Genomic DNA, 144179 nt, shown 5'->3' with positions numbered 1-144179 from the left:
TTGTCAAGCTGGGAAGATCCCATCTCCGCGACAGTGTCATGGTCTTACCTCTCTCCTGTCTCCTTCGTTTGACATGTGCTGGCGGCCATCTTGGTTTCTAGGTCTCTTGTAGCCTCCCACCCTGCGGCTCCTCCTTCCCACTGGGAGGAGCTGGATGCCTGGCTCACATATATAGGAGGTCTGTGACTTCAGTTCCTTGCTTGGTCCTCCTGTGTGCACATGCTTCTAAGACTGCTGCTGCTTCTGATCCTGGCTTCGTCTGACTTCCCTGCTGGTTCCTGATCCTGGCTTCGTCTGACTTCCCTGCTGGTTCCTGATCCTGGCTTCGTCTGACTTCCCTGCTGGTTCCTGATCCTGGCTTCGTCTGACTACCCTTCTGGTTCCTGACCTCTGGTTTCACCATCCGTTGGACTTTTGCTTTACAGCTTGATTTTCAATAAAGCCTTCTTATTTTCACTTATCTCTTGTTGTACGTCTGGTTCATGGTTCCGTAACATTAGGACCAAGCCATGAATTTTGACGGTACAGAGCCATCCTCGCTACCCACGCTGGTTGCCAGACTTGATCAGCTGGAGTCCCTGTTGGGTCAGTTCGCCGTGGCGTTGCAAACCCTGCTTGAACGCACGGCTCATGTCGCTCCCGTTGCCGATGGGTCGGTTGTCGCTCCTGGGCCCGCTCCTACTGCCGCTCCGGTTGTTGCGCCAGAGTCTACCCCGACACCTGATGTTGCGCCTGCGGTGTTTCGGGGTATGTCCGGTTCTGCCCCCCTTCCACAACGATTTGGGGGAGAGCCAACTCAGTGCCGAGGTTTCCTTAACCAAGTGGGCATTTATTTCGAGTTGCTGCCACATGCCTTTCCCACTGAGAGATCAAAGGTGGGCTTCTTGATCTCGCTGCTCTCGGACAAGGCCTTGGCCTGGGCCAGCCCTTTATGGGAGAACAACAATCCGGTGGTTGCCGAGTTTTCCGGTTTTGTTGCTTCTCTTCGGAAGGTATTCGATGTGCCGGCTCGCGCCGCCTCTGCTGCGAAGCTCCTTATGTCCGTCAGACAGGGTTCACGATCCGTAGCCGAATACGCCATTGAGTTTCGTACCCTGGCAGCAGAGGTAGGTTGGAATAATGAGGCTCTGGTCGCTGCTTTCTCTCATGGTCTCTCGGATGCCTTGAAGGATGAGGTTGCAGCTAAGGACCTACCAGTGGAGCTCGAGGCTCTTATTTCTTTCCTGATTTTGATTGACACCAGACTCAGGGAGAGACCTTCCTTTAAGGAGCGCCTGCGGAGGCCTCCTAACAGTTTGGCGCCTACTTTTGCTGTCCCACCCGTGCCTCCCTCTCCTCCCACGCCTCCTGGTGTTGACTTGTCTGGGGGTGAACCCATGCAGCTGGGGTTTGCTCGCCTGTCCGAGGGGGAGAGGGTACTCCGGAGACGCGAGGGCCGATGCATGTACTGTGGTCTCGGTGGGCATTTTCGGTTGGCATGTCCGAACCGTCCGGGAAACGCTCGCACCTGAGATCCTGTCGGGGGCAGATCTTGGGTGGAGTCTCCTCGTCCCCGGTTTCCCGTGTTGATAAACCACTGATCACTGTTGTCCTCTCCTGGGTCGGGGGCTCGGTGACGACCCAGGCGTTGGTGGACTCTGGTGCTGGTGGTTTTTTCATTGATAGTGAGTTCGCTGCCGCCAATTCCATTCCTCTACAGGCTCGAGGTTCCCCGCTGGCTCTAGAGGCGATAGACGGCAGACCCCTCCAGCCGTCACACGTTACTCATGAGACCCTTCCAGTGGGGATAGCCATTGGTGTCGCTCACAGAGAGTCGGTCTGCTTCCAAGTTATTTCGTCTCCACACTACTCGGTGGTCTTGGGGTACCCCTGGCTCCAGAAGCATAATCCGACTTTCGACTGGAGATCGGCCGAGATCCTCTCATGGTCACCACAGTGTGGGGCTAAGTGCATCCATGGGCCTGTCAAGTTGCTGTGTACTTCCTCGGACTCTCTGTTGCCTCCTGAATACGAGGAGTACCGGGATGTATTCGATAAGGTACGCGCAGTTGCCCTACCTCCGCACCGTCCCTATGATTGTGCCATAGAGTTACAACCTGGTGCCGTTCCTCCTCGCGGCAGGGTCTATCCACTGTTGGTTGCGGAGAATGAGGCCATGGAGGAGTACGTGATGGAGGCGCTGTCCCGTGGTCACATTCGCAAATCCTCGTCCCCGGCAGGGGCTGGATTTTTCTTTGTGAAAAAGAAGGGCGGTGAGTTGAGGCCTTGCATCGATTACAGGGGTCTCAATCGCATCACGATCAAGAACGCTTACCCGATACCCTTGATTTCTGAGCTGTTCGATCGCCTGAAAGGGGCCACGGTCTTTACCAAACTCGACCTGAGGGCGGCATATAACCTGGTAAGGATCAAGGCGGGCGATGAGTGGAAGACCGCGTTTAACACCAGGACCGGTCATTATGAATCCTTGGTTATGCCCTTTGGGTTGTGCAATGCGCCCGCAGTCTTTCAGGAATTCATCAACGATGTTTTCCGTGACCTGTTGCAGCAGTGTGTGGTGGTCTATTTGGATGACATCTTGGTATATTCTGAATCCATGGAGGCCCACATTCTGGATGTCAAACGAGTGTTGCAACGGTTACGAGAGAACAAGCTGTTCGGTAAGCTTGAGAAATGCGAATTTCACCGATCCCAGGTAACCTTCCTAGGTTACATCATTTCTGCTGAGGGGTTCTCCATGGATCCTGAGAAGGTCTCGGCTGTCTTACAGTGGGCCCAGCCCAGTGGTCTTCGTTCCCTGCAGCGCTTTTTGGGCTTCGCCAATTATTATCGGAAGTTCATCAGGGACTTCTCCATGCTGGCCAAGCCTCTCACGGATCTGACCAGGAAGGGCAGTAATTCCCAGGTCTGGCCGCTCGAGGCCATCCGGGCTTTTGAGGCCCTAAAATCCGCCTTTGTGTCAGCTCCGATTCTGTCTCATCCCAACCCTGGGTTGCCCTTTGTCCTCGAGGTGGACGCGTCCGAGACGGGAGTAGGCGCCCTTCTGTCTCAGCGTAGGACACCAGAGGGTCCGCTGCTTCCTTGTGGGTTTTACTCCCGGAAACTGTCACCCGCGGAGTGCAACTATCAGATTGGTGACAGGGAGTTATTGGCCATAGTGCAGGCTCTCAAAGAGTGGAGGCACTTGCTCGAGGGCTCGGTGGTTCCGGTTCTCATCCTGACGGACCACAAGAATCTGACCTACCTTTCTGAGGCCAAGAGATTGACACCACGTCAGGCCAGATGGGCTCTGTTCTTGTCACGTTTTAATTACGTGGTCTCCTACCTACCTGGTTCCAAGAACATCAGGGCGGATGCCTTATCACGGCAGTACTCCGAGCTGTCCAGGGAGGAATCTATACCGACTTCGGTCATACCTCCGAATCAGATCCTGGCCGCCATTCGCACCAGCCTGACCTCTCCCCTTGGTGAGCAGATTTTGGCGGCTCAGTCTGGTGCTCCCTCTGGGACACCCAACGGCAGATGTTTTGTGCCTGAGGAGTTGCGCACTCGGTTGTTGCGAACCTACCATAACTCCAAGACCGCGGGGCATCCTGGTAAGAATCAGCTGTCCTGGGCTGTTTCATGTCTGTTCTGGTGGCCTTCCCTACGTTCCGACATCGCCGCATATGTAGCGGCATGCTCCGTTTGTGCCCAAAGTAAGTCCCCTCGGCACCTTCCGTTGGGCCTGCTGCAACCCATAGCCACCGGGGAGCGCCCATGGTCACACCTGGGGATGGATTTCATTGTGGACCTCCCTGCATCCCGAGGCCATACGGTCATTCTCATGATTGTGGATCGGTTTTCCAAAATGTGCCACTGTGTTCCTCTCAAGAAGTTACCCTCTGCACAAGAGTTGGCCACGATTTTTGCCCGGGAGGTCTTCCGGTTGCACGGTTTGCCCAAGGAGATAGTGTCGGATCGGGGGAGTCAGTTTGTGTCCAGGTTCTGGCGCGCCTTTTGCTCCCAGTTGGGGATTCATCTCTCCTTCTCCTCGGCCTACCACCCTCAGTCCAATGGGGCCGCAGAACGATCCAATCAGGCCTTGGAGCAATTCCTTCGTTGCTATGTCTCCGATCACCAGGACAATTGGGTTGACCTCCTGCCTTGGGCTGAGTTTGCCAGGAACACGGCTGTGAACTCTTCCTCTGGGACGTCTCCCTTCATGGCCAATTATGGGTTCCAACCTGCCGTGTTACCGGAGGCATTCTCTCCCCAGGATATTCCGGCTGTGGAGGATCACCTTTCTGCTCTACGTGCTTCTTGGGTACAGATCCAGAGGTCCCTTGAGGTCTCTGCGCAGCGCCAGAAACTCCAGGCTGATCGCAGACGAGCGCCTGCTCCTTCCTACCAGGTCGGAGACCGTGTATGGTTGTCCACTCGCAACCTCAACCTTCGAGTGCCCACTCCCAAGCTGGCTCCTCGCTTTGTTGGTCCCTTCCGAGTGCTTCGCAGGGTAAACCCGGTAGCCTATGCCCTTGCGCTTCCTCCTGGCATGCGGATCTCCAACGTGTTTCATGTCTCCCTGTTGAAGCCACTGGTGTGCAATCGCTTCACTTCCTCGGTTCCTCGGCCTCGTCCGGTCCAAGTGGGCAATCACGAGGAGTATGAGGTGAGCAATATCCTGGACTCACGCCTGGTCCGCGGTCGGGTGCAGTTTTTGGTCCACTGGCGTGGTTATGGCCCTGAGGAGCGTTCCTGGGTCCCCTCCGCAGATGTCCATGCTCCTGCCTTGCTCCGAGCCTTCCACGCACGCTTCCCTCTGAAACCGTTTTTTGCACCGCGGAGGAGGGGCCCTTGAGGGGGAGGTACTGTCATGGTCTTACCTCTCTCCTGTCTCCTTCGTTTGACATGTGCTGGCGGCCATCTTGGTTTCTAGGTCTCTTGTAGCCTCCCACCCTGCGGCTCCTCCTTCCCACTGGGAGGAGCTGGATGCCTGGCTCACATATATAGGAGGTCTGTGACTTCAGTTCCTTGCTTGGTCCTCCTGTGTGCACATGCTTCTAAGACTGCTGCTGCTTCTGATCCTGGCTTCGTCTGACTTCCCTGCTGGTTCCTGATCCTGGCTTCGTCTGACTTCCCTGCTGGTTCCTGATCCTGGCTTCGTCTGACTTCCCTGCTGGTTCCTGATCCTGGCTTCGTCTGACTACCCTTCTGGTTCCTGACCTCTGGTTTCACCATCCGTTGGACTTTTGCTTTACAGCTTGATTTTCAATAAAGCCTTCTTATTTTCACTTATCTCTTGTTGTACGTCTGGTTCATGGTTCCGTAACAGACAGTCTGCAATTGATCAACGAACTGCAGCATGTGGATGGTGTAGAAAATCTACTCTTGGCCACTATTGACGTCAACTCACTTTATACCAGCATACGCCAGGAAGATGGCGTGGCTGGGGTAGAAAAAGCTCTACATCAGAACACAAGGCTAAAACAAGCACAGATCAACTTCATTGTAGAGGGCCTTAAGATGGCGATGGAGTGCAATTATTTTTGGTACCGGAAAAACTATTATGTTCAAACTAGGGGGGTAGCGATGGGGGCCCGATATGCCCCCAGCGTTGCCAACCTACTGATGGACAGTTGGGAGGAAGAATATGTATACAGTCAGAACATCCCACAGATCAAGCTGTATAGGCGATATATCGACGATCTTATCATCCTCTGGGATGGAACTATCGATACTTTCCAAGAATTCTTATTCAACCTGAATACCAACAGATATGGTCTCACTTTCACTGGGAAATGTAATGCAGAGTGTATAGACTACCTTGATTTACAGATCTACAAGGAGGGCCCGAAGCTACATACCAGAACTCACTTCAAATCCACGGATCGCAATGGATATATTCTATCAACCAGGTGCCATCACCCTAGATGGAAAGCTAACATACCAAAAGGGCAACTGATGCGACTCCGGAGGAATTGTAGCTCTATTACTGACTTCCAAGCCCAAGCTGATATAATTGTGGATCGGTTTAAAGAGAAGGGGTACAAGGAGGCACAGTTGATAAAACTAAAAGATGAAGTTCTGAACATAAATAGGTGCAACATGTTGTCCCTAAACAGGAAGAGTAAAAAGAATAAAACTGATGTAGCATTCATTACTGGCTTCAATTCCCAATATAAAGATTTTGAGCATATAGTTAAAAAATATTGGCCGATTCTACAGGAAGACCATGCCCTTACCAAAGTTTTGGGTAAAAAAACAAGTTTCATCTACAGACGAGCCCCCTCCCTCCGTCACCACCTTGTACACAATGTCATAGACCCACCCCAACCTGTCAGCATCTGTCCCGACCTCAAGGGATTCTTCAAATGCCAGAGGTGCCTAGCGTGTAGGGTCAGCAAAAAGCAACCGAGAAGGAAAATGAGTTTCAAATCGAGAAATGACTTTAAAGAGTACAAAATCAAGGAACTCATTACCTGCGACACTACGCAAGTGACCTATGTCATCGAGTGTCCGTGCCATTTGCAATATGTGGGTAGAACCACACGACCCTTGAAAATAAGAATCCTTGAGCACATCAACAGGATCAGAGCAGGTTTTCCCAAACACCATCTCTCACGACACTTTAAAGAATTTCATCAGCAAGACCCTACTGGCCTGATCTTCTATGGGATTGACACAATCAAGGACAACTGGAGGGGTGGTAATAAGACCACTGCTATATCCCAAAATGAGACCAGCTGGATATATCGTCTGGGGTCTCTGGTGCCCCACGGGTTGAACAAGGATATTGACCTAAACTGTTTCCTTGCCAATCCTTGATCTATTGACACTCCAGATATACATGCTGAATTTTTCCTTACTTAGGTGCTGCGTGACGGCATTACACACACACTGGGTCAGTTAGTACCCACATATGATAGGAATCATACTGCCCCATAGATAAGAATTACATCACGGGAACAACTTATACATTCCATGACCTACATCTGTCTATGTTAACATACAGTCCTTTGATTATTTCCATGAGCCTGTATATGCGTCACCACGCATCCCTCTCATTCTTTTTCTTTTTCTTTTTCTTCTTAACCCCACTAATAAGCCTCTGGATCTATCCTATGCTTTGTTGTGCCCTTCCTTATGTTTTCCTTTATATATTGAATCACTGACCTAGTTTCCCCTCGAAGCACCATATATATAGTGCCTATACCTCCCTGAATCTTAGCCCCATGGGTGTTTCTGTCCAATATATGATGGTATCCACTATTATATGTGTACTATGTACACCCAAGCTTTCTTAGCCACATCTTTATTAGAATGCTCCTACCTATTTTAGGGGTAAACCATGGGACTAGTCACCATTGCTCCCTCCCTGGCCTGGAGGTACGTGCACTATGCACATCTCATTATGGGCAGTGACACCTCTGGGGTATTATTTCATTCATTCCTGTCCACACCATTAGGGTAATCCTTGTTCCTGTACACCCATGCACACAGTTGCTTTTACCACTCAGTAGTACAACTGCCACAGTACCTCCTCACACTGCTTATCACGTTCAACTTACTGTATCAACTTTAGTCATGATTGCAGCGTCTGTAACCATCCGTTGCCCACGGGTTTTACAAGGAGATAAAGCTTATAGTATCACTTATCATCTAAGTAGTATGCTGCCACATTATAATCTACTGTATGAAATGTTTAACTTCGTTTGTTAGTAGGCGCTTACCATGGAAACTAGGGACGCCCTGGGTCACTCAACTAAAAGCACTTGATTGGATGGGGTCCCACCAGCATAATCCCTGATTGGCTTTCGCCGCAGAGTGGGAGGGACCTTTCCATGGTGACGCCTGCTATTTAAATCACTGGCAGCGGCATGCGTGTACCCGCTTCTGAAGACGTAACTGAAACGAAACGTACGTAGAGCGGACACACGCACGCCGGCACGCACTTCCGGGTTAACCAGCAGACCACAGCTCATCCCACGGTGGAACGCACGCCGTTTCCCAGGCTGGCGCTGACTTCTTCAACCGGTTACGAGTGCTGTGCTGGGAGGCTTGCTACTTTGTTAGCTGCCTATCTGCTCCTACTTTGTTTTTAAACCTTTTATTGGAATTTATTCCCAGTTTTCTTACTTTTTATCTTTGTAAAAACCTTTTGCATTTGTACATGCCAGCAACTGCGGCGGTACTATTAATAAAACCAACCACTGGTTTGAATATACTACCCTATGAGAAGTCCTTTTCTTTCCCCCGGAGGAACTCGGATATTCAAGAGGCCCGGTATCACTTGCACCAGAGAAACACACCTGGAAAATCCGGAAAGGCGGGGGATCAGGATACCATCATTTTATGCACTTTACCCCTGCAGGGGTGAGTGCCTCTGGTGAGTGGGGACCCAGGAGGGGGAGCACCGGAGCCACTGCGAGAAGTCACACAATTGTCGACTGTGAATATTCACTTTGATTGGATGCACTTGGTCACAAACTATTTTTTGTATTTATTTTTATATTTTATATATATATTTTTTGATGGACTATTAATGTTTTTTATATATATATAATCCTTTTATATATTTTTTCACACTGGACTGTTTTTTTTTTGGAATTTCTGTATTTATTTATCTATTTCCTGCCTCATTTTTGCACTACCGGCCCTGACCGTCAGCGGTGAGGCCGCTGTTTATTGCACAATATTGCTATATTTCTTTTTGTGTGTTTTACACCACTTATTGAATTAATGGATTCACAATTACAGTGCATCACCTGTGACTGCTAGTCACATTTATTATATACCATTTGTGGTACACATTATCGTTCTCTAGTCCTCTTATGAGCACTTTATTTAGGCACTTTTATTTATCTCACTACATACCTAGACCCATCAACTATTAGCTTTACTGGGTCTGATAAAAGTCACATATGTACTAATTTTCCGGTACTCTAGTAGAGACAGCGCCACCACCCCCACACTTCTTTTATTTATTTCTCTCTGTGTCCTCTAGGGGATTACATACCGGGGGGGCTGCAGTCTTATTATTAATACATTATCAATTTTCATTCTGATATATTTTATCCACCCTCTATAATGCTACATATCTCCACCTAGTGGCCTCCTAAGCGCGGTCCCTATCCTACCTTATTAATCGTTTTTAATGACCAATTTAAAAAATGGCATTTTTCTCATCATGAAAAATGGTCGTGTGTACGCGGCCTAAGGGTGAGAACTGAGCCATTCGAATGGCGCCACCCTTTGGGCTGATTATGCAAATTTCCCTTCTCATAACTTGCTTCTGAGCATGCACATTTTTTCCCCCGTCGTTAAAGCCTACACACGACCGTTTTTCACGACGAGAAAAAGGACGACGTGAAAAAAGAACGAGAAAAAATAGAGCAGGTTCTAAATTTTTAATGCCCATTTTTCTCTTTGAGAAAAATGCTCTGGAGCTCACACACGATCGTTTTTAATGACCAATTAAAAAAATGGCATTTTTCTCGTCATGAGAAACGGTCGTGTGTACGCGGCCTAAGGGTGAGAACTGAGCAATCAAACACCGCTGATTGCTCAGTTCTCCATACCGGTCTGAGAAGAGAGCTAGTGACTGTCGGTCACCGCTGTCTGCTCAGCCCCCGCCCCTCACTTTCACTGGAGCGATGGGCTGTGGAGGGGACAGGAGCTGCTGTCAAGTCAAGGCTCCTGGCTGGATCCTGACAATATGGTTGCAATCTTTCAGCTGTCGGCTGAAAATGGGTCACAGGAGTGCAGACCAAACTGCATTCCTATGATCCACAGGAGAATAACAGCCAAACAAAAAGGCTGTACTTCTCCTTTAATGCAACTTCCAATAATTTCACTGCAGGATGTACAGTAAGAGGCTGATTTACTAAGAGAGTTGATAATCTTCACTTGTTGCTTGAAGATTCGCTTCAAGTGTCCAATCATGTAAAATGCAAAATACAGTTTATTTGTTTCATCTGCACTTGATAGCGTGTTCAAAGTGAACACAGCTACAATTTAAGTGAATATTCTCATCTCCTTTAATAAATCATCCTTTATATATCTGTGTTGTAATCTTATATAAACATTTCAAGACAGCAACATATAATTAACCACTTGCCGACCAGCTCACGTACATTTACTGCAGCAGGTTGGCTCTCCTGCGCGGTCCATGCATGTAAGATTGCCCGCAGGTGTGGTGGACTTGATGGCCGCCCGCGATCATTATGCACAAAGGCAGAACAAGGATCTGCCTTTGTAAACAGGGTGATTCCCCATTCTGCCAGATGACATGATCGGGAATAGTGATCTCTGTCATGTCCTAGTAAGCCAATCCTCCCTACAGTTAGAACACACCCAGGGAACACAGTTACCCCCTTGATCACCCCCTAGTGTTAACCCCTTCCCTGTCAGTGTAATTTTTACATTGATCAGTGCATTTTTATTGCACTGATCAATGTAATAATGTCACTGGTCCCCAAAAAGTGCCATTGGGGGTCAGATTTGTCCGTCGCAATGTTGCAGTCCTAAATTGCTAAAAATTGCAGATCGCCGCCATTACCAGTAAAAAAAAAAGTCCATAAATCTATCCCGCAGTTTGTAAACGCGATAACTTTTGCGCAAACCAATCAATATATGCTTATTGGGATTTTTATCAAAAATATCAATACATATTGGCTTAAATTTATGAAGACATTTGTTTTTTTTTGGATATGTATAATAGCAAAAAGTAGAGAATAATGTTTTTTTTTTTCAAAATTGTTGCTCCTTTTTTGTTTATAGTGCAAAAAATAAAAACCACAGAGGTGATCAAGCACCACCAAAAGAAAGCTCTATTTGTAAGAAAATAAGCACATACATTTTGTGTGTGTACAATGTCGCACAACTGCACATTTGTCAGTTAAAGCAAAGCAGTTCCGTCTTGCAAAAAATGGCCTGGTCATTAGGAGGCAATGTGGTTAAATTTCATCTTAAACAATTAGTCCACTACTGATATTTTAACTGTAGGTATAAACCTTGTCTACACCAACAGTTAGAACTTCTTGCCATAACTTCTGATGCTTGTTCCTGTCCACCTGAGAGTTTTGGATGTTCCCACCAACCTGTCTGGTGTTCTAGTACCCCCTGCTGCATTCCCAATAACAAACCATAAAAAAAATCTAACTGGGAAATTGCCACTCTCCAATAATGGTCATATTTCTGTGCAAATCTAGAAAATATAAAAGTCTGTCTTCAGCAACTACCAAAACCTGAAATGTTAGTTTTGGATGGACTGCTCATTTAACATACAATTTCAGTTTGGACAATTACGCTAAAGAGGTGCCCCCTGGCAATAGCTGAAAATAAGAAAGCAGCTCTGGCTAGCGTACTCACCTAATCTCTGGAGATGTCCCCACACTAGCTCCTGGGTGCTGTTCCTTTTTCAATTTGAATGATGCCAAGCCTAATTGAACCATCTTCCTGTGAGCACTAGGCATTAAAGAGGAAGTAAACTCCTGTGCATAATTTGTATATATAGGTAAACTTATAATAAGGAGGTACCTATAGGTACCTCCGCAAACAGTATGTAATGCCGCGTACACACAACCGTTTTTCGGGTTGTAAAAAATGAAATTTTTAATGGTCTAGAAAAAACTATGTTTTTTTCAACCCGATCGTTAAAACGGCCTTGCCTACACACGATCGTGAAAAAAAATATGCTCTAGCAAAGCGCAGTGAAATACAACACATACGACAGCACTATAAAGGGGAAGTTCCATTCAGCTGGCGCCACCCTTGGGGCTGCTTTTGCTGATTTCGTGTTAGTAAAAGACGATTCGCACTTTCAGTCTGTTACAGCGTGATGAATGAGCTTACTCCATTACGAATCATAGTTTTACCAGAACGAGCGCTCCTGTCTCATAACTTGCTTCTGAGAATGCGCGTTTTTTTTACGTTGTTAACCTCTTGACCACTGGGCACTTAAACCCCCTTCCTAACCAGACCAATTTTCAGCTTTCCGTGCTCTCACAATTTGAATGACAATAACTCAGTCATACAACATTGTACCCGTCTGAAATTGTTGTCCTTTTTTTCACACAAATAGAGCTTTCTTTTGGTGGTATTTGATCACCTCTGCGGTTTTTATTTTTTGCACTATAAAAGAAAAAATACCGAAAATTCTGTAAAAATTGCAGAGTGTGGGGGGTATTGCAGAGTGTGGGGGGGTATTGCAGAGTGTGGGGGGGTATTGCAGTGTGTGGGGGGGTATCGCAGAGTGTGGGGGGTATCGCAGAGTGTAGGGGGGTATCGCAGAGTGTAGGGGGTATCGCAGAGTGTAGGGGGTATCGCAGAATGTAGGGGGGTATTGCAGAGTGTGGGGGGGTATTGCAGAGTGTGGGGGGGTATTGCAGAGTGTGGGGGGGTATTGCAGAGTATGGGGGGTATTGCACATAGTAGGGGTGATATTGCAGAGTATTGCGCAGGGAGGGATGGCTGGATCTGTGACTGCAATAGTCACAGATCCAGCCCACAGCAGCTGCTGCTGACACCCCGCGCTCCCCCCCCTCCTCTCACACTGTACCGATCGGTACAGAGAGGAGAGGGAGGAACCGGCGTCATTACATGACGCCGGTTTGTTTACAAGTGATCGCTCCGTCATTTGACGGCGATTTACCGCGATCTGTGAAGCGCCGGGTCTTCTAGACCCGGCGCTCACAGATGATTCCGGGAGCGCGCCCCAGGGGGCGCGCGAGTGAAGCATTCTGGGAGGACGTCCCAGGGACGTCGTCCCGAAATAACTCCACCGCGCTGTAGCAGTAAAATCGCTATGGCGCGGTGGGGAAAAGGTTAAAGCCCACACACGACCATTTTTTATGACGTTAAAAATAACGTTGTGAAAAATTAGAGCATGTTCTAAATCTTTAATGCCCATTTTTTACACAATCGTTTTTAATTACATAAAAAAAAAACGTCATTTTTTACAACCCGAAAAACGGTCATGTGTACGCGGCATTAGAGATAAAAAGAAAGACCCCTCATAGTGTATCTCTGTGTAATTCAATTTATCCCAAGTAAAAACATTGCACTCGCATCTCCAGATTAAAAGCGATTGTCACAATTCTGCAGATACATAAAAGATTGCTTCCGATATTAACCTGTAATATACATTTGTCGATCATGTCCCTCCTATTGATTGGTTTGCGCAAATGTTATAGCGTCTACAAAATAGGGGATAGTTTTATGACATTTTTATTAATAATTATTTTTTTTACTAGTAATGGCGGCAATCAGCGAAATTTATCATGACTGCGACATTATGGTGGACACATCGGACACTTTTGACGCTATTTTGGGACCATTCACATTCATACAGTGATCAGTTCTATAAAAATGCACTGCTTACTGTATAAATGTGACTGGCAGGGAAGGGGTTAACCACTAGTGGGCGAGGAAGGGGTTAAGTGTGTCCTAGGGAGTGATTCTGTGTGGGGGCAGGGCTTACTGTGACATGACACTGATCGCTGCTCCAGATTACAGGGATCAAATGATCAGGGTCCTGTCACTAGGCAGAACAGGGAAATGCCTTGTTTACACAGCTATCCCCCCCTTCTGCCTCTCTGTGACCCGATCGCGGGACACCGGTGGACATCGAGTCCGGGAGTCCCGCGGGCACGGTCACGTGGAGTGCGGCAGCTGCGCGTGGGTGCCTCCGGTGGGGCACGCGTGCCTGCTGCACGCATTCCTAAAGGGGTCGTACAGGTACGCCCATTTGCCTACTGCTGCCATTCTGCCGACGTATATCGGCATGCAGCGGTCGGCAAATGGTTAAGGTCCCAGCAGTACTGATTTACAACATTTTTAACAGAATGTTAAAAATCACCCTTTCCATTAATAAAACATTGTCTATGCATAGAGGTGACCTGTCTGTTTTCCATTTATAGAGCTTTTCATTCAACATTTTTTTTTTCCTAATACTGAAATGAACCAGATTGGGGCTTTATGCAAGTCAAGCTAATTTCAAAATAAAAAAAAAAATATTTCACAACTAAATATGCACTGCCAGAACTGTGTTGGAGAGACTGTCCATGAAATTTTTATTTTTGTATAACACCACATACCCCAAGCCTGTAATTTAAAGGGCTTGTGTTTTCCAAGTTAGCCACATGAAACAGACCCTGTCCCCCCCCATTCAGTATTATTTTTAATTGTCATTGTTACAGTATCTGTTACCCTTGGCAGTGCCCAGAATTTACCAAGAAGATTGTCCTCCACACCCAGACATCAAAAGGATTATCTGCTAAGTTCAAGACTATTGAACTTCAAAAAAGATTCTCTGAACCCTTAGCAAAGAGAACCTGGGCAGATTTGCTTATCTCTAGTGTGCATCACAGTGATGACTGCTACTTTTACAAGGTAATAACTGGATACTGCAAATGCATATGGTGCACACGCATCATGCATTTATATAATTTCTGTCTACTATATAATACAATATATTTAAATGAACATTTTGGGGTCACAGTTAATTTTTGACTCTATGATTTACCAAGACATCCAATCCCTTCTACATTGCTGAAATATACATTTTTATGTCTGTTGTTTTTAGTTGAATGACACTTATTTCATTCCGCAAGCTAGTTCAGTCTACTCTAAGTCTTTCTTCTTTCATCCTTTCATATTTCAACATCTCATTGACATTGACAGCCACATTAGTCCAGAGGGACATTCCATTAAAATGACAGAAATTAAAGCTTTGTCAATGAGCTACAAGTATCCTATGACATAAGACATCCGTTTTGTTTGAACTTTACGAACCTTAATCATGTCATTAAGTTTCGATCTTACAAGAAATCGCACCTAAGGAAATAATTCTAAACAGTAGTTTGGTTTACCTGATGTGTAATTATAGTGTAATTTAAAGTATATGTGAACCCACACATTGTAAAACAACCCATTCAGTTTAAAATAGAAAGGCAAAACGTTGTGTGTGTATATATATATATATATAGATATATATATATATATATATATATATATAGAGAGAGATATATATATATATATATCTCTATATATGTATCATATTGTAAAGCTGCATAAGGCTGGGGGAGGAGAAACAGCAGAACACTGTCCTCCCCAGTGAATGGCCCTGCAGGGGAGGGGGTTGTCAGCACAAGGCATGCAGCTTTAAGGCATCCCCAAGCATGTTATTTAAAGGATTTGTGTATTTTCAATGTTGTCATCAAAAAACACTCTCCCTGCTGTATGGTATATCAGGAAGATCAAGTACATGTCCATAGGTGAAAGGTAGGCCGTAGTTGTAAAATACAGCCTGTGGCTCAATACACAGGGTTTTGGCAATACTCACTCACGCATGTGCTCATGGTAATACACTTTATAATGAATAAGCATGGACATCTGACGATGGCTTTGGTCCCATTTACACCATTTAAAGCACAACACACTGAGAAGAGTCTGTCGTTAGTTTCTGTGACCCATAACATGAACTGCTTTCTGTTATATAGTTTGACCTAAATTGCCTTCTGAGTCTGCTACTGTATATCTTGATGTCCTGTTGCTGACCTGGGCTCACATCCTGTTTACTACTTCTGTCCTGTTTTGGTACCTCAGCTGGCTGCCAGTTGTCAACCCCGACCTCTACTTTGACTTTGCCCCTGCTTTTGTCTTGTTGGATGTTGCTGACTCAGCTCATACTGACTACAGTTCTTCTCTTTGCAACTGCAAGATCCAATGTCTACCCTGCAGTTCGGTCTCCTGAGTAAATGGACCAAACATCCCCGGCAGTGCAGCAGCTTCCAGATTGCATCTGCACCATTTTAGGCACCCATGCTACTTTTTCGTTCTGCTACATCCTGTCTCTGACTTCAGTGGGTACTGGGCAGGAGGCAGAAGAGAATCCCACTTGTCAACTCGGCCATGTACGTGACAATAGTTTGGCATTGGTACATGTCCGCCATGGCAGCACCCTGTTTCCCATGCTTTTTTTTGTTTAAGTAGTTTGCCTATTAGCCCTTACAATAGCCATAATTTAAAAACCAAGATTCACCTCTTATAGACTAATAAGATTTGCCTAAGTTCAGGTTTGCCGTACTGTGCTACAATACATGAAATTGGAATAAGTAACAAAACAGTGCAGTAATTGTATGACATCCAATACATGTATTAAAGTAATAAACATATTTAACCAGAACTGTGTTTTACAAAACAAGAACTTAATATCATAAGCAAGGGTAAAGAGAAATAATTTAAAGTTGATAATTATTCATCCAACTATTCTGTATAAAATGAAAGTGCTTAAGTTGCCCTCTAGAGTACTGTATACACATAACGTTGCTTACATATAAAAAAACAATTAAAATAAATAACAAACCTGTTATACTTACTTTTTGGGTCCCCCCGCTGGTGATCCTGGCTCTTCCCCCTGATGAGTGCCCCCAATAAGAAGCCTCTTGCAGTTGGGATACCCTGTGTCAGAATGTTTTTCACCTTAAAATGGAACTTACGCTTTAGGTGATGGTGACCCCATGACATGCCACATTTGGGGGGGATTCCCTCTTTTTAGAGGCATCCAGCTCCCACTTTCTCCCGGCCCTCTGTGGTGCCGGAAGGAAGTTTACCTCTCCCCCTCCCTCCCTGCAATCTTCTGGGACACGTCATAGGTCCCAGAAGATTGCAAAGCCATTCTCAGTGCGCAGCGTGCCTCGTGCATGCGCAGTGCGTGCCCAGCTGTGAAGCCACAGCCAGGTGCCCACAGTAAGAATACCGGTGCCATGGATAGGAGGTGAAGAGGAGCAGGGCTTCGTATGCCCACATCACTGGACCATGGGACAGGTGAGTATCTGATTATTAAAAGTCAGCAGCTACTCTAATGATTTTTTTTTTCGGCAGAACTTCGCTTTAATGCATTCTATGCATTATGGTAAAAAACCTTCTGGGTGCAGCTCCCCCTTATACTTACCTGAGCCCCATCTCGATTCAGTGAAATGCATGAGAGCAAGAGCTCTCCCGGTTCTCCCTCTCCTCATTAGCTTACACAGCAGCAGGAGCCAATAGGGAGCCAGTCAGCTAATGTGGAGGGGGTGGGTCCGAGGTAGAGGCTTGCAAGAGGCTTCCTATTGAGGGCACTCGGCAGGTTCCAGGGCACAGAGTAGCAATTCAGGGACTCACCAGACAACCGTGCCCTCCGCAGAGGAAGTCCAGGCAGAATGGCAGGGAAAAGGAGATTCAGAGGGCAAAAGTCCTTCACAAACCCATTACGAGACCTCGGAGAGCTGTGTGTCTTGGCCTCCACTTCAGGGTCAGACAGGCAGCAACTGAAAAAAGAGCGGAGGTTAGAGTGAAGTCCTAGGGCTAGATTCAGGTACGAGATACGACGGCGTATCTCCAGATACGCCGTCGTATCTCTGAGTTGCGGCGTTGTATCTATGCGACTGATTCATAGAATCAGTTACGCATAGATTTCCCTAAGATCCGACCGGCGTAAGTGTCTTACACCGGCGTATCTTAGGCTGCATATTTACGCTGGCCGCTAGGTGGCGCTTCCGTATATTTACGAGGGGAATATACAAATTAGGTAGTTACGCCGATTCAGAAACGTACGTCCGCCCGGCGCAATTTTTTACGTCGTTTACGTTAGACTTTTTCCCGCGTAAAGTTACCCCTGCTATATGAGGCGTATCCTATGTTAAGTATGGACGTCGTTCCCGTGTCGAATTTTGAAAATTTTACGTCGTTTGCGTAAGACGTTCGCAAATAGTGCTGGACGTAATTTACGTTCACGTCGAAAGCAATGACGATTTGCGGCGGAATTTCGAGCATGCGCGCTGGGATTCTTTTTACGTTCACTGGGAAAGACCCTGAAAGACAGGGCTTTCCCAGTGACGTACGAGGGTGCCTCAGAGGGGGGGGGGTCACGTGACGGGTGGCCGGCGCTTCAACTATATAAGTAATGTCACAGCTCCAGCACGTCATTCCGCTGGGCTGTGTCCAGCGGAGAGTGGAGCTCCCCTGCTGTGGTCTGGACGGATGGATCTTCTGCATCGCTGGACCGGACCGCTGATCATCCGTCGCTGGAGAGATCATCCATCGCTGGATAGTAGACAGTGGATTCACATCGCTGGATTTTTTTTTTTTTTATTAATAAAGGATTTTTTTCTACAGTGTCTGTGTGTTTTTTTTAACTATTTACACTTCCTTCGTGAAATGGTAGAGGTACAGTGTACCCCATTACCAATTCACATAGGGGGGGCAGGATCTGGGGGTCCCCTTTGTTAAAGTGGTCTTTCAGATTCTGATAAGCCCCCCGCCCACAGACCCCCACAACCACCGGGCAAGGGTTGTGGGGATGAGGCCCTTGTCCCCATCAACATGGGGACATCCTTGTGGCCTGGTGCGGTTCAGGAGAGGGGGGGCCGCACTCTGTCCCCCCCTCTTTTCTGCGGCCGGCCAGGTTAACGTGCTCGGATAAGGGTCTGGTGTGGATTTTTAGGGGGACTCCACGCCATTTTTTTTAATTTGGGGTGGAGTTCCCCTTAAAATCCACACCAGACCTGAAGGGCCTGGTATGGATATTTGCGGGGAACCCTACGTCATTTTTTTTTTTTACGGCGGGGTTCCCCTTAATATCCATTCCAGACCTGAAGTGCCTGGTAATTTAATTTGGGGGAACCCCCACACATTTTTTTTTTCTTTATGAATGAATCATCTCTGTAATTGAAAGAGCCGGCAATTCATTAGAGCCGCAAAGCCGGTTTTAAATGGCTTTTTTTCTTTCAGAAATGACACTTTGTGCAGGGACAGTTCTATGTACGGGAAACATGTGCTTTTTCACATGCTGACTTTACACCCCCCCCCCTAGATACGAAATTTAAAGTAATATTACACTTTTATTGTTTCACTTTTAGCATTATTAAATTCACTGCTCCTGAAAAAACGTCCGTTATAGTCCTCCTGGGCCCGCTGCATCACCTTTTGTAACATCAGGAAATTCTGTTGGATGAAAGTTATTCGCTCTTGGACGGCCGTAACAGGTGCTTCAGGAATGAAATCCGGTAGGAACGGAGGGTGAAAGCCGCAATTAGCCCAAAACGGTGTTTGATTCGTGGAAGCATGAACAGAGTTGTTGTATGCAAATTCTGCAGATGCCAATAGGGATCGCCAGTCATCCTGAGAAACTGAGCAAAAACAACGGAGGTACTGCTCCAGAGTTTGGTTAGTTCTTTCTGTTTGGCCGTTGCTCTGGGGGTGATAGGCCGAGGACAAACAGATCTTCACTTCCAGGGACTTACAGAGCTCCTTCCAAAATTTGGACGTGAATTGTGTACCCCTATCGGATACAATACTTTTGGGTACTCCATGAAGCTTGACGATCTCCCTAAAGAAGATTCTGGCTGTGTCAGAAGCTGAGGGCGTGCCAACCATGGGCAGGAAATGCGCCATTTTCGACAAACGGTCGACCACGACTAAGATCGTGGTGAACCCTTCAGAAGGCGGCAGGTCTACAATGAAGTCCATTGAGACCTCTGCCCAAGGGCGCTCCGGAATGGGCAGTGGTTTAAGTAGGCCCCAGGTCTTGGTGTTAGGTCCTTTGTTGCGTTGGCAACGGATACAGGAGGCCACGTAAGCTTTGAAGTCGCATCGCCACTTCGGCCACCAGAAGGACCGAGAGACTAGTTCAGAAGTCTTGCGTGCTCCAAAATGGCCTGCCATCTTGAGGTCATGGAAGGTACCCAGAAGCAGCTGCCTTACTTCCTTTGGCACAAAGATTTTATCTCGGGACCACCACAAATCTTTTCCAGAGACAAGATTTCCGGATCCGAACATTGGCGAGATGCCAATTTAAGAGAGTTGAGGAAATCTGACTGAGAAATTAATTTTTTTTGAGGGCTCAGGATGGTGCTGGGTTCAGATGTACTGGGAGTTTCCGGGAACATTCTTGAAAGAGCGTCGGCTTTACCGTTCTTTGAACCGGGTCTATAGGTAATATGGAAGTTAAAACATATGAAAAAGAGAGCCCAACGGGCCTGCCTGGGTCTAAGACGTTTAGCAGATCGTAAGTACTCTAAGTTCTTGTGGTCGGTAAAAATCATGATGGGGTGAATTGTCCCCTCCAGCAGGTACCTCCACTCCTCCAATGCGAATTTAATGGCAAGTAACTCCCTATCCCCGACATTGTAGTTCTTTTCAGGCGGAGTAAGTTTCCGGGAGGCATAGGCAACTGGATGCAAAAGAGATTTTGGCCCTTGTCTCTGGGACAGAACAGCGCCAGTAGCGGATTCTGAGGCGTCAACTTCCAGGATGAACGGGAGTGCTGGGTCTGGATGATGTAGAAAGGGTGCCGAGGAAAACACTGTTTTACATTCAAAGCGTTTTATTGAAAATAAATGTAGGCCGTTTACAATACAAAGCATGCGAACAAAAGCCTTTACATAGGTATACAACAGCGAATAAAGGTGAAAGTCATGCACGGACTCAGTCCGTGGGTAGGTTGGAGAGTATACAATGCAACTTCAAATATTAATACAAGTCAAGTATATGTAATTGAAAAAATAGATATAAGTTTATTATCAGGCATAAATATCTAATCTGTTGGCTATTGAGGAACATGAAGCAATCATTGAGAAGAGAAAGAAGTAGGAAGGAAGAACAGAGTGAGGTGAAGAAAGAGGGACAGCGACTGAGATCAACTTGTAAGGAAGGGTACCATATTCCAGCCGGGTGTGTGTGATCAATTACTGGGCGAGCATGGGGGTCTTATAGGACGTGAGCAGCTCAAACTCTTTAGAGTATTTAAATGAGAACCAGGGGGACCACAACTTGAGATATTGGTCCACGGCATCATTAGCCTGTGCCACTGTCTCCTCCATGTCACACATCTCCTCCACCTTAAGCAACCATGCCCTAATGGTGGGCACCGTCGTGGACTTCCAATATAACGGAATGAGGGATTTGGCTGAGGTTAGTAAATGTCTGGATGGAAAACACTGTTTTAAGCTTGGTGAAGGCCTCCTGAGCTTCCTGTGACCAATGAAAACGACTCCCTTGACGAGTAAGCCTGGTGATGGGGGAGACAATGGAGGAGAACCCAATGATGAACCTCCTATAGAAATTGGCGAAGCCCATAAAACGTTGGACCCCTTTTTTGTCTGTTGGAGCTGGCCATTCCTGAATTGCTTTGACCTTCTGAGGGTCCATGGCAACCCCATCAGTGGATATAATGAAGCCTAGGAATTGTACTGAGGTTTTCTCGAACTCACATTTTTCCGCTTTGAGGTATAACCTGTGTTTTCTGAGGATCATGAGGACTGTTTTAACATGGTTCCGTTGTAATTCTAGAGTAGCTGAGAAGATCAGAATGTCGTCTAAGTAAACAACAAGAAAGTCATCCAGATGCTGGCGAAAGATGTCGTTGACTAAGTGTTGAAATGTGGCGGGGGCGTTGCAGAGCCCAAAGGGCATGACTAAATATTCGAAATGTCCGAATCTAGATCTCAACGCTGTCTTCCACTCGTCCCCCGCCCTAATCCGGACAAGGTTGTAAGAACCCCGGAGGTCGAGCTTAGAAAAGATTCGAGCCGAGCGAAAGCGTTAAAACAACTCTGGGATGAGCGGTAGTGGATACCTGTTCTTAATAGTGACTTTATTTAGTTCCCTATAATCTATGCAGGGTCGGAGTGAGCCATCCTTCTTCTCGATGAAAAAGATTCCAGCCCCAGCGGGAGAGGAAGAGGGGCGTATAAATTTTTTCTTCAGATTTTCGTCGATATAGGCCTTGAGGGCCTTCAATTCAGTTTCCGAAAGAGGAAAAATGCGGCCGAAGGGGACCTCAGAGCACGGCAGAAGGTCAATGGGGCAGTCATATGGCCGATGCAGGGGTAAGCAGTCAGCCTGCTGTTTATCGAAAATATCTTTAAACCCCAGATAGGCAGGAGGGACGTGCTGAAGATTTTCCGGTGAGTTTACAATGGTGGGCAGGAGACAGGAGGAGGTAGAAGGCAGTGCTGGGAACAGTAAGAGGACGTGAAACTAATGTCTCTGGTGAGCCAGTTAACCTGCCTGGCGGTATTCCCGAGTCTGACTCGGGGTTAGATTTTCCTGCTGCGAGCGGTAACCCCGAGTCAGACTCGGGCTTGCCTCGCTAGATCCACAGGCATGGTTTACTTACCTTGTCCCTGGATCCAGCGATGCCACCGCGCTGTGTGAGCGAGCGGGACCTCGCTCGATTCACACAGTGCCTCCCTGTGACGCCGATCTCCGTTCCCTGCGACGTTACGACGCACGGGGACGGAGAACGGCGCCAAATTCAAAAAAGTAAACAAACACTTTACATACAGTATACTGTAATCTTATAGATTACAGTACTGTATGTAAAAAAAACACACACCCCCTTGTCCCTAGTGGTCTGTCCTGTGTCATGCATGTCATTTTATATAATAAAAACGTTTCTTTCTCCCTGCAAACTGTAGATTGTCCATAGCAACCAAAAGTGTCCCTTTATGTCAAAAATCAGCTAAAAAACAGCAATAATAAATTATAATCACTTGCAGAATTGTGCGATAGCGATTTGTGGGGAAATTCGTCATAAAAAAAAAAAAATAATGACAGCAACAATTCTGCAAATGAGCAAATTTCAGTGATTTTGATTTGATTACATTATTGAATAATTTTTATTATAATTATATTATTATTTGTTATAATTATTTATAATTATTTATTATATTATAATTTATAATTTTTTTTAAAAAAAATGTCATACCCGGGATGCCTATTAGAATCTTGTTTGGTCAGATTTAAGTGAGTTATTTCTAAAAATTACAGACCTACAATATAAAACGCCAAATTTCCTTGCAAATAATGGTACCGCTTTCAGCATGTTTTTTCTGAAAGAATCATACCGCCAGGGAGGTTAATACAAGGTTGGTGAACTTGTAACCACGGGAGACCCAAGATGATTGGGAACATGGGGGATGGAATGAGGTCCAGCCGAAGGTGCTCCTGATGTCCAAAGTCAGAGATGACATGAAGGGGAAGAGTCTCAACAGTGACCAGTCCAGAACGGGGAAGAGAGCCGTCGGCCAGATGAACTTGGAGGTGGAAGTCCTTGGTGCGGCAGGGAATGTGCAACTTCTGGGCCAGGGTAGAGTCCAAGAAGCAGCTGAATGCTCCAGAGTCAATGATTGCCGGTAGGCGGGTTGCCCCTTCCGGAAGCTGCAGAGAAAGGAAAAGCACAATATAAGTCTGTGGTAGATGCGAGACATGGTAATTGAGAGTTGGTGATGGTTTCAACTTACTGGGTCTCACCGGGCAGTTGCGCAAGAAGTGGCCATCCCCTCCGCAATAAGGCAAAGGTTCGCCTGGCGCCTTTGCAGTCTTTCCTCAGGAGTGAGGGGTGTTCGTACTAGGCCGAGTTGCATTGGCTCCGGATCAGGTAAGGAGGTGCAGGTACTGGAGGAAGTCGTGGCGGGGCCCAGCTAAGACGGGTGGCCTGGAACCGCTCAGAACGCCGCTCCTGCAGGCGTCGGTCCAACTGGGTGGCGGACTGGATCAAACCCTCCAGTGAAGCAGGGGTTTTGGACCGTGCCAGTTCATCTTTAAGGGCCTCGGAGAGGCCATGGCGGTACTGGTACTTTAAAGCCACCTCGTTCCAGCCGGTGTCGGCTGACCACTTCCTGAACTCAGCGGTGTAATCCTCCACAGGCCGTCTGCCCTGGTTCAGATTGTGGAGGGTGGTTTCTGCAGTGGCGGAGCGTAGAGGGTCATCATAAAGCTTGGCCATGTGAGTGAAGAAATCGTTAACGGTATCCAGAATGGGGCTTCTCTGCTCCATTAGACTATGGGCCCAGGCCTGAGGTTCATCTGAGAGAAGGGAGATGACAAACCCCACTTTCACCGCTTCCAAGCAAAAAGTCCTGGGTTGCAGGGCAAAATACAGGGTACAGGCGTTTTTGAAGGCTCGGTACTTCCTTCGGTCGCCTGAGAAACGTTCAGGTGTGGGTACTCGGGATTCCGGGGTGCGTGACCATCACTGCTGGGCCCGCAGAGGGCTGCGAAGCTGAATGCCCCGTGGATGGAGCTGCGGATGCAGTGGACGGTCCCGGTGGGATGGCTAGTTGCTGTAGGTGGCCATCCATCTGGAGATAACCCTCTTGAAGCTTCTGTACCGCCTCAGTTAAGGCAGAGACCTGCTGGCAGAGGGTCTCAAAAGGTGAGCGCGCCCTGTCGGCCTCAGACATCTGGCTGGTTTATACTATCCGGGATCGTACTTACCGAGGCCAAGATGCTGCGGACGGCTCACCTTTGCCAACCAGCGCTGACCTCCCTCTGGAGATGGGAACAGAGGGGGGAAAGCACCAGGAGGCACCGGTACCGAGAGAGGGTAACTGGGTTGCAGTCCAGGTAAGGATGAGCACCGGAAGTTACTGGTGTCACTTGATAAGCAGGTGAGGAATCTGGAAACACAGGATGCTCAGGCAGCAAGGGACCAGTCCAGGACAGGCCGAGAACAAGGCTGAAGCAACAAGCAAAGTCCAAGGTGCAAGCCGGGGTCAGGGATCGGAGAGAGCAGCAGAGTCCGAGGTTCAAGCCGGGGTCAGGGATCAGAGAGAGCAGCAAAGTCCAAGATTCAAGCCGAGGTCAAGGGTTAGAGAGGGCAGCAATCCGTAGTGAAGCAGAGGTCAGGTATCCAATCGGGGAGTCAGGCAATCCGGGTCAAAGGCAAGGTCAAGCAGAGGGAACACATACAGGAGCTGATGATAAACCAGCAACCTGTCATGTGTCAGAGGCAGGTTTAAATAGGGTGTTCAAGATTCTGATTGGTTCCGAGGGAGCCGCGTGCGTGTGCGCCCGTCCACGCACCCGTCACGCCACTGGGCCGCGCATGCGCGTGCTGACTAGATGTGCGCGATAGCACCGTTCTTCTGCGCATGTGCGCGGAACAGTGGGCGATAGAACTAGAGCCCTGACAGTGAGGGGATAAAGCGGCGATAGTAGCCCATGATCCTCAAAAATGCACGAACCTGTTTCTTGTTGGTGGGACGTGGCCAATCCTGAATAGCCTCAACTTTGTTTATTTGGGGCTTAAATAGACCTCTTCCAATGGTATACCCCAGATACTTCACCTCTTCTAGCCCAAGGGTACATTTTTTGGGATTGGCTGTAAACCCGGCATTCCAGATTGAATCCAACACAGCCTGAACTTTTGGCAAGTGTGATTCCCAATCCTCACTGTGGATGACAACGTCATCGAGGTATGCAGCAGCATAGGCTCGATGAGGCCGAAGGGTCTTATCCATGGTGCGTTGGAATGTGGCGGGAGCATTTTGTAACCCAAAAGGCATCCTCAGATATTGGAAAGATCCGTCTGGAGTTATAAATGCTGTTTTTTCCCCGGCCGACTCAGAGAGAGGAATTTGCCAATAACCCTTGGTCAGGTCTAACGTTGTCATGTACCGGGCAGTGCCTAGGCGATCAATCAGTTCATCTATGCGGGGCATGGGATAGGTGTCAAACTTAGTGATTTTATTCAGGCGGCAAAAGTCATTACAAAACCACCAACTTCCATCTGGTTTGGGCATTAATACAATAGGACTTGACCAATCACTATTTGACTCTTCTATCACCCCCAGCTCAAGCATTTGTTTTACTTCCTGTCAAATTACCTCTCGCCGGGCTTCTGGAATTCTATAAGGCTTCAACTTCACCTTTTCCCCTGGTGTGGTGATAATGTCATGTTCAACTCTGGAGACCCAACCTGGCAGGTCTGAAAACTTCTCCTTATTACGGAGCACAAGTGTTTCTGAGTCTTGGATAGAGTTTCCGCTATCCCAACTTCAGGGACAGCCAGGTTAAATGGAGCAGAAAATCGGGCGACCAATGACTCTCTATCCTTCCATGGTTTCAGCAAGTTCACGTGATAGAGCTGCTCAGGTTTTCATCTTCCCGGTTGGCTAATTTTATAATTCACCACTCCCATTTTTTCTAACACTTCATATGGACCCTGCCATTTGGCTAGGAATTTACTTTCGACCGTGGGGACCAACACCAACACCCTATCACCAGGTGCAAAGGAACGGACCTGGGCCCCACGATTGTAAATCCTTTGTTGAGCCAATTGGGCTTTGGCTAAATGTTCCTTCACAATCAGCATCACTTGGGCAATTCTGTCTTGCATTTGGGCCACATGTTCAATCACACTTCGATGAGGGGAACTCTCACTCTCCCATGTTTCCCTGGCAATGTCCAGTAGGCCCCGAGGGTGCCTCCCATACAGTGGCTCAAACGGAGAGAACCCTGTGGACGATTGGGGAACCTCTCTTATTGCAAACATCAGATAAGGGAGCAGATAATCCCAATTCTTTCCATCTTTATCCACCACCTTCCTCAACATTTGTTTTAAGGTTTTATTAAACCTTTCCACTAACCCGTCTGTCTGAGGGTGATATACTGATGTACGTAATTGGGTCACTTTCAGGAGTTTACAAAGTTCTTTGGTCACCCTAGACATAATCGGGATGCCCTGGTCAGTTAGGATTTCCTTAGGAAGACCCACACGGCTGAAAACCTTAAACAACTATTTTGGAATGGTTTTAGCAGAGGTGTTTCGGAGAGGAATCGCTTCTGGGTACTGGGTGGCATAGTCCATTATTACCAAGATGTGCTGGTGCCCTCTAGTGGACTTCAGTAAGGGGCCAACCAAGTTCATGGCAATCCTCTCAAAAGGGACCTCGATAATGGGCAGGGGTACCAACGGACTGCAGAAATGTGGCATGGGTGCAGTAATCTGACACACTGGACAGGAAGAGCAGTACAATTCCACTTCTTTAGTGATCCCAGGCCAATAAAACCTCTGGGTGATCCTCTCACAGGTTTTTTCCGCTCCCAAATGTCCCCCAAGAATGTGCCCACGGGCCAGTTCCAAAACCATCTTGCGGTACGTTTTAGGCACTACCAGTTGCTCAATGGTGTCCTCTATCCTCTGTGACACTCGATATAACAGGTCCCTTTCAATAATGAAGTAAGGGAGGGCAACCCTCTCGTCAGGGTTAACTAACTCCCCATCTATCTTTGCCCGCATTCTCCACCATGTGTAAGTGGTTTGCTTGGTAGCGGGGTGTGTGACCCCTTGGATGGGTTCACTACACACTGAATTTATACAGACAGGCAGTCGAAGACGGTTGAAAACAACGATTTTGGTTTATTCTTCCATCTTGCTGGAAACAAGTGCAAGCATCCAAACAGCATAAACAAAATCAAACATAAAATAAACCCTGGCCACTTGGGGCATCTATCTTCACCACACAGGAACCTATCTATGGAATCTGGCACATCCTAGTGCTGGGCAGACACTGCTGGTCATACAGCAACTGTAGGGGGGAGGGGACTCTCAAGGGGAGGAGACCGATGTGTGTTCCTCTGTACTGGGAACACACATTGGTCTCCTCACCGCTGACAGGAGGTGGATCTGTGTGTTTACACACACAGATCCACACTCCTGCCGTGATTACCGGCAATCGCGGGCACCCGGCGGCAATCACGCCCGCCGGCCACCCGCGCCGGGTCACGAGCGCTGCCGCGGGCGCGCGTGCGCCCTAGATTGCCGGGAACACAGGACGTCATATGACGTCCACCCAGATCAGCGAGGGGTTCCTGCCGCCGTTATTTCCCTATGGCGCGGTATGGAAGTGGTTAAATATATTTCATCATATTTTACTACAAAACACTCCTAAACTGCAATAATTGCAAGCATGCAGTCTATAAAATAAAATCTGCGTAGGTTACTTGAACAATTGTTAAAGCAAATGACTACTATGCACCAGGGATTTTCCAGAAAGGTTGATGTCTAGTACAGTAGGAAATACTGTTGCGGTAAAATAAAATATTAGTGTGCTTTTAATCAACAGTCTGCCGAAAACATTATTCCTGAGAAATAAATACCATATACCCACAAGAATCCAAAGATAACATCAGCACTGCAAATGCAAATTTCTACATATTTTGTATAGCAGTCCAATGAGATACTGGCCGTCTTTAACTTTTGAAATCTAATGAAAAGAAAGTACAGCTGTAAGGTTGATTTAAATGTTCTCTCTTTAGTGCATGTGTATATAGGTAAGTGAATAAAGTAAAGTTATTTTCACTTAAATAACCCAAAATATAATAACATTTGATATAGATTCAGTACAGTACAGTAAAGAGGTGAGGGAAAATATTCACCTGTGCTGTGTGTAAGAGTCGGTTCACACTAGGGCGACACGACTTCCAGCGCGACTCCGACACGACTTGAGCATGAACCACAGGGCGATCTGGGACGATTTACAACACGACTTGAAGTCGTCTCCAGGACAGGAGACTTTCCAGTGGCCAATCAAACAACAATCAGCTCTAGGGGAGGGAGGGGGAGGGAGAGGTTTGCCTGAGAAATGTATGTTATCTTCCTGGAAAGTCGCTTCAGTTAAGACAGTGATCAGACTTGGATCAGACTTGGAGGCGCCTTCCATTGAAATCAATGGGTACAAATCGCCTACAGGTCGGATTGAAGTAGTACAGGAACTTCTTTTGTAGTCGGAGTGACTTGAGTCGTGTGTATTAACACCGCTCCCATTCACTTGCATTGTTTTTCTCGACAGCGTGACTTGGGACGACTTAAGGCGACTTCAAGTCGGATCCCAAGTCGCCCCAGTGTGAACCGGCTCTAACAGTGTATGTGTAACAGTTGTCTGATCTGGATGAAAATAATTACTGTGCTTAATCCTAAACACAAAATAATGAAATAAGCTGCTACACAAGAATGTGACTAAAATTCAAAAGTAACTGGAAATAAAGGTGTGGCGCTAAATAAGAAAAAAATATAGTAAAATGTCTCTATATCACTAAGTGATGTATACCCAACAGGGTATAAAGTGAAAAAAATATTATTGTTAAAGTAATAAGTCCACAGACACAATACATGTGAAAATGTCCATCACAATGAAGTGAAGAGTAACAGTGAAGATAACGTATAGCCGTGTTGATCATCACATGGAAAATCCTATCAGGTAGGTATATTAAGACTAAATACGCTTAGCGGACTGGGGCAAGTAACGCGTTGGCCTGGTACACCACTCCCCTTATTGCTTTTATCTTTGAATTGTGATCACTTTTAATGTTTGTCGGTTTTTATTAATTAAAACCCACATTTTTGATCCGCACCATTGGAGCATCTTTTTTTTTTCCTTACATGTTCTGGTGGATTACATTTTTTTTTGAGCTTCTCCATTGTGCCTTCCACTCACCCCCAAGGGGTTCACCCATTGGAATCTGCCTAATACCATCTGAAAAACGCGTGGAACTATTGGAGTTTAGTCTCCTCTATACGTCCAGGATACCACCTATAGAGGGATTCTCAATCTTAGACTGCTGTGTCCATGGGTTATGTTCGTAGCTGATATTATCCAGATTCTTCAGACAAGCTGAGTCTACTTGTGGGATTATTCATGCTCGATTGATCCGTTGTCTTTGACAGTCAGATCCACAGGTTCCGGTTAGCGTATTTAGTCTTATCATACCTACCTGAAAGGAATTTTCATGTGATGATCTACACAGCTATACGGTATCTTCACCGTTACTCTTCACTTCATTGTGATGGATATTTTCACAGAATTTATGAGAATTAGAAAGCCCCCTTCAAAATTAGGGAGTCATCCAGATATCTGATGTGCATATAGATTCATGTTGTTCACAAAAAATAAACAAAATGTGTATAATAACACCCACACCATGACAAAGTCTTTTATTAAAAATATCCCTATCATGTAAATCTATAGTTACTCAGATCTTCCAGTAATGTAAATACCATTGTCAATTACTATGAAGGATACTCTTCCCACCCAATGACACAAACACGATGACTCGCATCCTATTACTCTGCTCCTGGTGGACTCTTGCCCTGAATGACAGCTACCAGCCAGTTGCGGAAAGTCAACAAGCCAGCCAGTGGTGCTAGCTAAGGTCATTGACCAAATATCGCCAGGACTATATTTTATCAATGATGTGGCATAGGATACCCACTAACTTGTTTACAATGTGAAACAAACCAGAAGGCTGGGATGTGATACATTTAGTGGCGATAGTAATGCTACCGCTAAATTAATCACCAGGGGTATGGGCAGGCAAACAGGCTGAAAACGGGTGTTTAGTTTGCCTGGTCGGCAGAACTCACTCAACTAGAGTTCGGGTCAAACTCTCAGCCAAACTTATAATCAACCCTAATCCAAAGTTAATTCCTAATCATGACTAGTGATGAGCCGTACTGCCCCGGGTTTGATTCAGCAAGGGTTTGGTGTGAATAAAGATGTTTGGATGCTGAATCTCCCAGTGACATCATTGATCATGGCCATATATGTTTAATGGCGTCATTGTGATTGAGGACTACCATTTATGTAAGTGAATGGGTCGAGTGACGTTAGTGGTTGCTAAGGACATGGCTGGCGCAGACAACCAACGCTTCCTTAATAACCATTGACAGCAATATGATGTCATGTTCTTCCAAGCAGAATGCCCCAAATCATTCAGATCAATGTCAGGATAGTGAAATTTCAGTCTAAACTCATGTTTGGGCCACAAACTCAGCCCATCTCTAATCTTGACTTTGAAATGATTTCCTAAGACAATTGAAAAAATATATAGTAGCAGTATAAATCAAATAGTAGCTCTTGTTAGAGGTTGACTGAATAATTCATTTGAGCTCAGCTTTTAACTGAAAAGCATGGGAATCAGGATTTTTTTTACAATCACCTAGATGGCTGCAGCTGTTCCCCGCCGCCTCTAAGATCAAGCCCGCAGAGAGCTAGTGACTGTCAGACACCGACTCGTTGGTTCTCTGCCCTTCCAGCACTCACTGGAATGCTGGGCTGTTGAGGGAGAAGGAGCAGCTGGCTCAGGCTCATTGAGAGGCTGAGCCAACTGCCGGTCAGATCTGGATCTTTTCAGAGCCTGGACCAGCCCTAGTAAATCAGCCGACAGTGGGCTATAGCCTGCTGTCAGCTAAAAATTGGCCACAGAAGTAGCTCCACTCCTGTGACCAACAGGAGAAGTACAGCCAAAAAAAGTTTGGCCATACTTTTCCTTTAATGATGTCATAAATCACTTGTTGATAACATGGCCCATTGTTGAACTCAACAAATAACTCTACTTGTCTGGCCATATGGCCCTATGGCCTATGTAGATATGTACCTTGGTTGGAAGTGTTCCAGGTATATGTGATTTGGTGCAAACCTAAGGTATAACTAGAACTGCATGGGCAAATTTGATCTTATGCTACTGAGATTTAATCACTTATCACCTCTTTTGCAAAACCTTGAAATCAATTAGTGTCAGTAAGTGGTTAAATCATCAGCAAGAGATTGAATCACTGGTGTAGATCATTCCTAAAATAAGCCCTATATGAATCTGTAATGGGTGGTAATCATTATTTTATTTATTTATCATATAAATATAGCACTGACATACTGCACATTCATCTTAGTGGTGACATTATGTACATTCACATAATGTATATAGTTGAAGATATATTCCAGTCATAACTAAAAGCCAAACCTTAAAGTGCATATATGGAGCCCATCCTGCCGGCTCAGTTTTTCAGCATTGCTATGGTGCACCAAGCCACCCTGGCTTTAGTGATCTGGGAATCACTGCTTGTAAAGTTTGAGAGGGGTTCCCTAGCTTACGCTATTTTTATTTATTTTTTTACAAAGAGAAATAAAGTATTCCAATAAACAGCTCACTAATATTTAACATACTTTAAGTGCATTTCTCCCTTCCTCTGTCAGGCTAGGTTCACACTACTTCAAATTTTATTGTGAATTTGAGCCATTGTGATTTCTCAAATTCGCAAGTCATTTAAATTACATAGTTTAACATTAGTGCCAACACATCAATGCGTTGCGAATATAAGCTGCGGGAAAAAAGGGTCCTGTGCAAGTTTGATCCGTGTGCGATGCGAATTCAGCTCTATAGACTTATCAGCTCTATAGCATTTATCTGAAATCGTGGCCACGAATCGCAGCTAAATCATGCCAAATTTGCGGCAAAAACGCACCTTTTTACAGCGATTTTGAATTTGCAGCAGTGTGAACCTAGCCTAAGATGGTGACTGATGGCCTAAATGTCAATGCAGGATTAGCAGAGAAACAGTTAAGTGCATTTACATTTTTTCAGACTAGTAAATTAGTAGTAAACTAGTAAAACAATTATGAAACAAAGAAGAACCACATTTTAGATTGTTTATAAATAATAAATCTATCTGACAGCAGCAGGTGCCATAAACATGTTTTCCAACTAAAATTGTAGTAGATTATCTACAAATATAATAGGGTCATGTTGTTGTCATTGTATAGTATCGACACATTTAAACTGACAAATGCTTAGGAGCAAATCCCATCAGCAGCAGCAAGAATCCGCCATGTGGACGATATATAATAATAAAAAAAATCTGTTCAAACTTAGATAACCATTACAATAAAGATTAAAGCTTGAACATGCTGGATTTCAACACTTCCACACATGGACTACAGTTAAAGATTTCTCGCAATGGGTTGTGTCTGTTCATAAATGGGTTCATCTAACGGACAGAGTCATTAAGCTAAGTCAGCCTAAACTGAAGAAAGTTTTTTATTTTAGATTTATAAAGAGACCAAGCTGAAATTATTTTCTTTAATTTCTTTTTGTATGTATAAGTGAGACACTTTTCATGCCAACCTATTGGTGGTTGTTTACTTTAAAACGTTTTCCATATGTGATTCTTCAAAGATTAGGTATTTCATCTCATTGCAATTCCCCACAAATAGTTCCAATATTTTGAATCTGTAGAAGCTGTCAACAATTCAAGCTATGAGAAGCCTTCCATTGTTTAGAATTTGGTCATTTTGTACCTTTCGTTCTTGATCTGAAACATATGACAACAATTGTGGCAATTATATTTTGGTAGATTTGAAATGCTTGGCATGTGTCAAGATAGCTCAATATACCATGTTACTTTAGAATGGGTCTAAATGATTACATATTGTGTATGCCTACTTTTCTTTTATCATAATTTTTCACTATCTGCATATACGTTTTAATAACTTGTGGCAGTTGTGTACTTATAGCTTGTTTTTGCAGTTAGCTATATTTACTTTGAGGAGAACAAGTCAGAAGGCATTAGAAAAATATATAACATACTTCAAGACTGACCACACAGCTTTCCAGATGGTTTGAGGTTTCTTTTTTTTTACTACATTTCTATTCTTGTATAATATAAAATTATAGCCTATTATTAAACCAACAAGAAAATGAAGTAACTTAAGTTCAGGAGGCCTTGAAAATCTGCCTATTATTGTTAAAGTTATTGTTTAATTTATGACAATGTGTAACTATACTCAAAACTGATATTTACCCATCACACTCTTACATGTCTGCATGCATGGCCCCCTCACCCACCATGAACATCCTAGAACAGAGAATAAGGCAGTAGGTGTGACACCACTCCCAAACTTTTGCTCACTCCATAATAGCCACAGAGCCACATGGCTGATAACATCAAGATGTCAGAATCATAGACACCAATGATTGTAAAACCTGAGAGATAAGAAGCCTATAACTGACTGTAAACTTTATAAAACCAGAGACCTTAGTTAAGGGCTGGGTTGCCTTCAACAGATATCTAATCTCTACATCCCATTATTTCTCTTTGTACCACAATCACTGGTACTGTGTTCCCTATTCACTTATCCTTAACCACTTGCCGATCAGCTCAGGCCGATATACGTTGGCAAAGTGGCACTTTCCCATGATTCGCCATACAGGTATCTCAGCCCCTTTAAGAGCCATAGCAGGCCTGTGCGCCTCCTGTGATCGTGAACACAAGAGCCAGAACTGGGATTTGTGTGTGCAAACACACAAATCCTCATTCTGACAGAGAAGTAGAGACAGCTCTGCTGTTTATAGTAATTACAAACAGCGATATGTCTCCTCCCCCAGTCATATTTGGTCAATGACTTCATTCAGGTTCCCCACCACTGTTGTTTACATTCCAGCAGAACCAGGGAACTGTCAGTAGTGAGGAGAGTCATGTAGGAGAGAATCGTTGTCCACAGGTCATCATATTTCTGTTGGAGGGTCAGCAGGAAGTTGTTCCTCGTGATTGAAAATGGATCCTCTGTGCTGCATCGTGTAATTAATGATGGATTTACAACTTGGGACTTTCGTGCTGGCCATGTAACCACCTTGCCACATGATGGCAAGGGGGGTGGACTTTAATGCCTACACACTGCACATACAGTATACATCCATGGAGGCTGAGGTTTCTTTGATGAGAAAGCATTAATTGCGCACTCTCTGCAGAGTGACTGAGTTCCATTCTGTAATCATGATTGGGAATCAACAGAACTCTTCACCATGTGACCACTGTCACAGTCAATCACATGATCAGTAAGTCCACAAGCTTGAGAAAGCCTGAGTCACCTTAGAGAATTCACTCACACATATTCCATCACACATACTCCCCTGGTTGACACCATCCTGCTGGCCTCCCTAATGGCTTTCAAAAATACAATGTGCCCTTTCAAACTTTCCTCGCATCCAGGTCCATTGACTCCCTTGAGGGGAAACCCTGACTTCCCCCCTGGAGAATCACACACATTCCTTAAACAAGAATGGCCCCACGAGGAAGTACTAGCATACCAATTTTTCCATAAAGGATGCATATGATCATACATAGATCTAGTTTCCGCGTCAAGTACCAATTCATTCCCCCTTTGGTCATACAGACAGTTGAAACACTTCCTTATATCACAAGACCCTTCCACTACATGAAACAGGCAATTCACACCATTCAAATCCCTGTGCTCACGCACCTCGCCACAAAGACATTTAATATCCTACATTTACACGCTACTCCAAGAAGATCCTCCCCCCAAAAGAAAGATGTCTCACGTATCTCCAGGGAAAGAGATCTCCAATTGACACTCACTGATGAAAACTGTGACGATATATATGAATACGCACATAAGGGCTCGCTGAACGTAGCAATTCAGGAAAATGGCTACAAAATCACAACTAAATGGTACAGAACGCCAGCTCGACTTCACAAATTCTCGCCTACAATCCCAAATATTTGCTGGAGATGCAAAAAAGCAAAAGGCTCCATGCTGCACATCTGGTGGGAGTGTACTCATCTCCAACCATTCTGGAGGGAAGTACACGCTCTAATAACACAGATCACCACATACACTCTGGACTATAACCCTGCACAATATCTCCTTCACTTCACAACTTTACCTAAGCAGGTCTGTCACAAATTGCTTGCTATGCACGTCAATGCTGCCAGACTCTGCATTCCTGTTCATTGGCGATCAACAGATATACCATCAATCAGGGAATGGCTGATCAGGATAAGATAGAGGAGATGGAGGAACTGATCCACACCTCCCAAGAACATATACAACAATTCACAAACATCTGGGCTTGCTGGACGCATTTCAAGACTACCGAAAGCTACTACTCCTATTTTCCTGTACTGGACATAAATACCCATACCAACTGACAGAAACCTCTGTTCCCTTCTCCTCAAATTGAAACACTGGATCGGAGAGCTGTCCCCATTCCCCCCCACCCCTTTTTTTCTTCCCCTCTACCATCTTGCCCCCTCCTTTGCTTTTCTTCCATTTTAGTCTCCTTTCCTCTTCATATCTTCACCCCCAAAAATTTGGCTTCCCACCACAACCAATTAGGAACTCTTTGGCAACATATGGGTGGAGATTAAGGACTATACCACTGCCATGATCAGACCTGGTAATATTGGTCTCAATGGCATTGCTACCGTTAATAAAGTTACCTGACTCAGAATAGACAATGTTACCTAAAGTTTTCATTATATTGATTGTTCATGCAATTAAGTTCTCTTTCAAGCTATAATGTTAAACAGTGTCCCACTGTTCTCTATGTCATGACTAGCTTACTAACAACCTCGGTCATTTATTATACAAAGATGTCATGGATTCAATTTCAACTGAAATGCTGACTGTACTGTAAAAATAACTTCTATATTCTCAATAAAATCTTTTGTGGAAAAAAAATAATAATATGGCCAAATTACTTCACTTCCTTTTCGTCCTCCAGATGGCTAGGACTGGAGATGATTACCCTCAGAATCTAGAGAAGTGAGGTTCAGGTAGGACTACCAGGCTTACAATAATTTCTCGATCTGTACATAAATAGCCAGGGCGTCCACGTAAACTTCTGGGTAAGCTTTTACTGAGCAGTGGGGAACATAAAATCACTGATATTTTCCTCCCATGGCTACCTTTCGTTCATTGTGTGTTGGTTACGCCTACTGATCTATCCTGTGACCCAGTAGGAAACTGTTTGGCTTTCCCTGATGGGACGCAAGTACCGGTATATAAAAGAGAGAAAAGTCTGCTTATTCAGAGTAGGGAGAATTCGAAATTCCTTTTAAAGTATGGCATGAATTTCCCAGACACATTTTACTAAAGCAGATTTCTACATGTTGCAAGCCAACACATCCACTGAGATTTGTCAAAGTCCATTTTTTGTAAAAACATCTGCTGTATGAAAGCATAATTGCATACAGTGCTAAGCTAAAGAAAAACATCATGTCTATTGTCTAATGCCTTCGAGCTTAACATGTAGAAATGTAATCAACTTTTGCTATGAACCCAATAATAACTTGCAGACTAAATATATAAAACAAAACAAGAACAATTTAAAGTTTTAAGGAAAAAAATAGTCATATTATCGACAAGATTGATAAGTTCATTCCTTTCACGTATATCAATTTAAGAAACAAGTATGAAATATTGGCTTGGTAACTGAAGATTTTTTACATCCAAAGGTTGTACTCTCAAGTCTTGTAGTATTAATTCATGTAGTGTATATTTGCATTGAAATCATTATGCTAAATAAATTGAGCATCATATCAATGTTGCCCAAGCAGGACAAAATAACAAGTTTATTTTATAGACTGGTTCTGCTGTAGCACATATCATTCCTTCTCTCAACCACTGCTCTATTTGGTCAACTTGATATATCTTGCTACCTATTACTACCAGGTATGGGGAAGCTGTTGAGGTACTTTATAATATGTTGCTGGTACCTGGTGAATAGCCAGACAGTCAGATCTATATAAGCTGCAACTGGAAACCTAACGTGAGCCGACACAGGGCTGTTATCTCTCATTCTCCATGACTGAGTAAATCAGTAGGGGACTGAATGGAAAGGGGTATGACATGGGAATAAAACATTGCAACTGAGCTAAATTCAGAAAGGCCACTTAAAGCTGAACTCTAGGCAGATATAAAAGACTAAGGGGCAGATCCACAAAGAAAGTACGCCGGTGTATCTACTGATACGCCGGCGTACTTTCAAATTTCGTCGAGTATGCAAATTAGCTATTTCCGATGATCCACGAACGTAAGGGTGGCCGTCGCAATCTTTTACGTCGTTTCCGTTTTTTTTTTTTCGGTGTATAGTTAAAGCTGCTATTTGGTGGCGTACGCAATGTTAAGTATGGCCGTCATTCCCGCGTCAAATTTGAATTTTTTTTTTTTGTTTGCGTAAGTCATCCGTGAATGGGGCTGGACGTAATTTACGTCCACGTCAAAACAATGACATCCTTGCGACGTCATTTAGCGCTATGCACGGCGGGAAATTTAGGGACGGCGCATGCGCAGTTCGTTCGGCGCGGAGACGCGATTCATTTAAATGAAACATGCCCCCTACTCGCCGATTTGAATTAGGCGCCGTTACGCCGCGAGAGATACACTACGCCGCCGTAACTTACGGAGCAAATTCTTTCTGGATTCAAAGCTTTCAAAAGTAAGTTACAGCGGCGTAGCGTATCTCACATACGCTGCGCCCATGCAATTGTATGTGAATCTGCCCCTAAAAGTATATCAGTGCTGTAATTATTAATACATAATTAAATGTATTCCTTAAATGAAAGCATAGTAAGTACCTGAATTTGGCCTAGTATCAGCTTCTTGCACTCCCAGTACAACAGGGCTGGAGTCTGAGAGGAAGAAGCAGCACAAGAAGCCAACCAGTTGATGTGCTGGCAGGAAGTATGGTGATAGGCAGAGAAAGTAATGTTGAACCAAAAATAAAAACAAACATTCATACATATAGGGCCTGATTCCCAAAAGAGATACGCAGACTTAACTGCTGTTCAGTCTGTGCCTAACTTTGGAAACGATTCTCAAAAGGCTTTTTCCAAAGTTAGGCAGAAAATCTGACATGTGTAAGACACTTACACGGTCAGATCTTAGGATGCAGTACCGCATCCGCCACTGGGGGCATTTCTCAGTGAAATGCAGCTTTGCGTATGCAAATGAGGACTTAAGCAGATTTTCAAAGCATTTCATCATTGTGATTTCTGCGTAAGTTCCAAATTTGCCTGCGCAAAACTAGGGCTGGTTTTACAATGTGGAAAGTTAGTCACACCTTGTAAAAGCCCATTCAAGCGACGGCATTTGGTATGCATTCCTGAGGGAGAACTCCACAGGAATTTTTAAATTCAAAACCGGCATGGGTTCCCCCCCAGGAGCATACCAGGCCCTTAGGTCTGGTATGGGTTGTAATGAGACCCCCCTACGCCGAAAAATCGACGTAGGGGGTCCCCCTACAATCCATACCAGACCCGTATCCAAAGCACGCTACCCGGCCGGTCAGGAAGGGAGTGGGGACGAGCGAGCGCCCCCCCTCCTGAGCCGTGCCAGGCCGCATGCCCTCAACATGGGGGGGTTGGGTGCTCTGGGGCAGGGGGGCGCACTGCGGGCCCCCCCACCCCAGAGCACCCTGTCCCCATGTTGATGAGGACAGGACCTCTTCCCGACAACCCTTGCCGTTGGTTGTCGGGGTCTGCGGGCGGGGGCTTATCGGAATCAAATAAGGGGGCCCCCAGATACCGGCCCCCCACCCTAAGTGAATGGATATGGGGTACATCGTACCCCTATCCATTCACCTGGAGGCAAAAAGTAAAAGTTAGTAAACACACAACACAAGGGTTTTTAAAATAATTTATTATTCTGCTATTTTTCGGCGTAGGGGGGTCTCCTTACAACCCATACCAGACCTAAGGGCCTGGTATGCTCCTGGGGGGGGAACCCATGCCGGTTTTTTCTTTGAAAATTGGCATGGAGTTCTCCCTCTCAGAAATGCATGCTGAGCGACGCTGTCATTTTTTTTTATAATTATTTGTTTTCCCGGCGCGTCTTTTTTTTTTCACCCGTCGCAACTTTAGTGTCCCGTCGAAATTCTCAAAGCCGCCCTGCGTTAATTACGTTCGCGCGCTGCACGTCGGGAAAATGACGTCACACGCATGCGCAGTACGGCCGGCGCGAGAGCGCGCCTCATTTAAATTTTAAACGCCCCCAGGAGAGGAGGACCGCCTTGCGACTGCGGCACTTAAGTTACACGGCCTGAAATTTCTAGGTAAGTGCTTTGAAGATTGGGCACTTAGGTAGAGATTTTAAGTCAGTGTAACTTAACTGCTGAAAGTTAAGTTACGCAGCTTTTTTGAGAATTTGGCCCATAATGTATAAGTAAATACACTAATACTGTATATGAATATATTAACACCATCAATTCTATCACTCATAAAAAGTTAATCCACGTGAATGATCCACTTAAATTATCCCAGTGACATCCACCACCTTGCCACACGTATCCTCTTACCAAATAGGGAGATTCCAAATTTTAGGTAGTCTAAAAGCGCCTTAGAATAAGTGGAGACTGCTGCAGCCAATGCATCCCTCAATTGGGGAACCACAGGACACACCAACAGGGGACTGGTTGGATCACCTAATTTGCTCCACAGATGGTAATCCAGCAAAGGAAACACATAACAGCCTCCCATAGTGTAAACCTGCTTGATGCATAAATAAAATAACTGTGTATCTACGCACAATCTCTCCACATTATCCAGCTTGTCAAATGGTATACAGCAACATTGGTTCTGGCTCCAGAGTGGGCAGTAATGTCTGCCCCGATATGTTTCCCTTGGACAGACATTTTCAAGAGGTCAGCTGACCCCTTGAAAACTGGATTTCTGAGCAGATACACAGTTATGTTATTTTGATTGTAAACTCTCACCTTGGAAAAACGTCCTATTCAGTTTAAAATAGAAATAAAAGGCAAAACATTTGTGTATAGATATAAACAAATTATAAATGCCCCTTTTCATCTTTTTGATCACATTACCTCTGTTCTGCATAAGAGCTGGGGGAGGAGAAACAGCAGCTCACTGATCTTCCCAGTGAATGGATGTGTAGGAGGGTATCAAGAGAAGACTGATCATTGGAGCAGAGCAGGCAGAGTTCCAAGCATAGCTAGAGAACTGACCACGGTGTGTTCTCCTGCTTAGTGTGGTGAGTTTTAATAGGAAAGCAGAGGGACTTTCAGGAACACCAGGGATTTCACACCAAGGAAGCAATACAAAGAGAACAGGATATGTTCTCATACAAGTACATGGTACAACAGGCACATATTAGGAATATGAAATGCTGGGGTAACATATTCTTTAATAAAGCAAGCGGTTTTACACTATGGGAGGCTATGGGAGGCTATGGGAGCTTAATGTGTGTCCTTAACATAACAGCCTCCCATCATCCAATGGGAGGGCTGTCTGTTTGGTAAGCACAATACTTTCTTAAGGGCATCGTTCCCCCTCATTGGTGCATTCTAAAATGGCAACATTCTCTGGTCTGTCTTGCTTCTCAAATCCACACATGCCTGGAATGTAAGACAGGTGGTTTGTAAGGGAAAGCTTGTAAGGGGAAAAAAATGCTGAAACCTCAGGAAGTGGTGAAGTTAATGAAACTAATTCAGATGAGATATTATACTTAGAGGAAGCAGTAGCAGTACTGGAGGAAGTCCAACATCAGAGACATATGGGAAGCAATATATCACTTGGCAGGTATAACATCAAGGAATAGACCAGGATTGGCAAAAGGCAGCCAATGAGGTGTCAAATCAAAAGGTTGATGCTGTGCCAAGGAACAGTCGGTGTCAGCAACAGGCAGTAGCAGGCAGGTGAAATATTACAGAACGGGCTGGGGAAAGTAATGGGCAGCCAAAGTCTTATGGTGAAGTCAGATACAGGCAGGAGACTTTCAATAGCAAGTCTAACGGCAGGCCAGGTAAGTAACAGATTACAGATCAAAGTAAGGCAACTGATATATTCAGGCAACAGAATGCCATTGAAGACCAGTCTGAAACAAGGGTATGCAATTTAGAATAAATGGATCCATGATATTAGGCTACATTGGCACTATACACTGGCAATTCTAGATGTGAATCTAGCTTTTAGAGCATAAAGAATGTTACATAACTCTGTAATATCCTGAAATGAGGGATAATCCTATTATTTTTGGGACATGTGATAGAATGAGACTCCTGAATATCTTCTTCTCAAAGAAAGCTTTACTGTGCTATATTCTACATCCAAAAAAACTGTCAGAATTAATTTCTTGAGCAGCCAGTAAATAGCAAAGAATTGATATGGAGATGACACTATGGGGTTGATTTATTAAAACAGTAAAACTGGGGAAATGCAAATCAGGTGCAGCTGTGCATGATAGCCAATCAGCTTCTAACATTCTAATGTTAGCTTGTTTAATTAAGCTTTGACAAAAAAAAAAAAAAACAGAAGCTGATTGGTTTCTACACAGAGCTGCACCAGATTTTTCACTCTCCAGTTGTAATAAATCAACCCCTAAGTGTCATTCTAGATGTATTACATGGAATATTCTAGATGCCCACATTTCTGCTTGAAGCGCAGTCTTTAAAACATTCACAGAAGTACACGCACAGACTATGGTAAGCGAGGTAAAATAGTACTGACCATGTTGCAGTGTTTCCCTTTTAAATAGCTGTATGTCGATTCCCTTTTAAGATGTAATAGCATCTTCAACTGAGCATGCCTAGAGCACACACAGCATTGGAAAATCTATACAGACAACCTGATGATGTAAAACGTACAGCATGCAGCTCTGTTTATCATGGGTAAGATTAGAACAAATATTTAGGGCAGCATCTTATTTACTACATGCTGTCAACATTTTGTCTGTCAAAGGAATATAAAACATTTCAATTTACTAATGAGGGGATTGAAAATGATTGTATATGGCCTTTGGAAACCCCTGCAAAAGGTATGCAGAATATCTCAGGGATGTAGATGACATTGAACTATTGGATGCTGAGCAGGAAAATGACGCAGTAAAATTAGAAATGCATCTTATTTAGCAAGTAGACTTCAAGGGAGCAATTAACATTTCATAGCAGATAGCAGACAAGTCTTCGTTGGTTACTCACAAACTCATTATTTCCTTATCATTTGTCATTGTTATACTGTAGTTGGAATATTCTTACCTCTACATTTAGCATTTTATTTTTACAGCTGTGCTTCATATGGTGTGTACTGTATATATGTATAAATATGTGTGTGTGTGAGTGTATATGTATGTGTGTACGTATATGTGTTCATATATATATATATATATATATATATATATATATATATATATATATATAGTATGTATATATATATATATATATATATATATATACAGTATATATATATATATATATATATATATATATATATATATATATATATATATATATATATATATATATATATATATATTACACATTACTGTGGAAACGTTTTGGGCAGGTGTGAAGAAATGCTGTAAAGTAAGAGTGCTTTCAAAAATATATTGTTTTTTTTAAGTGAGAGAGGAAGAAAAATTTAAATCAAATCAATATTTGGTGTGACTACCCTTTGGCTTCAAACCAGCATAAATTCTTACACTTGCACACTTCATACACTTGCACAAAGTCAGGGATTTTGTGGGATTAGAGTCAGGTGTATGATTAACCAATTATACCAATATACTAATTATACAAAGCAGGTGCTAATGATCATCAATTGCATATGTAGGTTAAAAACAGAAACAGGCTTAAAACTGAGTGAAGAACATCCAAAGGTGAGGTTGTGGAAGTTTCATGGCAGAGGTCATAAACCATGGCACGACTGAGCACAGCAACAAGACACAAGGTATTTATACTGCATAAGCAAGGTCTCTCCCAGGCAAAGGCACTGCACTTTCAAGATGTGCTGTTCAAGCTCCTTTGAATAAGCACAAAGAAATGGGCGATGTTGAGCACTGAAGACACAGTGGTTGGCGAAGGAAATTGAATGCAACAGATGAACGACACATCATGCTTCCCTTCAGCATCAGAAGATGTCCAGCAGTTTCATCAGCACAAAAGTGGAGGAAAACCAGTGGGACCCAAGCAGGGCCGGCCTTAGGTGTTCAGGCGCCCTGTGCGAGCTAATCCTGTGGCACCCCCCCAAATCTTCACCCCTCGTCCCCTGGTGACCTGAACATACAAAGGAACCCTGCATCTCTGGACCCCTTTACATTACACGGAACCCTGCATCTCTGGACCACTTTACATTACACGGCACCCTGCACCTCTGGGCCCCTTTACATTACACGTCACCCTGCATCTCTGGGCCCCTTTACATTACACAGCGCCCTGCGCCTCTGGGCCCCTTTACATTACACAGCACCCTGCGCCTCTGGACCCCTTTACATTACACAGCACCCTGCACCTCTGGACCCCCTGCATGTTACACAGACCCCCCTTCAGTGTATCCACCCGTTTAATGCAGACCCCCCCGTTCAGTGCAGACACCCTTCAGTGTAGCCCCCTCTTTAGAGTAGCCCCCTGTTCAGTATCGTCTCTCCCCGTTAGTGCAGCCCCCCTGGTTTAGTGGAGCCCCCACTTTTCAGTGGAGCCCCCTTCAGTGCAGCCCCCCCGTTCAGTGTAGCCCCCTCATTCAGTGTAGCCTCTCCGTTCAGTGCAGCCCCCCCTTCAGTACCTCAGATCAGCGCAGCGGCACATGCACAGCAGGTCCCCTTCCCCTATTTACACATAAACAGAGGAGGGGGAGGTGGCTTCACTCGGCTGTGCCCGTGTGACATCGCACAGACAGGCAGCCCGTGGCTATAAGAGGAGGGGATGGTAGGTGCAGCGGTGTCACCCTGCACCCCCCCGCACACCCCCTCCCCCTCACCACTGTAGCTAGCTCTCCCTGCCTGTGCCAGTGTGCCGCTGCCTAAACCCGCGGCGCTACCACCGCGGGTGTAATACAATCGCTGAGGGGGGGTGACATTGTGTGGTACCCGGGGGCGGCTCGCCCCCTCCTAGTACGCCTCTGGATGGCAGCACGGCGCCCCTGTCGCCCATGGCGCCCTGTGCGGCCGCACAGCTCGCACACCCCAAAAGCCGGCCCTGGACCCAAGTACACCCATCTACTGTCCAGTAAAGTCTGGCCAGAAGTGGTCTCCATGAAGAAATTTTGGCTAAAAGGCCATACCTCCAAAGTGAAAAAAAGGCTAAGTGACTCAACTGTGCACAAAAACATTGGAACTGCAGCAAAAAAATGCCAGCAGGTGCCGTGGACTGATGAGTAAAAATTTGAAATATTTGGCTGTAGCAAAAGGTAGTTTGTTTGAGAAGGGCTGGAGAGCAGTACAATATTGAGTCTCTGCAGTCAACAGTGAGGCATGCTGCAGGTTCTTTGCAAGTTTAGGGCTACATTTTTGCAAATGGAGTTGGAGATTAGGTCAGGATCAATGGTGTCCTCAATGCTGAGAAATACAGGCAGATATTTATCCATCATGCCATACCAACAGGGAGGCATGTTATTGGCCCCAAATGTATTCTGAATCAAGACAATGACACAAAAAGTACAGTCAATGTCATTTGGAGCTATCTCCATCATAAGGAAGAACAAGGAGTCATGAAAGTGATGGTTTGGCTCCACAGAGCCCTGATTTCAACATCATCGAGTCTGTCTTGAATTAAAGAGACAGAAGGATGTTAAGCAGCCTACATCCACAGAAGATCTGTGGTTAGTTCTCCAAGATGTTTGGAACAACCTAGCTGCTGCGATCCTTCAAAAACTGTGTGCAAGTGTACCTAGAAAAATGTATGCTGTTTTTAAGGAAAAAGGTGGTCACACCCTGATTTCATTTGAATTCCTCTTCTGTTCATTTACTTTCTGTTTTGTTAACTTATGAAAATAAACTATTAACACTTCTATCTCTGAAAGCATTTTTAACCACTTACGGACCGCCCACCGCAGGAATATGTTGCTACTTTGAAGAGGAATACCGTTGTTATGATAGCAGCTAGCTACCATAACCTCGGTACCCTCTTCAAGAGAAGGCGGTCTGCTTTCAGATAAAAGTGGTCTCTGTGGCATCCACAAGATCTCCACAAGATCACTTTTATCCGGTAAACTCTCCGGTGCCCTAAGCTGCTTATCGGAGCCAACGGCAGTGGCGGAGGCGATCCGGTCCTGTCTATGGGCTGACATGGAGACGAGTGAGGGGAAGATAGCCCTCACCCATCTTCATATCATTGCATCATTTTTTTTTTAAATGTCATACAATTTTTATTTATTTTTTATTGCATTTAAGTCTAAATATGAGATGTGAGGTCTTTTTGACCCCAGATCTCATATTTAAGAGGACCTGACATGCTTTTTTTTTATTACAAGGGATGTTTTTTTTAAGCGCCTCGTCCCGATGAGCTCGCTTGCAGAAGCAAATTCATACGTGAGCAGTGCCCGCATATGAAAATGGGGTTCAAACCACTCAGGTATTGCCGCAATCGTTAGAGTGAGAGCAATAATTCTAGCCATAGACCTCCTCTGTAACTCATAACATGCAACCTGTAGAATTTTTTAAATGTCGCCTATGGAGATTTTTATTGGTAAAGGTTTGTCGCCATTCCACGAGCAGGCGCAACTTTGAAGTGTGACATGTTGGGTATCAATTTACTCAGCATAACATTATTTTTCACAATATAAACAAATTGGGCTAACTTTACTGTTGTCTTATTTTTTAATTAAAAAAGTGATTTTTTTTGCCAAAAAAAGTGCCCTTGTAAGACTGCTGTGCAAATACGGTGTGACAAAAAGTACGACCGCCATTTTATTCTCTAGGGTGTTAGAAAGAAATATATAATATTTGAGGTTCCAAGTAATTTTCTAGCAAAAAAATAAATGTTTTTACCTTGTAAACACCAAATCTCAGAAAGAGGCTTGGTCCTTAAGTGGTTAATTTGCAGATTTTTTTCACTCCTGCCTTAAAACTTTTGCACAGTAGTGTGTGTGTATGCAAAAACTGTTTCTATTTTAGGTCTTATCCATTGATCATTGTAAAGACATTGACTAATTAAATACATAAACATGCCCCCCTCTTACGCCCGCAGCCTTCTGGGATACATCAAAGGTCCCAGAAAGCTCTGGGACCAATCAAATTGCACAGTGTGGCTCGCACATGTGCAGTGAGCAGCCAGTTGGGAAGCCGCAAACAGTCAGTTAGTATGCCAGTGCCAGGGACAGAAGCCTGGTGAAGAAACTGGCCACAAGAGGTCATTGCTAGATCCTGGGAAAGGTGAATGTCCTATTATTAAAAGTCAGCAGCTACAGTTTTTGTATCTGCTGATTTTTAATTTTTGAGAAGAAGTATGGCCAAAGCCTTTCTGGAGTGCACATATTTGTGCATTCCTGTGACCCTGATTCAGCTAAAGTCCACTGTCGGCTGACATCACAGAGACACTCCAGATGTTTCCCCGACAATCTTGTCAGAATCCACCCAGATGCATTACTGACAGCTAGCAGGCTCTCAGCGCACCGATTGGAGACGGAGCCAACTGCTCCCACCCTCTCCCCACGCCGGCACTCCAGTGAGCACTGGAGTGGCAGAGCAGAGAAATGCTAACTGACAGAGAACTAAGCGATCAGCAATCATGTAATCATTCAGTTCCCAGTCCTAGAGCCAGTGGGGGACAGCTGCAGCATCAGACCAATGCTGCAACCACATGCAGCCACATAAGTGAGTATTTAGGTCTATTTGGTTTACATCCAGCACGTCTCTTAACTTTGGATAGAATGACAAAGGGTAGAGCCTAAGTAAAGTTTTAAATTTCATCTGTTTTGCTGTTGGGAGATCCTCCATAAAAAAAAATTGTGCTGTCTGGCATTTATAACCTATACAGGAAGTGAGAGGGAAAAAATGTAAATATTAAAAACAGATTAAAGGTCTACTGCCCAGGATCCTATTCAAAATATTATTTTGTACCAAACAAAACCAGTGAGGCTATTTTTAATGTTGGTTGTGTGTGTTTTTTTTTTGTCAAATCGTATTAATAATGTGTAGAGCTCAATTCCAGCCAAAACGTATTTTTTTTTGGACAAAATGGATAGAACCCCTGTCAGGTATTTACCGTGGTCTCTGACCCCATTGGGGAAAATCACCATTGCTTCCTGTATCAACATTAGGAAATATGAACTTTTTCCAATGGGGGAACAAGTTGCAACAGATTTTTTATTCAAAATGGGGACTTTCTTTCCTGATGACCTCTACTCCCTTCATTTCATGTGAGGTGAACGTTTTTCTAAAGAGTTTCAGGACAAAAATAATAATTAGAAAAATATTTAGGGGCAGATCCACAGACATCTGCGCCGGGCGCAGCGTATCTAAGATATCTAAGGCCCCATACACACGATAGAATCCATCCGCTGAAAAATCCCAGCGAATGGGTTTCAGCGGATAGATCCTATGGTGTGTACAATCCAGCGGATCTGTTTCCGCGGATTTTTCTCCCATGCGATGGATTTCCAGCAGATAAATATTTGAAGACATGTCTTCAAATCTATCCGCTGGAATCCATCCCAACGGATTGATCCGCTGGTCTGTACAAACTCACCGGATCAATCCGTCCAAAGGGATCCCCCGCATGCGTCGTAATGATTCGACGCATGCGTGGAATTCCTTATATGACTGCGTCGCGCACGTCGCCGTGTCATCATCGCGGCGACGGCGCGACACGTCATCGCCAGAGGATTTTGGCGCGGATTTCGATTCGATGGTGAGTACACTCCATCGCATCAAAATCCGCGCAAATCCTCGAGAGGATTTATCCGTGGAAACGGTCCGCTGGACCGTATCAGCGGATAAATCCTCTCTTGTGTATGGGGCCTAAGATACGCTACGCCACCGTATCTATTTTTATCTTTTTTAAATTGAATCCACAACGAATCTGCGCCATAAGTTACAGCGGCGTAGTGTATCTCTCGTGGCGTAAGGGCGCGGAATTCAAATGGCTGTGATGGGGGTGTGTTTTATGTTAATACGTCGTGACCCGACGTAAACAACGTTTTTTTGGAACTGCGCATGCGCCGTCCCTGGGGTATCCCAGTGCGCATGCTCGAAAATAAACCGGAACCCGCCAATGCTTACAACGGTGACGTCATTCTATGCAAATTCCTATTCGTGAACGACTTACGCAAACGACGTAAAAAATTCAAAATTGTATGCGGGAAGGACGGCCATACTTAACATTGAGTACGCCTTAGTATAGAAGCTTTAACTATACGCCTGAAAAAGCCGAACGCAAACGACGGAAAAAAATGCGCCGGCCGGACGTACGTTCGTGGATCGCCATAAATAGCTAATTTGCATACTCGACGCGGATTTCGACAGAAACACCACCTAGCGGGCCGCCGAATTATTGCACTTAGGATCCGACGGCGTACGAAGATGTACGCCTGTCGGATCCATCCGAGATGCCGTCGTATCTTGTTTTGTGGATACAAAACAAAGATACGACGCGGGAACTTTGAAATTACGCCGGCGTATCAGTAGATACGCCAGCGTAATTTCTTTGTGGATCTGCCCCTTACTCTATGCACTGGATTTGAGCCTTATTTTTTTTAAATGGGGGGGGGGGGGGTTATAAATAATTTTGAAGAGGAACTCCAGTCTTTTTTTTTTTTTTTTTTTTTTTTAAGAAAACAGACACTCACCAGCCCAGTCCAGCTCTGTCTTTCCCAGGGCTGTTTTTTTTTCTAGTCTTTGGATCCCCAGCACTGTCAACTTGGCTGTGGAAGCTAGCTTCCTTCTGCACATGCTGACCAAATGTAACTGATTCATGTCTAGGTGAGAATTGTGAAAGTGGGAGCGACTATTGTTAGAGAAGGGTACCCATTCTGAAAAATAAAAAATGCAATGAGGTAGGGGTCAGACATTTTAAGTGAAGATCTGCTTTAACCAAAAATATGAATTTAACCTTTCTTATTAAGCTATATTGGGGGCTAATATCCCTATATATTTATATTAGCCACATTATCAACCAAGATAAATTAGTGAAACTGAATATCTGAGCCAGGTCAAATTTAGACTGCTTCACTAAATTAGTGCTCCCCTATTCAACAACAAAAAAATATAATTATAAGAAGAAAAAAATACCTACCCTGCCCAAGGTGCTCTGCAGATACTACCAGCTTGGATTGTGTTTTCTTTGGCTATAGGGAACTCTGCTTTTCTGGTGCTTTTTAACTTTAATGACCTCACATGTGTCAGTGATGTGCCTCAAATGCACATGTGCTGTATCAGAAGATCAACAAACACATGCCCATCCATGATAATGTTAATGTTGTTTTTATGGTGTAAGAGATGTAAAATATTGTGGCATGGTCCACATGAGCTATTTCTATCTCCAAGAGATTGCTTCAAAAATCTGATGGATGTGTTTCCAGATGCAGAAAATTTGACTGGCTCCATATATATATTGTAAGAGATTGTAGGGAGTTTCTGATTACCAAAGGGTACCAGGAGGGAATTTTGTATCCCTCTTCAAATAAAATAGACCACTCCAAATACAGGTTTATATTTTATGTAGGGTTGTCCCGATACCGATACTAGTATCGGTATCGGGACCGATACTGAGCATTTGCGCGAGGTTGAATTTTGGGACACAATTGGGGACACAAGGCTGCAATTGGGGACACAAGGCTGCATTTGGGGACACAAGGCTGCATTTTTTGTGACACATGGCTGCATTGGGGGCAGAAGGCTACACATGGCTGCATTTGGGGACACAAGGCTGCATTTGGGACACAAGGCTACACATGGCTGCATTTGGGGACACAAGGCTGCATTTGGGACACAAGGCTACACATGGCTGCATTTGGAGACACATGGCTGCATTTGGGGCCACAAGGCTGCATTTGGGGACACATGGACACATTTAAAAAAAAAGTATCGGTAATTGGTATCGGCGAGTACATGAAAACAAGTATCGGTACTTGTACTCGGTCCTAAAAAAGTGGTATCGGGACAACCCTAATTGTATGCTTGTCTTTTGGTTAAACTTCATGGACCTGAATCTTTTTTAACCAGGTTAACTACGCCAGCTACAAAATGGTGCATTCAAAAATACAGTATGTATGTGATATGTTCGTGATGAGCTGAAAAATATTATCAAAATGTTGTAGACCATGAACAATTGTAGTCAATGCAATTATGCATATTATATGTGTAAAAAATATATGAGTATTCTACAGTTCTAAAAGTTAACATTTTGTTGTTCCATTTTAGTTTTTTTAAAACTGGTGACCTGACATTTTTTTCCTGATGGGTAATGTACCAACAGCAGTAAAGCACTGCCTAAGTTACCAGCACCTCTTAAAAGAACAAATATGGACTGGAGATGTAACCATACCTGAACAGGTACTGACATTGTATTATCATTTTTTTTCACATACCGTAAGCATTAAAATTGCTACGGATAAATGAGTGTTGTGTTTTTAAACCCAATTTCAAGCCCTCCGTTCCTCCACTCCCCCCACCCTTCCCATCATATGTACCCCACCATCATCATCAGCAATGCTCAGGACATATAATGAATGATCATTACATCAAGCAGCCTGGGGTCAGTGCGCTCTTAGTGCATTGCTATTTGCCTATTAAACAGGAGCTCACATTCCTATTTACAGTGTTGTTGTTTTTTTTAGATTCTAAAATACTCTCGTTTTAATCCATCTTTATTTTGAAAACCAGCTTACTAGTTACATGCATTTTATTCTAGATTAGGTGAACAGCAGTTTGTTGTAAAGTATTGTTGGTTGAGCAAACACAGTCTTTATGAACTGATTCTGATACTCATTATCATTTGATTGGTTTATTTTGAGCATTTTCCATTATTTCAAATTGTTTTTTTCTTTTCTGAAAATAATGATAGATTGCTCCTGACTTCAAAATAGTATTCATCATTTAATGCAATGTTCTTTGTATTTGTGGGATATAGCAGAGCAGTTGCAATTAATCTCTGAGTAAATATGCCATTTACATATTATTGTATTTTTAATACTGCATATCACATTAGCCATCTGCACTACACTACCATTTAGGTATATACAGTATATTTTACTAATTCAATTACTGTATTTATTGGTGTATAACACTCCCTTTTTTACCCTGAAAATAGAGGGTAAACTGTGCCTGCGTGTATTACGCAGGGGGCTATGGAACGTTTTTTTCCTGAAACTTCCCTTTTAAAGTTAGGGTGCGTGTTATACACCTGTGCGTGTTATACGCCGATAAATACGGTATTTAACTTAGTAAAATATGCTATACATACTAAAAAACAAATCTAAAATTCAATACTCGTTATATAGATATGGAGTATGATCTACTATAGTGAATCCATATTTATAGCAGATGTATGTATTTTTTTTTTGGTGTGTGGGCTTTTACAGGCCATTGTGTTTGTTATATTCTCCTATTATCACTGTGTGTTGAATTATTAATAATACACAAGGGACGTCTTAAAGTATATCTAAAGCCAAAACCTTATGTATGTCACGACAGGCATCTTGATGCATGTTTTTAGTTAATTAAGTAGATGTGAATTATCTGTGATCAGCTGAATCTAAACATATATTAGCTGCTGACACTATGCCTAGATACTTGGCACAACAAACTCAAAACCAAAATGATAAAAATAAATAGTAATGAAAAAAATCCTATGAATCATCAAGATCTTACCCCCAATGTCCCCATCCAAGTACTAACCAGGCCCAACCCTTCTTAGCTTCTAAGAGAAGCCAAGATCGAATACATTCCGAGTGGTGTGGCCATAGGCCTATCCTCCAATGTCTATTGTTAACAGCAATATATTTTATCAAAATGCTTTACATAAACTGTGATGTTGTGGTAATAAACATAAACATAAATTAACAAAGTACAGCAGAAATAATACTAGGACAGAATAAAAAGAGTCCCACAAGCCGTGATGAGAAAATAGGATGAGCCCATCAGGCTGTCACCATCAAACATTTGTATTGTCTCCCAGGTGTCATTGATCACACACAAGGTTTACCATACAATGTGACCCTCCAACTAAGAGTGGTCACATGCGCATAGGGAAATTACTGAGGGAAATTGAGCACAAGATGGGCATATTGAGCACTCCCTGATGATTAATTGAGCTAAAGGCTAAAGTTCACCTTTTTTTTCTTTCTAAAATCCAGCTCCCCTATGTACCAATATACCAATAATGTTTCTTGGTTGCAGAAAAATAAAATCTTTCTTTGATATTAAGAGCAAGGCCTTACCTTAATGAACAAGAGAAGTGAGTCACCGCTCCAGGTGGGTATGCTGAGCAATCAATAACTTCTCAGGAAATCAAGGGTGCCGGGAATGCACAAGGCAAATAGTAGAGGCTAGAAAATGGACAGCCGCACTCCAAAAAAACTTTTGCAGCCAGGCAAATGCACACATGGAGAGATGCCAGGGAAGCTTTGAAAACAAAGCTGATGGGTAAAGAGGGTCAGCTGGTAAACTCCTTCCTGTGTCTTACTGGTTTCTCCATCCCAAATCTATACCAGGTAGTCTCTGTAGCTTTCTACGAAATACAGCAAGGGCTAAGGTAAGGCCTTTAGTAGAGGCTAGAAAATGGACAGACGCACTCCAAAAAAACTTTTGGTTGTCTTTATTGTAAAACAAAATGGAAAATGCACTACAAAATGCAGCAAAAAATAGGGATAGCACCCTACGCGTTTCATGCTTAGCCATGACTAAGCACTAATCTATAGTGTGAAAGACGTAGGATGCTATCCCTATTTTTTGCTGCATTTTGTAGTGCATTTTCCATTTTGTTTTACAATAAAGACAACCCAAATTGCTGTATTTCGTAGAAAGCTACAGAGACTACCTGGTATAGATTTGGGATGGAGAAACCAGTAAGACACAGGAAGGAGTTTACCAGCTGACCCTCTTTACCCATCAGCTATGTTTTCAAAGCTTCCCTGGCATCTCTCCATGTGTGCATTTGCCTGGCTTCCCCAGGATCCCTTCAGATGGGCTCAGGCTGCATGCTAAACTCCCTGGGGTACCATGCAACCCATGATGTAGTGAAATATCCTTCCTGATTGGATACAGAGTGATTGGATAGATAGTGTGTCCTCCTATTATATCGTTATGGTAAATCTAAAGCAGATTGTACAGAGATTGTGCAATCAGATTATATAGTGTATGGCCACATTAATACACCTCAAACCTAGTTGCGCTTTCAGTGTCCTTAAATGGTACACCAAACACAGAAGCAAACACACATTTTGCCACATGAAGAAATGGTGACAAACGCAGTAAAAAACTTGAACCGCTCCAAAATGTCCCATGAGCTACTTTGCCATGTGTAGTAGAACCCATTGAAATTAATGGGGGTTCCCTATAAGTGTCACTGGAAAAACAAGCCAAACTACATTTGATTCCACTACTCTAGGTGTGAATGGGGCCTGCAAGTAAAATATTTGGATTTACACAAGAACAATTAGGCTCCATTCACATCTTTGTGTTTCCAAATGAATGGCAAACAACATAGAAAATGTGCGCTTTGCCATGCCTTTCAGAAAATTTGCAAATATGGTATGCATCATGCTTGTGTTGTCATTATATGTTAAAGGCACACCAAGTGCAGCAAACAAGCAAACAAACCATAAACTGCAGTAACGCACCACGCACCACGCTCCACTCCAAAAAAGTTCTGGAGCGTCTCTGTGGTGATTGTTGCACATAGGGCCACCCATTCAATGAGTGAAAACCCTCCAAAACACCCAGAACAAACACATGCAGAAATGTGAGTGGGCCTGACAACTGAGTTTCTCCATCCACTCCTTATGTACTTGTATAAAGATGGCCATGCACTATGCAATCTGATTGCATAATCTCGGTACAATTTCCTTTAGGTTTACTAGAACTATTGAATAGAAGGACCCACCTGAACAATCCATTCAAAGAGTGATGATGCTCCCACAATCCAAACAATGTGAAAAATGGCCACCGCCAACTGAAGAGAGGCTTACCAGAAATATTGAACCCCTAAAGGACATAAGTTCTAAAGGGTCAATCAAGCATGATAAATATCCTGTAGGACCAAGTCATCAGCTGCAGCTCTCACATGACATCCAATGCACCAATATGCTATGCCCAAGGTAGGTGGATTTAGATGACTGTAGGGATTGACCCACCAGTGGTCAAACAACATAGCCAAATGGAAGGCAGTTCAAAAAAGGAAGAGAACATAGCGTAATACTGTAGATATAGGGTAATTTAATGTAGGTAAGAACACTTACATTAGATAAAAAACATCGCAGATCAGATAAAACGGCAACATTGGGGGTCTCCCGGCGCATTTCGCAACCTAGTGTTTCGTCTAGAAAGATTGTATAGAAAGTGGGTTGAAGGTAGTATTGTAATGAGAGAGGCGTGGTCCAGAGTGTTGAACACACCTTATCACACCATCTTCTGGAAGTGAAGGCTTCTGGTAGGTGGCCAACAGGAAGTTAATGGTATGTGAGAAAAAAGCACATTGGGATGGCTTGGCCATAAATGGCATTGAAAAACGCTTCTATTTAATATGAAAAGTGAAATTCTGCCTGAAAAAGTGAACTTATCCTTTAAGTGCTTGTGCAGAGCCAAGGAAGCCATGGATAGCACGGGTTTAACTATTTGATTGATGTTTCTCTTAGCCAATGGAATGTGATCATCCTGGGCCAGATATGTATATTTAAATAGCTCAGTATGGGCCTGTATCCGTCCCAATGATTATGTAATTTGTGATGAAACTGGTAGGGCAGGCCTGGATATACGCTACTAAGCATGCGCAAAGGAACGCTGGCCATCTTTGATTCTGGAATTCCATGTTGCTGTATCATATGATATGCTGTGTTACTTCTGGACATTTTAAAGTGCTTAGACTTAATAAATTCAATTATTTTATGGGTAGTTTTACACTATGTGGAGTGTCTCTTTTATCATATGTGCATTGGTCTTGCTAAGCCAATTCCCAGAGATGCAGCAGTTCCCTGCAAGTTGTGGATGTATATGGTAAAATTGAAAGCAAATTTCCTGGTGTCTCTGTGGATGAGTAGAGGCTGGAAAAAGTGCAATTTCCCTGGGGAATTTCCCTATGTGCATGTGGCCACTCTTATATGGAGAGTCGCATTATTTGGTAGGCCTTGTGTGTGATCAATGACACCTGGGAGATTTTACAAGTGTTTGATGGTGACAGTCTGAAGAGTTTATCTTATTTTCTCTATTTATTCTGTTCTAGTGTATTTTCTGCTGTACAGTATATGCCTCTATAGTAATTCCCGGACTTTATGTTTTTGTTTATTACAATGACATCACAGTTTATGGAAAGCATTTTGATTACACAAATTTCTGGTAACAATAGACATTGGGGGATGGCCACACCACCCTGAATGTGCCCAATCTCGTTTGATCTTGAAAGTTAAGCAGGGTTGGGCCAGGTTAGTACTTGGATGAGAGACATTGGCCAAGATCTTGGTGATTCATAGGATTATTTTTCATTACTATTTATTTTTTTAGTTATTCCTTTTTATTAATGTGTCTTCTTTTTAAGGAGCCTCATGAAACAGGCCTTCCTCAACATGTCAAGATAGTAGAAGTTGGACCAAGAGATGGACTACAAAATGAGAAGGTAAAACGCCACAAGATGAGTGTATTGGAGAAAGAGCAGGACTCTTAGGCCGTGTACACACAATCAGTCTAAACCGATGAAAACGGACTGAAGGATCGTTTCATCGGTCCAAACCGACCATGTGTGGGCCCCATCGGTCAGTTATCCTTCGGTCCAAAAATTTAGAACTTGCTTTAAAATTCAACCGATGGACGCCTAACTGATAGGTCAAAACCAATGGTTAGTACGCAAAAGCATCGGTTAAAAACCCGCACATGCTCAGAATCAAGTCGACGCATGCTTGGAAGCATTGAACTTCATTTCTCTCTGCACGTCGTTGTGTTTTACGTCACACTGCAAGTGTTTAATAACATGTGAAAACAGACCTTTAGATGTGTCCTCATGTCAAGCACCTGCTCTCCACCTCCACATACGCAAAGCTTTCATATGTTAATTGTATTTTGGCTACTGTTATGCTTAACACCTGTCCCCTTTTGGACCAATGCCTACTTTTATTGTATCATACATTTTCTAATAAAATACAAATTTTGAACAACAACAAATACAAAATGTGTGTAAACGTGCTCAAATCCAACACAATGCACTACAGTGCCCATAAAAGCCAAAAGAAGGATAGTAAAAGGAAGTGGCCTCAAAGCACAAACACATAGGGAAAACCGCATTGTAAGTGCATAGAATTAAATGCATGCCAACGCCCATGAAAAAAATCACCATAAACATGCAGCTTCTGGTGTGAATGAGCCCTAAACAATTTATTTTAAAGACCAAATAAAAAATGTGTTACCACATTGGGACCCAAAAAGAAAATTGTTACCAAAATGTCAGCAAGGCCAAACAAAGATTAGTGACGAAGGCCGAATAATAATAATAAAAAACAACACGAACAGTAAATGTATGTGTTTCTATTCATGTGTATTTCACATGTTGGTACAGTATAATTAAAAGCAAGCTAGATTCCTGAGTGTCATTCCAATTGGCTTGTGAAAGCCGGAGCATCCCTGAGCATCTCAGGGAGCAAAAATGTGGTTTTGCCACAATAAGCTTACAGTAGGAGAAGCTTAAAGAGCCATAGTTAAAAAGAACCTGAGCCAACACACTGTATAAATAGTGCATATGTGTCACAGTATTTGTACCCACTAAATATGTTTTAACTACAGCAGCATTGTGGCTTCAGCAGCATTGCGGTTGCACAAATGTGTGCAACTAAAAAAACACTTTGGGTCAGATTCTCAGTGGAGATACGACGGCGTATCTCCAGATACGCCGTCGTATCTCTGAATCCGGCCGGTCGTATCTATGCGCCTGATTCTTAGAATCAGTTACGCATAGATATCTATTAGATCTGACAGGCGTAAGTCTCTTACGCCGTCGGATCGTAACTGCATATTTACGCTGGCCGCTAGGAGCGTGTACGCTGATTTACGCGTCGAAATATGTAAATCAGCTAGATACGCGAATTCACGAACGTACGCCCGGCCGACGCAGTACAGTTACGCCGTTTACGTTAGGCTTTTCCGGGCGTATAGTTACCCCTGCTATATGGTGGCGTAAGTGCGGCGTACCAATGTTAAGTATGGACGTCGTTCCCGCGTCAAAATTTGAAAAAATGAAGTCGTCCGTGAATGGGGCTGGACGTCATTTACGTTCACGTCGAAACAAATGACGTCCTTGCGGCGTACTTTGGAGCAATGCACACTGGGAAATTCCACGGACGGTGCATGCGCCATTCGGGAAAAACTTCAATCACGTCAGGTCAAGCCTGATTTACATAACACACGCCCACCTCCTCACAATTTGAATTAGGCGGGCTTACGCCGGCCTATTTACGCTACGCCGCCGCAACTTTTTTTTGAGAATACGCCACTTGCCTGTAAAAGTTGCGGAGGCGTAACGTAAATAGGATACGTTACGCCCGCACAAAGTTACACCATTCTACGTGAATCTAGCCCATTGTTTTTAACACATTGTTAAACAGTGGGTTTTTTTTTTTTTTTTTGATGGTCATCTGGTAAGTGTACAGGGAAATTGTTGTATTGTGTTTGCTCTTTTAGCATCCCTTTTATGTGCATCTAACTTTAAAAAGCTAATCGTACTGTGAGTTTATTGATCAGTTTTTTGCTTACCTTGCTGTGTTTAGTGCAGGGACAAATTAAGGGCCTTCAACTGCCACTGTGATGCTCTGAGCTTGATCACATTTTTGCTTACCTTGCTGTGTTTAGTGCAGGGACAAATTAAGGGCCTTCAACTGCCACTGTGATGCTCTGAGCTTCTGGTGTGTCCTCCTGCCTTTAAGAAGTAATGGGCTACCTTAAGGCATACCTTCCCTCATTGTTTTCATTGCTATATATGCTCCAAGAGGGAGAGTCACATGGATTCAATTGAGGGGCCTTGATGATCCAGTATGACTTCCACACATCTATTTTAAAATATGTCCAACTGAATAGTGTTGCTCACGAATATTCGTATTGCGAATATTCGGCTCGAATATGGCATATTCGAGTATTCGCGATATATTTCGAATTTCGCGGTGAATATTCGCAATTCCGAATATTCACATTTTTTCAATTTTATTTTTAAAACAGATCACATCCTATCGACGTCTTAAAGCATTGCTGGTATGATTAGAGACCCTGGGCAGAGTAGCTAAGCTGAGGCGATCCTTTTATGTTGCTGCATTGAAAAAAAAAAATTGCGAATTTTCGCTAATGCGAATACGAAAATGATTGCGAATTTTCGATAACTGTGGTAGGAGAACTCTGATTGTCTCTGATGCAAAAGGGGGGGAGGCTTTGTGTATGTTTCTGTTATGAATATTTGTATGTTTGATATTATTTTTTTTTGTAAGAAGGAAAAAATTGCGCATACCTTAAAAAAAGGGGAGAATACAGCAGCAACTCAAAAATGTTATACAACATAAATTAATACAAGACAGAAAATGGAGTCGCTCTACAAGAATAAAAAATATGTCTAGTGACAAGACATGTGGGCAAATTATAAAATAAGCAAGCGCAAATAACTTGTGAAATACACAGTGAAACAAATATATAAAGAAATATAGTCCCAATAATAGAAAAATAATCTTTCATAAAAATGTCTTTGATATGTGAAGTGAAAAAAAGTCCAAAGCATGCAGCATGAACGTGTTCAATCTTCAAGGTGTTTGATTGACAAACGGCTGTGACAGATGGATAGAGTAAAGAATCACTACCAATGCAAAACACTTTTTATTTTCTATTGTAAAATATCAAGAATATTCTGAGCCAATCAGAGTGCTCCTTCCGCATTTGCCGAATATTCGCAATTATTTTGTATTGTAAAATATCAAGAATATTCTGAGCCAATCAGAGTGCTCCTTCCGCATTTGCCGAATATTCGCAATTATTTTGTATTGTAAAATATCAAGAATATTCTGAGCCAATCAGAGTGCTCCTTCCGCATTTGCCGAATATTCGCAATTATTTTGTATTGTAAAATATCAAGAATATTCTGAGCCAATCAGAGTGCTCCTTCCGCATTTGCCGAATATTCGCAATTATTTTGTATTGTAAAATATCAAGAATATTCTGAGCCAATCAGAGTGCTCCTTCCGCATTTGCCGAATATTCGCAATTATTTTGTATTGTAAAATATCACGAATATTCTGAGCCAATCAGAGTGCTCCTACAGCATTTGTCGAAATTGCGCAGTAAATATCGCATTCGCATTTTGCGAAATTTCGAAAAAATATCAAGAATATTCTGAGCCAATCAGAGTGCTCCTACCGCAGTTATCGAAAATTCGCAATTATTTTCGCATTCGCAATAGCGAAAATTCGCAATCATTTCATTTCGATAAAATATCACGAATATTCGAGTTTAGCGAATATATCTCGAATATTCGACTATATATTCGAGATATATCGCGAAATCGAATATGGCGTATTCTGCTCAACACTACAACTGAAATCTCTGGGCCTGATTCTCAAAAGAGATACGCAGACTTAACTGCTGTTCAGCCTGCGTATCCCTGTGCCTAACTTTGGAAACGATTCTCAAAAGGCTTTTTCCAAAGTTAGGCAGAAAATCTGACATGTGTAAAACACTTACACGGTCAGATTTTAGGATGCAGTACCGCATCCGCCACTGGGGGCATTTCTCATTGAAATGCAGCTTTGCGTATGCAAATGAGGACTTAAGCAGATTTTCAAAGCATTTCAGCACTGTGATTTCTGCCTAAGTTCCGAATTTGCCTGCGCAAAACTAGGGCTGGTTTTATAATGTGGAAAGTTAGTCACACATTGTAAAGGCCCATTCCAGCGACGGCATTTGGTATGCATTCCTGAGGGAGAACTCCACGGCAATTTTAAAATTCAAAACCGGCATGGGTTCCCCCCCAGGAGCATACCAGGCCCTTAGGTCTGGTATGGGTTGTAAGGAGACCCCCCCACGCCAAAAAATTGACGTAGGGGGTCCCCCTACAATCCATACCAGACCCGTATCCAAAGCACGCTACCCGGCCGGTCAGGAATGGGAGTGGGGACGAGCGAGCGTCCCCCCCCTCCTGAGCCGTGCCAGGCCGCATGCCCTCAACATGGGGGGGTTGGGTGCTCTGGGGCAGGGGGGCGCACTGCGGGCCCCCCCACCCCAGAGCACCCTGTCCCCATGTTGATGAGGACAGGACCTCTTCCCGACAACCCTTGCCATTGGTTGTCGGGGTCTGCGGGCGGGGGCTTATCGGAATCTGGGAGTCCCCTTTAATAAGGGGGCCCCCAGATACCGGCCCCCCACCCTAAGTGAATGGATATGGGGTACATCGTACCCCTATCCATTCACCTGGAGGCAAAAAGTAAAAGTTAGTAAACACACAACACAAGGCTTTTTAAAATAATTTATTATTCTGCTCCGGATGCCCCCCCTGTCTTCGTTATTAGCTCAATTACCAGGGGGGCTTCTTCTTCCACTCTCCGGGGGTCTTCTGCGCTCTCCGGGGGGGGTTTCTTCTTCCGCTCTCCGGGGGGGGCTTCTCCGGACTCCGGGGGGCTTCTTCCATCTTCTCCCCTCTTCCGCTGTTGACTCGGCGAACCCCGGTTCTTCTCCAGCTGGCCGGTGCCTTCTTCTTCAGCGCTGGCTGCCTGCTATGTTTGTGTGTTAGCTCAATTAGTAACAGGCAGCCGGCGCGGTCTTCTGTGACGTCAGGGTCTTCTGTTCTTCTCCCCTCTTCCGATGTTGACTCGTCGCCTGTTGTCGCTGTAATGATGGAAGCGCGCCTTGCATCACATTTATATAGGCATCACCGTCCCATCATGCTCCGGCAGGTACCCACGTGGTGGGTGCACGTGGGTAGGCACCCACCACGTGGGTACCTACCGGAGCATGATGGGACGGTGATGCCTATATAAATGTGATGCAAGGCGCGCTTCCATCATTACAGCGACAACAGGCGACGAGTCAACATCGGAAGAGGGGAGAAGAACAGAAGACCCTGACGTCACAGAAGACCGCGCCGGCTGCCTGTTACTAATTGAGCTAACACACAAACATAGCAGGCAGCCAGCGCTGAAGAAGAAGGCACCGGACATCTCCAGAAGAACCGGGGTTCGCCGAGTCAACAGCGGAAGAGGGGAGAAGATGGAAGAAGCCCCCCCGGAGAGCGGAGAAGACCCCCGGAGAGTGGAAGAAGAAGCCCCCCCTGGTAATTGAGCTAATAACGAAGACAGGGGGGGCATCCGGAGCAGAATAATAAATTATTTTAAAAAGCCTTGTGTTGTGTGTTTACTAACTTTTACTTTTTGCCTCCAGGTGAATGGATAGGGGTACGATGTACCCCATATCCATTCACTTAGGGTGGGGGGCCGGTATCTGGGGGCCCCCTTATTAAAGGGGACTCCCAGATTCCGATAAGCCCCCGCCCGCAGACCCCGACAACCAATGGCAAGGGTTGTCGGGAAGAGGTCCTGTCCTCATCAACATGGGGACAGGGTGCTCTGGGGTGGGGGGGCCCGCAGTGCGCCCCCCTGCCCCAGAGCACCCAACCCCCCCATGTTGAGGGCATGCGGCCTGGCACGGCTCAGGAGGGGGGGGGACGCTCGCTCGTCCCCACTCCCATTCCTGACCGGCCGGGTAGCGTGCTTTGGATACGGGTCTGGTATGGATTGTAGGGGGACCCCCTACGTCAATTTTTCGGTGTGGGGGGGTCTCCTTACAACCCATACCAGACCTAAGGGCCTGGTATGCTCCTGGGGGGGGAACCCATGCCGTTTTTTTCTTTGAAAATTGGCATGGAGTTCTCCCTCTCAGGAATGCATGCTGAGCGACGCTGTCATTTTTTTTTATAATTATTTGTTTTCCCGGCGCGTCTTTTTTTTTCACCCATCGCAACTTTAGTGTCCCGTCGAAATTCTCAAAGCCGCCCGGCGTTAATTACGTTCGCGCGCTGCACGTCGGGAAAATGACGTCACACGCATGCGCAGTACGGCCGGCGCGGGAGCGCGCCTCATTTAAATTTTAAACGCCCCCAGGAGAGGAGGACCGCCTTACGACGGTGGCACTTAAGTTACACGGCCTGAAATTTCTACCTAAGTGCTTTGACGATCAGGCACTTAGGTAGAAATTTTAAGTCAGTGTAACTTAACTGCTGAAATTTAAGTTAGGCAGACTTTTTGAGAATTTGGCCCTCTGTTTTTAACCAAAATTGTTAAACAGAGTTTTTTTTGCTGGCTAGCTGATAAGCGTACTGGGAATTTGTATTGTTTTCTTTGTGAAAAGCTTTTCCATGCGCTTCTCCTATAAAAAGCTAGTGATACGTTGATTGGAGCAGTTGCCATTTTTTCTTCAAGTGCAAAGGTAAACCTTTTGTTTTTGTTTGTTTTGGATAGAGTGGAGAGGGCTTAAAACCCCTGTCAGGTTTTTATTGCTGTCTGTGCCCCAGTTAGGGAGATTCACCCTCTCTATTTGTTCTGTTTACTGTTATCAGTAAATTCGAAAAAAAAAAAATACATGAATGCTATATTGTAGGGGTGGGTGAATAAGAATAAAAGAAAATCTCAAATTTCGAGTTGACACTAGTTCTGGTGAGACCCTGGGATTCCCTCGCTTTGGAGGGATTTTCTATCACTTCTATCTCCCCAATGAGGCACTAATGGCAAAATAAAAAAAATAAAAACTGGCATGGGTTATAACCCTTACGCTATTTAAAATGAAAACAAAGTTTTGTCTTTAGTTCTACTTTAATGTGTCACAACAAAAGTCTCACATACACATTTATTTAGCAGAGTAATGTTTTTAAATGGAAATTCTTTCATTATATAGGCTTTTTTCAGAGAGCTAACACTTTTTCTGATCATACCTTAAAGAAGAATATAATTTAATTAAGAATAGGGAAAGGACAGTTCGGAATATGGAATGAGACAGTGTGGATTTAGAAATGCAGGGCACAAACTACAGAATGCAGTGGTGGTACTCTGGAATGCACAATACAAAGTGCGGAATTAGGTGATATGGAATAGGGAAAAAATAGTGCAGAAAACAGGATCAGGCAGTCCACAATAGGTAATGCACAGTTCAGTGTATAAAATAAGGTGATGCATGATAGGTAACACACAGTGCAGAGTACAGAATAAGGTGGTGGGTATTAGGGAATCCACAGTACAGAGCATAGAATAAGGCAGAGGGGATAAGGAAATGCATAGTGCGGAGAACAAAATGAGGTGAATACATGATAAGGAGGTTTGGCATATCGAACATACAGAACAGAGTACAGAATGAGGCATAGGAATTGCACAGTGCAAGGTATGGAAGGCATTGTGAAATAGGAAATGCACAATGCTGAGAACATAAAAAGCTTTCGCACTGGGGCGGTGCGCTTGCGGGATGTTAGAAAACTTCCTGCAAGCAGCATCTTTGGGGTGATTTGGGAGCACTGTATACACCGCTCCTCCACCATCCCTGCCCACTGCAATGAATGGGCAGCGTTTTCGAAGCGTATGAAAATAGCTTTGGAAGTGCCCCAACACGGGAGTGTTTAACTACTTTTTTAGGGTTAAAAGCGCACCACTAGTGGCCAAAAAGCGCTGCTGAAACAGCAGTAAAGCGCTGATAAAACAAGCAGCACTTTACTGCGAACGTACAGGGGGCTCCAGTGTGAAAGAGGTCCTAAGCTTTGTGAAAGGAAACTGGAAACTGGTTTCTATGCAGATTTTTCACTCTCTAGTTTTAGTAAATCAACCCCTCGGTGCAGAGTATTGAATGAGACAATATGGTATAGGAAATGTACAGTGTAGAGTACAGAATGGTGTGGTTTGAGTTAGGGAACACACAGTGCAGGTAACAGAATGAGGTGGTGGAAGATACTGTGGGAAACACACAGTGCAGAGTACAGAATAAGGTGGTGTTTTTTTTTTTTTTTTTCATTTATAGGAATTTGTGCCTACCAATATAAAAATTGAATTCATCAACCGCCTTTCAGAGGCAAGGCTGCCTGTTATAGAAGTCACCAGTTTTGTATCTTCAAAATGGGTACCACAGGTAAGATGTTAATTGTACATGTACACTATACAGTATATTAATATAGAATGAAGATGGAGAGATCTCTATGTTGTTTATTTATCCAAGGAATAGGAAGTTCTCACTTTGCAAAGTAAGGGTAGATTTTTTTAAATAAATAAAATGCATTTATTTGTTTTCTTTTGCTTGCATTTTAACGTTCTTGGTAAAAATGTATTTAGGTTTTTAAGTGATACAATTTCAAAATTACTTTTCCATAAAGAAAATGTGAGTATACAGTATGGAAAGGTACTGTTAGCTTATAATTGAATAAAAACTTTTTTAAATCTATCAAATAGTGGTAAATGTATAACTGACAAAATGGTGAGTATCGAGAGAACCAAGAATGAGGGTGTCATCATCTATAACGTTATATGACGACACTGTGTAGAGGGGTGTACCCAGGGGCTGCTGAAAGTTGTGGTCCACCTGTCACCCTGCCCAACTTTCCTTCACTTCTCAGTCACTCTTGAGACAATGAACAGTCATATGCTTGGTTTTGCATTTTTATTGAGGGGATTTGAACTTGGATAGGGTGAGGGAAATTATGGAATGCCCAGAATCAAAAGAAGAATCAATTTGATGATCAGTTTGAACCTCTATTTACTCTTCTAGAGCTCCAGCCTCCTCCAGCACAACGCTTATTTGTAGATTGTCTCTCTCTCCTGTACAATACTTGGTTCCGGGGACAGCTAGAACATGGTATGCCCAACTCTGGCTCTGTCAGGCCTTAGCAATTGTCATTTGCAGGCAGGGACCGGGGACCCCTTTAGTGTAGTAACAAATAGTGAAAGAAAGTCTTTTTAATGCTAACTGTCCCATGGTGGACTACTGCTCTCAGTCAGTCCTATTCAGGCCCTGCCAGCCCTCCCCACTGCAGCTGCCCATGCCTCCCCAGCTTTTCCATCTGTGCCTGTCACTCAGCAGCCCTCCTGGCTGCACGCCGGTGGATCCCTCCTGGAGACTTGTCCGGCAACACTAGCTCCAGTTGTCCTTCTTGGTCCCTCTCTGTGCCTCCTGTCCAGATCCATCTTTGTTTCTCACTTCGACTTGCAACCGAACCCCACAGAGTATACATTTGGTTATTTTTAGTGGCATTTGAAGAGTTCGATACCATTGATGGGTGCAGTTTTGGAGTTGTTCCCAATGTAGCATTGCAGAGTTATTTGGTTTAAGTGGAGTATCAGTAAGAAGTTTGTAGATTAAAGAACTCTCTGTTTGGGGGTTTCTGTGTCATATAAGTTGATACGATGCCAGAAAAAAAAGGATTCTTTGACCACTGAACATGAGAGAGAGCAGAGTCTAAAAAAGTCCTTGTTTTTTTTTTAGCTCTATGGTCCCCAGCTGAAGGGCCCCCCTCTTTGGATATGAAGCACATTACAATTTCTGGCATGTCTCTGCTATTTGATTACCTAACAATTTAATGTTTCTGGGTTTGGTTATTATTCTTTTTTTATTTCTGCATCATTGCTTAAAGCGGATCTCCGCCGATAAAAAATATTCAAAGCCAGCAGCTACAAATACTGCAGCTGCTGACTTTTAATATTAGGACACTTACCTGTCATGGAGTCCAGTGCCGTCGGCAGCAGAGGACGAGCGATCGCTCGTCACTCTGCTGCCCCCACCGCCATGCTTGATGAGGGAACCAGGAAGTGAGCATTGCGGTTTTACTGCACGGTTCCCTACGGTGCATGCACGAGTCACGCAGCGCCGTCCTCACTGGTTCCCGCTGTGTTTTGGGAGCCGAGTGTTTCCCAGAACACAACGGACGGGGGTGGGAAGTGACACACTCCCCGCAGAATCCCCGCAGTGAGGACTCCCGAAAGTGGGTGCAAATACCTGTCTTTGACAGGTATCTGCACCCCCCTCCCCCCTGAAAGGTGTCAAATGTGACACCGGAGGGGGGGTTCCGATGAGCAGGAATTCCACTTTAGGGTGGAGCGCTCTGCTTTAATGATCAATATTTTCAAAGAGTAACTGCTCTTGAATTTGGCAAAGTGAACATTCTGTAGTCCTCTAGTTATTCCACGTCTGTGAGTGTGGACGGAGGTGTGTCCCTTCCCCCCCAATCAGCTGTCAGAGCTCTCCTCGCTGAGCTCTGCAGAGTGTAACTTCAGTTCTCTACCCCCTTTGTTCTGATACTTCAGACAAGCTTTAAAAATGTTAGACTTTGAACAGGTGTAGAGAAGAGAATACTGTCGATAAACAGGTACAACCTTCTGTATGTAGGAGGATTTGTTTCATATATGTGAGGGTTTACAACTAATTTAAGCCAGCCATAGATGCATGGAAACTTGACCTATTTAGCAGCATTGGCTGAATTTAAAACTATCTTTGGGCATGAAGTTTGTACTGAAGTCAATCTAGTAATCAACCAGCCTGTCAGTTTTTTTTTCATTCGACCACCCCCAGCAGCTAAAGCCGCCAATGGTGATCATTGTATCCTTATGGCTGGGAAACCTCCGGCTGTCAGAATACAATAGGAAGGATTTCTCCATTAACACTGACTTTGTTGATGGGAGAATCAAACTATTTTCTTTTCTTTCAACCCATGGTTAAAGGAAAGAAAGTTGCATAATGAATGGCCTGCTTAGCCTTGGAGCAGCTGATAAGTAAGCTGGGTCTGTGTCTCATGCAACCTTACTTTACCATTGATTAAAATCAAAAGCATATAATAATCCAAAATGTAAAAAAAATATGTTAGTTGGTACATTGTTACCTACAAAATCTTTTTAAAAACAGCATAACATCTTTTTTTGCTTGTGACATTGAAACAGCTTTGAGGCTGAACTTGAAGGAAGTATTACTAAAACATTTAGCTGCAATAGAGGCAGTATTAATGTGACTTTAATCCAGATGAAAGACTCTAATATTGTGATTGCACAGACAAGTTGCCTCTAGCAAGATATTTAGTGTATCCCACAGATCTTAAGAATAGTCAATGGTCACCTTCTCAAATTTCTTTCCTTTTTTTATGTGTATTGAATGACACAAAAATAAATACATTTACCTATAAGCTAAATATACTCTTTATATTCACTTAATTACAACAAAAGCACTGCTAAAAGGTTTTGGTAGACGGAAAAAAAAAAAAAATCTAGGAAGCAAAACGTTTAAAGAGAGAATAAAAGTCTAGTAGATAAAACATTGGAGCTGGCAAGGTTGAAAACTGAATTGCTCTTACAACAAGGCTTTTGTATTGATTTCAATTTAGAGATATTGGGTCACTGAACACCTAGCTAGAGGCAGAGTGAAAGGTTAAACTGGAGGTTAAGGAAACAATAATCCCCAACTCAGATAACTCATTACCTTTGAATGATTAAAAGGAAAAAATGCCTGGAGGTGGTAGTTAGTGATATTGTCTTCTATGTACTAAAATATTCTGTCTTTTTTATTTGAAAAGTATATTTAGCCCTGGTTCACACTGGGTACGATTTGGAACGATTTGAGATGCGATTTGACATGTCAAATCGCATCTCAAATCGGCGGCAATTGTCGGCAATGGCACTGTCCTAATCAGTGCGACGCCGCATCTGCGATTTCTGCTGCGAATTTCGCGGCCGCGATTTTGCCGCGATTTGCCGCGATTTCGGCCGCAATTTAATGTAAATCGCGGCCCAAAATCTCAAAAAGTAGTACAGGAACTACTTTTTGAGATTTTGGGCCGCGATTTACATTAAATTGCGGCCGAAATCGCGGCAAATCGCGGCAAAATCGCGGCCGCGAAATTCGCAGCAGTGTGAACCTAGGCTTAAAGACAGTGGCCCAGATTCAGGTACGACTTGCACGGGAGCAAGTGTCATTTGCGCCGCGCAAGTACGGATTTGCTCCCAGGCAAATTTGCGGGTGACCCAGAAAGCAAGCTAAGCCTGAAATGTGCCATTTTTGCACGGAGGCAGTTTCTCAGCCCCGGCGCAATTAAGGGGCAATTTTGCTCAGGGAGCAACTTGCGCTCTCATGGTTTTCCCTCAGCAAATATGCAAATGAGGAACTGCCACTGATTCATAAACTTGCGCGTGTGAGGAGCATTTTGCTCCCAAAGCGCGCAAGCTGTTTGGCCGGGGCAAATTTGCACTTTATAAAAGCAGGGGCAAGTTAGCAACAGATGGCCACAGGTCAGCTGGAGAGCAACTACAGCACTCCTCACCGTGTGTAGGGACTACAAAAAAAAAAAAAACTTTGAGCATAAACTAAATATAGAAAAGCTCCTAATCTGAGCAAAAAAAAAATATCCCCCCCAAAAAAAAATATAAGCATAATCAAAATAAATAGAAAAAGCTCATTATATGAGCAGCAAGGGATAGGTAAAAAATACAAAAAATAAAAGGAAAATATTATTTTTTTTTGGACATCCTTGTGCCAAGGGTGCCCCGGCTCTGGCTCCTCAGTCTGCCTGTTGAGCCTGTGGTGGGGATGGAGCCTGGGCTGAGGATGGAGCCTGTGGTGGGGATGGAGCATGGGGTGGGGATGGAGGGGGGGGAGGAGCATCAACCCCTACTTCCTCACTCCTGGCAGGTGGTGCCTGCATGCCCTCCATAGCGTTGGCCAGGCGGGTGAGCACGCTGTTGGTTTGGGCTAACATCCGCAGCTGCCGGGTGGTATTGGTCCTCTGCTGCCGCCGGGTTAATCTCCCCTCCTCCCGCACAGCAGCAGTGTTGGCCTCCACCGCACCTGCCAACCTGCTCACCTCCGCTGTTAGCAAAGCGATTGCGCCCTGCTGCTCGACCATGCAGGTGACCATGGCTCCACAGTTGGCACTGACTTCCTCCAAGCTCTCAGTATCTCGTATCCCCCGGTCAGCATGCAGGGTGAGGGCCTGCTGCAGAGAGGAGGAGGAGGATGCCAGGCTGTCCGCCACCCGCCTCAAGTCTCCCACCATGTCCCCTATATGGCGGGTCTGCCGGGCCTGCTCCTCCTGCAGACCTTCACGGAGGCTGGAGGGTACACCCCTCGTTTTACATAGAGCCTTCCTTGGAGGAAAGGCTGGGGCACGAACTGAGGGAGAAGAAGGGGAGGGGGCCACACTGGAGGGGGGGACACTGGAGGGGGGACACTGGAGGGGCTTGCCCTGGAGGGGGATGACGTTATGGTCGGGGGGGTGGTGGGGAGGTCAGGGATGGTGGGATCCTCCTGGAGGTACACAGATTCATCCAGGTTGAGGATAATGGACTCCTCCACCACTTCCTCCTCCCTAGATGGACTATGGGCGATATCCTCCTCCACCAACATGCCCAGTATCTGCAGAGGGCCTGACTGGACCCCATGATGTTCTGGGGATGGCGTGGGTCGCCCTACAGCCGACGATGGCCCAGCCTCATCATCAACATCTGTGGATGACACAAAAAAAATATGTTGCTGGAGCAACACACTTATCATATGTTCACTTCTACCCCCTCCCATGATACACAGCAGATATGAGAAACAAAAACTTGTTACATCTTCCCTTCTACCCCCTCATATGTTCACTTCTACCCCCTCCCATGATACACAGCAGATATGAGAAACAAAAAACTTACCAGTCCCCAAGTCCCCAACAGTGGAGTCATAGCCTGGAAGTCCCTCCACCTGCTCCAGCGCTAAACTCTGTGCGATAACCTCCTCCTCTGGATTTAATCGTAAAGAGCAGGCTGGTCCTCCCCCTGCTATGCTTTCTGATTAGGACAATTTTGTCCCTGACTCGACGACGCATGTCAGTAAAAATTTTTTGAATGTCCTCCCAGGACCTCTCCTCAATGTCCAGGGCATTTATGTCCAATGTAATAGCCTCATATATTGCCCTCCTTTGGGCTACGGTGGTATTCTTCCGCTCTGAACCAAAAAGAACGGCAGTATGGCGCGTCAGTCCCACAAGCAGTATATCCATCTCAGCGGAGACAAAATTTGCTTTTCTTTTTTTTTTCTTATCAGGAGGTGCCATCTCAGAAAAAAGGGCAAAATTACCTTGCTCAGGGGGGGGGGTGGAACAAGCAGGATGTAATTTTGCACAGGACCTGCGCAGGTCTGCCCCTATTTATTTGCTCAGTGCAAGCAGCTGGGCAGAATTTGCCCTGAAAATAGGCGCAAACCACTGCTGAGTGGAAAAAAGATCATTTGCATAGGGCACACCCACTTTCACTTGCGCTGCCTTACGCCCTGATTTTTGCCTTACAAAGGAGCAAGTTAGCAGACAAAAGGAATCCTGAATCAGGTGGCAATCTTTCCAATTTGCCCCAGCGCAGAGCAAACCAGCTGCTCTTCACATGTGCAACTAATGGGCAAATCTACCTGAATCTGGGCCAGTATATTCTGTGCTGCATCCTCTCAGGCAAATTACATTAAAGTACACCTGTCATAGAATCCATGTTTCATAAATCTCTGCATATAGGACAGATCTGCACGTAGAAAGTGTAAAAACTGCTAATACAGTGGTTCTTCATATTTGATCAACAATACCCAGCACCACTCTCATTATAATTGGAGTAACAACCAGGCTTTAAAAGATTCTCATTCAAGGATAGCGTTTTTTTCAGGCTGTCTGTAAATTATTTATGCTATTGCAGACCCAACCGGAGCTGTGGAGCCTGTTTCATACTGCTCTCCCTACAGCTCTCCCTACAGCTGCCTTGAATGGTCAAACTCACAGTATGCCAGGCACGGTAGAGAAAATTAAATATTTACAGAACCACTAGGGGTAAAGGAAACATATAACACCACATATGCAATTAAATAGGTATACAGATTAACGGTATGAAAAAAGGCTAATAAAATCCTTAAATCCCCCTAGTATTTTAAATTACAGAGACTTGCTCTCTGGTCCTGATGGGGAATAATGTAGTAGGTAGTGAATATTTAAATCAACTGAGATTAAAATGTTTTAAATACATTTTGTTTATTGGAACTGTGGATATGCACTTGAGAGTGCAAATACTTGGAGGTGTATCATTTACATTTATGATCAAGTGGGAATCCGATTGTTTTGGGAGATTGCTGAAGGATTGAGCCTAATGAGGAAAGATTCCCTATATTATATGCCTTGTGGTCACTCTGTGGCCAGTGACATCTGGTGAGCACATATAAATATATCACTTCGGGTGGAGCACTTTGATATAAGCATATTGCACTATTTGAGGCACAGTGTTGGAGATAAACTGCATTGAAGAACCTCATCATCATTTTTTATTGTCTATGCACGTGCACATTAATGCTGGACTGTTTTTTGACATTTTTATTATGGTGTATAATTAGTAGTAGTTTCACACCCACGTCTTGTTGGGTATATGGCTTTTTGCGCCCATTTGTTCAATGCTTTAGACTTTATTCGTTTTCCCCTATTTTTGGTGCAGAATCACTACCAATAATTTGATTATATTTGGCGCCAATTCCCATTCTTTCTTTCTACATTTTGTTTATTGCAAGTACTGTATAGCAACTTATACTGTACATTTTTGATGCTGTATCTCTGGGGGAAAAAAGTATTAAATTTGAATTGATGAGGTTTTGGAGAAAAGGGAATCATATACTTAAGTTACAGTATACTGTACTTGTTGTAAAGTTGCAGGAGACCAAAAGGCATAAGTAGCCTTGATGATACCTCGATAAGTGCTTGAGGAAAGTATCTGTCTCCATGCAGTCTACTGTCCAGACTTTAGTCCACGCTTTATGATGGGGTCATCCAGAACTTTGGCCCTATGGATGGTTTGATTTGCTGCTGGTGTGATACTATCAGTGGCAAAGCATATCCAAAAGCCCTGGAAAATGGAGAATATATGCAATTTTATTAATAGAGTTTATTGCACCGACCACATGTGTCAGAGTGACATTTAGACACTTCTTTAGGAAAGGTATACCAAATTCTGAATGAAGAAACAAACATACATGTACACAACAGTGCTTGTAAGTTAATACAGCAATAACCATTTAAAAGGTACATGTATTCATTAGGTTTATTTATTAGTGTTCATTCATGGTTAAATGGTTAATAATAACATTTCATAAAGATTTTTCTTGGCTAGAGAAGCTGGAAACAGAAGCAACGTGGCATTCAGCCTTTTCTGAATAGGAAACCATGTAGGCTGCTAACCACCATGAACAAGTCATAAAGGTAACTAGAAAAAGACTATACTCCTGGGAAAAAAGCCAAAAAGAATTATTTCCAGAGAATGAAAGGATTTTCAAATGTTTGGAAAATTTGGCAGTAATGTGGACAATTAATTGAAATTTACATTTATTTTGTGTTACAAGTAAAAAGTATACATTGGAAAATCAAATGATATCTGTATCTTCTCAGACTTCTAGAATAATTTAATAACATCAAGTCACAGTTCATTATTTAGTGAATCTTAATTGGTGGTCTTTAATTGCCTATAGAACCTTTCCTTAGCTCAGAAGTATTCACATTAGCAGTTGGCAAATACACAGGGGTCTCTTATATATACTGTATTTGCTAGTGTATAACACTCACTTTTTTACCCTGAAAATAGAGGGCAAACTGTACCTGCGTGTTATACACAGGGGGCTGTGGAAAGTTTTTTTCCTAAAACTTCCCTCTTAAAGTTAGGGTGCGTGTTATACACCTGTGCGTGTTATACGCCCATAAATACGGTAATTATTTTTTTCACCCAAGAACCACCCAGCTTTCATCCAATGCTCACATATTTTTCTAATTGGGTTCAATTAGAAAATGTATGAAACATGGGTGAATGTTATGTGAATCTTTTATAAATACATTTATAAATAAACCCCCAAGTGTGAGCTGTTGTATCTGCTATATCCAAAAACATTTATCATCCAGTTGTTAACACAATGAAAATTTCACTTAGCTTAGGTTTACACTAGAATGCAGTTCAAGAAACCCATGATCTGTGCGCGTTCAAAACGCACTGCAGCTGGTACACAACATACACAAATGTCCAGTGCAATGGATGCCTTACCCACTGGTTTCTTAAGTCCCTGTATGAGTCAATTGAATAAGTGAGAGTTCCCAATGCTGATCAAATTAAGGATCTCACAGACTGTAAGATGTGTAATCAGTCAATCAAATTGTATCAGCATTTATTAGAAAATGTTGGTTGATAAATCAAATGTATCAAGGTAAAAAAATATGTATGAAAACAAACCAGCCAGCTGTACTGGGATGAGTAGACAGACCTGGATGAATGAGTCCTCCAACCCTCTCTTGGCCAAAGAGATGGGTAGTAGCAGGGGGCTGTTGGGTCAATGGAAATCCCAAGAGAAAACAGAAAGTTGCATGCTTGTGGTAGGAATGCCCGGAATGCCAGTGGAACCGATGTCATGGTGAAAAATCCCAAAGGGGAGTGGTCTTTCTGCTCGCAGAAATTCCATTCCAACCAAGGAGTTGTTTTTCCATGTCAATTTTACTACATTATTTTCTGAGGTTATGTTATTTTTTATAAAATTTGAATACAATTTACTCAAACATACGAAGTGATGTAAGCAATATGGAGTTTTAGCTTTTTATTCTGCCACAGTTCTGTGTTATATTAATTGGGATAAATAATCGGATAAAATGATAAAAAATGTAATATAATAAAGCTCTTGTTTCAGATGTCAGACCATACAGATGTTATGAGAGGCATAAGAAAACATGCCGGAGTACAGTACCCTGTTCTCACACCTAATATACAAGGGTTTCACTCTGCGGTATGTATTTTAGAACTTTTATTACTTTATCCTTTTTATTGTTTAGAGCCTGCAACAACCAATGCATCATATAATAAACTTACTTCTGTAAATTAGTTTTTTTAGCCTTTGCCAGTTAGTGACCCATATTTCAGTACAACATGCCGTGCACCCTCACCATCCAAAAGGTGCCCCCTCCATTATGCCTCCCCTTTATTCTAACTACAGTTTGTGGTTAAGCACTTGAAATGGAATTTATTTTGAAGGAGTCTTCCAAGGGTAAAACAGATTATTCCATTTTGAACTCATGATAATGGGTTTAACTATCCTCTGGCTTCTGGCATTGTCTGTTCATTCACTCTAGCAGTTGTGTTGTGCTCTCACTTTTGAATACTTCATTGTACAGTATATAACATAAATGTAAGATATGGTGCCTGGGTTAGACTCACACAGAATTTGAGGAAGCCTGTTAGAATTTGAGCTTAGCAGTAAATAAGGGATTAGCTACAGTTTGGGCAGAACTCATTATGGCCTGAACCCAGGAAAAACTTTCAAGCAATAGCAGGCCACTATAATCTGTAGCTGTGGAATTACCCATCCTTTAGCTACACTTAACAAAGAAGCAGGGATACTGGTGATATTGTTAACCTAATATGGCCACATGGCCATATTTGGACAATGCTGTTCCATGCAGCTGCAGGGGCCGGGAATTCCACAGCTGATCGGGCTGGCGGCTTGAAATCATGTGACAGTTTTCCATGTATTCAGGGCTGAAATCAGTTTCACCCAAACTTGAGCTCATCCTTAATGGTGAATCCTATTGAAGTCTATGGATCCTGTTAGTTCTGCACTTTTTGTGAGCTAATATGTACGTTATTTCCCAATTGTTTTTTGAAGCTAGGCACTACCATTAGATGCATGCACCAAAGCTAACATTTAAAAAAATATATATCATACAATGGGGACCAGGTCCTTTTCACCTGGCTTCAGAGTTGACATGGTAAAAAAAAAACTTTTAAAATAAACACTGTACATGATGTTATGGAACTGTATGACTATTATGGATTGTGTGCATATGCACTTAGAAGAAGAAGAATCTCAGAACAAAAATAAAAACAAACTGCTAGCCCAGGCTTATGGGCAGATGTCGACCAGTATAGTCAGGATCTTTTTTCAGAGCTTGGACCGGGTCTATTACGTCAGCCGACAGCAGGCTTTCGCACTAACTGCACTCCTGTGACCAATAGGATAAGTATAGCCAAAAATGATTTGGCCATACTCCTCCTTTAATCCAATTACCCAATCATGTGAAAAATATCTGCAGATAACTATATGTTTCCATTTTTTCACATTCAGCAGCTAGCCAGGAAACTATCATTTGTGACATACTGTAAGTGTGGTAGGAGAGAAATGTTAGAATAGGTCATTGTGTTTGCGTCAGTGGGCCATTGGTTTATCATTTAACATTACTGACTACTGATCTACATCGTTGAACAACTTGATTAATGTTGGATTTACATTGTGAGACATTTTTTATTTATAAAATACTTTTTTTACAATATGTGTTTTTTTGTTCTTTTTGTGAAAGAGAAGTATAATAAACCCCTTACTTATGTATGTAGGGGGATGAGATGGATATCTGGAGGCCCTTATATAAAAGCAGGCTTTCAGATTCTGACTAGACGCTTGTAGACCCTGCATCCACCTGGCCAGGGATTTATGGGTAGGGACCTTGTCACCATTAGGGCAACATTCCTTGCCAAGGGGACCCCTCTGGAAAGGTACATTGCCTAAGTTGAGGGCATGTGGTTGGATATAGTTCAGGCTGGGGGGGAGGTGAACATGTATGTAAAAGACAAAGTAAGAGAAACAGCATCACCAAATAAGTGTAGTAGTTTATTAGCTGTATTAAAAACAAAGATAATCGGCACTTAGGGCCAAATCCACAAAGCAGATGCGCCGACTTAACTCGAGATTTCTAATTTTACACGGCGCGTATATTTGCGCCTGATCCTCAAAACGAGATGCGCATTAAATTCCGGTATTTCTGTCCTACCTAAAATAATTACACCGGCGCTTCTTTGTGCGCAAATTATGCTAGACACACCGCTGTATTTGATAGGCAAAGATGCAAATGAGGGAGATAGGGCGATCCACAAAATTAAGTGTGTGCGGCGTAGATTACGACCTGTGCGCTTCTGTTAGTTTCCCGGAGCAATTTTCCCTCCCCTGGGGAATCCTGCCCTTCTTGGGAGTCATCAGCAGCCTGTCTTGGGGGGGATGCAGCAGCCTGGCCTGATGGGCCAGCAACCTCCTGGCCTGATGGGCCTGCAATCTCCTGGCCATCTGTGGAGGACACAAAACAATCACAGGTTTGAGGATCCACACACTTGGCACATCTTCCCTTCCCCCACCCACACATGCTAATCACCAGAGAGAAAAAACAAAAACGTACCTGTCCTCACAGGAACATCTGACTGATAGCCAGGCAGGCCCACCACCTGCTGTGGGTGGAAACACTGGGCCACTGCCCATTCCTCCTCCGTCAGGCTGGGCAGGGTCCCCCTCCTCCAGTGCCCCTGGTATGGGCGTCCATCTTTGCCATCTTATTGCGGACGACGCTCCTAAGGTCGTTAATCTTTTTCTGTATGCCAGCGGGGGTCCTGGTCTCCCCCCCCGCCGCATTGACCTGATCCGTTATCCGTTTAAGGAGCTCCTTCCTCCTGGCCGGGGTGGTGTTCCGGCTCTCAGGGCCATGCAGATATCGCCCATATCGCACGATGCCCCGAGCAAGAATTCGCTTCTCTCCCAGGGTGAAATTAAGCTTCCTGCGCTTGGGGGCCATCACAGACACCACCCAGCACCAAGAAACTCACCCCAAAAAAAATCACCAATACACACCCAACAAACAGACAACAATACACACCCAAAAAACAGACAAAAATCTACACCCAAAAAACAGACAAAAATCTACACCCAACAAACAGACAAAAATCTACACCCAACAAACAGACAAAAATATACACCCAACAAACAGACAAAAATCTACACCCAACAAACAGACAAAAATCTACACCCAACAAACAGACAAAAATCTAAACACACAAGCAGACAGCTAATATAAATTCGAAATAAAACACGAACAAAAAACAAACAAAATACAAGCACAAAAAAAAAACAGCAAAAACAATAACAAACAAATTAACAAAATACACTTATCAAAAACAAACACCAACTAGACTCTCCAACTCCTCAAACACTTTTCTCACAAACACAACTTAACAACACACCAACAAACGTTTAGAGCAGAAGAAAATTGCTCATGGAAGGGAAACACTGGGATATACTTTTGCAAGGGAAGTGTGTTTGACTGGGGCTTTTTATACACAGGGCGATCCTCAAACTAAGTACGCTTGGCCTTTTACCTATCTCACTGATTGCGCCAAGCAAAGTTCTGCACATGCGCAGTGAGCAGCAGATTCGTGCGCGCATGCGCAGTACGGCCGGCCCTTCATTTGCATGGGGTCACGGCTCATTACAATGACGCACGCCCACTTCCTTCCCACTTGCAATAACCACGCCTTATGCCTCGGAATTTAAGTTAAGCTGGCGCAATTTTGTGCGCAAATGCGCTGTGGATACGGCACTTACGACACCAACTTAGGGCACCGTAACTTAAATGACATAAGTTTTGAGTAACTTAATTTTCGCCGCTGGCTGTGGATTTGGCCCTTAGTGTGTATTTCAAAAAGCAGCATGTAATGCAATACTACTAGATGGCAGTCTTTTCCCAGCCAAGGAACTTTCTCATGCAGATAGCCTCTTGCCAGGAACCAGTAGGGCTGCTGTGTACCACATGGAGATTGGCAGGTAGAAGCAGGACACAATAATGGCGTGATGACATCAGAGAAGGCGTGGCAACATGTTTTGGGGCGTTTTATACCCTTTTCTCAATGAGACCTTTTTGAGGTGGGGGGGGGGGGTGCACACTCACTCAGCCTTCCTTTTCTGGCTAGCCAAACTGCATGACTGGAAAAGGGTCTGGTATGGATTTTGGGGGAAGTCCATGCCACTTTTTTCTTGCATGCACTCACCCTTACCATACCAGTTTTATATCTAGGACATAGAACTGCCATGGATATTAGGGGAATCCTTTCCTTTTTTTTTCTTTCAAAATACACACCAGACATGTAATCTGAGTGGCCAGGAAAGGGAAAAGTATTGAGTATGCATCTCCTCCTGGAACATGACACATGTCCTGTAAAGAAACAATACAAAAAAAGGGTGTGGTATCCCCCCTCAAATCCATACAAGACCCTTCCTTAATAGGGGTTTGGTATGGGGTTTAAAATTGAAATCTACAGGGGAAAAAAAAGCTGTGGAGGCCTCCAATATTCATACCAAACCCTTATCCGAAACATGGCTCTGGTGTGGAGTTTTAAGGGAGATCCACACACAAAAAAGTAGTGATGTCTCCCCAAACTCCATAGCAGACACTTATCTAGGCAAACAGCCTGACTGACCAGGAAGGGAAGGGGCAATGGCCATGCCCCTCTTTAACCATACCAGACCAGGCCACATGCCCTGAACACTGAGAGGATGACTTGCCACCAATTGGATATTAATACAGAATGTATAAATAAACAACTAACCAATGAAATTCAGTGCAGGTCTCCATATCTATACAGCAAGGCACTGTATGATTGGAAGACGAAGGACCTTTTATTCATCTCCCCATCTTCATTCATAGAACTAAAGGAAGAGAGTAGTCACCAGCATATGGGACTCTTCTCATTCAATGTACTGTAAGTACTATAAGTAACATAGGTGAGTACTATAACTTGTGTTAATTGAAGAAAAACAAATCACTGAACTTAAGCTTCTTTGAGGAATTGATTGCAAAGCTTCAGGTAAAAAAAAAATATATATATATTTTCAAAACAGACTGAATCTTTTTTTTGAGAAGAGAAGCTACTTGGTCCAGCAGTGAAATATTCACTTGTTTTTTTTGCTTTTCTTATTTAACGTGAACCATACTTCACTGTCTAAATTCCTGCCAAACAACAAATGATAAAACATGTGTATGTGTGGTTTTTTTTGTGTATGATTTTGTGTATTTCAGTGTTCTAAGGATGTTTACTGCACCACAAATTTACCTTTTACTTGGATTGGGAGGAATAAAAAACTCTTTATAACACGAAAAACATTTATTGCAGATTACCAGTTTATAACACATAAAAAGTTGAATTGAAATTTTGAATGCGGTCACTGACATGTTGCATCACCCATCGATTATAATAAATCAACATTAATACATTTTCCTGAACCAAATTGACACAATAGTACCAGAGCCTGAAATGTCATAATGTGGCTTAGCTCACATCAATGTGTTTCTTTTTCCTTTGACTTGGTAATTAAAGCTGAATTGTTAAACATTTCAAATGGAGAATATTTGAAAATGTGTTTTAAATTTTGATGTCCCTTCTCAGATTGCAGCAGGGGCTAAAGAGGTGTCTGTGTTTGGTGCAGCTTCTGAGACATTTAGTAAGAAGAACGTAAACTGCTCCATTGAAGAAAGTATGTCAAGGTTTGAAGAAGTCATACAATCAGCATATGGCATAAACATTCCTGTACGTGGGTATGTATATACTGTATTAATCTTTTTTTAACTATGAAAAAGTGATCCTTCCACTATGGGTTCTAAAGTAAAATGAAAAAAGTAAAAAAATTGCTGAAAACTTACTTTCCTCATGTTAAAGCAGACTTTTTCCTTCTTTCCCTAAAAAATCACCCTCGACATGCAGCTCTGCATACTGATATGAAAAGTTCCTACATTCATTATTTGAACAAATATCTTTTACTTTTGCTTTTAAAATCATTTTTCCATTGCCTGACTGATTGAGGTACTGGAGATGTAATCCTGGTCTTACAGAACCATCATGGGAAGTTTACATAACTTGTGCCCTCCCACTCAGATGATGCAATGTCACATGTTCCAGGAGGCAGGCACAAGTTCCTGAAATTAAGGAGAGATTGATTAATCTAAAATGGCCACACTGAGAAGAATAGAGAAGCAAAATAAGGCTGCCTGAAAGCAAAGTATACAACAACTTTTTAACAAGCTGGCTTTAGTTTCGTTTAGACCCCTCTCTTAAACATTATAAACTGTCACCAGATACTGTATGTATAGCAGGCACCCAGATGTGCATCCATAAAAGATCACTTACTTTTTGGAGAACCCCAGGAGCCCTGGGGCACAATATTTTCCAGATTGTGAATAACTCCAGTGATTGACAGCTTGAGCTCAGCCTGGCACCATAACTATAATATGTAGCATTACTGGGCAATATTGAGGTGTGGTAAGTAGGAAGAATCAGTCCTAAGCTCTCACTCACAAGAATTGGTTGATCTATGTATAATACAGCACCATGGTTTTCAGGGGTCTCAAGTGTTTTATAACATATATGACTCATTATAAATACCAAACAACAGATTGCAAAAGATAGAAGGACAAAACACCAAAAAAACTTCAAATATATTAATAGTAAAAAGGTCAGTGTCAGGAACCATGGGCCAGATCCTCAAAAGGGATACGCCGGCGTAACTGCTGTTGCGCCGTCGTATCCCTGTTTCTAACTATGGAACTGATCCACAGAATCAGTTTTCCATAGTTAGGCAGAAGATCCGGCATGTGTAAGGGACTTACACTGCCGGATCTTAGGATGCAGTACCGCATCCGCCGCTGGGGGCATTTCGTGTTGAAATGCCGCCTCGGGTATGCAAATTAGCACTTACGGAGATCCACGAAGCTTTTCAGCTTCGTTTTTTCTCCGTAAGTTTTAGTTTGCAAACGCAAAATTAGGGCTGCTTTTACAAAGTGTAAACTGTTTACACCATGTAAAAGCAGACCCTTCTGTCCAGCGCCACAATTTTTTTTTTGTTTTGAATTATTTTTTTCGCGCTGTATCTTTTTTTTTCCCGACGCAACTTTATTGACCCGTCGCAATCCACAAAGCTCGGCGTAATGTAATTTCGCGCTATGCACGTTGGGAAAATGACATCACGAGCATGCGCAGTACGGCCGGCGCGGGAGCGCGCCTAATTTAAATGGGAATCGCCCCCATGAAAAGAGGAATTTAAGTTACACAGCCAAAAATTTCTAGGTAAGTGCTTTGTGGATCGGGCACTTAGGTAGAAATTTTAAGGCAGTGTAACTTAAATAGGAAAAATTAAGTTACGCCGGATCTTTGTGGATTACCCCCTAACTATTTAATAAAATGGTAAAATGGTATAAACAGAGCAAACATAGTCAAAACATAGCCAGAGTTTGGTAACCAGGACGGGTAGTCAAAACAAGTCAGAGAAACAGGAGTCCAGAGATCAGCTAAGTCAGGTTCAGCAGACAGGATCGGGAACCAGAAAATACTATTTTTCACAGGAAAACACAGCAGAGAGAGTCCAGATATGTTGACTAAGGAAAGGGCACATAAGATCTGATCCATGCAGTTTAAATAACTTGAAGAGCTAGCTGGCATCTAACCGACAGTCAGGTCTGAGCATGTAGGCCCTTTACAAAACAATCTGGAGTGGGTGACTGGGGACAAAGAGAAGGAAAATGTATTAAATACTTTCTTCAGCTCTGTGTATACAAAGGAGCATGGGGAAGCTCATGACTATAATGGGGATTTTATTGACACAGCCCCAAATGATCCACAATGGCTCAAAAGTGATATGGTCCAGAAATTATTATACAGAATAAAGGTGGATAAAGCACCTGGATCAGATGGCATCCACCCTCATGTCCTAAAAGAATTGATCTTTGTAATTTTAAAGCCATTGTTTCTAATTTTTAGGGACTCTTTAATGACTGGAATAATACCACTGAATTAGTGTAGGGCCAATATAGTGCCTATATTTAAAAACTTTGAAAGTCTTTACCAAGTAAATATAGACCTGTTAGTTTAACTTATATAGTCGGGAAGATACTGGAGAGTTTAATAAAAGACCACATAGTGAGTTCTTGCTTGAAAAAATATTTTAAGCAACAGACAGCATGGATTCATGAAAGACAGAAGTTGTCAGACAAATCTGATTTCTTTTTATTAAGACCTTGGACAGAGGGGTGGCTGTGGGTGTAGTATATTTGGATTTTGCAAAAGCATTTAACACCCCACACAACTAATGTGTAATGTAAAGTCTACAGGCTTGGAAAGATCAGTTTGTAAATGGATAGAAAACTGGCTAAAATACAGAATTCAAAGAATAGAGGTAAATGGTTCTTACTTTGAATGGTCTAAGGTTTTCAGTGGTGTACCCCAAGGTTCAGTGTTGGGACCCTTACCTTTTTAATATCTTCATAAATGATATTGGGTCTGGGATTAGAAGTACCATTTCAATCTTTGCCGATGACACTAAGCTATGCAGTGGAATAACATCCTTACAGGATGTCTCAAACTTACAAACCAACTGCCACACTCCAAAAAACCTTGATAGTTGTCTTTATTTAAAAAAGGAAAAATGCACTTAAAAAAAGTGCTTAATCATGGCCATTGTTGCCTTGTGCATTGCCAGCACCCTTGATTTCCTGAGACCATACTGATCATCCTAACACAATCCACCTGGAGCGGTAACTTTCTTTCTTTCATGGCCAGCTCAGTAGATAACTTTAAAAAAGGCCTGGATTCCTTCCTAAATGTACATAATATAACTGGAATATTGGATTGCCTCTCAGGGGATCAGGGAGGAATTTCTTCCCCTGCTGTAGAAAATTGGATCATGCTTTGCTGGTTTTTTTTTGCCTTCCTCTGGATCAACTATAGGATTATGTATATGGGATTGTATGGTTGTTTTTTTTATTATTGCTTGAACTAGATGGGCTTTTTTTCAACCTGACTAACTATGTAACTATGTATACTTCAAGCTCCTTGCTGTACATGTCTACATTAATTTCAGTATAGCAGCTTTTTGTATAAAGTTCTGACAGGTGATGGTGTTCTTGCCATCATTATTCAAAATACAGTTTTCCACTGTTCTAGCAGTTGATTCATCTAACTTTAGTAGGGGTTCAGAAAAGAATTTTTTTTCTGACTTTTGTAGGTATCGTTCACACAAGAAGCATTGTCATGTTGGTGAACTTTCCAAAGCATAGGTAGGAGAAAATCAATTGTTTTCAAAAAAGCCCATTTGCAATAATACTTTACCTTGAGGTAGCAGCATGCTGTATTTTCCCTTTGTCTGTGCATATTTTTAATTCAAGTCCAAAAAGAGTCTATAACACACAATGGCAATATTCACATAATTGGTGTTATTTTGAAAGTCTTTTTGAAACTAAACATTTTTTTTCAGTTTTTTTTATAACCCTGTTTTCTTCGCCATTGCTTCATAAATCACAGATTTTTAATGTGCAAAAGGGGACCTTTGACTTTCCCGGCAGCATACTTGTTCCAGGACAGTGACTCATCGGGGTTGACAGTAAATAGGCTGTTCACTTTGCAAATTACTTTTCAGTCACTAGTCTGGGGGGATTTATTTTAGTATTTGTTGCTAAGGAACCAACAGGAGAGTAGTTTAGGATCATAAGAAACTCCAACACAAATAGAAAAAACAACAAAGGTACAATCTTCTCCCTAGTCTATCAGTAGCAGCTTCTCTGGCAGTAGCTGGGGATGGTCATCATATCTAAGGCCCCACTGTTGTAGACCATGGAGCAGCCATTAGCAGCTGGTTTCATTTCACTTCTACACAACTATCAGTCCCCAGTAAGGTCTTTGCTCACAGTGTCCCAAAAGCTGTCTGCCACACAGCCTCCATGGGTATATCCTTAATGAGGAAAAAATGGCAGAGTCCTCCTTCAGACCTGGACTATGAAACCGTGTCCTACAGCAGATTTCCCATTTTTCAGCTTTCTTCCTCAGGCCCTTAACACAGAAATGCTGAGGCCCAAACAATAGTCTCTTGTTTTTGGAGTCCTTCCAGCCCCTGGAGTATTGAACCTGCATGGCGAGCAAAGAAGAATCTGCTTTGGACTCCTGTCTATTTATCACCTCCCCAGTCACCTTCTGGATGCCCAGGGATTGGTTATGGTATGATAAATATTCAGCTGATAGTTTGTATATCTCTCCAGTTTGCTCTGCAAGCTTCTTCCATAGGCAAATGTTCAGCTCTCTCAGCTCAGGAACCCTGAGCAGATCAAAACAATCAACAACCACTCCACTCTCTACAGTGGAGCCAACAATGAAATTTACCTAACAGCCTAACTGGGAGGACACCACAAAATTGGTCTAAAGTAGGCTAAAACAAGGCTGTAAAACAAAATACTGGATACTTACTTTTCTCATGTCATGTGTGTTAAAGTGGACCTTTTCCCTCTTTCCCTAAAAATCACATCAGCATGCAGCTATTCTTACACTCATTATTTGAATAAATACTTTTACTTGGGCAATTAGCCTGCAGTTTTATCTGTCTGTAGATTGCCATTACTAAACATTTCTAATGCCTCGTACACACAACCATTTTTCTCGTCAGGAAAAGGCGATCGGGCCCCCTGCCCGCTGGAAGGAAGGGACATACAGGTACACCCATCTGCCTGCCCGTGCCATTCTGTCGATGTATATCGTTGTGCGGTGGTCGGCAAGTGGTTAATATTTTCATAATTGAGTACCCTAGCTTTCAGGGCCCCCAGGTGTTCTAAAGTATAATACATATAATGCAAGCTCCCTGCTGAACATTCATTTCAGTATAGAAACTTATTATGTAAAGTTTCTGGCAGGTGAGAATGACCTTTCCACTGTTTTATCAACAGATTTTTCTGACTATTGTAGGTATTGTTCACACAAGAAGCATTGTCATGTTGGTGAACTTTCCAAAGGATAGGTAGGAGAAAATCAATTGTTTTCAGGACAGGCCCGTTTGCATTAATACTTTACCTTACAGTATGCTATATTTTCCCTTTGTCTATGTATATTTTCAAGTCCAAAGCGAGTCTAAAACACACAATGGCAATGTTCACATAATTGGTGTTATTATGTGAGTATTTCACAAAGTAAACTGTCAATTCTGTTTTTTTTTTTTTTTCGTGATTCGTTTCTTTTTCTTTACTTCTGCTTCATGAATCATTGATTTAGAGCATGAATATGGGAACATTTGACTTCCCTGGCTGCCTAGGTTAGTGACGAATTGGGGTTGAAAGTAAATAGGTTGTTCTCTTTGCAAATTACTTTTCACTTTGCTTGAGAATTTACCCTAAGCCTAGTGAATGTGGGAAAATGTCACTTTGCAAAAAATACTCATTCGTGTTCAAGGTTGGGTGATGTAAGTCAGTGAAGTTTCACCTCAATTTCTTAAGCTAAGGGAAAATTCCCTTGAAAAGTGAACAACCTATTTGCCTTTGGGTTGCTGATAGGGGGGTATAGGTAGCCCCCCCCGTACTGGGCGCAGGCCCCACTGGGTAGGTACAGGTTCAAGTAATTTGCAGAATGCAGACATGGTCCCTAGGTGCACACCCCTCATCTGCTTATGCTTTCCTTCTCATTGCTAGAGTGCTCTTTTATGAGGTCACCAAAGGCTTTAGGGCTTTACTCTGGAGAATTGCAGGAAAGATCAGGGACATGGGCTGTGTGCCAGTGGCAGCAGTCTACCATAAAGACTGGGAAGTAGAAGGAACAGGAACCATGGGGGCTTCCAGGTAACGAGCTGGAAAGGGTGCATGGCACAAATGCCATATCTGGTGGCATTGTTGATCCTGGTCAAGATCAGTGTGTGCATTGGAGGGATGGCTGTGTGTGCTGCCTCATCAGCCTGGAATAGTAACATCTTCCCTGCCTGTCATCCATGCCTTCCTGTCCTGCTGACTCATCTAGCCTCATTATACCCTCTATTGTCCATGACAACTTACCATATAATGTACCTGTACTGTGCAAGCTTACTATAGACTGTCCTTGCATTATGCCCAATCCTTCTTGTACTCTAAAGAGAAAACAGAACCAACGTGGGCCTCTAAGTTAAGACTATTAAGAATTTAATAGACAGATCCTTATACTCTGTACATCACTAGCTTACTATTTATTGTACCTGTACTGTGTCCTCATCATACCCTCTACTGTACCAATGTAGTATAAACTTTATCTTCATTGTCCTTCTACCTTAATCAGAACCTTTACTGTACCGACTTACCATGCACTGTACCTGTAATGTGCCTTCAACACTTATAAGACCCTGTGCTGTGCCAGCTAGTCATACACTGTACCGGTATATGTACCGGTATTGTGCTCTCTACCCTTATCAGACCCTGGACTGTGCCCTTTGCCCGTATAAGATTCTTGTATTGTGCACTCTGCCTTTGTAAGAACCTGTACTAAGCCTTCCAACGTTATCAGACCCTGTACTGTGCCCTCTGCCCCTATACGATTCTTGTATTGTGCAGCGCCCAGTAACAGCGCCCAGAGGCGATTCAGTTTCTCATGTGTTGCACTTTACAAGTCTCTCTCTCTCTCTCTCTCTCTCTCTCTCTCTCTCTCTCTGCCCTTGTAAGAACCTGTACTAAGCCCTCTAACCTTATCATACCCTGTACTGTACCCTCTGTCCGTATAAGACTCTTTTATTGTACATTCTGCCCTTGTAGGAACCTGTACTAAGCCCTCCACCCTTATCAGACCCTGTAATATGTCCTTTACCCACATTAACCCTGTAATGTGCCTGCTTGCCATAAACTGTGTCTGTAATGTGCCCTCTGCCCACATCAGACCCTGTGCTGTGCCCTTTACCCTCATCAGACCTAGTAGTGTGCTTTCCACCCTCATAAATCCCTATACTGTTTCATCTACACACATCAGACCATATGCCATGCCCTTTACACTCATCAGATCTTGAACTGTGCCAGCTTACTATACACTAGAAGGTGGGACACTGGGAGAGGGTTAAACTTTTCAACTTTGAAGCAATTTAAGGGCCTTCCATCAACTTTAACTATGGCAATCTGATCACAGTATTTCTAAGGCTCCATTCACATTTATGCGATGGGTCATGCAACTTTGGACATCAAAGTTGCATGACAAGTTGCATCCCGTTCTTTTCAATGGTACCCGTTCAAATATGTGCGACTTTGAAAAATTACATACACTACCTTGGTGCGACTTTTGATGCAACTTTGATCCATAGGATGTAGAGTCGAATCAAAATCACACCAAAAGTCACATTAAAGTCATGCTCGCATTGGAAATTGTGCTACATTGGATATGTGCTAATGTAAATGAAGCCTTAGACTTCTTCGTTTTAATGCAATTTATTGGAACTGCAGTAAAGATGATCTGGGTGACATTTACACCCTAGTTTTTAACAAAGGGTTTCTTTAAACCTGGAATTGGTAAAAAACGTTTATGGTAGATTTCCATAGACAGTTTAATTCACTGCAATTATTTGCCAACTTTAACTTTACAGCAATATTCTAATGTTTAAGGGTGTCAATTCCAGAGGAATATCTGCTACGACTTCTTACATTTTTTCAGGCGTCTCCTGACTTCCTTTTTTGGGATTGCAGAGGAGAAACTTAAGCCCCGTACACACGGTCGGACTTTTGACCGACCAAAATCACATCGGAATTCCGACAGAATTCCATCGGAGTAAAAGAGAACATGTTCTCTATCTAAACTCCGACGGAATTCCTCGGAATTTCTGATGAAAAAAGTCAGATGGGGCATACACACGGTCGGAAAGTCTGGCGAACTTTTTCCATCGGAAATTCTGATCGTGTGTACGGAGCATTACTTGACTCACAACAGGATAGTAAAGACAAGTAGAAAATGTAGTGTCTAACCAGCAAATATGTTCTTTCGTAAAGGGGACCTTAGTACGTATTTGTTCATAATTCTCTTAGAACTCATTATCTAATAGAAAGAACTTTATTTAAAATTCTCACTTGTATTTTTAAATTTTGAAAGACTAAAATCATCTGTATCTGTAATTTGGAGAAAGCAGTACAAGTGACTTATATACTGTAGTTAAAGGTTTATTGACATAAAAGTATGGCACACTGCTGCAAATTTTAGCTATTAACACCATATTGATAATTCTATAGACATTTATTGCTAAGCACTAGAGTGACATCTACAGGAAGGCTGACATTAATACACATGGAAATCAAAAGTTCGCTTACATTTTTCTTAATATATGAAGTTAATATTTTGGAAATCAAAAGTTCGCTTACATTTTTCTTAATATATGAAGTTAATATTTTGGAAATCAAAAATTTGCTTATATTTTTCTTAATATATGAAGTTAATATTTTTCTGTGTCATATTGCAATACATTCCTTCTGTATTTCACAATTACATACATATGAGCATCTATATAACATTTATTTTAATCTCCAACTAGTTGTGGCCACTTTTTCTATTTTTAAAATGTACGTGTTTTGTGTCTCATAACTCATACTTTCGAGCTCACGCTCTGTGTGTCCCGCTATTAAGGATAAAGGGCTGTTTACACTTTCTGGAGCAAGTCCAGGTCTTTAATCTGTATTCTTACTATTGTATACAATATGTTTCTGAGGCCTTTTAAAAAACAACACGTTTTCACCATGTGGGCCATCTGCTCTTTTATACTGTCCTTGGTTTTGCTGAAAATGTAGGAATAAAGAGGAGTCATTTATGGGAAATGTTTATAAAACATATTCTGAAAACACATGTCTATCATTTCACCATGCCTACCATATTTCATTATATGGGCACATATTCATAGCTTTAAACTTGCATGACTAGTGTTTAGTCTCAGTCTGGTCACGATATAATCCCCTATGGAATTGGTTAACTAGAGTGTAACTGTTAATTGAATATGTGTATGTATAGGCAAAACTCTTCTTTAAATTAAGCTGGGCATACACTAGTAGAAATATGAACAAGAATTGGTACTAATATTCTGGTATTGGTACTAACGTGAATCATTAACCACTAGTTGACCAGCTCATGCAGACATACTGCAGCAGGTCGTCTCTCCTGCAGGAACCAATGACCTTTACGTCGGTCCGTGCCAGGAAGATTGCGGGCGTGGGACTCGGTGTCCACCGGTGAATGGGGAATTGCCTATGTATACAAGGCAATTCTGCCAGATGACACGACAAATCTACTGTTCCCAGTAATCGGGAACAATGATCTATGTCATGTTTCAGTATTCCCACCCCCCCAACAGTTAGAACACACCCAGGGAACACACTTAACCCTTTGATCGCCCCCATAGTGTTAACCCCTTCCCTGCCAGTGTAATTTTTATATTCATCAGGGCATTTTTATAGCTCTGATCAATGACATAATGTCACTGGTCCCCAAAAAGTGTAATTTGGGGTCTGATTCGTCCTCCGCAATGTCTCAGTCCTGCTAAAAAATAAAATAAAAGGCCCCTAATTTATCCCGTAGTTTATAAATGTGAAAATGTTTGCACAAACCAATCAATTTACACCTATTGCAATTTTTTTACCAAGAATGTGTACAGTAAACTAATATATATTGGCCTAAACTGATGACATTTTTTTTTTAAATTGTTGGTCTTTTTTGTTTATAGCGCAAAAAATAAAATCTGCAGAGGTGATCAAATACCACCAAACTAAAGATCTATTCGTGGGTAAAAAAAAAAGTAATATTTGTTTGGGTACAGCATCACGCGACCACACAATTGTCAGTTAAAGTGAAGCAGTGCCCTATTGCAAAAAAATGGCCTGGTCATTAAGGAGGGTGAATTCTTCCGGTGTTGAAGTGGTTACAAGTAATAATCAAATAATACTCCACAGTAGCACACAAATAAAACAAAAATCAGAAATATTCTCTGAGTAAGTTTAAAAAAAGTAAATTCAAAATAAAAAAATAATGGGCCAGATTCACAAAAGGGATACGACGGCGTATCTGCTGATATGCCGTCGTATCCCTGTTTCTATCTATGCGACTGATTCATAGAATCAGTTACGCATAGATATCCCTAAGATCCGACAGGTGTAATAGTTTTACACTGTCGGATCTTAGGATGCAGTACCACGACCGCCGCTGGGGGGAGTTTGCGTCGTAAACCAGCGTCGGGTATGCAAATTAGCAGTTACGGCGATCCACGAAACTTTTTCCCATCGTTACGTCGCCGCAAGTGTTAGTTTGCCGTCGCAAAGATAGAGCACCTTTTACAAAGTGTAAACTTACTACACCATGTAAAAGTATATCCCCGTCTTTCCCGCGTCGCTTTTGAATTTTTTTTTTTAAAAAAAAATTCCCGGCGCAAGTCTTTTTTTCACGTCGCGATTCACAAAACGTCGGCGCGTCATAATTTTGCGCAAAGCACGCCGGGAAATTTGCGTCGGGAGCATGCGCAGTACGTTCGGCGCAAGAGCCGGCCTAATTTAAATGGTACCCGCCCCATTTGAATTGGCCCGCCTTGCGCCGGGCGGATTTAGGATACACCGCAGCAAATTTCCAGGTAAGTGCTTTGTGGATCGGGCACTTAGACAGAAAATTTGCGGCGGTGTAACCTAAATCGGTTACGTTACGCTGCGCCCGGGCTACGTGAATCTGGCCCAAAGTCCATAAAGGTGTGATAAAATAATGTTTCACTTCTTTTGACTTTGAAATCGTACACCACATATCCACCACCACAGTGTTTGTGCAGGTTCCTCTCCTTTAAGGCCGCATACACACGGTCGGTCCATCCGATGAGAACGGTCCAAAGGACCGTTTTCATCGGTTAACCGATAAAGCAGACTGATGGTCTGATGTGCCTACACACCATCAGTTCAAAAACCGATCGAGTCCAACGCGGTGACGTAAAACACAACAACGTGCAGAGAAAAATGAAGTTAAATGCTTCCAAGCATTCGTCGACTTGATTCTGAGCATGCGCGGGTTTGGAACCGATGCTTTTGCGTACTAACCATCGGTTTTGACCTATCGGTTAGGCGTCCATCGGTTGAATTTTAAAGCTTTTAAAGTTCAAAATTTTTGGACCGAAGAATAACTGACCAATGGGGCCCACACACGGTCGGTTTGGACCGATGAAACTGAACTTCAGTCTGTTTTCATCGGTTTGGTCCGATCGTGTGTACAGGGCCTTAGAATAACACTCATAAGATGGTATTGCCATTAATTCTCATGACTAGCAAAAAAATGCTTATATTTTTATATAAGAAATGCCATAAGCCCCATACACACCATCAGTTTTCCTACAGGTTTTTCTCTTCAGGTTTACCAAAACCATCTAATATGAGGTGAAACCTTAATGCCGTGTACACACGACCGTTTGTCATTAAAAACGATTGTGTGTGGGCTCCAGAGCATTTTTCATGACGTGAAAAATGGGCATTAAAAATTTAGCACATACTCTATTTTTTCACGTCATTTTTCACGTTGTCATTTTTCACATCGTGAAAAAAGGTCGTGTGTAGGCTTTAACGACGTGAAAAAAACATGAATGCTCAGAAGCAAGTTTTGAGACGGGAGCGCTCGTTCTAGTAAAACTAGCGTTCGTAATGGAGATAGCACATTCGTCGCGCTGTAACAGACTGAAAAGCATGTAGACTGAAAAGCGTGAATCGTCTTTCACCAAACTTTTACTAACACAAAATCAGCAAAAGCCAAGGGTGGCGCCATCCGAATGGAACTTCCCCTTTATAATGCCGTTGTACGTGTTGTGCGTCACCGCACTTTGCTAGAGCATTTTTTTCATGATTGTGTGTAGGCAAGGCAGGCTTGACAAGAATCGGGTTGAAAAAAAAACATTGTTTTTCTAGACCATTAAAAATGGTTGCGTGTACGCGGCATAAGAGTTTCAATTTTGTTTTGGTAAACCTGAAGAGAAAAACCTGCAGGAAAACTGATAGTGTGTATGGGGCTTTAGAGTTCCAATTTCCATCCAGATCTCATATGGATAACCACATGTAGAGGAAATAGAAAAAACGCCTCCAATAGTGTAAAACCTTAAGGTACCCATTTTTGTTTAACCACTTCAGCCCCGGAAGAATTTACCCCCTTCCTGACTAGAGCACTTTTTGCGACTCGGCACTGCGTTGATTTAACTGACAATTGCGTGGTCATGCAATGTTGCACCCAAACAAAATCGACGTCCTTTTTTTCCCCACAAATTGGTGGTATTTGATCACCTCTGCGGTTTTAATTTTTTTGCGCTATAAACAAAAAAAGAGTGACAATTTTTAAAAAAAATCAATATTTTTTAATTTTTGCTATAATAAATATCCCCCAAAAATATATAAAAAAACTAATTTCTTTCTCAGTTTGGGCCGATATTTATTCTTCTACATATTTTGGGTAAAAAAAAAAAAAATCGCAATAAGCATATATTAATTGGTTTGCCCAAAAGTTATAGTGTCTACAATATAGGGGATAGGTTTATAGCATTTATATTATTTTTTTTTTATTAGTAATGGCGGCGATCAGCGATTTTTATCGAGACTGCGACATTATGGCAGACACTTTTGACACTATTTTGGGACCATTGTCATTTTTACAGCAATCAGTGCTATAAAAATGCACTGATTACTGTGTAAATGACACTGGTAGGGAAGGGGGTTAAACACTAGGGGGAAATGAAGGGGTTAAGTGTGTCCTAGGGAGTGATTCTAACTCTGAGGGGGCTGGGCAATGTGTGACACGACAATGATCACTGCTCCCAATGATAGGGAGCAGTAGATCACTGTCCTGTCACTGGGCAGAACAGGGAAATGCCTTGTTTATATAGGCATCTCTCCGTTCAGCCGCTCCATGACACGATCACGGGACACTGGCAGACATCGAGACCACAGGTCCCGCAGGCACGAGCCTTATGTTTTGCTGGCCTTAAATAGGCCAGCAAATCACTGGCAATTATCATGTTTGTGTACAAATGATAGCCATTGCTAATGTGCATTCGCTGATTGCTAATGCGCATGCGCGGATTAGCGCGGCCATAACGGATATTGGCATATCTGCCAGTTCTTCTCCAGTTTCTTCCCTGACACAAACACGCCTATATTAAAATCACTGTCAGGTGTTACAGTGCCTCACATCCATTATGGATCAAAGCGGCCACTATCACTTCCTAACTCAACGTCCTGACATCATATCTGATTGCCGCATAGCCACAGGTCGCCGCATTTCGTCACATCCAACTTTATCATAGGGGGTGGCTGGATGGCTCGGCAATGGATTTTAAATATCCATCTCCTCCTCATTTTAACACCTTATAAACCAATATGTCTGGTTACGAAATCGCGTTAAACCTGCTGACATCAAAATATCCATATGTGCAGTTAACCCTTCTTTCACCATAGGCAAAACACAATTGGCGATTTGATTTTTTTGGGGCTAAAACATAAAAAAATATTTTGTTTAAACTGCTTAATGTTATCAGTTATTATGCCTATTCCACTGACAATTAGCTGTCAGTGGAATATTTGTCTGTACATTTAACCCTTGACAAGTCAAAAACGAATTAACACTTATATTGGAATATTAGCCAAATCATTAGAAATAAAAAAAAAAACTCTCTTGATTGGCATATCCATCTTATCGATAAATTTGGAGGAGGACTGATATTAAACGAACATACAATTGTAAATTATTTTTAATTTTTAAAACCATCAAAGGGGCTTCTAAAGGTTTTTTTTTTTTTTTCTAATTATGGTAGGTTCCTTTAAGCTAGTGCATTGCTGGTTCACTTACCTTTTCCTTCGATTTCCCTTCTAAATATTTTTTTTTTCTTTGTTTGAATTTCCTGTATCTCCTCAGTAAACTTGCCACCATCATTGGAGCGGTGGTTAGTCAGCCAGAACAGCTCACTGAATAGCTTACTGAGGAGGAACAGGAAGTGAGAAATTTAGACAAAGAAAGCAAAGAAAAAAAACATTTAGAAGGGAAATCGAAGGAAAAGGTAAGTGACCCAACAATGCACTAGCTTGAAGGAACCTATTTAGAAAATAAAAACGAACCTTTACAACTCCTTTAACAACTTAATATAGAAAATTATAATATTAAAGCTACACATTAACCCATTTTGTCACATCATTTAGTAATCACTAATAAAACAGTTGATGTTCAATGTTTAAGCCTTCAGGAAACATAATATTTAAAGTATAAATCCATGTTATCTCTCTCCAAGAAAGAACCCTGACTATTTAAACCAAGCTGGGAGTACCCTCTCCACACCCCAATTGTAGTGAGGATGGATATCTTGCATGGAACCGCCTAAACAGTAATACTCTGAAACACTATGCTACCTATATGCCTTAAGGATATTTTGCACATGCTCCCTAATTCTCTTTTTAAGAATGCATTTAGTCTGTCTTATATACATTAGTCTGCAGGGCAAACCAGTACATATACAATGTGGTAATTACAGGTAATGAGATGTTATCTCATAGTCACATCCTGTTAGACCCCTTTCACACTGAAGCATTTTTACAGCATTTTAGCGTTAAAAATAGCGCTATTAAAACACTCATAAAACACTCTTCATGCATCTCAATGGACCCTTTCACACTGAGTCCTGCAAGCAGCATCTTTGGAGCAGCTTTTGGGCACTGAAAAAAACGCTCCAAAAACGCCCCTCTCCATTGAAATGAATTGAAAGCGCTGTAAAAACGCCTGAGACCCCTTTCACACTGAGGAGTTTTTCAGGCGGTACAGCGCTAAAAATAGTGCTGCTATACCGCCTGAAAAACTCCTGCCCAGCAACCTCAATGTGAAAGCCAGAGGGCTTTCACACTGAGGCGATGCGCTGGCAGGAGAGAAAAAAATCTCCTGCAAGCAGAATCTTTGGAGCGGTGAGAGGAGCGGTATGTATACTGCTCCTTCTCATTTAAAACAATGGGAAACCGTGGTAATACCGCCCGCAATGTGCCTCTGCAGAGGCGGATTGCGGGCGTTATTAACCCTTTATCGGCCGCTAGCGGGGGTTAATACTGCACCGCTATCGGCCGAATCCCATTGCAAATCCGACAGTATAGCGCCGCTATTTTTAGCGGCGCTATACCGCCACCGCGCCCCCCGTTCCAGTGTGAAAGGGGCCTTACCCTTTCACACTGAGGCATTCCAGTGGCAGTGAGTTGAGAAAAGTCCTGCAAGCAGCATCTTTGGAGCAGCTTTTGGGTGCAAAAAAACACTCCAAAAACGCTCCTCTCTATTGAAATGAATTGAAAGCGTTAAAAAAACGCCTTACCCTTTCACACTGAGGCACTGCAAAAACGCCCTAAAACGTAAGGGTCTTAGCAGTGCTTTACCAGCACATTGGGATTGCAGGTGAGGCTTTGCTTGAATAACGCTCGAAAAACGCCCAAGTGTGAAAGGGGCCTTATCGCTGAATAAAAAGCGGAATGCCTCCTGAAATTGTTTCTAGCATGACCACATACTTTACATTTACCACAGGCTATAAAGTAAATGAAAAAAAAAAATAAGAATACTATATATAAGAATATAAATTATAGATATATCTGTATTCTTATATATTCTTCATTTATTTTCACTTTATAAGTGAATATTTTTTCTCATTTTTTTTATTTGCAATTTTTTTTATTTTTCCTATTTTGTGAAAAACTAATTATTTTCTTATATTTATTTAGAATAATCCTTGTATAGGACATGATTTCTGGTAATGTTTCTCTATCAATTAATGATTTGAAATAATTTTGTTAAGATGGTCGGCAGTAGGGGGTTAAGAGTATAGATTGACACATGTGTGCAGCTGTGTGGTTGTATATTGAAATAGCTTGCTCTTGATTCTTCCCTTGTTATAAATAAGCACGTGATCTGAGTGTGAAACGCATCTACATTTTGTCCTGTACTGCTCTTCTGACTGTGAAGACAATAAATTGTTTGTTTTTCCTCAACTCTATGGTGTGTGTACCTCTCTTTTCCAGTTAGAGACCTTAGATTGTAAGCTCCTTGAGGGCAGGGACTGATGTAAATGTACAATATATATATGAAGTTCTAGGTAAATTGCCAGTGCTATATAAATACCTATAATAAACAAATATAGAGTCTTTTGGAAAAACCAACTGAAACATGCTTCAATTGACTAATGCCTTGTACACACGATCGGAATTTCCGATGGAAAAAGTCAGATGGACTTAGAAAGAGAACATGTTCTCTTTTTTTCCGATGAAAAAAAATTCTATCGGAAATTCCATTCGTCTGTATGGAACTCTGACGGAGAAAAAAACACGCATGCTCAGAATCAAGGCGACGCATGCTCGGAAGCATTGAACTTAATTTTTCTCGGCTTGTCGTAGTGTTGTACATCACCGCATTTTGGACTTTGGTGTGACATGTATGCAAGACAGCTTGAACGGAATTCCGTCAGAAAAATCCGCTGGAGTTTATCCCGATGGAAATTCCGATCATGTGTACAGGGCAATAGGATAAAACACCTGATTGTTTTTTTTCAGCCAAGTGAATTAAGAATTAGCCGAACATATCCATACCAGACCCTTATCTGAGCACACAACCTGGCTGGCCGCAGGAAAAGAGATTAGAGAGCATCTCCCCTGCTGAACCGTACCAGGCCACATACTCTCAACATGGGGAGGGTACTTTGGAGTTGCCCTCCCCATGTTGAAGGCGTGTGGCCTGGTACGGTTCAGGATGGGGGCGCTCTCTGGTCCCCCCTCTTTCCCTGCGGCCTGCCAGGTTGTGTGCTCAGTTAGGGGTCTGGTTTGGATATTGGGGGGACCTATGTGTATTTCGGTCTGTCTGACAGAAGCTGGCCGTGAAAAACCAGCAGCCAACCGACTCCTGATCACGCTCTCAGCCAACAACAGATCGGAGTGATCTGGCAGGGGCACCACGGGAGCCCCCCTGTCAGAACATAACAGCTCAGCGGTGGAGATCGATGGTTAGCACAGTGTCTCCAACCGAACCTGACAGTTAGTTTTCATGCAACCCGCTGGATTGCACAAAAAGAAAACTTGTAGTGTGTACCCTGCTTTAGTGGTTAGCACTTTCATCTTATAACAAAAGGGCCCTTGGTTCTAATCCCAATCAGCACACCATCTGCATGGAGTTTGCATTATTCCATGCACTTTCCTCCCACATTCCAATTACATGCTGATAAGTTAATTGTCTTCTGTGTGCATGCATGAGGGACCTTAGATTGTAAGCTACTTGAGGGCAGGGACTGAAGTAAATGTTCAATATATGTAAAGCACTGTTAACATTGATGGTGCTGTATAATGACATATAATAAATTAGGGACAAACCAAATTAACCAATCAGGTGAAACTATTTCAGGTATAAAAGTGTACCATTGTTAGCAAACATCATTACTGTAAATTGTCTCTTCTTAACCTTGCAAAACGGATGCTGGCTAGCAGGTTGGTTTGCTTTAGTTATAGTGGGCTCCAGGGCTATTTTGGAAAGGGCATTGTCCTTATGGAAACTAGTTTAAAAGAGATGACAAGTGGGACACATAATTAGAAAGAAAGATGCAAAAGCCTGTGAATTCATTTTAGGCCATCTACAATAGCTGAACAGTTTTCTAGCAGTGTTGGTTTTTGTTGATAATTTGTGATACTGCATCTTATAAATATTTTTTTCTTTTGGAAATAAAACAGGAGATGAGTTACATTATAAATCATCTATAGCACGTATGCCGAAATAGCAGACAGCATTACATTACAAAGCTGATAAAAAGTTTCATATAGATAATAAACGTGTTATACAATGTCGCCTTTTGGAAGTGGAAAGGCTCTTAGAAAAGATTCAGTGTTCTACCCGGATGTCAATAATAAACATTTCAACCAGAAACAAATGGAAATATTGTAATGAAAAACATTTTAATGTACCAAAATACTTGACATTAAACGTCATATTGAGACCTGCATCAAATTTCAATTGCGGAACACAATCTTGTCAATAGTGCCTACCAAGCTTACTGAATATGCAAACAAATGAATGGTAATAAGAATGAAGTATATGGGGCCATCATGCTTATGTTTATACATTAGGATCTGACAGCTAAACACTGCATATTTTTATTTACAGATATGTGTCTTGTGCATTAGGCTGTCCTTATGAAGGAAATATTGAAGCTCGTAAAGTGGCAGAAGTAAGAAACTTTTACTATTACGTTTACTATTATTATTTTTTTGGGTTTGCAACTACATTGCTAGTGCAGAGATTAACTGGACGCTTTTTTTTTTTTATTGTTATACAGTAAAAAATAGAAAATATTAATAACTTAATATCTACATAGTCAACTTTGTTGTGTAGGTCTGCAATAGTGAAGTTTCATGTTAGCCTATAATTGATGGAAAAAAAGTAATACTGCTTCCTTTGTTTAAAATTAAGAATTTTTAAGGCTGTATGTATTTATTATATGTTACTTAGGTATCAAAACGATTGTACAGCATGGGCTGCTATGAGATTTCACTTGGAGATACTATTGGAGTTGGAACCCCTGGTAGCACTAAGAAAATGCTTGAAGCTGTGATAAAAGAGATTCCAGTTCATGCTCTGGCTGTCCACTGTCACGACACCTATGGCCAAGCTCTGGCTAATATTCTTACAGCATTGCAGGTAAAGCATTCCAAGTCATAAGATCAGCCTTTACTGTCAATATACCTAAAACAAAAGATGACAATATTAACACAGATATAATTTTCCAAACCAGAACATAATGTGATACTAAAGTTTTTTTTTTTTAAACTAAAATAATAAACATGGTATACTCACCTGCTCTGTGCAATAGTATTGCACAGAGCGGCCCCAAACCTCCTCTTCTGGATTCCCCCACCGGTGAACTTACCTCAAGCTGCTTGCTATGGGGGTACACAATGCATGCTCACTCCCAAGATGCATGTGTCTATCGAGCCACACTCCATAGACACCCAGCACTGCCCTCCGCTTCCTATTCACTGCATTTTAATGACAGCAGCAGAAGTCAATGGCTCCTACTGCTGATCGAGTCAGCAGTAGGAGCCATTGAAGGGAGAAGGGAGAAGAGATGAGAAGGGAGAAGAGATGCAGCCGTGCATGGCGCTGGATCTCTTATCCCCTCTCTTCCTCTTTACACAGGGAAGGTGAGGACAGAAACCTATAAAACATTTTTGGCTTTAGAAAATTACACAAGAAAAGTTGACAGGAATGAAGTGCAAACATCCAGAGAAGCCTACATATACAGTACCTACAGTAGCTTTAACCTATTGCTTAGCTCAAATGCTGGTGCATTATGACAGGCAAAGCTCAGTAGTAGATGAACTTGTGTCCCTGTCCCCTTTCCTTATTCACATAGGCCCATGTAAAAGATCAAGAAACATGAGTGAGAATCCATATTTACACACAAACACTCTGCTGATGGTCACAAAACATTCCTAATTTGTGAAATCCCTAGGATAAACCAAGAAAATCTACACACAGCAAGCCTCATTCTGAATCACCTCAGCCCCATGCACTGCCCCCAATCAAGTCATGTTATACTCAATAGGAAGACTTCCTGTGTAGAAGACACAGGCTTTTCAAATGTTTAGGCTGCATACCATGAGAGCAAATGTTTCTCCAAAACACTGCAATGGCTTAAACACCACTTTACAAAACACAATACTAAAACATTTATACAAATCACACTCCATATCAGCTCATTGGCATTGCCTCATTGGCAGGGAATTTTTTCTCAAATAATAGGTTCTGGAACTTAACCACAAAACATCTCCCCCTACACATACCCTCCAAATAAATAGTGGGTGTGGTAAATCAAATTTCAAGAACAGTAGGAGGGTCCTAAAGGGTTATTAAATACCAGGATTGCATTACATACAGAGCTGTCACTTGTAAACACAGAATCCAGACTTCTGTGTTTACAAGAGATTGTGGTGAGCAGGCACCAAAGGGTCTGAGCCACAGGTGGTGGAACTGAGTTCCAACAAGTTCCCCTGAAAAAAAGCCCTGCTCATTGGTCAATAGGGATGTCCAGGAAACCAGATGACGTGAGCAAATTTAAGCACTGTAGGGAAGTACCAATCTTAGCCTTGTCAGAATGGCCCTGCATTCATCTAAATGCAATGTAGGATAAGAAAAGCTGCTGGAGCTATGTGCAGGCCTGCCCGCACTCCATACCAGTCTAAACCTTTTTGTTTTCTTAAAGTAACAAAATCCCTTAAAAACACAGTTTGTCTGAGATACATTAAAGATGGCAGTTATAAGATCAGTTTCATGCAATTGTGTCTTAGATAACATTTATGAAAGGAGAGGGTGGACCTTTCAATCACCCATCCATCCTCTATTTATACATTTCTTGATCATACATCACGGGACACAGAGCCTTAATTACTTAATGGGTTATGTAGTCACCACAGGTGATTGGACACTGGCAAACCCAATTAAAATTGAGTTCCTCCCCTATATAACCCCTCCCAAATAGACAGTACCTCAGTTTTTTCACCAGTGTTAAGGTGGCTGGTCACGTTCAACATGTGCTAAGAAGAAAAATGCTCTTTTGATGGTCTGGCTGCAGAGACCTAGGAGCTATAACCGGATCCATTCCTTGGGCTGATATCAAAAGCCTAAGATGGTTGGTACCCGGGCCTCGTGTAAGAAGAAACGAGGTTTGCCTGTAATGTCTCTCTGCGGAGGTCTGGGCTCTGGGATCCAGACTTTGGTGTATTAATACATCTGTGACACGAAAAGTTTCTGGCAGAGTCTTCTACAGGTCCAGGTATGAGGTTTTCTCTAATAAAACCCTTGGTAAACCTGAAGGTTGGCACAACTTGCCCGCCGTGATGGGTGAAAGCTGGAACTACTTTTAGTAGCTTTCCTGCGGCGTGGATCAGGTAATAAGAAGATAATTATTATTTATGTATTATCTTCTTTGGAGTAGGATGTCTTTCCTGGTTCTCACCACTGGAGGAAGTAAGTGCAAAACCTGGTGTTTTCTTACATAGCCTTCCAGGATAACATGCTCAGTGAAGTTGGTCAAATATAACATCACTCACCTCTAGGGATGAGCTTCGAGTTCGAGTCGAACTTATGTTCGACTCGAACATTGCCTGTTCGCCTTTTCGGCGAACAACGAACAATTAGGGGTGTTCACGGCAAATTCGAAAAGCCGCGGAACACCCTGTTAAAGTCTATGGGAGAACTCTAAAGTGTTAATTTTAAAGGCTAATATGCAAGTTATTGTCCTAAAAAGTGTTTGGGGACCTGGGTCCTGGTCCAGGAAACATGTATCAATGCAAATTTTTTTTTTAAACGGCCGTTTTTTCAGGAGCAGTGAATTTAATAATGCTAAAAGTGAAACAATAAAAGTGTAATATTACTTTAAATTTCATACCTAGGGGGGTGTAAAGTCAGCATGTGAAAAAGCGCATGTTTCCCGTACATAGAACTGTCCCTGCACAAAGTGTCATTTCTGAAAGAAAAAAAGGCATTTAAAACCGGCTTTGCGGCTCTAATGAATTGTCGGCTCTGGCAATTCAGAGATGATTCATTCATAAACAATAAAAAAAAAGCGTGGGGGTCCCCCCAAATTCCATTAACAGGCCATTCAGGTCTGAAATGGTTATTAAGGGGAACCCCGCTGTCAATTTAAAAAAAAAATAACGTGGGGTTCCCCCCAAATATCCATACCAGACCATTCAGGTCTGGTGTGGATTTTAAGGGGAACTCCAACCCAAATTAAAAAAAAAAATGGCGTGGAGTTCCCCCAAAAATCCACACCAGACCCTTATCCGAACATGTTAACCTGGCCAGCCGCAGAAAAGAGGGGGGACAGAGTGTGGCCCCCTCTCCTGAACCGCACCAGGTCACATGCCCTCAACATGGGGAGGATGTCCCCATGTTGATGGGGACAAGGGCCTCATCCCCACAACCCTTGCCCAGTGGTTGTGGGAGTCTGTGGGCGGGGGGCTTATCAGAATCTGGAAGACCCCTTTAACAAAGGGGACCCCCAGATCCTGGCCCCCCCTATGATGGGTGGCCGCTTCCCCTATATAAGAAATGTCAAAGCTCCAGCGCGTCATTCCGCTGGGCTGTGTCCAGCGGAGAGTGGAGCTCGCCTGCTGCGCTCTGGACGGATGGATCTTCTCATCGCTGGACTGGACCGCTGATCACCCGTCGCTGGAGAGATCATCCGTCGCTGGATAGAAGACAATGTTGGAGCAGGGAGCCGCATTGAGAGTGGATTACCACCGCTGGATTTTTTTTTTTATATTAATAAAGGATTTTTTTCTACGGTGTCTGTGTTTTTTTTTTAACTATTTACACTTCCTTCGTGAAATGGTAGAGGTACAGTGTACCCCATTACAAATTCACACAGGGGGGGCCAGGATCTGGGGGTCCCCTTTGTTAAAGGGGTCTTCCAGATTCTGATAAGCCCCCCGCCCGCAGACCCCCACAACCACCGGGCAAGGGTTGTGGGGATGAGGCCCTTGTCCCCATCAACATGGGGACATCCTCCCCATGTTGAGGGCATGTGGCCTGGTGCGGTTCAGGAGAGGCCGCACTCTGTCCCCCCCTATTTTCTGCGGCCGGCCAGGTTAACCTGCTCGGATAAGGGTCTGGTGTGGATTTTTGGGGGAACTCCACGCCATTTTTTTTTTAATTTGGGGTGGAGTTCCCCTTAAAATCCACACCAGACCTGAAGGGTCTGGTATGGATATTTGGGGGGAACCCCACGTAATTTTTTTTTAAATTGACGGCGGGGTTTCCCTTAATATCCATATCAGACCTGAAGGGCCTGTTAATGGAATTTGGGGGACCCCCACATTTTTATTTTTTTATGAATGAATCATCTCTGAATGCCAGAGCCGACATTCATTCATTAGAGCCGCAAAGCCGGTTTTAAATGCCTTTTTTTCTTTCAGAAATTACACTTTGTGCAGGGACAGTTTTATGTACGGGAAACATGCGCTTTTACATGCTGACTTTACACCCCCCCCCTAGGTACAAAATGTAAAGTAATATTACACTTTTATTGTTTTACTTTTAGCATTATTAAATTCACTGCTCCTAAAAAAAAGGGCCGTTTTTAAAACTTTTTTTGCATTGATACGTGTTTCCTGGGCCAGGACCCAGGTCCCCAAACACTTTTTAGGACAATAACTTGCATATTAGCCTTTAAAATGAACACTTTAGATTTCAAATGTTCAAGTCCCATAGACTTTAATGGGGTTCTAAAGTTCACACGAACATTTGGTGTGTTCGCAAGTTCTGATGCGAACCGAACAGGGAGGTGTTCGGCTCATCCTTACTCACCTCCTTTCGCTGCAGGCTCTGCTAATATATGCATACAGGGGTCCACAAGATGCCCCCCAGTAATCTCCTAGGCGCCACCATGACAGCAGTACGTGCGTGCACCGGGAGCATGCTTTTCTGTCAGAATAGAGAAATGGAAGGGGGAGGGCCAAAAGTGGTTGCTAGTGCCCGTGCGCAATGAAGGATACCTGTGTGCAGGCGCCAAGAGGCTGGTTTAAAAGCCCAGCACGCCAGAGCCTTCTGTAAGCGGCATGGACACAGAGCTGTGGGCGGATTGAACCAGGCAAACCTAAGACTCCTACTCGGCATCAGGTTGTGCAGTGAGCTGATATTTGTGTGTATTGTAAGACTATAGCACAGCAGTGTTTGCATTTGTATTTGTCGATAGTACCTTTGCTTTGCAGAAAGGACTATGTCCCCGAGAAGAGGGTCTAGGGCGAGTAAAAGAGGCACCAGAAAATCCCCACGTACGGCTAAGGATTCTGAGCTTGCCTGTAATTTACCATCCCCCTCTGTCAGTCTGATAGCAGCCTCACCGGATGAACCCCTGTCTGGTTTTGCAGCTTCTAATATGGCAGCTCCTGTATACGTCACTGAGAACGCTTTAAACGTTGCTTTGGATGGCCTGGAGGGAAGGATTGCTAATATTGTCGCAAACCTCCTTGAGAGATAGCAGAAAACGGGATAGATCCCCTTCATCTGCTCTGGCTCTCTTTTCAGATGAGCCTTCTGAGTGTGAAAAATTCCTCTCTGGAGACGAGGATCATGTACCGTCTGAGGACTCCAGAGGATGAGAGGTTTCCTGTGACTTCTTTGTCGCTAAAGATGCAGGTGCAATATTATGCAGAGATGGTGCATGCCACGTACAAATTGCCTCCTGTTGAAGCTTCTAGGCGCTCTGTTTCCTTTTTGGGATCCTGGAAATCCCCACAGGCTGCATGCGTCTTTCAAGTTCATGCCTTGCTGGATAAACTGATGTATGGTGACTGGTTCACCCAGATAAACTCTTTTCTCCTCATAAGCAGTTCTCCCTCCTTTATCTTATAGAGGAAGGTTTCACCAAGAAATGGGGGGTACCTGCTATTGATGCAGGTATTTCTTGTGCAAACAAAAACCTGACCTGTCCTTTAGACAACGTGCATGGTTTTAAGGATCCAACTGATAAAAAGCTGGAGTCCCTATTAAAAGCCTCCTCTGCCATGACTGGGGCTGTAGTAGAACCTGCAGTTACAGCCATTGGTGTATTTCAGTTCCTCAAGGAACAAATTAAGCAGATGATTAACCTCCTCCCTACAGAAGAGATTGAGGTTTATGAGGACTATAGGAGGAAAAGTTTGTGACATTATATGAGGCATATGACAGACCATATTGTGTAGCGGTATAAAAGCACTTTATTATCAAAGAGTATATCTAACACATGATACATACATGCAGAGTAAAATGATATACAGAACATGGATACATTGGATATATGTAAACGCATATATTGCATTGGTGTCAAAACACAAGCTGGTGGTTAAGGTATGATGCTCCATGTATTGAGTATGAAAGTAGTAGTTGTTAAAACCATGAAGATGTAAAAAAAACATGATGGTTTGAAGTCATGACCGCATTTCATAAGGCTCGACGTGTTTAATGGTACAATACCACACTTCAGGGGCGAATGCTTCAATATGTCTAAAAAAGACCAATAAGTTAAATAAAAATCTCAAAAGAAGTAATATGTATATGTATGTGGTAACTAGGAAAGGAAGTCCAATCCCATATAACTTACATGGAACAGGTAAACAGAGCATATGGTGTAATCCAACCGAGGGGCCGTATAGTAGCTTGTCCCGGGAGCTGAGGTGGGCAAACTGCAGGCAGCGTGCAGGCGCACACAACATTCAAGTGGATAGGAACCTCTGTATGTATTGAGTAGAGGTGCATGACTCCAGGGTCTATAGAAATATATATATATATAATATAATGTGAGAATCTCACGTGTGGCATAGAAGTGTAGAGAATGGAGATAAGCACCTTGCACCATGAAAGGTGGTGAGGAATATATGAGGAGTATGGGAAGTGGAAGTGAATAGAATGTGAAGTAAAGGACTAGATTGAGGTTTATGAGGACCTTCCTAAGGCCTTGTGCTTTGCGATTGATGCGATTATGGACTCTGTTTAACAAGCATCTCGCTTGAATCTCCTGCAGGTACACATGTGCAGGTCCCTTTGGTTAAAACATTGGGAGACCGAGGCTTCCTGCAAGAAATATTTGGCAGCGTACCCCTTTGAGGGAGAATGCCTGTTTGGAGATTACCTTGATAAATACATCCAAAAGACTACCGGAGGAAAGTCTACTCTATTGCCGGTTAAGAAAAAGAGTAAGCGTCCCTCATTTAAACATACTTTCTCCAGCCCCTGGAAACTCAGTCTCCAGACAGTGGCGACGGCCTCCCCAGTCTAACAGGGGAAAAGCCCAGAGCCAAGCCCAAGGGCAAAAAAGAACTTGGGGTTCAAGGTCTAAACAGACCCCCAAAACTTCCTTATGAAGGGATGCCCCCGCTCGGCTGAGTGGGGGGAAGGCTGCTGCATTTTGCAAATGCCTGGCGGAACAAGGTTCAGGACAACTTGGTCTTCGCCACAGTGTCATCAGGCTACAAGCTAGAGTTCAGAAAACTTCCACCACCCCGTTTTCTGAGATCAAGAATTGACAAAGATCCAGAAAAAATAAGGCCTTTACTATTGGTCTTGGAACACCTTCTGTCCCAAGGGGTAATCTTGGAGTTAGCCCCAGAGGATCAGGGGTCAGGATTCTATTCAAACCTGTTTACGGTTTCAAAACCAAACTGGGATGTCAGACCTATCCTAGATCTCAAAAGTCTGAATCAGTTTCTGAACATTCGCTCCTTCCTTTCGTCTGTCCATTCAGTTGTTTCCACCTTTCAGGGAGGAAAATTCCTGGCATCAATAGACATCAGAAATGCATTTTTTACATTTGCCAATATTTCCAGCATGCCAAAGGTTTCTAAGGTTTGCGGTGGATCAGCGCCACTTTCAGTTTGTGGCCCTTCCTTTCAGGCTGGCTACGGCACCTTGAGTGTTCACGAAAATACTGGCCCTGGCCCTAGCAAAACTAAGGGCACGAGGCATAGCGGTAACAGCCTACCTGGATGATCTGTTGATCATAGATCATAGATCAGTCCACCGCACGCTTGGGCCACAATGTGGAATATTTAGAGTACCTAGGCTGGGTCCTCAATCTGAAAAAAGGAATTTTCCTTGCCTATCTGCGGTCTTCATTGTTTTTTAAGCCGCCAGCAATTGAGTCCAGGAGAATGGTCTCTACACCCCGACATGTTTCAAATCATATGTCAAAATTGGGGAACCCCAGATGTGGACCTGTTGGCTTCCAGGTTCAACGCAAAACTGGACAGCTTTGTGTCAAGAACAAGAGATCCCTATGCTCAAGGCTCAGATGCCCTGACAATCTCATGGGATCAGTATTTCCTGATTTATGCGTTCCCTCCAGTACTGCTCCTCCCACGATTCCTTCAGAGAGTCAAGAAGGAATGAAAGTCTGTGATTTTGGTCGCCCGGCTTGGCCCAGGAGACCCTGGTATGCAGAAGTCGTAAGGATGGCAGTAAGAAGACCTTGGGTTCTTCCATTACGCCCAGACCTACTGTCTCAGGGTCTAATATTCCATCCTGCCTTTACAAAGCCTAAATTTGACAGTTTGGCTGTCGAGACCCACATTCTGAGGAAACATGTGCTCTCAGGGCCAGTCCTATCCACTCTGGTTAATGCTAGGAAGTTGGCCTCCAGGCTCATCTACTACAGAATCTAGAAGGCATATGTTTCCTGGTGTATACCCAGAAAGTGGCATCCTAGGAAGTTTGCCATTAATAGGATTCTTGCCTTTCTTCAGTTGGGCTTAAATATAAAGTTGGCCTTGACCAAAGACCGCTTGCCTCTCATTCCCTAGTCAGGGCCTTTGTTCAGGGTGCACTGCAGTTGAATCCGATGATTAAGTTTCTGTGTGCCCATGGGATTTGAATTTGGTGTTGTCTGTTTTACAGAAGCTACCTTTTGAACCTTTACACCAGGTCTCTCTAAGTCTGTTGACACAGAAACTGTTTTTTCTTGTAGCCATATCCTCAGCTAGGAGGGTATCGGAATTGGTGGCTCTTTCGTGTAAAGAACCATATATGATTATTCATGAAAACCGGGTGGTGCTGTGGCCTCACCCGAATTTCTTACCAAAGGGGGTTTCAGGTTTTTATCTAAACCAAGATATAGTCCTAACATCTTTCTTTCCAGATCCGCAGTCTGCGTAGGAAGAGAGTCTACACTCTCTATATGTTGTAAGTGCGGTAAAGGTTTATCTGCAAGCTACGGCTCATATAATGAAGACTTATTGTCTATTCATTCTGCCACAAGGCTCAAAGAAGGGCCAGGCAGCATCAAAATCCACGATTGCAAGGTGGATTCGACAAGTCATTATTCAGGCCTATGGTTTAGAAAAGAAGATCCTTCCTTTTTAGGTGAAAGCACACTCGACTAGAGCAGTTGGTGCTTCATGGGCAGTGCATCACCAGGCCTCCATGGCTCAGATCTGTAAGGCTGCTACTTGGTCTTCGGTCTATACATTTACTAAATTCTACCAGGTAGATGTGAGAGGTTACGAGGATGCCACCTTCGGGTGTAGTGTGCTGCAGGCAGCAGTATAGATCCTCTGGCTTGATGAAGAAAAGGAAAAGGATTTTACAGGTAAGCTGTATTAGAAAATTAAAATTTTTAGTCATTGGGGGGATATGGAAATCAATTCCATGCTGCTCCTTTAAACAGAATTAGATTTCAATCTAACTTGTTTCACACCGTGGCAAATTTTAAAAGAATAAGGGAATACCAGTGTTCCTGACTCAGTTTAGCAGGCGTCCAGGCCTCACTATTGTCACAATATACTGTACAGTATACTACAATAGAATTGGATGGATGGCATTCATAGTTTGCTTAACTCGAAAAAGTAGATTCTATAAATGTTGAAGCTCATACTGTATGACAGATGTTGAAAGCATGTTTATGGTTTCTTGTGTTAACTTGGTGAGGTCAGTTGTGCTAGGTGTCAAAACAGAGTTGTTATGGAAACTGATAACTTAAAACAAAGAAGAAAAATAGAATAACTAGTCCCTATTTGCCCACTTTTTATCTCTCTGCCAGGGAGATTTCCCCAAACAGGGTGCCCTGCTGTTCCCAACAGTCATGGCCATGAACAAGTAAAATGACGGTGCTATGCAGTTTCTTAATAATTCTACATAGAGTATACAAATAACTCAGGAAGAACAGCTGCATAGGCTATACCTTCATTATGGCCTTGTGGTGGGGAGCAGAAATGCAAACTACAGTAAGGACCTCACCACTGGAGTATAGGAGATATATAAAGAGGATGGGATTGAACCCATTGGTTTTGACTTTACAATATCTGTACTAAATAGTATTTACAATGCAGGTGATTCAGTTGACAGTATCTCTCCAAGGTGCTTGTGCCTTAAGCAGCAGTCCCCTAAAAAAAATGGGAGCCCCCTTCCATAGTACTGGTGCTCAATGCAGATATGCACATGTGCTTTTCACATAAGGGATACCAGCAAGGAGGTTTATGTAGCACTTACCGTATTTATCGGCGTATACCGTGCATTTTTTTACCCTTAAATCCCTTAAATAGATACCCGCTTCCCGCGCTGTGTTTGAATGCCGCCGCCGACATATACCGAGCGCAGTACACTCAGGTATACTCGGCCAGGCTCGGTTCCACTCGCGGTCACGCCCTGTGCCACCTCCTAGCCTTTATGCGAGAGGAGCCAAGCGTGGCCGAGCGTGCCCGAGTGTACTGCGCTCGGTATATGTCGGCGGCGGTGTTCAACCACAGGGCGGGAAGCGGGGATCGGCTCAAGAAAAGCACGGGAGAAGCGCGGAGGACACCACCAGGGCCGCAGATGGACGCCAGACTGGACAAGGCCACCGATGGATGCCGGGCAAGACACCAAAACTGTAAGTAATTCATTTTTTTCCCAGGAATTTCCTTTCTACATTAGGGGTGCACGCTATACGCCGGTGCCCGCTATAGACAGATAAATACGGTAGTTGGTACTTATATTGGGAAAGTAAGTGGTTGCCTCCACCCTGGTGCAAAGGTTTTAGGGTTCCCTCAGACACCAAACCAGTTTCCCATGCCTGTGGGTAGGAAAAATTTGAAAAAAAAACATTATAGTAAAAAATACTTTATAAGCTAAATGTATCTAACATTTATCTTCCAGGTTATACTGATGTCCACAGGGGTCATGAAGGTTTTGATCCAGCATTGGCAGCTTTAAAGAAGGAACATGAGTCCCTCTTTCCACACTGATTAAACCACTCAATCCCATGCTAAATATGGGCAGTGATGTCATGGAAATCTCCTTCACCAGAGTCCCCTATGCCCTTGAAGCCTTGCCCGTGAAAGCCACTTCCATAATTTTTCAAACAATGTTGTATGTTTATTTTGTTATTTTTCTTACCTGCACACATGCTGAACTGGCTATAGGTCAGAGGGAACCCAAAAAACAGTTAATAAAAACTTATTTACACTTACTTTCCCCCCACAGAGGGCAGGTTAGTGGTACATAAGCTCTCCCATTGCCAGCACCCCTTGCTGGCCACCTGAGGTGTTCAAGAGCCCACTACTGTTAGGGTAGTGGCGCTATAGAAGGAGGCCCTTGCTCTTTGAGTGAAACATCCAAAGCACTAAATAGCACGTGAGCTGGTATCAGCACAAGAGGGGGCTGCACTCTCACATATGGGGGCAACCCCGGGGGGATGCAATCATTTGACAACCAGATGAACTTGAGTGAAAAAGCAATTAATAGAATGTAAGAATAATGAAAAAGTGAGCATAGATTTACACTTTCCATAGGGTGCATCTTACATTAAATATCCTTTCCTACTTAAAGTGGATGTAAACCCACTCTCATCCTTTCTAAACTACTGCAATAGTGCTGATCTATAAGGATATAGATGCCTCATGCATGTATCCTTACCTGTCAATTGACTCCCCTCTGTCTGTTATAAGAACTGAAAAACTGCTGATTATGTGGGTGGATCTGTTGTTTGGAGCTCGGTGGGTGGAGTCGTGATGTCAGTAGACTCCCTGCCCACCTCTACACTCCCCTTACACTAAATTCCGCTATGATCACTAACATCCAGTCAAAATCCAGACAAGTAACCACATGACTTCAGAAAAGGGGTGGGAATTAAAAAATAATGCCTGTCTGAAGCTAGTGCATGAGATATGTAAATAACCAAATCAATCACAGCAAGGGGGCGGAACGGACTAAGGTTTTTCTCTGTAAGTCCATTTTATTTCACTGAACAATAAATGAGGATTGCTCAGAGCTGGATTAACTCTGTGTGGCAAGACTGGGCACAGATGATAGGAAATCTTATACCGATGGTGATATCAAAATAAATACCGTATTTATCGGCGTATACCGCACACTTTTTTGCCCTGAAATTCATTTGTGGTTGCACGATACACGCCGATACCCGCTTCCCGTGGCGAGTTTGAACTACTGCGCCGGCATATAACGAGCGCAGTACACTCGTGTATAGTCGGGCAGGCTTGGGTTCTCTCGCAGTCACGTCCTGGACGTACAGGATGCACAGGACGTGACCGCGAGAGGAGCCGAGCCTGCCAGACCATACACGAGTGTACTGCGCTCGGTATATGCCAGCAAAGTAGTTCAAACTCAGCGCGGGAACCAGGAATCGAGCGGGGAGGACACCGCAGAAGGACGCCAGACCCGACGAGGAGGACACCACCGAAGCCGCAGATGGACGCCGGACCCGACGAGGCCGCCGATGGACGCAGCGCAAGAAACCAAAACTTTAAGTACTAAAACATTTTTTTACAGGAATGCGGGTCCACTTTAGGGGTGCGCGCTATACGCCGGAGCGCGCAATACCCCGATAAATACGGTAAATAAAAAATGTGGGTTTAAATCCACTTTAAGAACATTTTTCACTGGGTGAATCTTGGGCAAATTTCTACTAATTTGGTTTGATATAAAATGCATAAAATAAATGTTTGCAATCCTCAAACTTTGTTCATGTGACCGGTAGTTGATAACTTCATGTTGAGCCAGCTGCTGGGAATGGGTATTTGCTTGTATATTTTTTCTTTGGATGCCATTATGTTACATGAAATCGTCTGTTTATCTGATGCTCATATATTTGTCTCTGGCAGATGGGAGTTAGTGTTGTGGACTGTGCAGTATCTGGTCTCGGTGGATGTCCTTATGCAAAAGGTTCAACTGGAAATGTTGCAACAGAAGATGTGCTTTACATGCTAAATGGACTTGGTATTCACACGGTAATACTTTGAGCATATTTTGCTTATTTTTTTTATGATTTACTATATTTCTGTTCCATCAGGCAGGAGTTATAAAAAAACAAACAAACATTTGCTGCTACACAACAATTCTTATCCCCAGCCTGTTTCTATTTGTAAACAAAGCAGCTAGGGTTTTTGAGTGATGTCATTGATCACATATGGTCATGGCTATACAGTGTATGATCAATAATGTCAGGCAGTAAAAAAAAATAAAACAATTTGGGGGTTCCCCTTAATATTCATACCAGACCCAAAGGGCCTGGTAATGGACTGTGTGGGGAACCCATTTTGTTTTTTTCAATGACTTTTATCTGTATTGCCAGGACCCGACAATTCATTTTAGTCGTGAGTAGTTTTAAATTACTTTTTTCTCTTAAATCTTAATCTTGACAAAGTGGGTATTAGCCTTCCTTTAGGAGTGACTAGGCAGAAACTTTTGGTAAATGTTTAACCACATCATACACACCCTACAGCCCAGCCAGGGGGCGGGCCCTCTGGGTATAACCCTCTCTCTCTGCATCTCGCAGGTCAGTTTTTTTCTGCCTAGTTAAGGAGAAGACATGGCTCCCTTCAGGCCCATAGGCCTGGAAGCTTTATCTCAAATTCAGCTTTGAATTTATTTATTTTTTTGCTTTTATTTTTTTCCTGTGATCTTCGATCAACTGCCGACTGAGCGGCAGGCTGGATCCCAGATACACGCTGCTGACTGAGCAGTCTGAAAGATTGACAAAAATAGCAGCCCCACAAACAGCCTTCGATCCCAGCTTTGGAGAGCACAGATCGACAGACACACTCTGCAGGAAGCAGCTCTGCTAGCTAAACCATCTACTACGGTTCCTGGGTGGTGAGTCCTCCTCTCTGCTGCAGCCAGGAGTGGTGGGTTACTTGTTTGGGAGTCCCTGTGTCAAGTGTGTGGACAGCATGGCGTCAGAATCAGACGCTTTTTTCCCCGAGACACCAGAGCTGGCAATTGATGCCCCTGCACCCGATGTATCGGTGGACACTATGTCGGCAATCCTAGATGCCTTTGTGGCCAAGATGGAAGCAGCGCGTGGAAAAACGGGATTAAACAAGCTAACCACCATACCGGTGGAGGGGGCTCCTGCCTTCAAATACCCTGTGGACAAGGTTGAGGCTGAGGCAATCACTCGCAACCTGTACACGGTAGTGGGTTCGGCGGTATGCCCAACCATAGTTGGGGCCCTGGTGTCTCAGACACTCATGGAATGGGCAAAAATGCTGCTCAATGGGTTACAAGCACATCAGGCTTCCCCGAACGAGCTAGCCCTAGCTGACCAACTAATACAAGGCCTAAAATTAGTTTGCGAATCAACCTTGGACACTATTCCTCTGCTGGCCAGGGCTTCAAGTCAGGCGGTTATGTTACGCCGTCTACTTTGGTTAAAGATTTGGTCCGCCGACCACTCTTCCAAGAAATGCCCTGATGGACTTGCCCTTAAAGGGCGACAGACTTTTTGGAGCCTCCCTGGATGACATTAAAGATGCTACAGGAGGTAAGAGCACACTGCTCCAACAGTCCACAAAGGGGAAGGAGCCACACCGTAGGCAAGGGCCCTTCTTTACTGCACACAAGCGTTTTTTTCGTCCACCCAGTACGGCGGGTAAAAGACCACAGGCCAATAAAGTGCCTGCTCAGGGACAGAGACGTCCCTGGTTTCACAAACCCAACAAACCTGCAGACAAAGCTACGTCCGCCTTAAGGTTTGCCCCCACCCATCTCTCGGGTGGGGGGACGTCTTCGCGAATTCACGCCCCGGTGGACATCTCAGGTCCCCGACTGGTGGGTTTGCCAAGTAGTGTCTTCAGGGTACAAGATAGAATTTCTATCTTGCCCACCAAACAGATTTTTCCCTCCAACCTCCAGCTACAACCGACTTGTCAGGAAGCCCTATTTGGGGCAGTTCAAGACCTGCTGAAACGCGGGGTGGTTATTCCTGTCCCAGTACAGGAACGGTTTCAGGGGTTTTACTCCAATCTGTTCATAGTACCAAAGAAGGAGGGTGTTCGCCCAATTCTGGACCTCAGGGCCCTCAATTGCTTTGTGAAGGTACAAAGATTTCGGATGGAATCGGTTCGCTCTGTCATCGCTGCCCTCCAGCCGGGGGACTTTCTGGCATCCTTGGACATCAGGGATGCCTATTTACATGTCTCCATATGCACAAAGCATCAGAGACTTCTGCGCTTTGCGGTCGGGGAAGACCACAATCAATTTGTGGCTCTCCCCTTTGGCCTGCCATCGGCACAAAGGGTGTTCACCAAGGTGCTTGCCCCAATTCTCGCCCTCCTAAGACAATTTGGCATCACTATCATGGGCTACTTGGACGACCTGCTTCTGAGGGCCGCTTCAGCCTCAGAATTAGAGGTGAGCGTGTCTATAACCTGGCAAACCCTCCGACACTTTGGTTTGGTACTGAACATTCAGAAGTCAGTAATGGTGCCGACTCAACGCCTAGAATATCTGGGGTTGATTCTGTTTTTTTTTCCCTGTGGACAAGTTGCACACCCTTCGGGCTGTGGTGCAGCAGTTGACATCCCAGAAATTGTTGTCACTCCGCTTTTGCATGCGAGTCCTGGGCCTCATGGTGGCCTCCTTCGAGGCGGTACCATATGCGCCATCTCAAGGTGGATCCGACAGATAGTGATTCAGGCTTACGCCATAAGGGGTTGGGTGCCCCCCTTTCCTCTCGTGACGCATTCGACCAGGGCAATAGGGGCCTCTTTGGCTCTTCAACATCAAGCGTCTGTTTCCCAGGTGTGTAAGGCGGCGACCTGGTCATCCGTTCACACTTTCACTAAATTCTACAAGGTTGATGTGAGTGCATCTTCGGATGCTTCTTTCGGACGCAACATTTTGCAGGCGGCTGTTTAAAATTTGCAACTCCTCAGTTGAGGAGCTCTGTTGTTTTGGGGTGAAGTTTAATCTAATGCGGTTCCCACTCCTCATTTTTTTTGTACACTGCTTTGGGACGTCCCACTTTGTCAAGATTAAGGCTGTGTCCGTCCATGAACGAAAGAGAAAATAGGATTTTATACTCACCGTAAAATCTTTTTCTCTGAATTCATGGATGGACACAGCACCCACCCCTCCTTTTATGTTTGTACTGCTTTTTGACAAACTGATCTGCGAGATGCAGAGAGAGGGGTTATACCCAGAGGGCCCACCCTCTGGGCAGGGCTGTAGGGTGTGTATGATGTGTTTAAACATTTACTATAAGTTTCTGCCTAGTCACTCCTAAAGGAAGGCTAATACCCACTTTGTCAAGATTAAGGCCGTCCATAAACGAAAGAGAAAAAGATTTTACCGTGAGTATAAAATCCTATTTTTATAAACACGGGAACTGGCGCTACTTTACAAGCATACTATAGACACCCCCAGGTACAACATTTAAAGAAATATTTAACTTTTATTGTTTCACTTCAAGCATTATTAAAATCACTGCTCCCAAAAAAACGTCCATTTTAAAAACCTTTTTTTGCATTGATACATGTCCCCTGGGGCAGGACCCGAGTCCCCAAACACTTTTTATGACAATTACTTGCATATTAACCTTTTAAAATTAGCACTTTTGATTTCTCCCATAGACTTTTAAAGTTTGTTCCGCAGATTTCGAATTTGCCGCGAACACCCCAAATTGTTCGCTATTTGGCGAACGGGCGAACAACCAATGTTCGAGTCGAACTCATGTTCGACTTGAACATAAAGCTCATCCCTGTGGGTCTGGTATGAACTTTAAGGTCGGGGCCACATACAAAAAGACCCTACAAAAACAGTGTGGAATTTCCCCAAAAATGCACACCAGAGCCTTATCTAAGCATGCAGCCTGGCTAGTCATAAAAAAGGGGTAGTAAGTATGTGTCCCCCCTCTTGAACCATATTCCACCATCATGCCACATGTCTTTAACATGGAAAAGGTACCCTGCCAGGGGCTCCCCCTGGCAAGGCACCATGTCCCTATGTTGTTGGGGATAAGGGCCTCTTTCCCAAGACCCTGGTCCAGTGGCTGTGGGGGAACTTATCAGAATTTATAGCTTCCTTTTTAACTACCAAAATAGCAGATACTTTCACCCCTTTCCTGTCCAGGCCAATTTTCGTTTTTCAGCACTGTCACACGTTGAATGCCAATTACCCAGTCATACAACACTGTACCCAAATTAGATGAAGCTTTCTTTTGGTTGTATTTAGTCTCTACTATTTCTTTGCTATATAAACACAAACATATTGACAGTTTTGAAAAAAAAAATTATTTATTTCTGTTATACAATTTTGCAAATAAATAATATTTATTCATAAATTTAGGCCGAAATGTTATCTGCTACATTTTCTTTGATAAAATTAACCTAAATGAGTGTATATTATTCAGTCAATGCGAAAGTCTACTTGGTATATGTACAGTATTTTAAAACTGATCAATCCTGCTGTACTGACTTCTTTTTTCTTGGGGCTCTAAACTGCCAGAACAGTACAAATCCCCCTAAATGACCCCTTTTTAAAAAGTAGACAGTCCAAGATTAGGGATGAGCTGGTCGTTCGACTCGAACATCGTCTGTTCGTACGTTCGAAGAATTTCGAACAAAACGGGTCGTTCACGCCAAATTCGAGTGACGCGCGTCGGCCCATAATTCACTGCGGCGTTGCACGCTGATGACTGGTCAAGCATGCACCATGACCCTGCATGCTTGGCCAATCACAGCGCCCAAAAAACGAAGAACCATAATTGGCCAAAGCCAGGGTGGCTTTGGCCAATTATGGCTCAGGGGGTTTAGTACACGCCCCACACTATATAAGGCTGCCTATAAGGCGGCCTTGTGTAGTGTGTTCCGGCTTTGTTAAAGAGAAGTCAGTCAGACAGTTAGAGAGAGAGAGATAGATAGAGACACTGGGCCGTCGTATCTATGCGCCTGATTCATAGAATCAGGTTACGCATAGATATGCCTAAGATTCGACAGGTGTAAGTGACTTACACCGTCGGATCTTAGGCTGCAATTCCAGGCCGGCCGCTAGGTGGCACTTCCATATCTTTTACGTGTCGAATATGCAAATGAGCATTTACGCAGATTCAGAAACGAACGAACGCCCGGCGCTTTTTTTTTACGTCATTTGCGTTCGGCTTTTTCTAGCCCACAGTGTCTTTTCTACCAGATAGATAGATAGATAGATAGATAGATAGATAGATAGATAGATAGATAGATAGAAAGATAGATAGAGCAGGAAGGCTAGTGAGTTTAGTTAAATTTACAGTGTGTAGAGGATATATATACATCCTAGCGTTGTACATATATTTATACACTGTATAGCTTAGCTATATCAGCTATTCCTATTATTAGGCAGTAGATTGTGCTAGATGCTGTGCTCTAACGTGTTGTATTGCCTGCATAGTGTTTAGTTTACACCTAAACATAGTACTCAGTGTTAGTGGACGTGTGCTATTTAATTGCACACATACACGCAGTTGCTGTTACTGTACGTGTGCTATTTGCACATAAACGCACTCGCTGTTAATGCATGTGGGCTATTTAATTGCACATAAACGCAGTTGCTCTTACTGCACGTGTGCTGTTTTTTAGCCCATTAACGCAGTCGCTGTTAGTGCACGTTTGCTGTGTTTTTGCCCATAAACGCAGTCGCTGTAAGTGCACGTTTGCTGTGATTTTGGCCATAAATGCAGTCGCTCTTACTGCACGTTTGCTGTGTTTTTGCCCATAAACGCAGTGGATCTTACTGCACGTTTGCTGGGTTTTTGCCCATAAACACAGTCGATCTTATTGCACGTTTGCTGTGTGTTTGGCCAAAAACGCAGTCGATCTTACTGCACGTTTGCTGTGTTTTTGCCCATAAACACAGTCGATCTTACTGCACGATTGCTGTGTTTTTGGCCATAAACGCAGTCGATCATACTGCACGTTTGCTGTGTTTTTTCCCATAAACACAGTCGATTTTACTGCATGTTTGCTTTGTTTTTGGCCATAAACGCAGTCGATTTTACTGCACGTTTGCTGTGGTTTTGGCCATAAATGCAGTCGATCTTACTGCACGTTTGCTGTGTTTTTGCCCATAAACGCAGTCGATCTTACTGCATGTTTGCTGTGGTTTTGCCCATAAACGCAGTTGATCTTACTGCATGTTTTCTGTGGTTTTGCCCATAAACACAGTCAATCTTACTGCACATTTGCTGTGTTTTTGCCCATAAACGCAGTCGATCTTATTGCATGTTTGCTGTGGTTTTGCCCATAAACGCAATCGATCTTACTGCACGTTTGCTGTGTTTTTGCCCATAAACACAGTCGATCTTACTGCACGATTGCTGTGTTTTTGGCCATAAACGCAGTCGATCTTACTGCACGTTTGCTGTGTTTTTTCCCATAAACACAGTCGATTTTACTGCACGTTTGCTTTGTTTTTGGCCATAAACGCAGTCGATTTTACTGCACGTTTGCTGTGGTTTTGGCCATAAATGCAGTCGATCTTACTGCACGTTTGCTGTGTTTTTGCCCATAAACGCAGTCGATCTTACTGCATGTTTGCTGTGGTTTTGCCCATAAACGCAGTTGATCTTACTGCATGTTTTCTGTGGTTTTGCCCATAAACACAGTCAATCTTACTGCACATTTGCTGTGTTTTTGCCCATAAACGCAGTCGATCTTATTGCATGTTTGCTGTGGTTTTGCCCATAAACGCAATCGATCTTACTGCACGTTTGCTGTGTTTTTGCCCATAAACACAGTCGATCTTATTGCACGTTTGCTGTGTGTTTGCCCATAAACGCAGTCGATCTTACTGCACGTTTGCTGTGTTTTTGCCAAAAAACACAGTCGATCTTATTGCACGTTTGCTGTGTTTTTGCCCATAAACACAGTCGATCTTACTGCACGTTTGCTGTATTTTTGCCCATAAACACAGTTGATCTTACTGCACGTTTTCTGTGGTTTTGCCCATAAACACAGTCGATCTTACTGCACGTTTGCTGTGTTTTTGCCCATAAACGCAGTCGATCTTACTGCACATTTGCTGTAGGTTTTGCCCATAAACGCAGTCTATCTTACTGCACGTTTGCTGTGTTTTTACCCATAAACACAGTCGCTGTTAGTGCACGTTTGCTGTGTGTTTGCCCATAAACGCAGTCGATCTTACTGCACGTTTGCTGTGGTTTTGCCCATAAATGCAGTCGATCTTACTGCACGTTTGCTGTGTTTTTGCCCATAAACACAGTCGATCTTATTGCACGTTTGCTGTGTGTTTGCCCATAAAATCAGTCGATCTTACTGCCCGTTTGCTGTGTTTTTGCCCATAAACACAGTCGATCTTACTGCACGTTTGCTGTGTTTTTGCTCATAAACGCAGTTGCTCTTACTGGACAGGTGCTGTTTATTTCTGATTTTGTCCTGTGCAGGCCATTAAAATGTCTGGAAGGACAACAAAGAAAGGCAGAGAGTCACAAGGGCAAGCAGGCTCTGCATCTAGAGGCAACGCTGGTGGTGGACACGGTGCATCTTCTTCAGGACGTGGCCGTCTGACACGCTCGTCCTTCTTTTCGGGAGCTGGCCGTGTTGAGCCTCAACATGCAGAGAAATTAGTAGAGTGGATGACCAAGCTGTCCTCATCCTCCTCATCCTCTCTCACCCAGGCTGAGCTTAGTTTATCTGGCAACGCAGCTGCCAAGACGTCTTCTTCCTTTTGCACAATGGCATCACACAATCCTTCCCTAGTCCCACCATGTCCTCCTGAGGAGTCCCCCGAACTGTTTCAACACAGTTTTGGGTACATGCTACATGAAGATGCGCAGCGTTTTGAAGGCTCCGATGACGGAACACAGATAGAGGAAGGCATTGATGTGAGCCCAGAGAGAGTGGGTGCCCGAGAGGGACAGCAATCTGGCAGTCATGTTCCCCCAGCTGCAGCATACTGCCAGGTTTTTGACAGTGATGAGGAGGGAGGGGATGATGAGGTCACTGACTCTACCTGGGTGCCTGATAGGAGAGAGGAGGAGGAAGAGGAGGAGGAGGAGGATGAGGAGGAGGAAGAGGCACAGGCACATCTCCAAAAAGGCAGGATGCCCTCCAGGGGACAGCTTAAGGGCAGCACACCAAATGCATTACATCGCAGAGCTACGCCTGTGCAGGGCGCTGCTGCGTCTCAACGGTACTGCAAAAGTTCTTTGATGTGGGCCTTTTTTGAGACATGTGCATCAGATCGCACCGTTGGTATTTGCAACATATGTCTCAAGCGTATCTCACGTGGCCAAAACATCACCCGCTTAGGCACCACATGCTTGACCAGACATATGTCGACCTGCCATGCAGTTCGTTGGCAAGCATACCAGAAAGACCCACACCAAAGAACAAAGCGGACCTCCCCTTGCCCCTCATCAGCTGGGAGCTCCAACCCCACAAGACCCTCAGTCCTCTCTGAAGCCTGCACTGATAGGACTGAAGGTGTAGAAATAGGTGTGTCACAACCTAGTAGTACATGCGGAAAATCTACTGATGGTAGCAGACAAATTTCCCTGCCCCAGCTGCTGCAGCACCGAAATAAGTACTCTCCCAGCCATCCACATGCCCAGCAGTTGAATGCTAGCTTAGCGAAATTGCTAGCACTTCAACTGCTACCTTTTCAGTTGGTAGATTCTGCCCCCTTCCGTGAGTTTGTGCAATGTGCGGTACCTCAGTGGCAAGTACCCAAACGCCACTTTTTCTCACGGAAGGCGATTCCCGCTCTCTACCGGCATGTGGAAAGCAATGTCCATGCCTCGCTGGACAGGGCGGTCAGTGGTAAGGTGCATCTTACCGCTGACTCATGGTCCAGCAGGCATGGACAGGGACGTTACCTCTCTTTCACAGCGCATTGGGTGACTCTGCTGGCAGCTGGGAAGGACGCAGGGCAAGGTACAGTAGTGTTGGAGGTTGTTCCGCCACCACGCCTCCAAAACACTACTACTGGTTGTGACACACCTCTCTCCTCCACCCCTCCTCTTCTTCTTCATCTGTGGCCTCTTCCTCTGCTGATGTTTCCTCTAAACCAGCCGTGCACCGTAGGCGTACGAGGGGCTACGCAGGAATGCAGGCCAAGAGATGCCATGCGGTGCTAGAGCTGGTGTGCTTGGGAGATAGGAGCCACACTGGGGCAGAGGTTCTGTCAGCTCTACAGGGGCAGGCTCAGAGGTGGTTGACGCCATGCCAGCTTAAGCCAGGAATGTTGGTTAGCGACAATGGCACCAACCTCCTCTCTGCCCTGCGACAGGGAAAACTGACCCATGTGCCCTGTTTTGCTCATGTTCTCAATTTGGTGCTGCAGCGGTTCTTGGGAAGGTACCCGGGCTTACAGGATGTCCTGAAGCAGGCCAGGAAAGTCTGTGTGAATTTCTGAAGGTCATACAATGCAACTGCTCGGCTGACAGACCTCCAAAGGGAATACAACCTGCCCAAGAACCGCCTAATCTGTGACATGCCCACCAGATGGAACTCTACATTGACCATGCTGCAGCGTCTGCACACGCAGCAGAGGGCCATCAATGAGTACCTGTGCCAATATGGCAGCAGAACTGGGTCAGGGGAGCTTGGTTTTTTTTCCCCACGCCAGTGGGCCTTGATCAGGGATGCATGCACTGTCCTGTCACCATTTGAGGAGGCCACGAGGATGGTGAGCAGTGACAGTGCATGCATCAGTGAGACTGTCCCTCTTATTCACCTGTTGGAGCACACTCTACGTGGAATAATGGACAGGGCCCTTCAGGCAGAACAGAGGGAGGAAGAGGAGGACTTTCTTACCTCTCAAGGCCCCCTTTATCCAGACAGTGGTCCTGATGCCCGCCTACCACACAGGAAGAGGACGAGGAGGACAAGGACGAGGTGGAGGAGGAGGATTGTATCAGCAGCATGAAGGTGGAGCCTAGCACTCAGCAGCAGCAGCCTTCAAGGGATCACTTACAGTCCCAAGGAACCCGTGGACTTTTACGTGGCTGGGATGAGGTGGCTGTGGATCCTGTTGTCCTCAGTGACCCAGAGGACTGTGCCCCGAATCCCTCAGCAAACCTATGCTGCATGGCCTCCCTGATCCTGCAAAGCCTGCGTAAGGATCCTCGTGTTCGTGGTATCAAGAAGAGGGATCATTGCTGGCTGGCAACTCTCCTTGATCCACATTACAATAGGAGGTTGCGGAGCTTATTTTGCCATCGCAGAGGGAGCAGAAGATGAAACATCTTCGGGAGGCCTTGCAGAAGGCTCTGTGCAATGCGTTCCCAGAACCTGGGGGATTACCAAATCCTGTTCCTGGACAACATGTTGCTGAGGCTTCGGTGAGTCACAGAAGGAGCGGTGGAGAAGGTGGCCGTCTGGCCGATGCGTTCAGACAATTTTTTAGTCTGCAGCCCCAAGGTATGACCGGTTCCAGCTACCATCGTCAGCGTTTGATTTACGCGGTGCGTGAATACCTAGGGGCAAGATCAGACTTGGACACCTTCCCCACCTAAAATCCTCTGGTATACTGGGTCTTGAGGATGGATCACTGGCCAGAGCTTGCACAGTATGCAATTGAGCTACTGGATTGCCATGCATCCAGCGTTATTTCAAAACGCACATTCAGTGCTGCTGGAGGCTTTGTGACCGATCACAGGGTGCGCCTCTCCACCAACTCTGTTGATCGACTGACCTTCATAAAAATGAATCAGGCTTGGATCAACACCTGCTACCAAGCACCTGATGCAGATGTAACTGAATAATTGACTGAACATGTATTAAAATTATGCAGGCCTACATGTATTACCTGAAGCTGTGCTGTATTACACTGACCTGATGTGGTGGCATTTTGCACTTCCTGCACATCCGGCGAGGGTGGGGCTTGGCACTGTGTGAGGTTGGTCGGCTCCACTTCTGCCGCTTGTTTCGGCCTATGAGATTGTAAAAAAAGGGATAGATGAATCAAAAAGATCATTGGACAAGTTTCCTACATGGAAAAACAACAAGTATACACTGGATCACCTCTGTGTGACACGCTAACTAGGTTGTTCTTGTGAACAACACTCAGTGCCGATCCTGAGGTTAGATATGGGGAGAAAGCTAAGGCTTGACTGAAATTATTTTTTTTGCTAAATTTTGACTTGCAGAAATAATGGAGGCCTTCAGAGAACAGGAGTTCTTCACAGAATTTGTTCAAAGGAGGCCCCGGATGGCAACCTCCCTTTTCTCTAGAATTTTTCTTTCCCAAAAAAAATATTTATTGAGCCAAGATCTGGCATTGTAATGGCCCCCCCACCCCTAAAATAATTGTCATATTGTTGTCACACAGCATGTGCACTTTGGGGGGCCAAGCCTGTATGGACAGTCTCACGGGCCACCACCACTGGAACATCAGTGGCCTCATCAGGCACAAGTGTCATGTAGTTTGTTGAGGGTCTCTTTAGGAAATTGTGCAATATGCAGGAGCAAAGTATGAGATGGTTCTGATTCTACTTAAGAAACCTACAGTCCTTATCTTGTTTGCAACGCCTGTATACTGCTGTTCAAAGTATATAGGGCCAAAAGGTCTTGTCAGGGCCGATCCTCGCTATAGGCTCACTATGCAAGCCGCTTAGGGCCCCGCAAAGCTGCGAAGGGCCCCCCAAATTACTATAGGCCCCGCCTGTTGAGAAGTAATTTTCGCCCCCTCCCCCGCTTCTCAACTTTCTTTAATGTGACATGTCACTGTCGTCAGGACCCCCCCCGCTTCTCATTTTTAATGTGCCATGTCATTTTGCTTAGGGCCCCAGGGAGGTCAGGATCGGCACTGGGTCTTGTAATGACCTGGGGGGAGTGGTGGCGGGGAAACTCATGCTATTTTTTTCAATGATTTTTATCCATATTGCAGGGACCAAACATTACATTAAAGCCGCAGGCAGTATCAAATTACTTTTTTCTGAGAGTAATCTCATGTTGTGCAGGGACATTTCTAAACACATGCCATTACTATAGACACCCAGCAGGTACCAAATTTAAAGGATTTTTTTTTCACTTAAAGGCATCATTAAAATCGCTGCTCAAGAAAAAACTAGTTTTTAAAACTTTTTTTTCCATTGATACATGTTCCCTGGGGCAAGACCCGGGTTCTCAAAGACGTTTTCCAACAATAACTTGCATATTGGGCTTTAAATGAGCACTTTTGAATTCGAACATTCGAGTCCCATAGACTTCAATGGGGTTCTAAATGTTCGCGCGAACGATCGGTCTGTTTGAAAGTTCTGGTGGGAACCAAACGCGGGTATGTTCGGCTCATCCCTATCCAAGATATTTAGTAAGAAACATAGTACCGTATTTATCGCGGTATAACGCGCTCCCGCGTATACCGCACACCCCTAAAGTGGCCCCCAATCCTGTGGAAAAAACGTTTTTTTTTTTTTTTTGTTCTTACAGTTTTGGTGTCTTGCGTGGCGTCCATCGGCGGCCTCGTCGGGTCCGGCGTCCTTCTGCGGCTTCGGGTGTCCTCTTCGGCGGGTCCGGCGTCCGTCTTCGGCGGGTCGGGTGTCCTCTTCGTTGGGTCGGGTGTCCTCTTTGGCGGGTCCGGCGTCCTTTTGCGGCGTCCTTTTGCGGCGTCCTCACGTCCTCCCCGCTCGTGATACCGAGCGCAGTACACTCGTGAATCTTCGGGCAGGCTCGGCAACTGTCGCGCTGACGTCCTGTACGCTCAGGACGTCAGTGCGAGAGGCACCGAGACTGCCCGAAGATTCACGAGTGTACTGCGCTCGGTATATGCCGGCGCAGTATTCAAACTCGTGGCGGGAAAGCGGGTATTGGCGTATATCGCGCACCCACAATTTTGCCCTGATTTTCAGGGCAAAATAGTGCGCGTTATACGCCGATAAATACGGTAAGTTGTTTTACATTTTTTGGGGAAAATTAAGAAATTAAAAAATCTTGTTTTGTTTCTGTATTTATTTACTGTCACCAGAGCAGGACGGTGACATCATATGACTGATGGAAAAGAAGGGTAGGATCTGATTAATCTAGATTAGAGCATTTACCCAAAAACACGCACCTCATCCCATTTTGTCATTAGAGCTGGAATTTCGATCTCAACCATACCCCTGAGGAAGCCTAACTAGGCGAAATATATTGGGTCTCACCAACTGTGTTGTGATCTTCCTGTATATTACCTGCTATTTGATACGGGATATTTTATTGAATTTTGTCACTATACATCAGGTTATATATGTATTTGCTAGACCACTGGGTCCTATAGCATGCTATGTAGCTTGATGCATTATCCTTTTAATAAACTATTAAAACTTATGCTATTGCCATGTCTTTCCATTTTTTTTGCACCGTTACAGTCCCACCATTGTCCAATTTTTCTCCTATCATATGACTGATGTAGTGGCGATCAGGGACACTGACTGGTAATAGCATGTAATAAGAAAATTACATTTTTTTTTTCAATTTTTACTATAGTGATGCTGTACTGCTTTGAGGTGATCAAGATTTATTTTCCTTTTTTTCACTGATTGTTTATTACAGTGGTTATCTAATCATTGTTATAAGCATTCATTTTTATGAATGGCATTCATTCAGGTACCATTGTGTACTATTGTGATAGCTGTGATTGGCTAAAGCTATCACATGGTACAGGTCTGCTGCAATTTGCCTGTACCATGTGATCACTGGGACCAAACACAGAGATCACAATAGTACACAATGAATGGCTATGAATAAAAGCCATTGTTTATGATTGATGTGGTTGTTGTGATTGGTCACAGCGGTCACATGGTATTGTGACTGGCCCACAGCGGGTGACAGATCACCCTGCTGTATGCACGCACAAGGCATGCTCCTGGAGGAGGTCAATTGAAATCCACCCAGAATCAGAAAGGTCTGGGTAGGAAGTAGTTAAATATGGGGGGCCCCAGATTTTCACCCTCTACATGAATGAGTAAGGGATACATAGGTCTGGTTACCTTGTTCTAAAAAAAAACACATTTACAACATAGTAAAGTCTTTTATTAACAGAATTCCCCCAAAAATGTCTCGAGTTGAAAATCCAACGTCAATCACGTCATCCAGCAATGTAGATATAGTATCAATCATGATGAATAATGACCCAACAACCCACTAACACAAACACGGCAACCCCACCCAACGCACTCTTACTGTGAACTGACACCCTGTCTGCCAGTTGGTGAATGTCAACAAGTCGACCAGTGATGCTCCCTGATATCATTGATCAAATATGATTTAGTCAATGAAATAACCTGGAATGTTTGCCAAGGGCAAAGCGATCATTGGTTTATAGGATGCTGACAGCCACCTACAGTACATCCACATAACCAATAATGCTATGCTGCTTTTTGCATTATAGCAACCAGTGATGCTTATGACCTGGTATTAATACTGTCACTAAATGAATGTTTTCCTGCTGCAGCAGCAGAAGGTTCAGGCAGGTGCATATGGCCTCCATAGCCCTGAACTTGAATATCACCCCTAATTACCAGTCATCAGGAAGGTCAGCTTTGACATTAGGAATCCAAGCACTGCTCGTCTACCAAAATGTCTGTCTTCACAGAGAGACCAGTGCCAATCCTGACATGTCCCATTAAAGTTGAGAAGTGAGGGGGGGGGAGGCAGTGACATGTCACATTAAAGATTAAAGTTGAGGAAGCGGGGGAGATGACTTCTTACCTCTTCTCCCATGCAGCCAGTGAGTTGAGAAGTCGGGAGAGGTGCCGAAAATGACTTCTCAACAGGCGGGGCCTCTAGTAATTTGGGGGGCCCTTCGCAGCTTTGCGGGGCACCTAAGCGGCATGCATAGTGAGCCTATAGTGCGGATCGGCCCTGAGAGAGACACAATGCAGAACAAGGCATTGTAAGCTAGTAATGGGGAAAAGACCTGCTACAGGGAGTCTAGAGGCAATACTGATAACTAGTCCTTTGCACTCTGCTGACATTTCTTTGGCACAGCACCCACAGTGCAGGTATTAGCACAAATGTTTGGCACATCAATAAAATGCCAAATGCTTTTTTTTATAGGCTCATAGGTACCTGCTGCATTTCCGGGCAGTGAAAGCTCAGGTTGGAAGACCCAGCACTTTCATAAATGAGGCTGCTTGTATGTACAGACCAATTTCAGCATGAATTGCTGCTGTTTAAAGGTGCTTTGTTTATGACTGATTTAACCTGTTATCTGTGTGTATCTGTACAATATAAAAAGCGCATAAAGTCTATTTGATGAATCTCCCTGATTGGGATGCAAAGCCATTCTGTCAAGCACTAGTCAGACCAATTTATGTATTTGTTTTACCATTATAATGGGAGCTTTCTACTCTCAAGCTGTTAACGAGCAGAGAGTAAACAGAGCTTGTCGCTCTTCTGAACTTATGAACTATACTTTCTGCTTTCTGGTCACAACACAAATATTATGAACCACTGTGCATGGCACACACTCTGTCACTTTTCAGCCCGTGAAAGAATCATTTAATATAAACACAGCACCACAATGCAATGAATTTTAGAGCTGCTTAAGCACACAGCTGGATTAAAAAACGTTTTTCCGTTTATAAATTTGAATTTCACTCTTTTAATACACAGAAAATGTTGATCCTGGAATGCAGATTAAGGATGGTCCCGATGTTCAAGTCAAACATACGTTCAACTCGAAAATTGGGTGTTTTTTTTTTTTCGTAGAACAAACATATGGGTGAAGCAAAAGTTAAGTTCGCCAGCCGAGGAGCACCCCACGAGATCACAGTGGCTGCTGATTGGCCAAAGCATGAAACTGACCTGCATGCTTTGGCCACTCACAGTGTGATGTGCTGTGAGAGTCATGGTTGGCCAAATGCAGGGTGTATTTGGCCAATCAGGGCTCGGGGGCTAAGTCCACGCCCCACACTATATAAGGCTGCTTAAACAGTGGCCAAATGTAGTGTGTTGGAGTGAAGATAGCGTAGGCAGGTTAGTTAGTGAATAGAGTGTGTAGTCAGTGTAGTATTGTATATAGAGTGCAGGCAGTGTAGAACATATACTATAGTACAGTCAGTGTAGAATATATATTACAGTGCAGTCAGTGTAGTATATATTAGAGTGCAGTCAGTGTAGTATATATATTACAGTGCAGGCAGTGTCAAATACATAATACAGTACAGTCAGTGTAGTGTAAATAACGCAGTGCATACTATATACTACAGTGCAGTGCCGAGTGTATATACTGCAGTGCAGAGTATATAGTGCAGTACATAGTGTATAATACAGTGCGGTGTAGAGTGTATATACTGCAATGCAGAGTACATTGCAGGCACAACTCCAATGAGGCTGGATGTATCATCACACCATAGAGCTCCACAGGTGCAGGGCGCTGCTGACTCCCTGCTGACTTCCAAAAGTTTATTGGTGTAGGCTTTTTTCAACACATGTGCAGTAGATCACAGCGTTGCTGTTTGCAATCTCTGTCTGAAGTAGATCAAGCGTAGCCAGAACACCAGCTGCTTGGGCACCACCTGCTTGACATGACATATGATGACCTGCCATGCAGTGCATTGGCAGCAGCACCTGAAAGACCCACATCATAAAAAAATGCAGACTTCTTCTTGCTCCTCATTTTGGATCTCTACCCCTACTATACCTCAAGTGTTCTCAAAATCCTGCACTGAGAGGATTGATTGTATAGCATTGGGTGCCACAAGTACTTGCAGCCAGTACACCACCTGTTGATTTCAGCAGGCACATTTTGCTACCCCAGTTGCTGAACCACACAAATAATATACTGTCCCAGTTATCCACATGCTCATTATCTATATGCTGGCTTGGCCAAATTTCTAGCACTGCAACTGCTCCCTTTTCAGCTGGTAGACTCTGCTCCCTTTTTTGAATTTGTAGAAAGTGCTCCGTAAACGTTCCATGGGCTACGCAGCAGTCAGGCTAAAAGATGCCATGCAGTGCTTCAGTTGGTCTGTCTAGGGCAGTGGTTCTCAACCCTGTCCTCAAGTACCCCCAACAGGCCATGTTTGCAGGTTTTCCTTTATCTTGCACAGGTGCTTTAAATCAGAGTCAATGGCTTGGAATTTTGTGGGTACAGGGTTTAGGTGCCACACTGGGGGAGAGATTCCATCAGCTCTACATGGGAAGGCTCAGAGGTGGTTGACGCCATGGCATCTTGAGCCAGGAATGGTTGTATGTGACAATAGCACCAACCTTCTCTCCCCCCTTTGACAGGGACACTTGACACAGACTTTTCTAGCCTGCCTCAGAAGATCTTTCAAGCGCTAAATGCTGCACCACCAAATTAAGGATGTGTAACAACCATGCTTGTTACACATCCTGAATTTGGTGGTGCAGCATTTAGCACTTACAAGATCTTCTGAGGCAGGCCAGAAAAGTCTGTGGCCATTTCTGATGGTCATACAATGCCAGTGCTGGCTGACATTCAACAGAAATTCAACATGCCCACCAACCGCCTCATTTGTGACATGCCAGGTGGAACTCAACATTGGCAATGCTGCAGCGGCTGCAAATGCAGCAGAGGGCCATCAATGAGTACCTGTGTGAGTATGGCACATAGACAGGCTCTGGAGAACATGGCTTCAAAGTGCCCCCATGTTGATGGGGACAAGGGCCTCTTCCCAACAACCCTGGCCAGTGGTTTTTGGGGTCTGCAGGTGGGGGCTTATCGGAAACTGAAAGCCCCAGATCCCGCCCCCATGTGAATTAGTATCAGGTACATTGTACCCCTACCAATTCACCAAAAAAAGCATCAAAAAGTAAAAGCCACAACAGACAGTTTTTGGCAGTTGGGGACAAGGTGCTGTGGGGTGGGGGCGCAGAGCCCCCCTGCCCCAAAGCACCTATCCCCCCATGTTGAGGGAATTTGGCCTGGTATGGCACTCGCCCCCCATCCTGGCCTCCAGGCTGCATGCCCGGATAAGGGTCTAGTATGGATTTTGGGGGAGCCCACACCATTTTTTTTACAGATTTGGCATGGAGTTTCCCTAAAATCTTTACCAGACCCGAAGGGGGGGGACATTGTTTTTCCCTTGATTTTTCATCTATATTGTAGGGAGCTGGCAATACTTTACAGCGGCGAGCAAGTTTGAATATTTTTTTTTTCCTTTGGAAATATCATTATTGCTTCAGCACTGTTCTACACATTGCACAGATGCACCACTTTACAGACAGACTAAGGGGACCACCCAGGCACTATATTTAAAGAAATATTTCATTTTTATTGTTTCACTTTAAGCATCATTAAAATCACTGCTCATGGAAAATAAAACAATTTTTTGCATTGATTCATGTCACCTAGACCTGTACCCGTGTCCCCATACACTTTTTATGGTAATAACTTGCATATAAACCTTTAAAATGAGGACTTTAGATTTTTCATGTTAGTGTCTGATAGACTATAGGGTTTGCATGTTCGCTAGTGTCAGTCCTTCCTTCTCTGTGCTCAGGTTTTTCAGCTGACGGTTAATTGCCAGAATTCATCGTTCCACAGTGGTTCACCTGTTGTTCATCTCCTGCTCGTCAGTCAAGCCCACAGCCAGCCCCTCCTGACTATTTAAACTGCCTGGTTCATTTCATCAATTGCCTTTGCCTTTGTCAAACATATCTAGAGACCAGTGGCGGCTGGTGAAGTTTTAGGATGGGGGGGCGCCAGACCCCACTCTTCCCTTTTGACCCCTCCCACTGGTGGAAATGGGCGTGGTTCAGCAAAATAGTGTGTGTGAGAGAGAGAGAGAGAGAGAGAGAGATTCTAGAAAGTTTAACATTCAGCAGATAAAGATACTTCAATCATCCCGGCACCATGGTTGTTATGGTGTCAGGATGATTGAAGCACATTATTTCTATTATTACATTGTAATAAAAAATGAAATCATTCAACTCACCATAATGCAGAATCAGTGGGAGCCCCGAGCGTGTCGCCTGCCATCAGGTGCCCACAGCGGAGTCCCTCCTTACATACAGCCCTGTGTCACATCAAATGCAGCCTTTCTCCCCCCCATCAAATGCAGCCTGTCCCCCCCCCCATCAAATGCAGCCTGTCCCATATCAAATGCAGCCTGTCCCATATCAAATGCAGCCTGTCCCATATCAAATGCAGCCTGTCCCATATCAAATGCAGCCTGTCCCCCATCAAACGCAGCCTGTCCCCCATCAAATTCAGCCTGTCCCATATCAAATGCAGCCTGTCCCATATCAAATGCAGCCTTACATTACAGTTAATAAGCGGTGGGGGGGGGGGGGGTGGTTGGGGCCGCCACTGCTAGAGACTCTCTGCTGTGTTCCTGTTGAATACTTGCCTGGCTGACGTCCCTTCTGGTTCCTGATCCTGTTTGCTGACTATGCTGATCTCTGGCTCCCAAATTTCCTAGCTTGTTCTGAATACCCGATTTGGCTACCGATCCCTGGCTATGTTTTGACTACGTTTACCAGACTTTTACTGCATTTTCTGTCTCTGTCTGTTTCATGGTTTCTGATAGTAGGCGACGGCCATGAATTCAGAAGATGCAGGCAATCCACCTAGTGGTAATATTTTTTCCAGGTTGAATGAGCAGGAACATTGCATGGATCAGTTTGCCATAGCATTACAGATGCTCCTGATTCGTACTGCTCACTTGGATCCTCCCACTTTGGCTGTTCCAGTACATCCTGTGTAGCAGGCTTTGCCTGCTGCTGCTCTGTCTCTGTGCCGGCACATGCTTTAAAAATTACCTCTGTAAGAGGTATGTCTGGTTCCGCTCTGCTTCTTCAGCGATTTTGGGGGAGATCCAGTTCAATGCAGAGCGTTTCTGATCCAGATTGGGATATACTTTGTGATGCTGCTCCAGGCATTCCTCACGACAGAAGAAAAGTAGGCTTCATCATTTCTTTGCTTTCTGATAGAGCCTAGGCTTGGGCTTCCTCTATTGGAGACGCATTGTCCTGAGTTACCCAGAGTTTGTGGTTTCCTTTAAAAGGATATTTGACCGAACGGACCGAATGTTCGTGCAAACTTTAGAAACCCATTGAAATCTATGGGACTCGAACGTTCGAATTCAAAAGTGCTAATTTTAAAGGCTAATATGCAAGTAATTGTCCTAAAACGGGTTTGGGGACCCGGGTCTTGCCCCTGAAGTTTTTTCAGTGGCAGTGATTTTAACCACTTAAGACCCGGACCTTTAGGCAGCTAAAGGACCCGGCCAGGTTTTACGATTCGGCACTGCGCCACTTTAACAGACAATTGCGCGGTTGTGCGATGTGGCTCCCAAACAAAATTGTCGTCCTTTTTTTCCCACAAATAGAGCTTTCTTTTGGTGGTATTCGATTACCTCTGCGGTTTTTAATTTTTGCGCTATAAACAAAAATAGAGCAGCAATTTTGAAAAAAATTCAATATTTTTTACTTTTTGCTATAATAAATATCCCCCAAAATATATAAAAAAACTTTTTTTTCCTCAGTTTAGGCCGATACGTATTCTTATACCTATTTTTGGTAATAAAATCGCAATAAGCGTTTAACGGTTGGTTTGCACAAAATTTTTACAAAATAGGGGATAGTTTTATTGCATTTTTATAAAAAAAATGTATTACTAATGGCAGCGATTAGCGATTTTTTTCGTGACTGCGACATTATGGCGGACAGTTCGGACAATTATGACACATATTTGGGACCATTGTCATTTTCACAGCAAAAAATGCATTTAAAATGCATTGTTTACTGTGAAAATGACAGTTGTAGTTTGGGAGTTAACCACAAGGGGCGCTGATGGGGTTATATGTGACCTCATGTGTGTTTACAACTGTAGGGGGGTGAGGCTGTAGGGGTGACGTCATCGATTGTGTATCCCTATAAAAGGGATCACACGATTGATGACGCCGCCACAGTGAAGAACGGGGAAACTGTGTTTACAGCTCCAGGGACCGATTGCAGGACTCCAGCGGCGATCGGGTCCGCGGGTCCCACGGTCCCGGTCACGGAGCTTCGGATCGGCACGCACCCGCGATCCACGGCTGGGTACTAGCACAGGACCTACCTGTAGGTGCATATGCCCAGCCGTGCCATTCTGCCGACGTAAATGTGCAGGAGGCGGTCCTTAAGTGGTTAATGATGCCTAAAGTGAATTTTTTTTTAATTCCTTTAAATATCGTACCTGCTGGGTGTCTATAGTATGCCTGTGAAGTGCCACGTGTTTCCCGTGTTTAGAACTGTCTCTGCATAAAATGACATTACTATAAGAAAAAAATAATTTAAAACTGCTTGCGGCTTTAACCCCTTAACGCCCGCCGCACGACTATTTACGTCCGCAAAATGGCACGGACAGGCAGAAGGGCGTATATATACGTCCTTGCCTTCTAGCGGGTGGGGGGTCCGATCGGGACCCCCCGCTGCGTGCGGCGGGCAGATTCCCACGGGGAGCAATCCGGGACGACGGCGCGGCTATTCGTTTATAGCCGCTCCGTCGCGATCGCTCCCCGGAGTTGAAGAACGGGGAGAGCCGTGTGTAAACATGGCTTCCCCGTGCTTCACTGTGGCGGCGTATCGATCGAGTGATCCTTTTTATAGGGAGACTCGATTGATGACGTCAGTCCTACAGCCACACCCCCCTACAGTTGTAAACACACACTACACACACTAGGTGAACCCTAACTCCTACAGCGCCCCTTGTGGTTAACTCCCAAACTGCAACTGTAATTTTCACAATAAACAATGCAATTTAAATGCATTTTTTGCTGTGAAAATTACAATGGTCCCAAAAATGTGTCAAAATTGTCCGAAGTGTCCGCCATAATGTCGCAGTCATGAAAAAAATCGCTGATCGCCGCCAATAGTAGTAAAAAAAAAAAATGAATAAAAATGCAAAAAAACTATCCCGTATTTTGTAAACGCTATAAATTTTGCGCAAACCAATCGATAAACACTTATTGCGATTTTTTTTACCAAAAATAGGTAGAAGAATATGTATCGGCCTAAACTGAGGAAAAAAAATATTTTTATATATGTTTTTGGGGGATATTTATTATAGCAAAAAGTAAAAAATATTGAATTTTTTTCAAAATTGTCGCTCTATTTTTGTTTATAGCGCAAAAAATAAAAACCGCAGAGGTGATCAAATACCACCAAAAGAAAGCACTATTTGTGGGGGAAAAAAGGACGCCAATTTTGTTTGGGAGCCACATCGCACGACCGCGCAATTGTCTGTTAAAGCGACGCAGTGCCGAATTGTAAAAACGCCTTTGGGCATTTAGCAGCATATTGGTCCGGGGCTTAAGTGGTTAATGTAATGTCTGGTCCCTGCAATATGGATGAAAATCATTGAGAAAAATAGCATTGGTTCCCCCCCTCCCCCCAGGTCATTACCAGCCCCTTTGGCCCTATATACTTTGAACAGCAGTATACATAGTTTGTTGTTAAGTAAAATCTGTTTGTAATTTTGAACTGGTACTTTTTTAAAGTGTAGCTCCACACAAAAAATCTATTTTTAAGCTTTTCGGAAAACATAGAGAAGGGTTATCACCTCTGTAACATTTGTTTTGCTGTCTGTGCACATCTGTTCAGAAGATTGCACCTCACTTTCTGTCCCAAATGATTTTTTGAAAATTCTTTTTTTTTTATTGAAACAAGGATTGGTGATAAAGCATCAGTGGACAGGAGACACCTCTTACAGAAGAGAATTTCCCTTCCTAGGGGTATATTTTTTTTCTCACTTCCTGTTGTCTCCTTCCGTTCGCAAGTAGGAGTTGTTTGTAAGTTGGATGTTTGAAAGTAGGGGCCTGCCCACACTTAAGATGGCCCCAGTCAATTTCTATTTTATAAAGTGTCTAAATGCAACCTAAAAAAACGGACCTTAGTTTACAGACTAACTTTACTAGAATACATTAAGCTTGTGTATTACAGGGGTATTTATATTTAAAAAGTGAAATTGTGGCCGGAACTCCACTTTAAGTTCCATGGGCACATACAGTACCTGGTTCATTGGAGTGGGTACAGTCTGGATTAACACTCTTTGGTCTCGTCCTCGGATTTACATGCTCTTGTTTACCTTCCTGGTTTCCATAGACATTTTCCCCTCAAACCTGGTGGTCCTCCGAGGGGGAGGGGGCATTGAGGAGGGGGTACTGTCAGGGCTGGGCTTTCAGTCCTTCCTTCTCTGTGCTCAGCTGTCGGTTAATTGCCAGAACTCATCGTTCTACAGTGGCTCACCTGCTCATCAGTCAAGCCAACAGCCCCTCCTGGCTATTTAAACTGCCTGGTTCATTTCATCAATTGCCTTTTCCCTGATCAGACATATCTAGAGGCTCTCTGCTGTGTTCCTGTTGAAGAAATGCTCTGGTTGACATCCCTTCTGGTTCCTAATCCTGTCTGCTGCCTCTGACTACGCTGATCTCTGGCTCCCAAATTTCCTGGCTTGTTCTGAATACCCAATTTGGCTACCGTACCCTGACTACGCATTTTCTGTCTCTGTCTGTTTCATGTTTCCTGATAGCGAGAACTTTTCGCCTTTTTGAGGTGTTCTGGTGCGAACCAAACCAGGGTTTTTTCTGCCCATCCTTAATGCAGATTATGAATTGTACCTCATAGTTTCCTGCTTGATTAGAAATATATTATGCAGGCTCCCAATATTTCAGTTAGTCAATTAAAGCACATCAGGTTAGATGGCACAGTAAATTAGTAGTCTGAACTACTGTAAAATAAATAAAAAGAGCATAACCATTTTCAGGTTGGGATAGTAAATGTCAAACCCAGAAAATTCAAGCGTTGGTTTAATAATTCCAAGCCAAGCTGAGGATTATAATAGGATGCAAATAAGGGAGAAAACCCATTACTAGGATAGAATTATGTGAACAACCCCACTTCCTATTATAACATTAGGGGAGCTAACCCAATGATAGAATAGCATTATGGCAACAAACCAATTGCTAGGATAAAATTATGGGAACAAACCAACTTCCCAGGATAGAATTATTGGAGCTAACCCAATAATAGGATAGCATTATGGGAACAAATCAAATGCTAGGATAGAATAATTGGAACAAACCAACTTCCTAGGATAGAATTAAGGGAGCTAACCCAATACTAGGATATAATTATGGGAACAAACACGATAATAGGATAGCATTATGGGAACAAACCAAATGCTAGGATAGAATTATGGGAACAAACCAACTTCCTAGGATAGAATTAAAGGAGCTAACCCAATATTAGCATAGAAATATGGGAACAAACCCACTTCCTAGGATAGAATTACCGCGCAAACCCAATACTGGGATAGAATTATGGGAACAAACCAAATACTAGGATAGAATTATCTGAGCAAACCCAGTGCTAGGATATAAATATGGTAAGTAAACATTCCTGAGATGTATTAGGAAGTGCTTACCCTTCTTACCCACTTTCATCGCTTAGCCAAGGACTAACCCAAAACAAGAACATGCGTATCAGGTGTCTTGCCTTAATATACAGCATAGATAAGCTCAGTCTAGGTCAGTTATTCACCAAGCAGTGAAGCCTGGATTATAAAGACAGCTCAAGAAACTACACCTTAATGTATTACCAACTCATCTATCCTTAACCCTTGAATATGTTTTCTTAAACCCTGCACCCTTATAAACACAGGTTTCCCACCTCTAGAAAAGATGGCTTCAGTTTATCACATAGATAAAAATGGTTCTTAGTGTCAATATATTAATGCCTGGTTCACACCAGTGCAGCTTTTAAATCACGCTACTTCAGTGCAATTTCAAAGCTGCCGATCAGTGTGATTTTAATGTGCAGTTAAATTGCGGATTGTGACTTCATTTAACAGAAGCCAATACAAGTCACAATGAAATCGCAGCAAAGTAGTGCAGGGACCGTTTTCAAAGTTGCTACTACTTGAGTCGCAACAATTTGAACAGTTCCATTGCCGCAAATGGGGTGCAACTTGTCATGCGATTTTAAATTGTCAAATCGTATGACAAATCACATTGGTGTGAACCAGGGCTAATTGGAACTCCAGTTTGTACTCAAAATGACGTTAGTTATATAATATAAGGCTACTTACTTGCCTAAAACAACACAAGGCTTACATTTTACTGTTTAGTTATATGATTATTGTAACTAATTGGCTAACAAGATATACTATATATAAAGCCTGTTACAGGAACTATTTCTGTGTAATTTATTTATTGCCTTTTCTTTTTTCTAGGGTGTTAATCAAACCAAAGTCATGGAAGCTGGACAGTTTATTTGCTCTGCCTTAAATAAGAAGACAAACTCAAAAGTGGCTTTGGCAACACTTCCTTTATGATGTGTTTACTTAGTTAATGGAACTGTCTTGCTGCATATATTACCGCTAGAACTAAATAAAAATGCTGTATTCTTAAATATTTAAAATATTATGCAATATAGAACTCTTAATTGTTTTATTTTGTTTGCCATGTTTATGTTGTCAGAACAATCTGTATGACTGCAAGAACTCCAGAATGTTTTTATGTATCCTCTTGTAGAGGACTTATGGAAGTAAAGGGAGATACAAGACACATTCTACACCCCTATTTGTACTCAGGATGATGTATCCCTCCTCCAAAAAACTTAACTATATACAGTATATGATACTATTTTGTTTTACTTTACCAGTCAACATTTTTTGTAAGGCTAAACCACGGGAACCAAGGAACATGTATTGAAAACTCAATCTACTGAGAGCATTATCAACAGCACATCACAGTATAACCGCATGCTTCTAGTTTCATTAATTAATGGGATTGAAAAGTCTATTTTTTTCCTATAAACATAACAAACATTTTATACTTACCTGCTCTGTTGCAGTGGATTCCCCCATTGGTGAAATTAAAGTCCAGCTCCAGTTTCCCCCAAAGAAAATACTCAAATACTGTAGCTGCTGACTTTAAATATGAAGACACTTACCTGGCCCAGGATCCAGTGCTATCAGCTTCTGGTCCAGGCAACATCATCTTAAGGCCTTGCGGCTTCACAGCCGGTTTCCAACTGCACATGCGCAAGCCGCGCTGTGCTTTATGAGTTGTCCCGTAGTCTTCTGAGACCTGATGTGTCCCAGAAGGCTGCTGATGAAAGAGGGGAGCAGAACTTAGATCACTGTGGCGATCTCACCAGAAGTGGGGGAGCATAAAAACCAGTCAAAACTAGGTACCCCCCCCCCCAAAAAAATATGAAGGAGGAGGAGGCGAGGAAAAGCAGAACTTCCCCATTTGGGTGATGTTCCGCTTTAACTGTTCAAAGCAATTGTGTGCAAGGAAAAAAAACTCATTCACCAAACTCTGAGGAAAATCACCTTGCAAAGTACAACTTCCCTTGCAAAGTAACCAGTCTTTTTGCCTTTAGTAAATCAACCCTATTGTGTTTAGTGGGTCTTGCTGTAGAATAGTGACAGCACTGCTAACTACAGCTAAAGTTGTACAAAGTACATCTTCTCACAGGAGGGTAATCTATTTACTAGTGGTACTGCAGATGGTACATGTGAACTTGGTACTAAGCTGAGGAAGCCACAAAAAAGGAAAATACATCAATACTTTCTGATAGCAAAGTGTACAGGTGTACAATGAAACAAAAAAAAAAAAACGATTTGTATATAATGGTCAACATGAATATTACAACCTGTAATCAAATTCAAATACCGCACCCAATATCCCCTCTGCAGGGGAAGGGGGGTAGAAAGGGCCCAAGATGGGGAACTCAGGATGTCATAGAGAGATAAGTTCATTAACCTTTCTGGGAGAACAATACTTTTATAAGCACCATGTCACGCAATGCATAACTGATGAAGAGAAAAAATGTACTGTCTGAGTACAAAGGATACAAAGAATGGGTTAAGAAAAAGAGATAGGGAGAAGAGGAAAGAGGAAGGTAGGGTAAGAATACCTGCCTAGGAGCCCTTTGTCAAACAGCGATAGCTTATCGTGAAGTATACAAACAATTTTTTCATTCAGCATAATCCAAGTAAGTTTGTGTTTCAACAAGGATAAATGTCAATCTTTATCTTAGTCGCCAGGAATATAAATCAGATTAACAATTAAGTGAGTTTGGGAATGTTTTCAATTGGCTCATTAACAATAGCGTCCCAACTGATCATAACACAAATTTACCTTGATTACAGACTATATCAGGGAATGAACTCTTATCCAGAAATATCTAACTTTGGGAATTGCCCCCCACACGTGAAGAACTGTTCCTACCTGACCACAATTCAGAAAGCATACTGGGGAGGTACCAGGATACATTTTCGACAATCTCTCCGGAAACAGGAACCAACTTTATGTCCCACCTCAACCAAAGTTACATTCATAATGCCTTTGTGAGAATTTGGGGTCCAAGTCCTCCAAGACTGCTCATCAATTTCCTCACCCAAATCCTTTTTCCATGCCAGCTAGTGGGACAATTTGGTTGGTGTGCTAAGAAGTACCCTATATAACAGCGAGATGCCCCTGCATTGAACCGTCTGTTTTTTCCCCCCACGGTTTGCAGTTGTGTTTTGATTAGTGATAAAATGCAATTTACAAAGATTTGTTAGCGTTTACATTGATGAGTAAAATATAGTGTGATTGAGCAGTGTGTTAACCTTTCATTACCATCAGTTATGCAGATGACAAGATTTTATTTTGAAATCTGCTTATTTTCATCACGTAATTGTAGAGACAAATTGTACTGAGCAATCATTTGATATAAAGCATTTTCACAGAAGCAGAATTGTGTTTGCACCGGTTAAATGTTAGAGGGAAGAAGCCATAATCAGGAAGTACAGATGACTGAATAGTATTAGGAGATGTCACTCCGATGTACACTGCTATCTTATTGACATTGTGGGAAATGAGTCACTCTGAAAGCTTATTATGCGCTGCTGATATCTCTTTTATGCCAGCACTTACAGCGTTTTTTTTTTTTTTTTAATGATCATATTGTGTCTCACCTCTACCTGGTCACTGTAGAAACACATCCCTTCTATCCATTAGTCCATTACTACACTGCCTTGTTGCTTACATAAAACTGCCTTGCAGTTTACAGCAGCTAAACTAGCTCTAAGCTACAATTAGATCTATGGGGCTATTAAAAGTAAAGTGGTAATTGTGTCCAATGAAATACTCTCAGGCAAAGAAATAACAAATTGGTGTTTACAGTATCCAGATATTTATTCATATTAAACCTTAATCATAGGTAATAATTTGTGCTATTTAAGCTAAGTTATTTAGAAGTTATTTATTTTCTGTGTTTTGTATTCAAGACCAAACTAGGTTAAAAAGAAACTCTGCCCAAATGGAGTAACAACATTTTGCCAAACCCACTAGAGCAGTAACGTTTTTAATTGGAGTTAGGTGTTTTTTGGAATAATGGGTAGTTAGCTGTATGAAAGGCAGGAAAACGTATAAAAGTATGGAGCAACGACCATTGGTTTTAACAGCTGGTAATGTTGATATGGGTGCAAGGAGATGTGTCTTAGTTGACTGGAGTCCACTCACCCTCTGCTTCCCATGGTTAATCACTGAAATATTTCAGGGAGAGACCGAGGGGCCCCCCTTCTACAGGGACATATGAGAGGGCTATTCACCCACTGAGAGCAGGACACTAAGTGTACCCAATCCATACAGCACTCATACTGTATTCTGTACCACATTTATTCCAAGCCTAGACTGCACAAACACCAATCCATTATACTAAACCTTTACTGCATCTAAACCACATCTATCTTGCACCTGTGCCAAGATTATACCATACCTTTGCTGCATGCAGGTTAAAAAGGTCTCAAAGGATTTCCCCTCCTGTAATATTTATTCCACAAGCCCCTTTTGTTCCCCTGCCCAATCCACTACATAATTTAGAGGGAAGTGCATAATTTAAAATAAATTGGAAGATGTCAGTAGAGAGGGAGAGATTGAAGATGTTAGAGTTATGCCTCATACACATGATCAGTTCTCCCGACGGGAAAACTGTGAGGAGAGCTTTTGGCTGGGAATCTGTGTGTATGCTCCTCGCAGTTTTTCCGACGGGAAAACTGCCCAAAAACCGCTGGACAAAAAAAAGAGAACTGATTCTCTTTTTTCCCGCCTGGAAAACCACCGGACTTTTGCCCGGCGATTTTTGGCCGTTTTCCTATGGAAAAAAACTGCGATCGAGCATACATACGGCCGGGATTCCCGGCCAAAGCTCCATCGCAGTTTTCCTGTCGGGAAAACTGGCCGTGCGTAGGTGAAAGATTGAACCGGGCAGGCTTTCCCCTCTGGATTTCCGATGGGAACTTTTCCCATCGGAAATCCCGTATGTGTGTACGAGGCATTAGAGAGCATAGAAGTGAATAAGAGGCTAACTATGAGGGAACAGGTTTAATGGGAAAGAAGATTAAATGGGCATCTGAGAGCAGATTGGCAACCTTCTCCATAGTAAGAGGGTCAAAAGAGGAAGAATGGGGAGGTGAACACAGTAAGCCTGGTGGAAGAAGATATCCAGACAGTAGAGATTTTGTCACAAATTGTCTATTGTATTACATTACAAGGAAGATTAAAATATATCTCTAACTTTCTGAGATAGGAACTGAAGGGAAATTACCCCAATTGTACACAGCATAAAAACTGATAGGGATTGTAACCCTTCCCTACTCTATTCAAATCTAAAAAAGATTTTTGGCGTTGCATACACTTTAAAAGCACATGGTTTAGAACTTGCAACAAGGATACAGAAATGCATACAGAAATAAGTGGATCTGTGCATGTATTATATGAAGCACTGTCATTGCAAAGCCTGGAGTGGTGCGAAGTATGTAAGAGTCATCATGGCATATAAAGTTGGGCAGTCTTGCTTATGCAAAATTCTACACAGTGTACAAGTTTAACAGTTGTAACCGTCGTAAACCTTTCCTGTTGCTTAACTGACATTACATTACACACAAAACCTTCATTATAATATACACTGTTCAGATACTCATATTAAATGGCATGACCAGAATCTAGCATGAAAACATATGTGTGTGGAAAAGGTAGTGCTCACAAGCAGGGACATGTAATTGGAGAGGTTAGCAGAATGCCCAGCATTTGGCATAATAATAATAATAATGATAGAAGCTGTCAGATTTATGATTATTCATAGTCATGAGACTATGAAGAGAGGATAGCAGTGTTGGTGGTGAAGTAAGACCTCTGAGCTCTGTATATCTGCATACAAAAAAATAAATTATTACACAGATTAATTTTTGGATTTAAATGCATTATCAGTGATAAAGTCTGAAATATTAAGATAGGTATAATGGACTTTAAACCTTTTGTCTGAAAGATAACACACAGTATGACATTAAGTGCATTTGGCAATGTCATACAAAACTTTTAAAACTTTAGACTTTTTAATCATAATGAATACATAACAGTGTAATTGATCAATTTATCAAAACATCAGAAGCCTGGCTTTTGCAGATTTGTCTTATGTGTTAATAATTAAAGATCTGTGATTGATACTGAACTAATGTTTATGAATCTGCTCTGTCTCTAATGAGTTCCAAGCTGAATCCTAATAACGCTGAAATATGACACAAAGCATGTTAACAGATTGTTTATTTGCAGATTTAAAGACTTACCACTTCTATTTGTCTCTTTCTTGATTTTAACATTTTGATTGATATAGCACTGATATATATAATCATTTATCCGTCATCATTTAACAAAATATGATTATACTAATTTACACCATTATTATAATAAGGATATTATCAGTTATTAAAAATATCAGTAACAACATAAACATGTATTATGTGTCTATTTGCCTCTTTGTCCACTCTTTATACAGTCGAAGTGCATACATATCAGAATAGCCAGTTCAGACTTGAAACAGCCTACACAGTTTTAGTTCAGATGTATATGCAGGCCCCTTCAGCAGTTTCCCCCACAAATTTGGGTTTCTGGGCACAACCAGTCAAAATACTTTTTACTGCTTCCCTTCCTCAGCAGCTCACATAAGGCACATATGTAGCCAGGTACTAGGCTTCAGCAATATGAATAAGGAGACACTGGGTTTGATTAACTAAAGTCATATAGACTGTGCAAGTGCAATTGCTCCAGAGCTTAATAAATGTGGAAGAGCTCTGCTGACCTGCATCATTCAATCATGTGCAAGCAAAAATGCTGTTTTTTTTCTTGCACATGATTGAGTATTCTTTGTAAATTAAAGCTTTATCTCATATACTAATGTAGCACTACCCCCGGAGAAGCTGCTGGATTTTTGGGTGGCGTATTACCTCATGGCTCCTTCGAATCCCTAGGGGTAATGTGATGCGTATTGCATATAGTAGAAGTAAAAGGAATGTCCACGACAAATGATCTTTGCTGTGCTCTTTATTACCCAGCCGGGTAAAAACAGTAAACTTGTGGTGAGGAAAGTATAGTTGAAGAAGAAGGGAGGATAGCAGATTCAGGTGTGATGATAGGGAAACAATCCTGCTCCCAAGCGTAACACTTCTGTGCGCCACTCCTGCCGGAGTGGGTTCAGTGTACCTGGACAGGCCTGGAAGCCGGAGTAGCACTCGGACAATTGTAGGAAAACTCTTTGCCACAGACCCTCCTTGGTGAGCCTTAGAAAGACACCTCTGCCACAGGCCCTTTTTGGATTAAATTCTTGGAGATACCCCTCCTTAGATGAGTTACGCCTGGATCTCCTTCAACTTGTCGCCCAGGTACCGACTGACAGGTGATCAATCCTTCAGTGTCTGGCTACCAGCATGGCCCCGGAACCAGGAACACCGCGTGGCATGCACGCTCCGGCCAGGTAGGCCATAACGCCGGGGCGCCGTGATGTGGCCACCCTAAAGGTGGGTGCCACACTGGACGAAGAAGACCCAGAACCAATGGCGTCTGCCTAATAAATACCCCTCCCCAGCATGCACAGCAAGGTCAAACCCTCCTGATTGGATGCCGGGAAAGAGCACCCAAACATTGACTCCACTGCTGCCACCTGCAGCACCGGGGTTGGAAGAACACCCCAGTGTAACAGAATAGCCTTCAGCACAGCCTAGCTGAGACAGAGACCCTGTTTTGCACTTGACAATTTGGATCAGAGTTTAACTACACTATGATCTTTTCCTTAAATTTAACTAGCACCGGTACCATAAAGTACACAGGCGCTACACTAAGATCTGGATCAACTACACTTGCAGAGTGCAACTACACTTGCAAAAGTGCACAGTCTATTTGCCTTTAATAATTCAACCCCATTGTCTATCGAAATACTGATTTTATGCTGCACCATTCTCCTCTGGCCAGCAAGAGGAGAGCAAAAGTCAAGCAAGAAGCCCATAGATTTCTATGCAGAGTGCTGAGACTTCTGGGAGTTGTATTTCTACACAGTAGCAATATAATGGGATTAATAGCTTCCTTACACTGCAGATAACAATAGGGACCATGCAGTAGGAGGAGTGGAGACACGATTTCTATTAAACTGCCTGGGAAAGTTCTTCCTCTGGGCATCAAGGGAATTAGATAGAGAGCACTTCTGTCTGAATATTCGCCTGCCAGCAGACGACCATACCAGCAGAGGTCTGAGCCTTAGACTGGAAATGAGGACACCTGGGGGCATTTTTTTTTTTTTACTAGTTATGGCGGTGATCAGTGACTTATAGAGGG

The 144179-nt window shown here is 43.4% G+C and overlaps 1 protein-coding gene across 2 annotated transcripts; it reads left to right on the top strand.

The window, feature by feature from the left end:
• Nucleotides 1–41917: 41917 nt before the first annotated feature.
• Nucleotides 41918–136958, top strand: HMGCLL1 (3-hydroxymethyl-3-methylglutaryl-CoA lyase like 1). 2 transcript variants are annotated; one of them, XM_040349849.1, is made up of 11 exons: nt 41918–42009; nt 50472–50603; nt 55801–55878; nt 64272–64379; nt 73941–74036; nt 79505–79653; nt 98009–98072; nt 98354–98542; nt 111475–111600; nt 126628–126749; nt 136754–136840. In XM_040349849.1, the coding sequence occupies exons 2-10, from the start codon at nt 50508–50510 to the stop codon at nt 126730–126732; spliced, it is 1011 nt and encodes a 336-aa protein (XP_040205783.1). In that variant the 5' UTR covers nt 41918–42009; nt 50472–50507; the 3' UTR covers nt 126733–126749; nt 136754–136840. The 2 variants fall into 2 exon arrangements, with proteins under 2 accessions (XP_040205783.1, XP_040205784.1); XM_040349850.1 differs by lacking the exon at nt 126628–126749 and having other exon boundaries at nt 136754–136958.
• The last annotated feature ends 7221 nt before the right edge of the window (nt 136959–144179 follow it).

This window comes from Rana temporaria, chromosome 4 (assembly GCF_905171775.1).
Source record: "Rana temporaria chromosome 4, aRanTem1.1, whole genome shotgun sequence".
Taxonomy (NCBI): domain Eukaryota; kingdom Metazoa; phylum Chordata; class Amphibia; order Anura; family Ranidae; genus Rana; species Rana temporaria.
The sequence above is the reverse complement of the archived record's forward strand: the minus strand, read 5'-3'. Positions and strand labels throughout refer to the sequence as shown.

What these genes read in the sequence shown, in the direction of transcription:
- HMGCLL1 (XM_040349849.1), top strand. Translation starts at nt 50,508, where the DNA reads ATGGGTAATGTACCAACAGCAGTAAAGCACTGCCTAAGTTACCAGCAC. An exon ending in CTTCAAAATGGGTACCACAG is followed by an intron (nt 64,380 to 73,940) that starts GTAAGATGTTAA and finishes CTCTTGTTTCAG; the next exon opens with ATGTCAGACCATACAGATGT. An exon ending in ATAAACATTCCTGTACGTGG is followed by an intron (nt 79,654 to 98,008) that starts GTATGTATATAC and finishes TTTTATTTACAG; the next exon opens with ATATGTGTCTTGTGCATTAG.